We start from the raw sequence: 144,179 nt of genomic DNA, 5'->3' as shown, positions 1-144,179 counted from the left end.
GTCTACGTCACACTGCTGTGACTTGAGAATTCTCCGAAGAGCTCCCTGAGAGGTGGTTGGTCTTTGCATCATCCTCCATCTTCTTTTAGGCTATTGGTAAGGTCTCCAACCTGACTCTCTTCATGTACCAGCTGCCAAGAAGGCAACTGGACCAACACAAGGCCGCTCAAATGGCTCCGGTGCAATGTTAAGTTACGATATGTTAGGTAACATTTACGGAATACAACAGAACACCCAAATGGTTTCTTGGTGCTAGAAATGTGAAGACTCTAGACACAGTAGGAAGACATACCAAAGCAGAGACCGGTCTTCAGAAGATTATTAAAGGAGAGAATGTTAAAAGTTCTATAGAGTGTGTATTCCAGAAGGTGAGGCAAGTGCAGAAAAGACACTGGCGCCCCCTCTGATTTTCCTAAACCGAAAGAATTCCAGCAGAAGCAGTTGGACAAATGTAGGTTGTTCGAGGTAAGCAGCATCTAAGGTGCTTCCGAAAACACTAGAAAACTTCCCGAAAATAAATCTAACAACGAAGAGAAGTATCTTGAATAGTCCAGCAGCGTTTTTTGGCCTACTAAAGTACACAACTGAAAAAGCGAGAATGTAGAGCACTGCAGTAGTCTAACTTTGTGCTTAAAAGATCTGCCACAAAAGCTCAGCTTCCTTCAAGGGTACGATATGGCCTAGCCTTCCTCAGTTTCTTGAAGTAGAATGTATTGGAACTATTTTCAGAAGAAAAGAGATTATTTACATGTAAATCTACGTTTTTAACACATTAGAAAAATGAGACAAGGCCCATGTTGGTTGGCCAAAAAGCTGGGCTCCAGATAAGGGTACGTTGCAAACCACCAGGACGTCCCTCTTCTCAGACCCATGTTGCCCATGCAGAGATCTGCGGTCCACCATAGATCATGTGTGGCCTGTTCTCTCGAATCGATTGTGGGTAACAAGGACCCCCTGATGAGGATAAATATCCTGGGACAGGGTAAACAATATGTGAGAAATAACAATCCCAGGCATACAATGAGGAAATACACAATAGATACAACAAACGAACTAGTTCAGTAAGAAAAATTATTATTTTTAATTTGATAAAAAGGGATAAAAAGTAAGTGCATTAATCACAATTGATAAAAAAATACAGATGTATTCACAAAACAGATTAAAAAGAGGTTAGATGGCATCCGGTCGACGCGTCTCGACATATACAATATGTCTTCATCAGGACTTTAACCATCAAAAAATTCTGTAAAACATAATCATAACATAGTATTACTATTATTGGATTCCTATCGTGACATATTCACAACTGAACTAGTTAACAATTTGTTGCCACATTCTATTGGTAAATGTATAATCTTCAATCCCAATTCCTGATGTACCGCTATAATTGAACAACTAAACAACTAAACAACCTATGCATGGACGTTGGTCTCAGAAACAACACAAAACTACATTCGTTTATATGGTGTAGATATTTAGAAACAAAACATGATATAAGTTGTGTTTTCAATAACAGCAGAATACATAATAACAGAGCAGCAAATATTAGTTCCACTCAGGCCGAGTGACCAAGATGGTATGGATATAAGATGTCCCTATTTTTTGGTTCGTATTCATATCGGGGATAAACAATTAATTTCTGCTGATAGTCGTTGATACATACTTATCACCATATTTGTATAAGTGTTGTTACAGATGAAACAATGCCTCTTTGAGTTAACAGAATACAATTCACAAAAAACATTCACAATAATATTGGCATATATCTATTCCTAGATTGTGGGAAGGACTCAATAAGTCGTATTTTTTAGAAAAAAGTGAAGGTAAAGGAAAGAATGAAAAGGAAAACAGGAAATCGGGTAATGCTACGTATTGTGGGTAGTTGAGTGGTGGCTTATTCATTTACTAAATGTAATTAGATGATTAAACCTAAAATAAAAGAAAGGAAAGGGGTTTATCCTATTTATAGTAAGGCTCTTACCTAATACTCGTATAATTAGGCTGTATACGTGGGCGGTACTATTATTCACTTCCATAAAGGCTATGAAAAAACCAGGATCATAGAACCTACGAGTAAATGGAGTAATTACATTAGTACACATATAGTTGCTATAGTTGGTTTGATATGCACGGAGCCTATTACTATAACGTTCTTACCATGAAAGTGGGCTTTGGATATTCAAAGTGTGGGTTCCGGACAGATGGTTGAACAGCACCATAAGACTTTAGAAATGTAATAAAAAATCCTATCAAAGAAAGAAGAGGTGCACATTGTAGAGTAGATTCGAGTAATTTGTAGTTTATATTGAAGTGCACGTGTAGTCTGCTTACCTAAAAGGTTAAATAGGCGCTGATTGTTGATAGGACCTTCCTTTCTTGTGACGAGAAAAATGGAAGTCCGAGGGCGTTAGTATTGGGCCGTTGGAAGCGTGATGGCTCCTAATAAAGAAAATATATATCCCTATTAATGTTTGTGTCCTATTGACAAGATGCTAAAAGAAACACGAATAAGGGGTATGGCTGAACCCTAATTAGGAGTGGAGGCCAACAAGGCAAAAATATATACCTTTATAGGGGTGAATAGTGCGCGGTGCCAGCGTGCAAGGCCTCGTTCAACAGGAGCTTCGTATTAAAAGCATGATGATTTACAGCCCACTTGGTATGGCCTCGTTCGTCTAACGTTAAGAAAAAGTCGATGAATTAGAGCCGACTTGCCGTCGAGTCCGGCTTAGATTCAGGCGCGTGAAATATTTTCTATGCGCTTGCAACTCCTGTTGAATATAAGGGGAACAGTTTTAGCATAAGGGACCGTGGAAATTGAGATACTCAGGCTAGTCTAACTGAATGCCGCGTACTCTTACCGTGAGCGCTGAAGTGGAACAGCTGCATCCGGGTGTCTGCCAACGGGTCAGGTTGCGAAAAAGAACGACTCCGTTTGGAGGATTGGAGCGTTCTTATATACGGACAATTCTTAGTGGATAAAGTGACCCCATGTGTGTTTCTTAAAGGGCAATACTTATTTTCGGCAAGTTAGATGTTTATACGTAACTAAACCTAGTGACGTTGATAAATGTGTTCTAGTGTGAAATGGAAGGCGGGGAGCCGCATTATAAATTGGGAAAACCGAAAAATAGGCACACCTGGTATTGTGTATTATATATAATATTTATATAGACCACATTTTATGAAATTGTGTAGCAGGAACTACGTTGTAATTATGAGTGGCAAAAAATTACAACATGGGGTCTCGTTTGTCTTGTTAGAGGGGGGATAATACGTGATATGTTTACAGGCAACTGCTAAAAGGAAACGGAGGAAACAGAGGACCGAATCTCATAACTAGGGTCTTATTGGCCAAACGGAGTATAGGACTTATATGATTGCATTCTCCCAGGGCAAATCATTATTCAGGCCCTGGGTGAAAGTCCTAAGGGAAAAGATCCAAAAAACTTCATGTGTCTTTCTTATCTTGTCTCCTCCCTTACTGTTAGGGATACTTATCTTCTCCAAAATGCGCCATCGCAAATCTGATGGAGCATGTTGGAAATCCATGAAATGTGCAACTAAGGGCGCAGATAATTTTTTGGTCTTAATTGCTGACCTATGTTCTGTCAGCCGGATTTTTATGGGTCTCGAAGTTTCGCCCACATATCCCAAATTGCAAGGGCATAGGAGCAGATAGATGGCATTGCTGGTGTTGCATGTCCATAAGTCGGTGGCTTTGATGTTGTAACCATTTAACTGGAATGTTTCTCCTGCTATAATGTCATTACAGGATTGACAGGAGCCACATCTTGAAGTGCCTTTCACAGGATTCGCACCTTGTATAGATTTTTGTATGAAGGGGGGCTTTTCAGAAGTACCTGTGTGTCTAGATCTTACTATAAAATCCCTAAGGTTCTTATTTCTACGATGGGCAAACATCGGTTTCTTCAACTTCGGTTTAGAGGGCTCTATATTCAGTAAATGCCAATTCGCATTTACTATCTGTCTGATTGTAGCATTCATGAATGAATGTCGTGTGACACACACCAATTTGGGTTCCTGGGGCTCATTCTTGGGTCTCAAGAGTGCGTCCCGATCGTAATATCGGGCTCTCTTATAAGCTTGTCGGACTAGTCGATGGGGGTATCCTCTGTCGAGGAATTTTTTCTTCATTTTTTCAGATTGGATATCGTAGTCCTTGATATTTGTGCAGTTTCGTCTTACTCTGAGAAACTGTGAGAAGGGTATTCCATCCTTTTGGCTCCTGGGGTGGTAGCTCGAAAAATGGAGCAGGGTATTTCTTGAGGTGGGTTTAGTATACAGGTCCACTTCTAATTTACTGTTTTCGTTCCTGATGTATACATCCAGGAATTCCACTTGGGCGGCGTTGAACTTGGCAGTGAAGTGGAGATTTTCGTCTGCAAGATTTATCCACTCTAAAAATTCTTTGAGAGTCTGTTCCCCACTGGTCCAGATGAAGAAAATATCATCAATATACCTGTGCCAGTGGGAAACAGACTCGTAGAATGGGGCCATCTCATTATAGATATTGTGGGCTTCGAAGAGGGCCATATATATATTAGCTATGGACGGAGCCATGGCTGCCCCCATGCTCACGCCGTTGATCTGCTGATACATGCGGTTTCCAAATTGGAAAACATTCTCCTGTAATGCTATAGACAAGCATTCGTGGATAAATTGCTTGTCGCAGGGTATTTGATGCAGATTTATGAACCACATGGTGGCATCGAGAGCTACTTTCTGTGGGATATTACTGTATAACGCTTCAACATCAAGCGTTACAAGAAGATCTGTATTCTCATCGAAAGCTAGGTTTTCCACCTTTGCTATTATTTCTCCAGTGTCTTTGATGTAGGATGGAGATAGTGAAATATAAGGTCTTAAGATATTGTCTACATATTTGGAGATCGCTTCTGTGGGGGTACCAATTGTGGAAACTATTGGTCGATAAGGTGGGTCCTGTTGGTTCTTATGCATTTTGGGCAAACCATAAATGCATGCTAATTTCCCTTGGGAGGTGTTTAGGAATTCATATTCTTTTTTGGTTATTATTTTTCTATCTAGTGCTCTTTTTGTTGTTTCGCGAATTTTTCTTACTACCCTATCGGTCGGGTTGTTCATAACTTCCTTATAGAATAGGTGATCATTAAGCATGTTAAGCATATTCATTTCGTATGTGTTACAATCAATGAGGACGATGCCACCTCCCTTGTCACTACTTTTTATTATTAACGATTTGTCATTTTTAAGATTAATCAATGAGTCATGTTCTTCTTTTGAAATGTTGTATTTTGATTTCGGGACAAATCTAAGGGCGTGATCTAATTTTGCCAGGACAACTTTCTCAAACATGGCCATTTCAGGACCTAATTGGTCCAACGTTGGTGTGAATGTTGAGGGTAAGGCTACAATATTATTTGCAATATCTTCCTGTTCAATTTCTACTCTATCCAGGAAAAATTTTTGAAGTCTAATTTTCCTAAAGAATGCATGCACATCTTGATACATTTCAAATATATTGACATTAGCATGTGGGACAAAAGTCAAACCTTTTGAGAGTAAGGATATGTCTGATGTTTTAAGGTTATGTTTAGAAAGGTTGAAAATAGGTATCACATCCATTGTCTCTGGTACTGCCTGCTGCGAGTTTCCAGATAGTGTTGGGGCTGAGGTTCCATTGGATGTTGATAAGGCTGGTGTTGACCCAGAGTCGATGGTTGGAAACGCACTCTCTGCCGTCCACGTTTCCCTCCTCGGTAGCCTAAAAAAGGCTGGCGCATATTTCTACGGCCATTTTGGGGGTTGTAATGACCATCATCTTGGTAATTTTGCTCATTATCGGATTCAGGATCCGATGAGTCAGAGAAGTTGTTTATTCTTTGATGGTTATAATTTCCTTCACCCTGTTGGTTATCGGGTTTGTAGAAACCCTCACCTAGATATGGATATGCTCGTTCTAAGGTGTAAAACCTTTTGTCCTTGGCGAATTTTTCTTGCTTTCTCTTAGTTAGATATTCAGCAAAGGATAAAATGTCATTATTCAGGGATTCAAGTTGTTTTTCTGCGTCTGTTAGTACTGTGGACGTTTTAATTTTGTTTTCTAGTTCTTCTATTTCTTTTTTGATCTCTGAAGCTAACTCCTTGGAGGTAGATATAATAAGGATCATAAGATCCCTCGAGCACCTACTAGCTATCATACTCCATTTATGTATGAATGTCTTTATATCTACAAACAACCCAGGGATATTTCTGACACGTAAACCTAAAGGGATGATGGCGGATTTCAGGTAATTTAACATAAACTAGCCATGAGCCTCTATCCTTATTAATTTCTTTTTCAGGTTTGACAGCTTAACTAGATCACTATTGCTCTGTGGTTTTGACATGAAGTTAGCCCCTGATGGTACACTGGTGCCAACCAGGGTAGCGAATTCATCATCGGAGAAGCCAAATGTTTCCATATGGGCCATGATATAATCTACCAATCAAGGGTAAAGAGTAAAGGAAAAAAGATTAGTGAGTAAATAGAGGTAAGAAAAAACAGGGATAATGATAATAGTAGGGACCACTAAAGCATAGGTATGACAAGCGGTAAATTAATAGACAAAGGAACAAGCTGGTCCCACACGGAAACCTGTGGGTAATAGATTGTGGGTAACAAGGACCCCCTGATGAGGATAAATATCCTGGGACAGGGTAAACAATATGTGAGAAATAACAATCCCAGGCATACAATGAGGAAATACACAATAGATACAACAAACAAACTAGTTCAGTAAGAAAAATTATTATTTTTAATTTGATAAAAAGGGATAAAAAGTAAGTGCATTAATCACAATTGATAAAAAAATACAGATGTATTCACAAAACAGATTAAAAAGAGGTTAGATGGCATCCGGTCGACGCGTTTCGACATATACAATATGTCTTCATCAGGACTTTAACCATCAAAAAATTCTGTAAAACATAATCATAACATAGTATTACTATTATTGGATTCCTATCGTGACATATTCACAACTGAACTAGTTAACAATTTGTTGCCACATTCTATTGGTAAATGTATAATCTTCAATCCCAATTCCTGATGTACCGCTATAATTGAACAACTAAACAACTAAACAACCTATGCATGGACGTTGGTCTCAGAAACAACACAAAACTACATTCGTTTATATGGTGTAGATATTTAGAAACAAAACATGATATAAGTTGTGTTTTCAATAACAGCAGAATACATAATAACAGAGCAGCAAATATTAGTTCCACTCAGGCCGAGTGACCAAGATGGTATGGATATAAGATGTCCCTATTTTTTGGTTCGTATTCATATCGGGGATAAACAATTAATTTCTGCTGATAGTCGTTGATACATACTTATCACCATATTTGTATAAGTGTTGTTACAGATGAAACAATGCCTCTTTGAGTTAACAGAATACAATTCACAAAAAACATTCACAATAATATTGGCATATATCTATTCCTAGATTGTGGGAAGGACTCAATAAGTCGTATTTTTTAGAAAAAAGTGAAGGTAAAGGAAAGAATGAAAAGGAAAACAGGAAATCGGGTAATGCTACGTATTGTGGGTAGTTGAGTGGTGGCTTATTCATTTACTAAATGTAATTAGATGATTAAACCTAAAATAAAAGAAAGGAAAGGGGTTTATCCTATTTATAGTAAGGCTCTTACCTAATACTCGTATAATTAGGCTGTATACGTGGGCGGTACTATTATTCACTTCCATAAAGGCTATGAAAAAACCAGGATCATAGAACCTACGAGTAAATGGAGTAATTACATTAGTACACATATAGTTGCTATAGTTGGTTTGATATGCACGGAGCCTATTACTATAACGTTCTTACCATGAAAGTGGACTTTGGATATTCAAAGTGTGGGTTCCGGACAGATGGTTGAACAGCACCATAAGACTTTAGAAATGTAATAAAAAATCCTATCAAAGAAAGAAGAGGTGCACATTGTAGAGTAGATTCGAGTAATTTGTAGTTTATATTGAAGTGCACGTGTAGTCTGCTTACCTAAAAGGTTAAATAGGCGCTGATTGTTGATAGGACCTTCCTTTCTTGTGACGAGAAAAATGGAAGTCCGAGGGCGTTAGTATTGGGCCGTTGGAAGCGTGATGGCTCCTAATAAAGAAAATATATATCCCTATTAATGTTTGTGTCCTATTGACAAGATGCTAAAAGAAACACGAATAAGGGGTATGGCTGAACCCTAATTAGGAGTGGAGGCCAACAAGGCAAAAATATATACCTTTATAGGGGTGAATAGTGCGCGGTGCCAGCGTGCAAGGCCTCGTTCAACAGGAGCTTCGTATTAAAAGCATGATGATTTACAGCCCACTTGGTATGGCCTCGTTCGTCTAACGTTAAGAAAAAGTCGATGAATTAGAGCTGACTTGCCGTCGAGTCCGGCTTAGATTCAGGCGCGTGAAATATTTTCTATGCGCTTGCAACTCCTGTTGAATATAAGGGGAACAGTTTTAGCATAAGGGACCGTGGAAATTGAGATACTCAGGCTAGTCTAACTGAATGCCGCGTACTCTTACCGTGAGCGCTGAAGTGGAACAGCTGCATCCGGGTGTCTGCCAACGGGTCAGGTTGCGAAAAAGAACGACTCCGTTTGGAGGATTGGAGCGTTCTTATATACGGACAATTCTTAGTGGATAAAGTGACCCCATGTGTGTTTCTTAAAGGGCAATACTTATTTTCGGCAAGTTAGATGTTTATACGTAACTAAACCTAGTGACGTTGATAAATGTGTTCTAGTGTGAAATGGAAGGCGGGGAGCCGCATTATAAATTGGGAAAACCGAAAAATAGGCACACCTGGTATTGTGTATTATATATAATACTTATATAGACCACATTTTATGAAATTGTGTAGCAGGAACTACGTTGTAATTATGAGTGGCAAAAAATTACAACATGGGGTCTCGTTTGTCTTGTTAGAGGGGGGATAATACGTGATATGTTTACAGGCAACTGCTAAAAGGAAACGGAGGAAACAGAGGACCGAATCTCATAACTAGGGTCTTATTGGCCAAACGGAGTATAGGACTTATATGATTGCATTCTCCCAGGGCAAATCATTATTCAGGCCCTGGGTGAAAGTCCTAAGGGAAAAGATCCAAAAAACTTCATGTGTCTTTCTTATCTTGTCTCCTCCCTTACTGTTAGGGATACTTATCTTCTCCAAAATGCGCCATCGCAAATCTGATGGAGCATGTTGGAAATCCATGAAATGTGCAACTAAGGGCGCAGATAATTTTTTGGTCTTAATTGCTGACCTATGTTCTGTCAGCCGGATTTTTATGGGTCTCGAAGTTTCGCCCACATATCCCAAATTGCAAGGGCATAGGAGCAGATAGATGACATTGCTGGTGTTGCATGTCCATAAGTCGGTGGCTTTGATGTTGTAACCATTTAACTGGAATGTTTCTCCTGCTATAATGTCATTACAGGATTGACAGGAGCCACATCTTGAAGTGCCTTTCACAGGATTCGCACCTTGTATAGATTTTTGTATGAAGGGGGGCTTTTCAGAAGTACCTGTGTGTCTAGATCTTACTATAAAATCCCTAAGGTTCTTATTTCTACGATGGGCAAACATCGGTTTCTTCAACTTCGGTTTAGAGGGCTCTATATTCAGTAAATGCCAATTCGCATTTACTATCTGTCTGATTGTAGCATTCATGAATGAATGTCGTGTGACACACACCAATTTGGGTTCCTGGGGCTCATTCTTGGGTCTCAAGAGTGCGTCCCGATCGTAATATCGGGCTCTCTTATAAGCTTGTCGGACTAGTCGATGGGGGTATCCTCTGTCGAGGAATTTTTTCTTCATTTTTTCAGATTGGATATCGTAGTCCTTGATATTTGTGCAGTTTCGTCTTACTCTGAGAAACTGTGAGAAGGGTATTCCATCCTTTTGGCTCCTGGGGTGGTAGCTCGAAAAATGGAGCAGGGTATTTCTTGAGGTGGGTTTAGTATACAGGTCCACTTCTAATTTACTGTTTTCGTTCCTGATGTATACATCCAGGAATTCCACTTGGGCGGCGTTGAACTTGGCAGTGAAGTGGAGATTTTCGTCTGCAAGATTTATCCACTCTAAAAATTCTTTGAGAGTCTGTTCCCCACTGGTCCAGATGAAGAAAATATCATCAATATACCTGTGCCAGTGGGAAACAGACTCGTAGAATGGGGCCATCTCATTATAGATATTGTGGGCTTCGAAGAGGGCCATATATATATTAGCTATGGACGGAGCCATGGCTGCCCCCATGCTCACGCCGTTGATCTGCTGATACATGCGGTTTCCAAATTGGAAAACATTCTCCTGTAATGCTATAGACAAGCATTCGTGGATAAATTGCTTGTCGCAGGGTATTTGATGCAGATTTATGAACCACATGGTGGCATCGAGAGCTACTTTCTGTGGGATATTACTGTATAACGCTTCAACATCAAGCGTTACAAGAAGATCTGTATTCTCATCGAAAGCTAGGTTTTCCACCTTTGCTATTATTTCTCCAGTGTCTTTGATGTAGGATGGAGATAGTGAAATATAAGGTCTTAAGATATTGTCTACATATTTGGAGATCGCTTCTGTGGGGGTACCAATTGTGGAAACTATTGGTCGATAAGGTGGGTCCTGTTGGTTCTTATGCATTTTGGGCAAACCATAAATGCATGCTAATTTCCCTTGGGAGGTGTTTAGGAATTCATATTCTTTTTTGGTTATTATTTTTCTATCTAGTGCTCTTTTTGTTGTTTCGCGAATTTTTCTTACTACCCTATCGGTCGGGTTGTTCATAACTTCCTTATAGAATAGGTGATCATTAAGCATGTTAAGCATATTCATTTCGTATGTGTTACAATCAATGAGGACGATGCCACCTCCCTTGTCACTACTTTTTATTATTAACGATTTGTCATTTTTAAGATTAATCAATGAGTCATGTTCTTCTTTTGAAATGTTGTATTTTGATTTCGGGACAAATCTAAGGGCGTGATCTAATTTTGCCAGGACAACTTTCTCAAACATGGCCATTTCAGGACCTAATTGGTCCAACGTTGGTGTGAATGTTGAGGGTAAGGCTACAATATTATTTGCAATATCTTCCTGTTCAATTTCTACTCTATCCAGGAAAAATTTTTGAAGTCTAATTTTCCTAAAGAATGCATGCACATCTTGATACATTTCAAATATATTGACATTAGCATGTGGGACAAAAGTCAAACCTTTTGAGAGTAAGGATATGTCTGATGTTTTAAGGTTATGTTTAGAAAGGTTGAAAATAGGTATCACATCCATTGTCTCTGGTACTGCCTGCTGCGAGTTTCCAGATAGTGTTGGGGCTGAGGTTCCATTGGATGTTGATAAGGCTGGTGTTGACCCAGAGTCGATGGTTGGAAACGCACTCTCTGCCGTCCACGTTTCCCTCCTCGGTAGCCTAAAAAAGGCTGGCGCATATTTCTACGGCCATTTTGGGGGTTGTAATGACCATCATCTTGGTAATTTTGCTCATTATCGGATTCAGGATCCGATGAGTCAGAGAAGTTGTTTATTCTTTGATGGTTATAATTTCCTTCACCCTGTTGGTTATCGGGTTTGTAGAAACCCTCACCTAGATATGGATATGCTCGTTCTAAGGTGTAAAACCTTTTGTCCTTGGCGAATTTTTCTTGCTTTCTCTTAGTTAGATATTCAGCAAAGGATAAAATGTCATTATTCAGGGATTCAAGTTGTTTTTCTGCGTCTGTTAGTACTGTGGACGTTTTAATTTTGTTTTCTAGTTCTTCTATTTCTTTTTTGATCTCTGAAGCTAACTCCTTGGAGGTAGATATAATAAGGATCATAAGATCCCTCGAGCACCTACTAGCTATCATACTCCATTTATGTATGAATGTCTTTATATCTACAAACAACCCAGGGATATTTCTGACACGTAAACCTAAAGGGATGATGGCGGATTTCAGGTAATTTAACATAAACTAGCCATGAGCCTCTATCCTTATTAATTTCTTTTTCAGGTTTGACAGCTTAACTAGATCACTATTGCTCTGTGGTTTTGACATGAAGTTAGCCCCTGATGGTACACTGGTGCCAACCAGGGTAGCGAATTCATCATCGGAGAAGCCAAATGTTTCCATATGGGCCATGATATAATCTACCAATCAAGGGTAAAGAGTAAAGGAAAAAAGATTAGTGAGTAAATAGAGGTAAGAAAAAACAGGGATAATGATAATAGTAGGGACCACTAAAGCATAGGTATGACAAGCGGTAAATTAATAGACAAAGGAACAAGCTGGTCCCACACGGAAACCTGTGGGTAATAGATTGTGGGTAACAAGGACCCCCTGATGAGGATAAATATCCTGGGACAGGGTAAACAATATGTGAGAAATAACAATCCCAGGCATACAATGAGGAAATACACAATAGATACAACAAACAAACTAGTTCAGTAAGAAAAATTATTATTTTTAATTTGATAAAAAGGGATAAAAAGTAAGTGCATTAATCACAATTGATAAAAAAATACAGATGTATTCACAAAACAGATTAAAAAGAGGTTAGATGGCATCCGGTCGACGCGTTTCGACATATACAATATGTCTTCATCAGGACTTTAACCATCAAAAAATTCTGTAAAACATAATCATAACATAGTATTACTATTATTGGATTCCTATCGTGACATATTCACAACTGAACTAGTTAACAATTTGTTGCCACATTCTATTGGTAAATGTATAATCTTCAATCCCAATTCCTGATGTACCGCTATAATTGAACAACTAAACAACTAAACAACCTATGCATGGACGTTGGTCTCAGAAACAACACAAAACTACATTCGTTTATATGGTGTAGATATTTAGAAACAAAACATGATATAAGTTGTGTTTTCAATAACAGCAGAATACATAATAACAGAGCAGCAAATATTAGTTCCACTCAGGCCGAGTGACCAAGATGGTATGGATATAAGATGTCCCTATTTTTTGGTTCGTATTCATATCGGGGATAAACAATTAATTTCTGCTGATAGTCGTTGATACATACTTATCACCATATTTGTATAAGTGTTGTTACAGATGAAACAATGCCTCTTTGAGTTAACAGAATACAATTCACAAAAAACATATTCACAATAATATTGGCATATATCTATTCCTAGATTGTGGGAAGGACTCAATAAGTCGTATTTTTTAGAAAAAAGTGAAGGTAAAGGAAAGAATGAAAAGGAAAACAGGAAATCGGGTAATGCTACGTATTGTGGGTAGTTGAGCGGTGGCTTATTCATTTACTAAATGTAATTAGATGATTAAACCTAAAATAAAAGAAAGGAAAGGGGTTTATCCTATTTATAGTAAGGCTCTTACCTAATACTCGTATAATTAGGCTGTATACGTGGTATTCGAATCTTCACTGCCTTCTTGCGAAGATCTTGTTGAGTTCAAGGACCAATCCAATTCTCGCAGGTGGATTTATTGGATCGGCCCACTTAAGTGACTAGTGGCTTTGTTCACTGGGTTCTTCAGTCCACTGCGCTCAAGAATTAACCTATCATTCGTACTTTAAAAAGGTCCACAGAATTCCAACAGGTTCCATGGCCTTTGCAGTCTATACCACTAAACTTTGGAAGAGGCTTCCTGCAAATGTATCCTAGATTGAGAATCTTCTCAGCTTTGAAACAACAGAAGATACATCTGTTCCTTCTGAACTAGCCTCTTAATCTTCTGGTGGCAATTTTTCTTACAGTGCCAATAAGCCACTTGTGGTTAAGCTGTGCTTTTAATACAAATTAACATTCAGAGTTCTGAGTACTTCATGCTTGCAAGAAATTCCACAGCAATGCTGACAGAGTAGAGTTTGCTATGATTTCGGGACATGATTGTACTGAGACAGAAAATAGACCCAGCCACTAAAATAAAAGTGGCCCAAGTTAGCAAAGCAGTTACCTAGAAACGTGGCCCACGTTTGCAAATTGGTGCCAGGAGGACCTGGCCGGGCAGTTCGGGTTGGACTGTTCCCATTGGGCACAGGTTCAAGACTGATTTGCATATGGCTAGGTCCAAACTAGAATGGCATGGTGAGCAAAAACACTATGGATTTAGGCTCAGATCTCTGTACTGGGGTAAATGTATGACATCGTTCTGCATTCTGTCCATCAATTGTTCTTTTTGCATTTGTCACCCCGAGTGGAACGGGTATGCCCAGACACCGGTCCTAGGATGCTTGTTTCCAGTCCAGGGAGGACCTGGCTTGGCAGTTCGGGCTGGACTGTTCCCATCGGGCGCAGGGTCAAGACTGATTTGCATATGGCTGGGTCCAAACTGGAATAGCATGGTGAGCAAAAAAAAAGATGGATTTAGGCCCAGATCTCTGTACTGGGGTGAATGTATGACATTGTTCGTCCATCAATTGTTCTTTTTGCATTTTAGCCTTGTAAGCACACACTAAAAAAGGTATTTTGCAAGGAAGACTGAATGCATTTCGGCCCAACAGACTATAAAAGAGGCCTACAACCAGCCCACACACTGACATGATAGAGCAGGCCTTATATCACTGCAAGATTTGCTTGTAGGCCACCTTCGGTACAGCCGGATTTCTCAGCAATTGAAGGGGTGGGATTGGGGGCTGCTAGGTCAGATGTGTTGGCAACTGACTGGAACAAAGAGGGACTGTTTTCTTCTTTAGCCGCAAAAAATCCTCGGATGCCTTTTACAGTTGGGGCAGAATCTGTTTTAGGATTGCCCTATTTTGTGATTGTTAACATGTTCAATTTGGAACATTAATTTGTTCTTTCATTACACTAGGGAGCCAACCTGTCCGCCTAATCCCTGAAAAAAAATGTGGTTGTGTGTAATGCCCCCTTCGCCCTCACAAGGGAAGCCGGTTTAATGCACTGTGAAATAAACCCACATTACCTAAAACCCTTTTTTTAGATGTAACTTTTAAATCCCTTTGTTTCCCAAGTCTCTATATTTAATAGATTGAGAGATTAGTTTCCGCTTCCTGATTTTTTTGTAATTTGTTCTGCCAGATGACATTTTTAACAGTCCTTGAGATACTGGGCTGCTCCTCCACCTGCTAGCCCAACACCCCCAGTAAGCCCTTACCTAGCTCTTTCCCGCCAACAGATATCCCCTCCAATCAGAAGCGGCGTCTGCCCCGATCTTGACACCTGGGCCGAAGACCTCTCCAAAGAGGACACTGATTGGGAAATTCAATTGAAGTGAATACGTTGCAGCGGTTTCTCCGGGCCGAGGTTGATTGCACGCGGGCCGGGTCTGCGCGTGCAGCGGCTGTAATCAAGGACGTCAGGAACCCTCTCTAATCCCCCTCCCAGCATCCCCCGTGAGCCGATTTACTGACAGGCGGTAGTAAATGGAAGCATAAAATTGGATAAAATATCAGGTATTCTGCCTGTACCCACGCGTACCTAGCAGAGGCGCGCTTAAAAAGCACCTGTCGTTTATTTATTACAGAGTTCTGTTTAGAAAATCATGAGGGAAAAAAAATCTCAAAAAAGGTAAGATTCTCACCATAAAAACCGTAAAGTTCTCCAAACGACGTCTCTCACTATCCTCCTCTGAAGCTGGATCTATAATTTTGGAACAGTACTTAAAGCCACTTGAATTATGCGGCTTGGGGGACTAAATTATGAGGCAGGGTTCACTAAATGATGCGCCAAATTATGCGACGTAATGCAGCAAATTTTGTGATATTCATAATTTTCTCATGTTTCCATGTTAATGGTGTCTAGCCAAATGATTCACCTCAGTAATAGTTAAAATCCCAAATACAGCAATACGCAAGGTGACCAGGCGGCCTTTGCGAAGAGCTGTCCACTGTGAAGCAACCTGAATCACCACGTTTTTCGCAACCTTTGATCAGTTTTAGCTAAAAACTATTTTTAAAAAAGTTAAATCACCAGATTTTATGCTGCAGGCGATGGATTGTGTGGCAAATTCATAATTATGCGGAAAACGCTGAAGCAGCAAAATCTCAATTTCAGGTGCCCTAACAATAACCCCCCATATCAATGGATGTCCACATCTTATTCCGTCACAGTAATAATTCTTTCTAAAGAGCCTTTTTTTCCCCCAATATATAAAGAGTGCATTCAAAGTATTAATGCCACTAAAACATTTTCATGATACATTCATTTGCACATCTCCAGCTCCCATTTGGACTCCTGGAACACCTTGACATGTGACTGGCAGCACAATATACACACAACCTGTAATTACTATTACAACAATGGAATGTTGGCAGCACTGACGACGATGGAGCGGCAGAGGGCCAATAATGGCCTATATAGTCCAACTCCAATGTTTGTCAGTTTCTCCCCGTTCAACTTAAAGATCCTTCTGTTGGTTGTCCTATTTGTAAGATTTCAATTAATCATGCAATAAACATATTTACTACTACAACCCTCAGTGGTGAACATGTCTTTTACCCGGGGCTATATAGTGGTGTGGCCAAACACTTTGCCGCTCATGGCGATCCTTGCCTTTGCCGCCCCACGTAGGTCGCATGAAAGAGCGCATGCAGGTAATTCCTGCGTTTGCCGCCCTGCGGGAAAAGCATGTAAGAGCGAGGGGGAGCCCGCCGCCCCCAAAACTCTTGCGGCCTGGGGCAGACCTCCCCCCTTGCTAGGTCATAGGGGCTATACCAGTTGTTAAAGGCCCTCTCCCTTGTTAGCAGGCCCAGCTGTCCCAGAGGTGCTGGTGCACTTTCAAGACAGGCATTTGCTGGAGGCAATGTGGCATAGGGGCTACAGCTGCCATCCACGCATAGGGAACTGGGTTCGAATACGAACAAATCTCCATGTGCCTCTTGCAAAGCGCTCTTACTTTCTTGGGCACGGTCCATACTATGTAAAACCGCCAAAAATAAAATGTGGGTTCTGGGTTACTAATGCTCAAATTTCATCCTTCAAAAATTAAGGACAGAGCAATAACTTTTGATGTCAGAAAGAGATACCCATCTAGTCACTGAATTGCTCGGTGTGAAACTCAAAAAAAAATTGGGATCAATCCCAGCTTGAGCTTCCCTGTCAAACTAAATTGAATGATGCTAGGCAAATCATTTAGTTCAAAGAACCCATTTTTGTTCATGATCAAATAGGAGAGCAACTTTAAATAGGAGTTCAGAAACTGTGCTGTACAAAACCTTCCTTTATTTTATTACCTTTAATGACTTGCCTCTTCGTTTACTAAGAACTGGGGGTTAGGAATGTTTCTCAGCTCATGTTTAAAAACGTTTAGTTTTAATAAATACTTCTCAATGCAGAGTTATAGTGTACTAGAGTGTATTGTATCTGCCTTTTAACTAAATCCACTTTTTATGGTCAGGCTCAGCAGTGCAGCTTTAGTCAGAAAATTACGTGAGTATTATTAGAGGTGCTTTTGGCTCTGCCCACATAGTGGGAGTCAGGAGAACGTTTTGATTGGGCAGAGTTGTCTTTAGGGACAAAAAAGGGCTTGCCTCCACACATCTGTGATCATTGTCTTTATTAATCCACCTGCCCAAGTTTGAACATTCAGGGACACACACATGACATTGTAAAGCTATTAAATTGTCTACTAGACAATTTATGTTGTATTTCTCTGGCAGCAGCACAGATGGGAGGCGGGTCTTAATTAACCACCACGGATGTTTCGGCCTGGCTTGACCGTGCAACTGACCTTTTAACCTACACCAATATTAGTCTAATCTAATCTAGTCGATTTGTATAGCACAAGGCTACCCAGAGGCTTCCCAGCACTGATTCAATGCAGCTTGTCAAGAGGTCAGCCCAGCTAGGAGCTGAGCAGGGAAGATTAGAAAAAAGCCATCTCAAGAGATTTCCTGAAGACAAGTTCAGAATCCAATTGACACCGTTTGAGTGGCAGAGAGTTCCAGGTGCCAAACATTCTTGGTCCCACACCTGGAAGGTTCTGCCTTTGAGGAAGAACTTGATCCCTTTCGGCACACATTCACCTATCCCTACCTCTCCTTTAGACAAGTGTTGTGTGGTCCATTGCGTCTAAGGCTGCGCTGAGGTCCGGGAGAATAATGGCCGCTGAGCCAGCCCGAACAAGAAGTTGTACGAGGTCTTCAGTTACGGCTAGAAGTGCAGTCTCAGGGCCATATGTATGAAGCTCAAATGGGTTCGCGTTTGAGAACTCATTTTCGCTAAATGGTATGTATGTAGCAAATTTGAGTGCAAAATAAGGAATCGCAAATTTGCAATTCCTTATTTTGCGATTGCATTTAAGGAATCGCAAATTTTGCAATTCCTTAAATGCAATGTATGAAGCATCCAAGTTGTGCGATTTCCCATTAAGAAATCGCAAGTTACCACCAACTTGAATTTGGTGGTAATTTGCGATTTCTTTCACAAAAGCACTTTTTTGCATTTGTGAAGGTGCCATGTGGCGCACATACATGCCCTTAGGGCATGTATATGCGCACACATGTGAATTTCAGGGGTGCAGCAGGGTGTCTTTATGACACCCTTGCACCCTTGAAATTATTCTCAATTTGCGATTCTCAAATCACGAATTGCAAATTGAGAATAATTTCACGTTCATTCCTATGGGCCTCCTGGCCCATAGAAATGAATGGGAAATTATTCCTTAATTGCGATTCGCAATTTGCTAATCGCAATTAAGGAATTTTAAGAAATTGGGAATTTCTACATACATACCAATTTGCAAATCCCAAATAGCGATTTCTAAAAAATCGCTATTTGAGATTTGCAAATCTGGATGTTGATACATCTGCCCCTATGTACTGTGTTGTGGTCTAAATCCTGTTTGGGTATAGTGGAGAGGATTGTTTGAGTCTAAAATCATAGAGAGGTGATGACCGACATTTTTCAGTCGTCTGGAAATATCTGGCAACAGGGAGATGAGCCTGTAGTTTCCCCAGACAGGAAGAGTCAAGATTGGTGAGTTTCCATTGTTGGGGGTAAGGGGAGGAGGGATTATGCCAGAGGAAAAGGACAGGCTCAATAGTTCTAATAGGACTTGAAAAATAGTCTCTGGGCCTTGTACTAAAATACGGAGAGGGTCGGGTCAAGTGGAGATCCCGACTTCATTTGGCTAAGTAATGCCAAAATTAAATTTAAAGTTAATTGTGAGAGATCGGTGGAAAGGCCACGAGATAGGAGTTTTGAAAGATTAGTGGGGAGGAATCTTCTGGGGGCACACATTCCTTTACGTTGTCTGGAAATGACTAATACAGGTCTAATAAAGAACAAGGCAAATGCATTGCAGCAGGTAAGTGACGGTTCTAGGGGCGAACGATCAGATGTCACCTCCACTAAGAACTTAAGAATTACGAAGGTTTTCCCAGGTGAGTTTGATGCATTCTCAATTTTAGTGGAATAGTAGGTTGCTTGGGCAGTTATAATATTGGGGTGGTAGAACCAGACTAGCAAGTATGGCCTTGGAGGAGATGCCTGTGCTATCCTCGGCATTAATGTTGAAACCTCCTAGCAGAGCGGAGTTTGTTTTGTTTACGGCCAAGTCGGCAACTGCCTCTGAAAATGTGTTGGCAAAGTGAGGAGTAGGACCAGGAGGCCAAATGAGTAGAATTCCAGAGAAGGTAAAAGTAGGGTTGGGGGGGATGGAAAAAGAGACTTTCACAGGCTAGGCGGGTGGAGCGGGTGAACAACCAAATCCAAATGGTTCTTGAGATTGATGGCGATACCTCTGCCTCCTTGGTTTACTCGATCTAGCAGGATAATGTGCTATCCTGAAGATCAGGCCTGGACTACATCTCGTTCAGAGCCCTCTTAAAGCCAGGTTGTCAGGGGTATGGTCCTGTATTAGGGGTAAAATGTCTATTTTGTGACATGTCAGTGACCTTCAGTTTATAAGAAAGATGTGCAACCCTTTTCCCTCTTTATTTCTTTTAAAATTGAGGGGAGGTGGGGGGGGTGGAGACAGAAGGTTTTACAATAAAAGCTGGGGATTGTGGGGTCAAGAGCAAGAGTGCAACTGTGGTCCACACTAACCTGCAGATTCTGCAACAGTTCGGCTGAAGTGATATCATGTGTTGTGGAGCAGGGGTCCTAGCTCCTGGTCCGTCCATCTGCAGATGGGCTTGTTTTTGGCACGCGAGCATCATGGTCGTGATTTTATGGGCAAAGAAAAAATAAGCTTGAGCGCCCACCTCAATGGCATCTCTAGCGAAGCCCAAAATGTGAGAGTGCTTCCCCTCGGTTTCCCCGGGGCCCGACGATAACATACAGAATGTAAACACTTCACCACACAGATATAATTCACAATAGTATCCGTATAATTGCTGAAAACTAGATGAAACTTTATCAATTTGAGCAGTGTGACGAGCACTCTGAGCCAGAGGACCGATTCTACAGTTCTTTGCTTCCAAATAAATACATATCCATTCCCAGGCCACTTACTTGTAATGGTTCACATTACCATACAACATTCTTTTAAAGCCAGACCTATTGGCATTGTCAATGCTTGTTTGAATTTGAAGGCACCTTCTATTCAAACAAGATGTTTGTTCGATGATTTTGATACTGAATTATTTCACGGCTCTGGCACGGGTCTTAGAGCCGGCTCTGGATAGGCTATGAATGTGTTGGCTCGTCCACCCCTTCCCTTCCCTCACCTGCTGCTTGGGCCTGTAACTCGGGGTCAGGGCCTTTTTATTACCTTCAGAGCCCACCTGTGGCACCAAAAGCAGACAAAAGTGATCAAACCAGCCCCGCACCCTTCGATTCCTCGCTCTAGCTCTCTTATTCCATCCATCCATTTATTCTCTTTCCTTTCTCTATACTCCTTCTCTGAACTCTCGCTCTCTCTATCTTTCTCTCTCTTAAAGACAACTATTCCCAATGCAATTACCCTTGTGGAGCTGGGGAAAGTGAAAGAGGCGCCGGCAGCGGCCCTGGTATTCACAACCGGCCGCAATGACTCCGGCCCACTGGGGAAATGCCCGGTGGAACAAAAGGACAATCCGGCCCTGTCCAATTGGTGCAGCCCTCCGCCCCGCGGCCTTCCGTGGTCGATAAAGCAAGCACGGTTAAAGTGAGACGTTTTTAACACGTCCTGCAGTGTTCGAAATGAAAAAGAATGTAAATCGCTGTATTCTAACAGATTAGTAGGCATAGAACCTATGACGCCAATATGCCGTTTCAAAGCGCTAAGAGCTCCTCTCAAGCTAAAGATAGACCTGGGAGGTTTCCCCACTCTAGAATCGGATGCGTTTGTACGCCATTTCTAACGCTACCAGTATTTCAGTGGTCTGTGACAATGTCAGCCCCAGGCCTCCGGGTCACCATCCTTTTGACACAGCGCCCTCCTTCCTTCCAGAGCAGCGCATCTCCATGTGACAGATGCAAGTAACTTCCCTCAAATGCGTGTCCTTACTGGAAGTCGCAGCAGAGAGGCCGAGGATCGAATGGGAATGGAACGTGCCCATTCGATCTCTCTGTGGCAAGAGTTAAGCCTTTGCGTCACGAGTCCCAGGCTCGTGGACCGCTGAGGAGCATTTGGGAGCTACAGGGGCTGCTCCCGCCTCTGACGCTGAAGCAGCCCTGGGGATTACCCGAGGCTGGAAGTTGATTAAATCATGTGCAGCGGAAGGATTAAAAGACAATGTAAATAGTAGATTGCCAATCACATCACCCTTCGCTTGGTAGGTCAACAGAGGATGGCTCGCCAACGCCCACCCCGCTGCCCATCATTCACACATTGTAAAGCAATTTTAATAACACCAACGCTACTTTCGAACAATACTGGTTTTGCAATTTAATATCATTTATACCTAAACGTTCGTGTGTTCACTCAAGACCCGACGATGCATTTATAGACCGCTCCGCCTCCTGCCATGTTCACGGCCTTGTGATCGGTGACGCTGCAACCCCGTGCCGCCGGTAACCGAATCCGGCCAGCAGAGGGCGCTGCCGGTCTGGGATGAGGGGCTAAGGTCGAGCTGGGAAGGGGTCTCAGAGCGGAAACAGCAGAGGGCGCTGCAGGCCAGGCCAGAGGGGCATGGGCCGAGGGATGCATGGACCTCGGAAAATTCGCCTTTCGACGTGTAAAGAACCAGACACGGCGTGCATTTTTACTTTGCCTGTTCCGTGCAATGAAAGGCTAGCATTCCAGTAGCCAGGCCTTGGGTGACTTTCATGTTTGGTATTAGGAGCAATAACAGTTCTCTACAGCACTGCTGAGCTGCATAAAGACACCGACTGTGTCACTGTCAAGTGCCTTGAATCCAACCTTCAGGGACCTATAGTGTTAAATAATAAAATAAAACCACGTCCACGCCCGTCCTCTGGACCCAGACATGCACCTTAGGTGGAGAGGAGCATCACATCTTGCTCCTCTCTGGTTGCCATGGCTACAGCCTCATCACCACTCTCATCCCAAGTGCCAACAGTCGCGAAGGAGGAGCAGGTGTCTAAGCGCAGGTTGCGCAGTCACGGGGAATCCACGATTTTTCCATGAGCCAAAAATAAAAACCCCTTGGCTGGTCGCCTCCGAGAGGCCAGGAAGCAGCAGCGGAGAGGCCACATTCTCTAGAGGAACGGATGGAAGTCTGGGCAGGTTCACAAGAAAAGAATGGAGGGTGTATTTTCCAAGAAGACAGGAGAAACGTACACTTCAGCAGGTTACTGTGTTGGCTGCAATGTGCCCTGGAGGACACAGGCGTGAAATCCTTGCATAGCAGACGCGGGCTTTTATCCTTGCACCGTCGATAAGTAAGAGCCACCGAATAGGGACCAAAACGTATAACATCTGAGCCGCACACGATACAAATGCATATTTTGTTTATTTTGTTTCACATAAGTGACACCTAGGCCTTGTATGATGGTTGTGGTATTTGGGGAACGCTCTGTTTTCAGGGGAATGAATCTAACACCTAGCCCCTTGACAGGTGGTATGGTTTAGCGAGATGTTGCTGGCGGGGATTGGAAAAGAGTAGTTCGCGGGTACCCAATATAGGTCCAAAAGGGCAGAGTCGGTGCCACCCTATCAGGACAGCCTCGGACAAGTCCCATGATTTAGAATCACGTTGCCTTCCTGAAAATGTGGCACCGAAGCGGCCCTCCTGGACCAACACAGTCATCTTCACAGAGGTGCGCGTGTTTGAGCTGTATGGCAAATATTTCCTAGAGTGTGTTATACGTGGTTTACCACAGATGTGGGAATGCACACTTACCAGTTAAATAAAATACAGGATCATTTAATACATGTAAAAAAATAAGGGAACAAATAAATGTAGCTCAATACAGACCAGTTTAAAAGAAATAACTACAATAAAACTCTGAGTCCACAACGAAAATGCAAAGCACCGGGTGCCACAAGAAAGATGCAGCGGCCATACTAAGCAATTAGCTTGAATTCCTGATACAGAATTCAGATATTCACTGTCACGACTCAGCAGTGAACATATTTTCACTGCTGAGACATCAGTCGGGTGTGAAGTTACTTCCCGCTGTTTCCCCGCCTCCCTCCGTCTCCAGAGACTGAACGAAGCTTTTAAAAGGCAGCTTGCCGCCTCCCCTACCCCTCTCGGATCCCAGTAGGACAGAAGCAGGTGGGGAAGACAGGCGCGCTCTTGCACCGCCAACCAGTGCCCCCGCCCCCACCTTAGAGGGAACCCCTCTCCACGATCACATCCAGAGAAGCTTCTGGAATGCCGCTGTCTCTCTGCTCCCTCTTAGCTGCTAAGGTTCCAGGCCCATGCGTGATGAGCTGCTCCAGTCCAAGGAATCACCAAGACTACAAAGTCTCAGAACTCGAAGAAAAATCCTGGCCTGGAGCAGCTGGTCACGCATGGACCTGGGAAGCTTGACAGGGCTGCAGAGCACAACTCGGAGGTCAACATGTGAGTGGAAGGCATGTTTTTAGAGCACTTATGAGATCCATGGAGGATGAGGGGTGTCAGCAAAGCTATTGGGAAAACGCAACAGAGGCTTCCAAAACAGGAATCCGAATTGTGCAGGTGAGGTTGAACAAAAACAATGATGCTTCATTTAATTATTCATCAAATAGTGGCTTTATTACCCTGCACACCAGGACAGCATGACACACTGCCATTGCACCTGATGTACCACATCAGTTAGAGGTTAAAATATTGACCGCAAATACTATTAATGTATTTTTTAAAGCGCATAGCTACCACATGTGAGGTGTGTAGGAAGCTGGGCTTTTATATAGTGGACCAAAAAGAGGTGCACTCAGTGGCGTAGCAATGTCCGCCCCGGGTGACACTAGTTTTGGGGGTGGCGGTCCACCCCCCACCCCTTCTCTCGTACCAGCGGCCGTTGAGGGGCAGGGCAGCCCCAGGAATTGCGCCAGCACCTCAACCCCGGCCGTCGCAGGAATCAGTCAGCATCCCCCACCCCACGCGGTTACACGCTGCCATAGTCAGCCAATAGTCTTGCTACGCCACTAGGAGCGAGTCCAGGCAAACCCCAAAGGAATTACAGAGGCACAAACGATACCCCAAATCCAAATGCTCTCCTTATGGTAGTGTGGGCGAGTAGTTGGGTATCAGTGGGCAGTGCTAAGCATTTATTGCACGCATATAGGCAGAAACACTCAAATAAACCAGACACCAATTTATAAAAATAACACATACTTTTATATGAATTTAGATACCAAGATCTTAATCGTATAAGTACTTTTCGAGTTATGAATTTTTACACTTTTCAAAAGTAGACTATGCAATTTTTGGGTTCGGTAATGTTTTTTGACAGTGGAAAAACATGTACTGCATTCAGGCACTTTACCATGACTTGCACGTCTGTCCCATGGGACTAAGGTGCGTAGGGGGCAGGGTCCAAGGCCACACCAACAGGTCACCTCGGGAGGCTCTGGGGCATCCGGCTGCAGATGTGTTGCGGCATCGGATGTCCCATTCACTCCAATAGGGAGCGGTCCGGTCAGAAAGAGCATGCAAGCGGGTACTGGGGGGCCAGTCCGGTGGAATTCACAAGGGGCTCAACCCTCGAGGTCCTCTGGCATGTAGGGACCCACTAGTCCACTTCTCCTTGGTCTGTGGGGCTCAGGTGCAGTGGTGTCTTATGATATCTGATTCTGTGCTGGAAGGTTGGAGGGGACCTGCAGAAAGAGGCTGCAGGTGGCGACTGCAACTTCAGTCTGGCCAGACCCAAGGATGGGCTCCGCTCTTGTGGGTCTCAGGACACCATGGGCACCATCACCCCCTCATAATCTGACTCTGAAGCACAGGAGTGCTTCAGGGTGTCGGTCGAGGACTTATTCTTTGCCTTGGTTTCTGGGGGAGGGGGAGCAAACAGGACCACTGGGCCACTCACAATGTGGGTCTCACTGTCCCTGAAATCCCTAGAAGAGGTCTGTTATCATCGGCATTGGTGCCCGGACTGGACACAGCTAACCTTGGTTGCTGCAAGCGGTCCAGTACCCAAGGTATTGGTGTTGTGCGGCTCTGGTTGGTCCTGGCGTGCCCACACTTGGATGGAGGATGGATCTGACCTGTAGGTGCACAGCTACCTCTTCCTGGGTGGCTGCTGTTTCTGTAGTCCCCGTAGAAGGCAGGCCTATATTCCAGGTGTTGCTTCTTTGGTGGCAACAGGGGAGTAGCTCCTCTACTCAAAGGGAGTTTCTTTGGCACTTGGTGAAGCACTGGCAGCCCCCCGGGTTTCTTGAAGTCTGCACAGCTGGGTACAGCTATAAGAGTTGGGGCCAAGTCACTCATGCTCCTCGATTCAGGAGTCTTCTTTATCCACTCCTCCTTTTGTGTCTGCCAAAATCTAAAGTTCTGGTATAGGGGGCACCCTAAATACTCCATTTAGGGCGTTAAGTGGAGTGAGGGCTAGTAGCCAATGGCTATTTACCCCTGGGGTCACTACATTGCCTAGATAACCACTTCCTTTGGGGAGTGGGCATCACCCTGTCCCAGATTTCCTAAATACATCACACACAAGATGGTGGAATTTCTAAATTTGTGTTCACTTCAGGCTTGTTTACCCTAAAGGGGTGTCCAGCCAGGCAGTGGAACACACCTCCTGCATAGCTAATTTGCGCGCCTGTCCTGGGTCAAAAGGGACCAGGGCAGGGGGTGGAATCTCCCTGTCTGGGGAAGCCTTAGGTCACATATCAAAGGCAGCAGAGGCCTTTGAATCCTCCTGCCTGGATATGCTGATTTACCTGCCTTCCCGAGGAGGAGGTTATAACACCTCTCTCCAGAGCAGTCATTGTTCCTGACCTCTGAGAAAGCTGCTCTCACCTCCTAGGGGGTCAGAAAATTATCTGTGCTGGCAGGCTGGACTGGACCAGTCAGCCAGCACACTAGAAGGCTAGTAGGGGTCTGGGTGCACACATTAATAAATCCATCACTGTAAGTTTATTAATACAAGGTGTTTGATACCAAACACCGTAGGTTTCAGTGAAGCCATTATGTAGTTGGGAAACTAGTTTTGACCTGTACCCAGGACATACCTTAAGATGGCTTCCCTGTTCACTTGTAATATCAGTAATTGAACTACCCAGTACAAGAGCATTTTTGCTTATGCCGATATTTGCTCAAATGTAATAGAATGCACCCTGCCTTAGGGCTGTAAGGCCTGCTGCAGGGGAGACTTACAATTATTATATGCAGTGTTAGGGGACATAGCCATGCTGTGTTTTCACTTTTTAGGGCACCTTGTCACAGAGCCTGCAGAGGTAGTCGGTATGCGTTTGCTGCTGGGTCCCTTAGATTGGCATATTACATGCTGCATCTCTTAGGGACCCTCTATAGTATCTATGCCCTAGGTACCAGAGGTACTACTTACTAGGGACTTGGAGGTGCCAAAGGACTTGTCACTTGGGGATCAAGTGAGAAGTTGTCTTGTTTTGGGAAAAGAACACTGGCACAGCGGACCTGGTTAGCAGGAACCAAATGCACTTCAGTTAAAGGTGCATCAAATACCAGGCAAAAAGTGTGTGTGTGGGGGGTGGGGGGGGGGGGGGGGGGGTAGAGGGGGGGGGGAATACTGCAACAAAAAATCAGTTTTCCATAAGGTTCCCCAGCGATAGGAATAGGTATGTGCAGGCCTAAATGCAGCTGTTAAACCTCCATAAATCCAGAGTTTAAAAAAAAAGTAGTTTTTTTCTGAAAAGACAGTCCAAATGGGCCTGATGAACTGTCAACGGCATTCCACAATTTCGGTGCTAAATACCTAAAAGAGTTTCCACCTATGCACTTTTTTTTCACATTGGCTTTGGATTTCTTGATGGTACGTATCCTCTGACAAAAGATTGATGGTACTGTGGTTCTTTGTTAGCAAATGCATTGTGACAATAACAAAGATTTGAAATAGCATCTCTGCTTCATCGAAAGCCAATGAAGCTTCTTATGCGTGGTCCAAATCGACTCACACTTTGGCAGGTTTAGGAAGAGCTGTGCAGCACTCTATGGAGTCTCTTAATTCGACCCTGTGCAACTCCGATACAAAACATTGCCATAATGGAGCCCGGACACAATCAAGTCCTGAACAACTGTTTTTTGCCAACTCTGGCAATAATCACAACATTTTCCTCAACAACATCTTCAGCAATCCAAATCTTTTTTCTGCCACTGCAGTTACTGGACTGTCAAAAGACAAGTTTTTCCTCAAACCAATAGCAAGGTTCTTGACCTGGGGATCAGGTAATGGCCCCAGCACCTTAGGCCACAATGCAGTGGACCAGATGTTCGAATGATTGTCCAAGGTCAGAACCTCGGTCTTCCCAGCGTTGAGCTTGAAGCAATTCAAGTCCATCTACCTAGAAACCTCTGCAAGGCATAAAGACGAGGCCAAGTGGGAAGAATACTGTGTCAGCGTGATGAAAAACTAAGTGTCATCCACATATGAAAGGATGGTAAACCCATAGCCTTCGATGACATCCGACGGCGGCCACAAGATACACATTAAACAGGGTTGGATTCGAGCAGCTGCCCTGAGCACCCCTTTCTATGCAAGTCAGGAATTTCACAGGTTTAAGGAGAAGGTGAATTAAAATCACAAACCTGCTCAAATAAAATTTGGAGATCAGAAAACTTTAGTTGTAAGGCCAAGGAGGTTCAGTGCAGGTCCAGAGAGGACAGATCTACACCAGAACTTCAATATATCAAAATGTAAAAATCAGGACGAGATATTTCTAAACTACTAATACGCAATCAGTTCTCCAGTCCAAGATGGAAGCTCATGAGCATATTAGTCAAGTTACAGGACAACATGGAAAGGAAAGATCTAAAGAACACCAGAGTACATATCAAATTATAACAAATCAAAAACATTTGGGGTAAACCTCTTACATTTGATGACAGGTCTGGTCAGCCCAAGTCCCAGATGAAAGGCCTTTGCCACTTTAGAAATGAGTGCTCCAATGGTTGGCAATTTATTGGCAGGGACTAGGTAAGTGCTTGAAATAATTTAATACAACATAGCTGTTTGTAACCTAGAGGTTCAAACAGTCAATTAATACAAATGCCATATCCTCCAGCAGGGGAGTCCGGGCCTCTACAGTCAACATACTTCCAACACTAGATATCTGCACATTCTACATCTATTGGGCGTAACCTGTGACATTCCGGCACCAGGTGAGTTAGTACGTTCAGGTTAACAAATAACATAACTGTGTATTTTTGGGCATTTGAGGTTCTGCATTATAAGCACTATCAACTTTGTCACCTGAAGTAAACTTTAACTAAAGTATTTTGTAGATTTTTTTTTTGTTGTGGTTCCAAATCCTGGTGCAGATTTACTAACACTTTGCCCAGGGTTAGCATCATCGGACAATGTGATGCAAACCAGGTGCTAAGTGTTATTATGGAAGGATTCACTTTCCAAACAAATCAAAGTTGCCTAAAGTAAAACAAGCTAGCAGTATGCACTGATTTGATTCGAAGGTCGTACCATGGGTGGTACATTGGTATTCACTTGCAACCACCCATGGATTTTGATACAAAAATCCCATCTACTTGGAGGTATAACTTTTTGACGCAAATCCCTGCCTAGTAAATAGGCAAAGATTTACACCAAAAAATGACACCTTCTTGAGGTTAGTGTAAACGAAGAGCAACTTCATAAGTCTCCATATTTTTTCAAGCAAGCGTGTGCACTGCGCCGTACAGCATGCATTCAAAGTGAGAAAAGTATTATAGTTTTTGTATAAAGCCTTGGTTGACAGAACACCCACAGACTTCGACTATGGTGCAAGAAAGTGTATTGGTGCATGGCACTGTGAAATGCACCAGAACTATGGGAGAGCAAAGCAGCGCCATATCTTTTGTTTTTCTCGCACTCTTTGGCACCAGACGGTGCAGCAGTGATGGGGAGTTTCCGGTGGAAGGGACAGTGAGCTGCGGAGGGCCGCAACGACCGGGGGCAGGCTTAGACAGACCGGTGGCAAGACTACCGCAACCCTGGGACGTGGCAGCAGGCAGAGGTGGCTAAGGCAAGTGAGTTGCAGGACAGTCAAAAGAGGCTAGTGCCACGACTCCTCCCATCCACGCAGAGGCAGCGGCATTAGGCCGGTGCGGGTTGCGTGAACGGCGAGGGCCGCTCACGTCCCGTGACCCCCCCCTGTGCCCATGCCTCACTTTACATCCTCTTGACTCTTCCTCCTGCCCAGGAGAGCCACCCATTTACCAATTTCACCCACGGCCAGGAAAAAAGAACAAGCATTTGCAATGCAATAGGTCTCGCATTAGGAAAGTTAAAGCTATTGGTCTTATAAATGACAATTTTTTGTATTTATGTGTTGGTTTAGAAAATAGCTAAATTAATAGCTTTGTCATTTACAATGCCAATAGCAATAACTTTCGCAAATGTGACACCAATATCATTTGTAATGCAACATGTTTTGTATTTACGTGACTTAGATGTATTGATATTACACATTACAATGGCTTTTAATTTTTTTAAATAATTAATACTTAAACAAACGTGATTTTAATTTATAATGGCAATAGCTTAAACTTTTGTAATAACTTGTGAAGATTATGTTCAGTGTATTTTATTGTGACGAAAATCCAAGAACAGAAGTGAAATATTAACATCTTTTTGTGACATTTGTAATAAAGCTTGAAACATTGAGAGAACATGTTTGAACCAGTTGTGGTTGAATGGTTGCGCAGATTGATGCTGGGTTGGCGCTGAGTGGTGCTGTGGTGGTGCTGGGGTGGTGCCGAGTGGTGCTGTGGTGGCGCAGAGTGGTGCTGTGGTGGCGCAGAGTGGTGCTGTGGTGGCGCAGAGTGGTGCTGTGGTGGCGCAGAGTGGTGCTGTGGTGGCGCAGAGTGGTGCTGTGGTGGCGCAGAGTGGTGCTGTGGTGGCGCAGAGTGGTGGCGCCGAGTGGTGCTGTGGTGGCGCCGAGTGGTGCTGTGGTGGCGCCGAGTGGTGCTGTGGTGGCGCCGAGTGGTGCTGTGGTGGCGCCGAGTGGTGCTGTGGTGGCGCCGAGTGGTGCTGTGGTGGCGCCGAGTGGTGCTGTGGTGGCGCCGAGTGGTGCTGTGGTGGCGCCGAGTGGTGCTGTGGTGGCGCCGAGTGGTGCTGTGGTGGCGCCGAGTGGTGCTGTGGTGGCGCCGAGTGGTGCTGTGGTGGTGCTGTGGTGGCGCCGAGTGGTGCTGTGGTGGCGCCGAGTGGTGCTGTGGTGGCGCCGAGTGGTGCTGTGGTGGCGCTGAGTGATGCTGTGGTGGCGCTGAGTGATGCTGTGGTGGCGTTGAGTGATGCTGTGGTGGCGCTAAGTCAAGTCAGCGAATTTATATAGCGCGCTACATACCCAGAGGGTCTCAAGGCGCTTGAGGAGGGGTGGGGAATTACTTGTCAAATATCCACGTTTTAAGTTGCTTTCTGAATGCTAGGTGGTTCTGGGTAAGGCGAAGGTAAGTGGGAAGTGAGTTCCAGGTTTTAGCTGCCAGGTAGGAGAAGGATCTGCCTCCCATGGTGGTTTTGTTGATGCGAGGTACAGTGGCAAGGGCTTGGTTGGATGATCGTAGCTGGCAGGAGGGGGTGTAGAAGGACAGTCGTGTGTTGAGGCATTCTGGTCCGATTTCGTAGAGTGCTTTGTGTGCGTGGGTTAGGAGCCGGAAAGTGATCCTCTTATTGACGGGAAGCCAGTGGAGGTTTTTCAGGTGACCAGAGATAGGTTCTTTACGCGGGATGTCTAATATGAGCCTGGCTGAGGCGTTTTGGATTCGTTGGTTTTTTCTGGAGTTTAGCGGTAGTACCGGCGTAGAGGGTGTTTCCATAGTCCAGTCGGCTCGTGACCAGAGCGCGGGTGACCGTTTTCCTAGTTTCGGTGGGGATCCAACGAAATGTTTTTTTGAGCATGCGAAGAATGTTGAAGCAGGATGAAGAGACGGCGTTGACTTGTCTGTTCATCGAAAGTGAGGAATCCAGGATGACGCCCAGGTTCTGTGCGTGGTCTGTCGGGATGGGTGCTTTTCCAAGGGCTTCTGGCCACCAAGAGTCGTCCCATGCAGAGGGGGAGGTACCTAAGATGAGGACTTCTGTTTTATCTGAGTTCAGTTTCAGACGGCTGTGTTTCATCCATTCGGCTACTTCTTTCATTCCTTCGTGTAGGTTAGTTTTGGCGGTGCTAGGGTCATTGGTGAGTGATAGGATCAGTTGAGTGTCATCCGCGTAGGAGATGATGTTGAGGTTGTGGTGGCGGGCGATGGCTGCGAGGGGGCTCATGTATACGTTGAAAAGGGTGGGGCTGAGCGAAGATCCTTGTGGTACGCCGCAGATGACTTCAGTGGCCTCTGACTTGAATGGTGGAAGGCGAACTCTGTGTTCTTCCGGAGAGGAACGAGGTGATCCATTCTAGTGCTTTTCCTTGGATTCCGATGTTTGAGGCGCTGTAGAAGGGTGCTATGGCAGACTGTCGAAGGCTGCGGAGAGGTCGAGGAGGATGAGGGCGACTGTGTCTCCATTGTCCAGTAGAGTTCGAATGTCGTCTGTTGCTGCGATGAGGGCGGTCTCAGTGCTGTGTTTTGCTCTGAAGCCGGACTGTGAGGAGTCGAGGGATTTGTTGACTTCAAGGAAGGCGGCGAGCTGGTTGTTGACAGCTTTCTCGATGACTTTGGCCGGGAATGGAAGGAGCGAGATGGGGCGGTAGTTTTTGAGTTCAGTGGGGTCCGCTGTGGGTTTTTTCAGAAGGGCGCTGAGTTCAGCGTGTTTCCAACTTTCCGGGAAGGTGGCGGAGTTGAAGGAGCAGTTGCTGACGTCTCGGAGGTGCGGTGCTATGATGGAGTCTGCTTTGTTGAAGATGTGGTGAGGGCATGGGTCTGTGGGGGATCCTGAGTGGATGGAGTTCATCAGGCGGATGGTGTCCTCAGTGGAGATTGGGTTCCAGTCATTAAGGATGTTCGAGGGGGGTGAAGGTCCAGCAGATGGTTGGGTGGGTTGGTCTCCGGGTTGGTTGTCAAAGCTGTTGTGGATGTCTGCAATTTTGTTGTGGAAGAATGAGGCTAGGGAGTCGCAAAGGGATTGAGAGGGGGTGATGTCGTTGGAGTTGGCAGAGGGATTGGTAAATTCCTTGACGATGTTGAAAAGTTCCTTGCTGTTGTGGGCGTTATCTAGTCGGTCCTTGAAGGCGGTTTTATTGGCCTTTCGGATCAGTTGGTGGTGTATGCGGGTGGCGTTTTTGAAGGCGTCCTTGGTGCTGGTGGTTGGGTCTTTGTTCCAGGCCTTCTCAAGGGAGCGGCAGAGTTTCTTGGATTTCTTAAGATCATCGTTGAACCAGGAGGCCTTCTTGCTGCCAAGTTTGCTTTGTCGTTTTTTCAGAGGTGCAAGGATGTCGGCGCTGTTGGATAACCATAGGGTGAGGTTGGTGGCGGCTTGGTCAGGGTTTGAGGAGTGGGCTGGGGGGTTTAGAAGAAGCGATGAGGAGATCTGGTCGATGGTGATTTTGTTCCAGTTTCTTTGCAGAGTTGGTTGGGGGTGGTTGTTGGGTTTGGGCTTGTTGTAGGTAAAGTGAACGCAGCTGTGGTCAGAGGAGAGCCGTAGTGTGGCTGAAGGAGACATGATTGCTGGAGGTGAAGATATGGTCGAGTGTGTGACCTGCGATGTGGGTGGGGGAAGTGACCAGTTGTTTAAGTCCGAGGTTGGCGAGGTTGTCCAAAAGGGTGGTGGAGTTGTGGTCGTTGTTCTTTTCAAGGTGAAAATTGAGGTCTCCCAGGAGGATGTAATCTTTGGAGGGGAGCGCGTGTGGAGTGATGAAGTCCGTGATGTCCTCACTAAATTGTGCGCGGGGTCCTGGTGGCCTGTAAAGGAGGGTGCCTCTGAGTGTGGTCTTGGGGTCGATGTGGATCTGGAAGTGAAGGTGTTCAGAGTTGGCGAGATGGACGTCAGAGCTGGTTGAGATGTGGATGGATTTCTTATGGACGATAGCGATTCCTCCTCCTGTGTGGCCGGTGCGGTCCTTGCGTATGATTTTATACTCTTCTGGGATGGCAATGGTGATGTCTGGGGCGGAGGAGGCGTTCATCCATGTTTCTGTTAGGAAGGCGACGTCCGGAGAGATGGTGTCTAGTAGATTCCAGAGGTCGATGGCGTGCCTGTGGACCGATCGGGTGTTGAGCAAGATGCATTGTAGGTGGTTGGGGTCAGGAATCTGTGGTGTGATCGTAGAGGAGATGTTGTCGGTGCCGATGAATTTGCAGGAGTGGCATGAGAAAGGTCCATGGGTGTGTCCAGGAGCGGCTTGGACGCAGTTGGGGAAGCGGCCGGGGTTAAGGGCTAGGAGGGTGGTGGCATCGTAGGTAATGCAGGAGGGCTGGGCAATGCGAGGACCAGGGGGTCTGGCGCTGGGCGCGGTCCAGGCGCAGACGGGCGTAGACGGGCTTACCTTTGGCGCGACTGGGGCGCGGTCGCTGCGCGTGGACGCTGCGCGTTGGGTCGTAGGTCATATATGGATGGTGGGGGGGGCGGAGCGTGGGAGGGGCAGCAGCTGGGAGGCGGTGGTGGGAGGAGGGGCTGACCAGGGGAAAACAACAACACAAAATGGAGGGTCAAAGGCGAGCACAGCCAGGGGCAGAAAATGCAAAGCGTGTAATAATAAAGAGCCTAAAGCGCACAAATCAATATCAGTGTAGCGGCAATCACTGTAACAGACTCGGCGAGGACGCGCTACAAATTAATAAATAATTATTCAACAGTGCAGCGCGAGTAAATCAATGGAGCGGCAGAGCAGCGCTGTAGTTAAATAAATAGATGCGTGCAGCGCTAGGCGTTCAGAGAGCTTCACAGATGCAGGGCAGGAGATCAAAAACGATACCAGCGTGATAGGAGACAGGAGCGTGGAGGAGCAACCGGACTGAAGGAGGGTCCAGGCGGTGAGTGATGCTGTGGTGGTGCTGAGTGATGCTGTGGTGGTGCTGAGTGATGCTGTGGTAGTGCTGAGAGATGCTGTGGTCTGCACCTGCAAAAGTGGCCCTCACTCTATCATAATATTTTGCTAAACACAGTGCCCCGTGAGATCGCAGTGTGCCCTCCACAGGTCAGCGCCCAGTCGCACTGCCCTAATGCTGGCCCTGATGGGGGCTAATATCCTTTATTGCATTAGGGTGAGAGACCTCCGAAGTGATTCAGGTGACATGTCATTGCTTTACAAAGAAGAACGAAGAAGACGGGAGGGAGGAGGAGAAAGAAGCAAGGGAAGGAAAGGACGGGAAAGAACGGAAAGGAAGCAAGGAAAAGAAGAGAAGGGAGGGTAGGGAAGGAAAGGAAGGGAAGGGAGGGAATGAAGGAAAGGGAGAGAGGAAAGGAAAGGGAGAGAGGAAAGGGAAGGAAGGGAATGGAGGAAGGGAAGAAAAGGAAGGAATGGGAAGGGAGGGAAGGGGGAAAGAAGGGATGGGAAGGGAGGGGAGAGAAGGGAAGGTAGGGGTGGGGTGGAGGAGGGAAGGGGAGGAAGGACCCCGTTGTTGTGCGGAGTTGTGGAGAACGGTCATTAAGGGTATGAGGAATGTCCCAGATGGTGTGTGGTGAAGACGCCTGCATCCTCAAAAGCACAAAGTTCTCGGGCGGCTGAATGAAAACAAGACCCTCCCGAAAGCCTAATGGGCTGCGAGTCAGGCTGCAGGTTGCAACGAGCCTCAATTCCGGCAGGCGGTGAGTCGGCTAACGCTGCACTCTCCGCGACGCCGAGGAGCAGAGGCTGTTAAATAACACTTTATTTTACATAAACACGGCTTCTCTGCTCGCAGCTCTGCAGATGATGTGTTGCGAAGTCGGCTTTTTTTCTCATTATTATTGCGCGCATTAGTCATATGCTGGGCTAGGCGCCACCGGCGTAATGACAGCGGCTTTGATAAACGATCGGCACAACAGCAAGTAAATGTGTGTGCCGACAGTGCCGGGGAGGCCCCTGGCGGGCTGCGCCGCGAGGAAGGAAGCCTGTCTGTGGTGCGTTTAACGAGGGGAGGCGGCAGTGGGCATCATTCATCCGCATCCAGTGAAAGGCAGAGCACAGCGAATTCCACATTTGCTCGTGTGAATACCGGTGTTCCCTCATCTCAATGCCGGTTACCTAACATCCCCGCGTTCCCCTTAGATTAGTTGGAGCCACGTCGCTGTTGTGGTGGGTTACAGGCTTTACGTTCTCGCCGAAAACCAGGAAAACAAAACGAGTCATTTTTCACCTCTTGTGAATTACTGTAAAATTACATTCTGTCTGGATTATCAGATTATTTTTTCATGGAATACCCTATGATTTGGAGAGATGGTTCCACGTTGCTTTTTCAACAAGATGGCGGATGCCAAAGATCGAACTGTAAATAAAAAAAAAATATGAAATGTACATGAGTGTGTTTTTTTAAAGGGGTGACCCAGCAGTCAATTGCAGCTGTCAGGCCTTTGATTAAAAATAAGAAAATATAAAACTGATTCTCTGAGAAGGAGAAGGGAACAATGGTGGAGCGAGCAGAGGTTGAAGGGTAAGTAAATGCTGCAGAGCAGTGAAAGAAATGGTGAACAGGATCAGGATGGGGATGTACTGGAAGAGATGGGGGCAAATGGGGAGAGTAAACAAGCGATGCGCGCTCTGTGCTGGGGGAGGGGGAGGGCCATTAGCCTGTAAGAACTCGCGGCAAGATCAAAGGAAGGGTTTGAGGGACATTGGGGGAACAGAAGGCCGTGAAAGTTTATGGCCAAAAAGCGTGTGCCTGTGGCCACGTGAACTCAAAGAAAACCGCACGAAAAAACCAGTGGTTTCACGAGTATTTTGAGCACTTGAATTCTCGCCATTTCCCATTCCTTCGGAATGGAAAAGGCGAGACCTAAAAAAAAAAAAAAAAAAGAGGACTGACAGCATTTTTCAGGCATTACCTTGAGCCTCTCCACGTTATCTGGCAGCTGACCGGCAGAGTGGTACTGGAGAGCAGTGGATCAGCCGGTGGTGTAGCGAGCGCCGGGGTGCAGCCCAGGTGTATAGTGCAGCAAAGACGTGCGTCCTGAGGACTGTCAAAGCCACAAGCCTGAGGCGCACTGCATTCGTGTGCAGGTGATAGCAGGAAGGTGGTAAGGCGGTGGTCTCCCTAGACAGAGGCAGCCGGCACTACACTGGTGTGGCCTGCTTCCAGCTACTAGTGGATATCTCCTTCCGCTGACCTCAGTCCAATTGCTGCCCCCCCCCCCATCCCCTACATAGTTACCAGACCCTGCGCACTGATGCAAACGACAGAGGCAGGAGAGACCTGGAGGGAGAAGAAAGAACACAGAAGTTCCAGGAAGTCACGGGAGTCAAGGAGGTCACTCATGGATTATCAAGAAGATGTAGCGCCCTACCATCACAATCAAACCTATCACAACCATCATAAAATAGACAGGGGGTACTGGTGGCACAGACAGTCGCACATCAGAAGAACAAGGAAGTGTAAAGGTGGGCAGCGTGTTGGCAAATTCCAAGTATGAAAAATACTTAGTTTAGGTGCCAATCAGGTTAACAGAAACCCCCCACTACCCTGGGTGTTGATGGAAGGTTCTCTGGAAAGATTGCTGTGCTAAACTTTAGACAGATGTACCCAGGCACTCAACAATATTACTACAACATTCATTTTTTTAAATTGAAACAGAAGATCTATGTATTCTATAGCTCAAATCACAGGATAGGACAATATTTGGATTTGTACTGGGGTTCTCTCAAATTTAATAATCAGTGTTACATTTACTCAATCCATACTGTACATATATTCATACAAGAAAGTTTTTTTCAAAAACATTTCATGTTTATACAGTTCTTTTTTCTAGGTCCAGTTCTTGTTGCTGGAAGAACAGAATAGCACGGTGAAATAGAGACATGACAGCCAACGCGTGTTTCGTTACATTCGTTACTTCAAGGCTGCAATAACGATATAATGGCCCATCCATTGATATGCACACGTCGCACTAATGCTACAGCTTTTTTGTACTCTTGCATCACTCTGAGATTTTCTTCACTTGGGTCTTCGCCTTTACTTTTTGTATAAAAACAGTACTGGGTGGATTCATGTGTACTTATTAAATGTCCCTTAAATCAATTATTCATGAATGCTATTACAGCAATGGTTTTAAGTAACTGTGCAAAGAAATTAATAAATTTTAAATTTCAGCGCACCAACTTTGGTTGCTGCGCTGTACCAAAACGTAGTAAATCTGCCCACCAATTTTGTGGCAGTGGACAGATTAAAGAAGAAGAATGCCTTAACTCCTTAAATGCAAATTCCAACACGGTGCGGGAGTTCTGAAGAGTGGGCGTGGCTGCATCGGCCAATGTACGTGCACAGCACTAGCCAGGTAGTGCTTGCGACGGCCGTTGGCCGACACGCAGCGAACGGGTTAATGGCATAATCAATGAATAATTGTTAATTAATGGACCTACATATTGATAGGAATGGAGAGGTCGGGTGCACACCATTTTAATCCAATTTATCGAGTTCATTTGCTTTATGCGTGCGTTCTGAGTTCGTGGCTTTCGGCCCTTTGGCCACGTTGATTATTCTAACAGTGTTGATTGGGGAACATACAGGGGAGGAGTTACGGCTGATGAGGTTAAAATGAGAATAGGTGTTTAGAAAGTAGATTGGCAGTTCAATCCAGATCAGGCGAGGCCACAGCACGTGAAACAGGTATGATAGGTGGAATGTAAGGTTGAAAAGAGGAGTATAATGTGTATTACAACAGGGGGTTCCCTCATGAAATAGTACTAGGAAATCAGAATGGTTAGTCATCTCACTAGTCGTATAATGAGTAATTAGAGGGAAAATGCAGAGTGTAGCACGTTTTAAAAAACTTACGAGTAAATGAACATTTCATGAAACTGCACAATTCGCTGTCCGCATATGCATAAGATTCAAACGTTCCTTTTATACTTTCAGTGAAATCCCTGACGAAGGGCCATAAATTTAGGCCTGAAATGCATTGGATATTATTCACTACCGAAGATTAATTATGTATAAATTCCTACTGTAGAAATTGAAAGTCCTGTTGGACACGTCTACTGTATCAGAATCAGACCTACATAAATATGGCTTCTCTTTCGACAGATTAAAATGGAGTAACTTTGGAACTAATTTGATTAAAAAGATAAACAACAGAACTTTATTGTGGTACACTTTTTGCAAAACGCATTTTTAAGCTGTGCTTCTAGTAACGGAACAGGATCTCGTTCCCCAAACCCAACACTGTTCCCACATATTGATAGTCATTAATAGCATCTTGTTTTGATTTTTAATGGAGGGGGACATTTTTAGCCAACCCACACCCTTGTTCAAAGGCACCAAAAAGTTATTTCACAGCTCCCCACCATACCCAAGGATGGAGGAAACTACCGTCCGCCTTAGGTAAGGGTATAGGGGAGACTTATCAGCCTCCGTTATGCCCGAGGACAATTCTTTTTTGCCTGCCCTGCTTTCCCAAGGGCAGGAGTTATTTGATGCTCCCCTGAGCCTTGCTAAAATGAGGTGGAGAATTTAGAGCAGTGGCAGCTCCTCTGCCATGGAAAAGGAGCGTCACAACCCTGCGTTTAAGGACCACGTAGTAGAAACATAAAATTATAATAACTTTGCGTGATCATTTTGTGCTTTGTGATGCTTGGCAGGCAGGCATGCTCAGCACTCTGGGCAGGGGAGGAGTGGTTTGGCCACTCCCAAGTGCACGCACTTTCCCCATTCTCAATGTAGGCTGCATTACAGCCTGCATGGGGAATATGCCAAGGCCCCCATTCCCTGGTTGAGCGTCGACCCAGGACGCTGAAAACCGATTCCAATGTTGCACTGCAGCATTGGGATTGATCAGTGGGGGCTGCTGTGCTTCCCGTTTCCAGAGTTCCACAAGGAGAGCAGGATAGCAGGACTGTCAGCAAGGTATATATATATATTTTTAAATAATCACGCAATGTTGATACCATACCATTGTACTTGAAACGCATAATTTCTTTATTAGGCGACTGTACTAAACATGAATTTTGCAATATCCAAAAGTGGAAACCCAACTAAAAACGTGAACCAAAGTTGAGCAATTTGCTCACTAAGAATGTCGCCATGTTCGAGAATTTCCCACTCGAAAAACACAAATACAGCTATAAACATACACGTAAGGGGCATAAAGATTGTGCTAGGATACATTTTTGCTCTACAAAAACGAGAGACTTGTCTTTCTTCAGTAAGAGTGGAATCATGAAGCAAGTTACTAACCTGCAACACTAATTGTGCAGCTTGACTAATGAGGATTCATATGGCATGCATCTTCCCAACATCTAGTGACTTGACTTCGAATGCCACAGTGGGCAACTTAAATGTCTGTACTGTATACAAAGACATTAAGTTGAGTCGTGAAGGTCACCTTGAAGCCAACGCGCCACACCATCTTGCAGACTATTCTCTGGAATTATTTTATTCCCAGCAAATCAACCCCTTAAGAACGGTCACCAGGGATAGATTTCCAAACTGAAAGTGGTTCAGAATTTAGTTTGATGTTTGCATAAAGTCTGAAAATAATCGAACTTAACTATTACCTTGAACCTTGAAAAGCTCTGTAATGGAAACTACCTTTGAACAGACTCATGACTAGGCCAGGGCAAAATCTAAATTTTGCTGGCATAATCAGGTAATTTTGCGATAGGCTTGTTAAGGTCATTTCAAGAAACTATGGCATTAAACCACTTTATATAGTTGTGTGTCTTTAGCGGTAAAATGTTACCGCAAATCGTGCCATTACTTACCACGAACAATTGAACATGAGCGGCTGCTTGCCGTGCTTTGTTAAATGCTCAATTGTCAAAAAATTAATACAAGGATGCAATTCGAGCTAAAATATAGCACAAAATGATAGATTTGCACTCTGCATACTCCCACATCATTTTGCTAAAAATTCTCATAATTACAAGAAAGTTGATTATGCGAATTTTGCGAATTTTGCACAATCATGACCACAGACACCAGGACTCAACCAAACCCTTAACCTTTAAACTTGGTGTTAGACCTCAACCATTAGGTCGCCAGTGATTATTGATATGATACAATCATAACTATGACACCCAATCCAAAGTACAAGTCACTGAAGTTTTTTATAAAAGACTGTACATTGAATATTCTGTATTTCAGACAATGAAAACTAGTGATAAAGACAAAGATCGGACCAAGAAGAGGCATGCGGGGAGCTGTTTTTCCCCTATGGTGCATGGTATTTTGCAGCAAAAGACTTCTGCCAAAAAAAGTTAGGCTCATCATTTTAAAAAAATGAATTTGGATACACCTTTACAATAAATGAACATCAAAAATTACAAAGTATTGATGGTGTTCAAGTGTGGGTTTACATTTTTTACTTTTGCTAGAGAAGCATGTAAATACTGGTCTTGATAAAATCTGAAGGACTATTTAAACAAATGGTGGGTAAACCATCTTTTCACCGATGGTGAAGTCAGACATTACTCACTAATTAGGTCAACTAACAGCTGTGTAAAGCTGCCTCCTTCCTTCCCAGAAGTTCTATGTATAATTATTTGCTTTTCACTAGGCCTGGGCAAAGCGCTACGCTCGCGTAGTTTGCGCTACTTCGCACTACGCGAACTGCAAGTAGCACAGTGCAAACACTCGTAGCCTAGCTTAGTGCAGCGGTCATTTTTTGCTTGCTCACGGTCCTCAACGTCAAGTTGGCGACCGCGAGCAAGTAACATGAAGTTGCTGATTGAGAGCGTGGAAAATAAACCTCCCGGCAAGATTCACAACGCGGGGTGGTCAGGTTTCTCATTGCAAGTGATCGTGTATGCTCGCGATGAGAAACTACCAGTGCGCGTTGAGAAAGCTTGTGCTACAGCTCGCACTGTGCAAGATGCCGTTTTCAATGATTGCACAGTGCCGGATGCTTGTCCGCACTGTGCAATCATTAAAAATGCATCTTGCACAGTGCGAGCAGGCTACTACGCAGTTCGCATAGTGCTACGCGCCGCTCGCGTAGTGCGAAGTGCACTTCGCGAAGCGCTACTACGCCCAGCCCTACTTTCACATGAGCCTAGTGCTTCCACTGCACTCAGGCTCTATGGGAGAAGAGGACTGTCCAATGTCAAAGGTGACCAACAGGTTCAGTAAAAGGACAACTGGCTTCAGCCCGGAGTCTTTCTGCAATGGAGGTCTCCTAATATCCAGAAGAGACAGCTCTATCCTGTGACACAGACCCTTCCAGGTTACTTTCAACCAGAACAGTAACGTTCTTTATTGCTCTGAGCTGCAGGAACGCAATGGCTTGCATTACTTAGCGCTTTAGGGCAAATCACAAAGACAAATCGGGATCTCTACAGTGAGATAAATAGTCAACGTGAGGTACAGGGGCATCCCTCTGGATATGGAAGTGCAGTCGATGTGGTCAGGATAGCCAAAGATCTTCACAATGCCGAGGTGGGGGCCTGGGTAGAGGAGCACAACAACGCTGCTAGTAGATGGACAACTTGTGCAACGTTAATCCCGATTGCACAAATTATATGGAAAATAATTTTGATTGAAGGAGATGGGTAGGTCCTTCACCAACAATGTAGTCCATGGGATAGAAAAAAAATGCAACACGAAGACTTTGAGCAGCCCAAAGAGAACAGACATGTACATCTGCCTCTTGCATCAAGCTTTAAGTTTTCATAGAAGCAAATGTAATGGCATTTCCCACCCCTCACCCCAAAAATAGAGAAAGCGCCATTTTTATATGGAATGTTTTTATTTTTCAAAGTGACACCAAGCTTAGGCACAAGTGACAGAAGTGAAAAAAGTGTTAGTCAGGCATTACAGCATAAGGGCTTCCAGAAGTCTCCTGGAACAGTATTGGTGAATCAGGAATGCGTGCACTATAGGCGTGTTGCTGGATGCCCAATTCCTATGCAGGGGGTGACACAAAGTAGGGGGGTCTGCAAATGTAGCTGTGAAAGGAACCCACGGTAAGCTCCACCAACTCCTAGGGCACCTTCACCACTTGCATGATGTTGGTGAATCCAGCTCCCGGCCTCCAGCCAGTCAGAATGATAACAATGTCCTCCGTGTGCAGGAATCCTCGCACTTTACCTGTGGAAGAGGAGAGTATTAGCACTGCAAATAAAGGCTGCTTGGTCCTGTTTAACTAATTTGTGGCAGCGCCCATTCGCTGAACAGTCATGAATGGTCACAGGTCGTCATGTCAAGAAATATGTTGCTACGTCCAGTGAAATGACTCTTTAATATCTCCTTTTACAGCAGGAAGCCAACCCACTTCGAGCCCTCCCCCGACCAATTTTAGGGGCCATTACTCACCGATCTCAATACCGAACTGAGTTCTGCGGTCCACGTCATCAGCCCACACCTCCAGCTGGGGCTCTGGGTAGAGGACAGGGAACACCCCCCTGCTCAGGTGAGCAATGCGGGCTACCTGGGCGTTGCGAGTAACAGCAATGATGGGCGCCCGTGGTCGGTAACGGGAAAGCAGCTGCGCTGATCTGTAGGTAGAGCAAATAGGAAATGTGTAGATTCAAGTTTGATTAGTGTAAACAGGGGCACAACATGGTTTCTTTCCTACAGGACCACCCCATCTGCCTAGAGGGGGCAGCTCTCACTCATCCTGTGACCAGTTCCAGAAATGCCCTCCAAAGCATTTGGGAGCCACACATTTTTATTCTAAAGTGGTTTTAGGACACGGTTTCGCCTGAAACACCACTGCTCAATGAAACTACTTCTCATAAGCGTTGCAACGTTAACACCAGTGATAGGACACTATTACCATAAACCAACACGGACCATCATTGACAGGGCCATGCGCTTGGCTGCCAGCACGGACTGAATCTTAGATCCAGATAAAGATTTATGATCAAGAGGTTTGGTGCAGTTTAATGGAAAGCCTGAATAAATTTTGAGATAAGCCAAATATTAAGCAGATACATCTCTTCTTGGAAAAGTCTGACTAGAAAGAACAAAGCAGGGTTTTTTCACTGACCACATAATGAATGTAGTACAAACAAAGGAGTGGTTTGTGGAATGGGTAAGAAAAAAAAAATGAAGATTGAACTTTATTCAATATGGAAACTATGAAGCCATGAGGTTTGAGGACATGCTTTGTCTTCTTTGTGACCCTAATCTCATGCTTCTGGGGGACAGATGACAACAAAAAGGGAGAAACACTGAATCAAGATTTGAGTAGTCTTATCTATTTCTACTTATAGAAGGGCTTACTGTAAAACAGTTATGTAGAGGAGGCAGAAGCAGATTGTATTGGATAAAAGATGAGGTTTGTCATTTGCTACATGCAAAGTATCTAGAACCATGAAAGACAATCAAAATAATGATTCAACCCTTCACTTTGATGGGACTATGTAATCAGCAAATGAATAAAAGAAGTTATGCTCAGGTATGCCCAATACAGACCCTGAAGGGCCAGAACCATTTAAGATTGAGATATTTGCAGATACACACTTAAGCACATGTGATATTATTGGGCGTTCGTTGCACCGTTGGCGGTGAACCCAGGAGCTTGGTGTATATAGACATACGGACCACCGTGGGGCATCCCTGGACTAAAAGATGGTGAAAACACAAGAAGAGATTTTCCCCACTCAGGCAGCTGTTGATGTGGATTTGCAATGACCGGCACACATTCACATTTTTTTCCATTGCACCAAATGGTAGCAATTTTAACAAAACTAGTGAAGACCACTGCTTGAAATAATGTCAAAACAAAAACCACCTCTAACCGTCCGGTAATGTTTTGAGACAGCTTATGGTAAATGGATAGTTCTATGACTAACGGCTTTAAGGCACTAACTTCTTCCTAGAAGAAAAGTCTTGGCATCATCTAATGTGGCCAACAAAAATCTGAAATGTTATGACATTTAAACAACTGGAATTCTTTTTCCGTGGAACTGTATCAATGTCTGGTCATCTATATTTAGTACACAGCGACAGGCAATATACAACCCCGCTGCCACCAAAATGTAAGGTCTTTGTAATCTTTCATCTCATCTTCTATCATATTAACAGATCTGGTTGGACTATGGTGACCATCATGTTATCATCCACATGGTTTCTATTCCTGTGCTTTTCACATATGAATCATTGCTATCAAGTGGGCAAGTCGAATTAACTCCATGGAAGCAACCAAGGCAACACAGCACCCAGAATTCCTTTGGTTGCGAGATGAAAACTCCAAGAAACAGTGTAGGTGATCACGCAGCGGTAAGGTGGTCACTCTAGTTCAGAGAAAGGAATACAAAAGTTGAAACCCCTTTCCAAAATCCTCTGGGGGTCATGGTAGGACTACTATCTACAAAAATAATTATCGGAACTACAGGAGGTGCAGTGTTAACATTCCTAAAATGGAATACGCGTTGTGCCCTATTTTAACTCTGACTTTATAAAGCGATGACATTTAACGTGATGCAAACCTGTTCCTCCATGAGAAAACCTAAGTGATAAATATTACCTTATAAACATGGATTAACCAAAGGTTTAACCAAGACTAATTCAATTTACCCAAAAAAAAGCACTAAAAATTGAAAAGAGCCAGTTGCTCCCCCTAGCTAGTGACCTGCAGTTTACATTCCATAACATGAAAAAGCACAAAACAGTAGGTTATACTGCAATACAGAGTAGGAAACCAAAATTACGAACAACGGACCAGCTAGAGAAGAACCACTCTATCAATCCTATATGTACAGAGTAGGAATTAAAGATTCAAGTTCCCAGGTTTTTGTTGAAAAAAAAGGCGAAGTTGCAGGAGTTTGTTTCACAGTCTAGTTTAAAATAATACTCTGGTGTAAAAGAAACAATTAACAAAAAAAATTCTAATTGGGAAAAAAATCAAATGGGTTTCGCTACTCAAACCGGTTAGTCCATCACTTTCACGCTAGAGCATCTTCGGCTAGACTACATTACAGTTCTCTCAAGGTAGTTGAAAGCACATAGCTGGTAAACTACTGTTTAACAATAATCTATTGCGGACTTTTACACACTTTTAAAGTGTATTTGTAAATCTATTTTTACATGAGCATGGACAATTCAAAGGAACCACATCTCCACAGAGAACAGAGTACCCTTTCTCAATAAGCATACTCACTCCAGCATTATCATGGGTTCCCAGTCTCTTCTGAGAGATTTGAGTAAGCAGACTCGAGACCCAAAACAAAGAACAAGCAACATTGTCAAAGAGAATAGGTCTGGGCAAGCATGCCACCTTTAAAAATATTTTCAGCAAAACATACAGTATGCAAACAAATGACGAGAAAAATAATGGTGTAGCTCAGCCACATTGGCGAGAAGCGGCATCCATTTAGGTGGCTGTGCACATATCTGAAAAATACAGTGTCTCTCAGTGCAGAACAGCAAACTGATGAAGTGGCCTGACCCATTGCCTCAAGCTGTATGTTGCGGAGGATTAAAGCAAAAGGTGGGTGGCAAGCCAACAGACAAATGGATGAAAAGGGCTAAGTGAATGTCCTGTATGTATCTATTTTTATTAGCAATGTTTGCAAAACATGAAGCATAAGATTAGGTATCACTAGGCCAGATCAAAAAAGGTGGATGCCGCAATCTTAATGTCAGGGTCATACGGTCAAAATGCTAAGCTACAAAATGGTGGAGGGCACAGTCTTTTCAGGGAGCAGAGAAGGGACATGCTCCTCAAACATGGTATTTCTAAGCAGGTCATCACGTACTTGACAAAGCATTGAAATACGGTAAACTATTTTTTAAGAGAAAGTTGAATACTCTAGGGAGGAAGGAAATATTTATGGTTAACTTTACGGGGTACATTTATATGGTTTAGTGGTCTCCGAAAAACCAAGGAGGCCATGGACTAGGAAACAAAAGGATGCCTGTGAACCTGGAATACTGCAGGGTCACCAGCCAATGAGACTTCGCTCATCCCAAAGGTCACTTTCAATTGGATACCCCACTGGCACATTCTGTGCAATACAAACCACCCCATTTACCTGCCAGAGGTGGTCAGCACAATGATTGCACCAGCACAACACTTGAAGGAAGCCTCCACGGCGCCAATGGCCGCAACTTCAGTTGGGTCCTGGGTGAGCGGGGTGACGCGTCGTAGCTCCTCAAACAGCTGGTGGTTATAAATGGCCGCCTCTGCCTCTCTGGCGATCTGCGAAAGAGGGAAAGATATGTTGAGGGACTGCAACAGACTACAGTGGCCGTTCCGGGTCATCCCTTGATGCAAGCTGTAATAAGGAAACTGAATTCCATCAACTGGCCTTCCAGTAGGGCTAATTCAAGAGACTGGCTAGTAGGTCCCACCTCTGATTTTTCAGGTTGTAAACATCCATACTGGTCTTTCAGTGGCAATATTCATTATCCCTACTCAACTGACACGCGCCTGCTGCATCACACGCAGGACCTGTTCGCATATATTATTGTTCTATATTTAATGTTGTAAAAGATGCATGTGACAGTGGTGGCAATTGCACAGCACTTGCTGTCACTCTGCTGTAAATAAAACAGGGATTATTCACATCAGAGTGATCCTATACCATCTACCAAGGCACAAAAGCTCAGCCTTCAGAATTGCCTCTTATTGCTGCCAAAACAGCCTGGTGCGAGGTAGAATAAGATGCAACATCTTCCCACTGCTTCCTTTTAATATAAATAAAAAAGTGTAAGTTCCCAAATTATATATCTTACGAGCCAACAGCTGATGAGGTTAAATGCTGCAGTAACCAAATACCAAGCATTCTAGACTTTATTTATTAAGCTTTTCATGAGAAAGATAAGGCTCCCTAGTCATGACTCCACCTCATGCCCCTTTTTTCCACCACCCTGCAATTCCGATGTCATTTTGTTTACCTCCCGCTTTCTTGCAGTCACAATCTACCATTTTTTTTCTTCCTTCTTTTCTCCATTTGTCTCCTCCTCTGGGCCCAAAGTCTGATGATGGAAAATGTGCCCCACGCTTGCAAAATTGCTGCCGCCTCCAAGTCTCTACAAGGACTTCAGAATTCCCTTCAATGTCGGAAGTCCCTCCTCTTCAGCCAAGCAAACCGTGTCAATCCAGTTTAAATCCACTGCCTTTTATTTGCTTGCGCTGCTCCTACAGGGCTCTCAAGAGGTTTGGCTGTGCTACCAGTATTCACATCTAGAATAGTAAGATGGCACATTTGTAGCACGGTTAACCCTCTACCAGATCTAGTTATCCCACTTCCATATGAACCTTCCTTCAGCTTTGCTTACCCCTCTGCTTCATCCTGTTAAACCTGTGGCACATGACAGAATCTCTTTGAAGTAATTGTAGGTAGTACCTACCGCATGTTGCATGCAGACAGCCTCCACTGGATACAATCCCTTGGCGGTCTCTCCGGAGAGCATGATACAGTCGGCACCATCCAGAACTGCATTGGCCACATCGCTGCTCTCAGCACGTGTCGGGCGAGGTTTCTTGATCATACTTTCCAACATCTGAAAGAGAGTTTGAAATGTGTACTAAAGGGGCGATTGCAGATCAACCAACTTCTAGACTACTTCAGCCCAAGCAAGAAACTTTTATGCTTTAATATTCCCCTCTGTATATATGTTTTACTCATCTGCGTTTGTATTTATTTTTTGTTCACTGGTATTTTTCCACATTCATTTTGTTTTCTATGACAATATGAATTTGCAACTTCCACAATTATAGGCTGATCACATGGTTCTGGTAAGGCCATCAATAAGACGTGGAACAATTGTTTGATAGAGTCTTGTATTGTTGGTGTTTGTCTTGAGTTTATAAAATATTAAGAGTCAAAAGGTTTGGCGATGGTATTTTAAAAGTAGAGCGTGCTCAATCTAGGAATATATCTTTGTTGCGTTTTGTGCAGAGTACTTTTTACTTTCACTCTAACTCTATATAGAGGTGTGGGGGAAATCAACAGTCCTTTTCATCAGTCAGAGTATAGTGTATTTTATACAAACATCTCAACCCATATTGCAATGTTGGGAGCATGAGGAGGTATTTTTAATCTAATTTTATCCCTCTGTTTCTATGGTATTTATTTGTAGTGCCTGTGAACGCTGTTTTGGCAGCGCTTTGCCAACTAGATGGTTTGGTGCTAGATTCTGCACTATTAGAGGAATTCTGCTTTGAGTGTGTGTTGTTCAAGTGTGATCGTTTGTGGTTGAAGTTGGTTTGATGGTGTCTGGTGTTACTGTGGATTATAGAAGGTTGCTGTTCAAACAAGGATGAACAAAGATGTACTGGGTGCATGTGGCAAAGGTTGTCTATAATGTACAGAGTGTTTTGGTTTTGACCAGGTTTGAACTGCATAAAGCAGTGTCTGTATACTTCACCCCACCAACTTAAGTCACCGACAGGTAGAAGGGGCTGCCTAAACCTATTAACTTCTTCAGTAAGTTATGGGTGAATGCTGACAGATAATCACAAGCTGTTCCAAATATAGGATACCTGTAGAGTTCATGGAGAACATTATTTTCCATTCTGTGTCTTCCGTGGTAGTCAAGTATGAGAAAATCTGTCACAAAGTTCTCCTGAGATTAGGAGCTATACAAATGACAAGCAACACAGTAAAACCACACTGGAAGGCAAATGTTTGAAATAGCTGGCTTTAGGCATTTTTAACCATCAAGGACCTCGAAGTAAAAGCATCTTAAATTCTATGTCCACAAACATAAGACCAACCAGCATGCCCTACACACAAACCATCTACTTTAAGACATCATCTATATACACAAAAACCTTCAGTCAACTTGCTACAGCAAGCTTCCAGCTTCCAGTTCCTTGCCACAAGTGATTTTAATCTCACGGACCAAAAACGAATTATTTAACCTTGCAGAGCAGATAACACATTCAAAGAAGTGTTTGTTAAGAAAAAGATTTGAAAACAAACATCTACAAGCTGTAAAAATAGCGGAGAATGTTCAAAGACCTCTGCTTTAAAAATACAAGTTCTTGAAAAGTAAGCTTACAGTCTCAGCAGCAGTGGGTGTAAGCCGGATACTGTTCAAATAAAAGTACACTAGCTTCACCAACTTTGCAGGAAGATCCCTATTTACTTAAACTAAAGAGAAGAATAAAACTACCAAGATTAAGGACATTTCTTATCCAAAGACAGAAGCCATGCTAGCTATTTGAGAATTTACAAAAAGTGGGACGAGAGCATTAGTCCACAAATTTCAGTCTGCAACAGTGTAACTACAACAGGCAAGCGTTGCATTCAACATTTCCCTCAAACTTTCATATGTTGGCTGTAATAACCTACATCCAGAACATTCACCCCAATTTCTGTGGGCGAGATTTCCGTTCTAATCTTACATTCTTATGGGTATATTCCTGAATAAACCTAGGATGAGTTGGAGTCCGTAGGCAGGTTCCACATTCTGAACTAGGGCCATTGAAACATGGAGCTAAAGAGAATCTTGCGGCACTAGAAAATAGTATTTGAACTTCCTGCACCAACAAGCCACTGCTGGATGAGTTCGAGACTAAGGGTAATCGGACAACCAATTCAGAAGCAAAACTCTGTGGACTATTACAAGGGACCTGCCAAACTAGACTCCTTGGAACAAACCTGGGTGGCACAGATGACTGGCTTCCCAGCCCGATTGCATCGGCCAATCATCATCTTCTGAGCCAGGAAGACTTTTTCGGCTGGTATTTCAATGCCTAGATCGCCACGGGCCACCATGATACCATCGCTGGCTTCCAGAATCTCATCAAACCTGTGGAGGACAGAAAAGAAAATAAGGTAATTTAAGGCTAGAGGGGTCTAGCAAATTAAATTTACAAGAAAGATGCCTATTGAGAGAGTGTGCATTTAGATCTTTGAAGGAGACACCTATAGCAAAGGTACACCTCCACACAGAGTTCAATAACAACACAAATCAGTGTTGGGGTACCAGTAGAGGGGTATATGGATAAAGATTCAAATAAAGAGGCATCAATGGAAACATTTGACAGGTACACATTTCTCTTTATTAAGATCCAGCACGAGATACTGAGGGGCATGTGGCATGAAGGAGAGCGTGGTCTTTAAAGAAAATGTCATCTACAGAGGCTTTGAAAACTAGGAGTCCATGCAACTCATTAAATAAAATTGACTAATGATATCTATGAAGAGGGATCCATTTACACAAGTGTGAGGAAATGTAACATTTACACTGCTTTATGGAGAAATAAACTTCTGGAGAACTATTAGAAAGTTACATAAATAAAGGTCATGGGGAATTGTTTTTACAAAGAATGGTCTGGAGAGAGAAATAAGTAAATAGGTCCTTTTTATAGATCTGTTCTATGTAGAGTGGAGAAGTCTAAAGCATTCTATGTGGAGACAATTACAGAAATAAGTGAGTGGTTGACTATTGTGTTACATCTGCATCAAGCATTCATGGCACGGACAATGATGTTAGAAAGGAAGAGGAAACACCAGATGGGTAAAAGAACAAACAACTACATTGGGATAGGATTAGACTCCTATACAGTCATTCTAATGTACTTACATCTGCTGCTGACAAATCACAAGAGAACTACTGCGTATTAATATTGTAACAATGATTTCCCTTAACCGGTCAACTGAGCCAGAGCGGACCAATTTGTATACTGTGCGAATGTATACATGGAAACGCTAGAATACTTCCAGGATGTTTGCAGAACTCTACCTCCTCTGTGTAAGATATTGTTTATATAAAAAAAACAAATAGATATCTTTTTTTTTAAAGTAATGTTTGCATGCTGTAAAAGACTGCTGCCAGGCTGGCATGGGAAAGACACCACATTGGGGTCGAGAGAGGAGTGAGGAATTAGGAGAATCAGTCGGGGGGGGGGGGTGCAAAAACAACACGCTGGGAAGACAAGGGCAACGTGCATCAAGCAGGGGTAGAAAAGGAACCATTGTATGGCGGTGGGAAGGACACAGTCTGATGGAGACCCCACAATTGAAGAGAAAGACCTAATGATGCCACATTTTAAAGTAATTGTCATTAGAGCGGTGAGAGAAGAGACCGCACAGGGGAGAGAAAGAATACACCACATTTGGTAAATACATAACACTGGGTGGAGAAGGAGACATTAAACTGGAGATGCAAAGACCAGACCTGTAGTCTTCTTACTTTTTCACTCCCTCGTGGTTCTCAATCTTGCTAATGATCCTGATGTTCTTGCCCTGCTCACCAAGCACTTTCCTGATTGACAAGACATCCTGTGCTTTGCGAATGAAGGATGCAAAGACCATATCCACCCCCTGTTCAAGGCCAAAATGAAGATCTGTGATGTCCCGTTCAGAAAGAGCTGGGAGGTCCACCTCAGCACCAGGCAGGTTCACCCCCTTCCTGCTGCACAGTACCCCGCCATTCTCCACCTCGGTCAAGCAGTAATTGCGACCTAAAAGAATAGGAAAAATGTATGTAGTGTATTGAGGTTCAAGAAAAAAAAAAACTTTAAATAAATACAATCCAAAATGATAGCTTCAGAGAGGGCTTTTCAATGAAACCTTCGAGCATCACACAGTGACAAAAATAGACTGGACATCAATCACTATGCAGAGTAACTGTTGTGCAAAGCAAATACCAAGAAACATGCAAATACTTTGTGGTAAGCTAAAGAGGTCACATAATTGGCTGTTGTATCCTACCTCTATACAAAGAAGTCAATTTAATATTACTAAATATTGTGAAAGACACAGCTATATTGAAATAGTCTGCATGTACCACTAGCCAAAATGACCGCTCATCGAGTTGTAGGCTCATCCTCAAAACAAGCCGTATTCTGCAGGGACAGGTTAAAAATCGTGGCAAGGCTGACTTAGCCTACCATCTTTACTAGGCCAGTAAAAGCAGTACCATAATATAAGACATCAGTTACAATGAAATGGTTACTTACTTGTAGGAGTAGATTTGCAGCTTGAAGAATTTTCTGTATTCAAATGCTGTGCATTATTACGCCACCTAGTGGCTGGGTCTAGAATTCTCAGATTTTATTTGTAGTCCTTTTTCATTAGGTCTCGCCTACGCAGCACGTATGCGCTGCTTAGGAAAAAGACCTTTAGCCATCGCTACACTTTTGCAGGCAAAAACGTGCACTCGCTGCATTGCTTCCAATGGCAACGCGTGCACGTTTGGCAATTCCCTTGCTGGAGCGAGCAGCGGCGCCATAGGTTAGAAATTATCGTTGCTGCTCGCTTCCGCAAGGGAAACTGCTGCAGGCCCCCTCCTCTCCCACCTCCCCCTGCTGCCACATGAGGCGCGCACGCTTGTTTTTCTCATTGTGTGAAAATTAAAAGTTAGCTACCACGTGCTCTCCATGGCTTCATTTTTTTCTGTAATATTGGTAATCACTCCTTGTCCATTTTATATCCCTGAAGGAGGTGATTGTATTGAAAGCATTTAAAGAAGGGGACGGGCACTTCAGACATGGAGGCTCTCGCAGGTGTGGACACCGGCAAAACTCGTCAGTGGGGACCCTGCTATCGCTGCGCCCCACACCACATACCGTAAGGTTTAATAATGTTCTCCATTATATCATTGGTAACACATTAAGACCCAGGCGGTAGACAGGGTCAGCGAGAGGTCCAGCACACGGACACCCTTTAATATGAATCAGAGTAAAAAAGAATTCCTCATCTCCTTTAAGCGGGGGGCTGTGCCAAGCTACCCGGTGCACTCCTGCAAATTACAGCTGGTGAAAAATGACCCATTTCTTGTATGGAGGCATAAGAGCTTACCTTTTTCCTGAAATATAATTAAAGTATGGACAATTAAAAGTCGGTATAAGTCCCCGCTCGCGGAAGGCAGGATTCTGCTCTTACCGTGATTGTTTCTGCCGAGGGGGGCAGATGGGGAAACAGTGGCCTGATCAAGTCAGCAGATGGCTTTCAATCACTGCTCCCTTCCTGAACTCCAGGCTGTTCCTTGGCAAGGAATCCCATTCAAGGAGCGTATTTCTAGTCTTTACGCAGAAAGGCAAATACGCATTAAAGAAATATAAACACATTTCCAGGATTCATGGGCAGCTGGGTTTGAGGGGTACACAGTCGATTCAGGCGGGTAGGTCAGTGACGTGTCTGTTCCTGGTGCAGTGTACCGGGCACAGGAGTGTGAGGGGTTCAATGCACATCACTGTAGGCTGTGTATTGTTAAACAGGGGATGCAGGAATTTTATTGGCTTGCATTAAGTGTCTGTCGCGCCACTGAGTGGAATGTGCACACCACCCATTCCCCATTGATGGAACAAGATTAGTGCTCTGAAAATGTGGAGCCACGTTTTAGCGTCCACAAAAAAGGCACAGGGGCTGTATTGTATTCGAAGTAAAGCATTTCTCCTCCTCCAAGAAAGACACAAACACCTGCCTCCCTCATGAAACAAAATCACAAACTGCGTTTATTAGGTACGTGTAAAAAGACATTTATCTGGTGTTCCGGTAGAAAATATGCAGTTCCATGGAAGGGAATCAGATTAGAAGATATACAGTTTCAAGCGTTGAAAACAAATAATATACTTTAGATTTGATATAACTCAAAACCAGCTCCCTGCATGAGAACAATCTCCACGAGAAAAATAAAAATTATATACATTTTCAATGGAGACACGGAGAACACACACTACCAGATGACCACAATGCTTTGTATTTCTGTAGCTTTTAGATATTGTTGACGGGAAACTGTGCTGGTCAAATCAAATCCACGCAGTGCACGCATAACAGTGCAAACGTTTATCACAAATGTGGAAGGGTGATTCTTAATCAGGCTACAAGCAAAATCTAAGAGTATGCAAACTTTAGTGATGGGTGTTCACTGGTATATTCATTCATTTTAAGCAAACATTCAGATTGACAGTGCCATGACCTAAAGGCCGTGCCACTTTATTTCATTTCACTGTTAATCAAAGAGAATATCCCTCAACGATGTTCAATAAACATGGAGACACCTTTCCGCCTCTGGGACGAACGAATGAAATATTCGATGTTTCATTAAAACAATACCGTGGTAGAAGAAGGACCTGGCCTATAGCAGCAAGATAAGCTTGTGACCTCCCCAGAATTCTTTGCAGACATTTTGAACAATAGTTGTTTTAATATGGTGAAGCACGCATTTTATTTGTTTCAAACGTGTAAATTGTGGCAGTTGTTTCAAGCTCCTGGGGCAGATGTGTTGTATCATTGTGTCGAAGCACCAGGTAAAGAATGGAAGCTAAGCGAAGGGGGAACCCCATTATAGAATTCGAAGGAAAGGACAACATATGCACTTGTGTTGTCCTCTCATTGTTTCAGTAATGAGAACCAATCGCCTGTATTGGGTGCACATGCCCGAGACACAGGGTGCACAATGCTGCCCTGAAAAGGACGAATGTTTCATGAGGGGGGTCTTGTGTGAAGCTCTCTTCTGACGGACTCGAAGCATGAAATGCGAAGGGCTGTACGCAAGTTAAAAACGGCCCACTGGGACGGTTTTTTAGCTGGATGAATGTTTTCTTTTTGTATCTGCTCTCATCTGAATTGCCAGTGGCTTGGTTTCGTGCAGCTCCAACACAGTCAGAGAGGAGCCCAGGAATAAAACATTCAGCAGAAGGAAAGGCTAGCCTGAGAAACATGTTAAAACATCCACCCAGCCTCAGTCTTTCCAGACACTTCGTGATAAAGCGCAAAGTAAACTACTCTGAAATGTGAATGTTTAAGGGCCTTTGCCCAGTCAGTGGCTACAGGGGATTTTCCAATGATAGGGTCTATCCCGAACTCTTTTCCCTTGTCACATAAAAATATTTGTGCGTGGCTTAACAGGCCCGGGCATCGTTGCGTGGGTTAAACACTAGGCACAATGCAATGATACCAATATTTTCTTGTGGCATCCCCCTGAGGGCAGGATGTGACGTCCCGGTCAGAGCTGCCGACTTTGGAACTGGATAACCAGGTACAAGTCCCTGCATCAGCTTAACATCATGTGGTCTGGTCAAATTAATTACTTTCACCTAGCCTAAAAAGTGATCTGACCTGGAGTAATTTAGGTGCTTTATATAAAGCGCTCTAATGCCCCTGGGGCGAGTTCACGCTATATAAAAGTGCATAAAAGACGCAGTTAGTGAAACACGTAGTACCCCTGGTGAGGCCTGTGTAATCAGCCTGTTTGGCTCCAGCTAACTGCTCACAGGAAAAACAGAAAGGAACACCCGATGTGGGACATGCTGATAGAATATGTAATAGTAGCGGCAGCAGTTAATTCAATATTTAGTATCTCATATTATGATTATTTATTGCAGGAGTCTATTAGTAGTAGTAGCAGCGATGGTAGCATCAGTGGTAGCAAGAGCATTATTGTTCGTAGTAACAGCAGTGGCATTATTATGACTTTATAGACGGCCACCGTTGGAAAATACACTAGTAGAACGTTGCACGTTCCCAACGCTCTTGCCTTCCTTGCACTTTTCTACGCATGTGCATACACACTTTGGCTCACGAGCAATCATGTGCTTGCCAGGGCCCCTGTCGCACAAATGAGGGCACTGTACCTCTTATCAGAGCATCGCCCTCACTGCCCTGCCCTTTGACACGTGAGCGCCTCCGCCCCCACCCCTGCAAACACCTCATATGTGCCCTAAAGCGGACCAGATAGCACCCCTTTCAAGTCCTGGGTTATCTGCGCCATGCCCTTTTCTTTCCGGATGAGAACAAGCTGATAGCTTCTAGGAATGCCACGTGGGCTGGACTTGTATGCAGAAGGGCAAAAATAACTGGGCCCCGGAAGTGAAGTGTTATTATACATACAATTTGATATATTCACTCAAAATCAAATAATCGACGTGGTCACCTGCAGGTCACCAATCACCTTCCCTGCCAGTGGATTAAGATGTAGACGCGCTCCTCACTAGCTCTGCTCTCGAAAAAAGATTAACCTTACGTCCCAATCCCAGAACATCCATTTTAATTACGAGCCGCATCCGAGGGAACCCCAAAAGGACTGACCTCTCTCCGAATTATACAGGGAGGGCCGCAGATTAAAGAGTACTTGATGCGTCCTAGCATCAGAGGGAGCATAATTCACAAAATGTATTGCTGCATTTGTGTCCAGAGTGCTGCCGGAAGGTGGAAAAGGCCATGCTTTTAGAGCATAAAAAAAAAAAAAGACAAAAAGCGCAAAATTAAAAATGCATTTTCATGAAGGGTGCTCGGAAAGGGCAAGTAACCAGAACACTCTTAGTGGACTGATATCCAAATATATAGGTGTCGTAGGAGTGACCTTCCTTATTTCCATGTTCTCCACACAACCACACACATCACTAAAATCCGTACAGTTGGACCAAGCGTCAGTGAAGGACACGCGTAGGGCCGATCACCCGGATGCCTTACTCCCTCATTGGGACTGATACAGCTGTCCAAATCAACGAAAAATCTCCATGAAATTAATACTAATTGAACTATTGAAATAGTTTGAAACATATTTGAAATGTACAAATAGCAACCTTAATGTCCTTTAATCATAATGTATAGTTTTAGAAAGAGTCCATCTCACTATTATGCACAGATCATTTTTAAGTCAGGCTTGACAGCGTATTGTCGGCTTACCCAGGGTTACAACTTCTTAAAATATACCGAGTGGTCTTTAGCTTCACCCAGAGCAGTAAACTCCATTAGCTCTTGCTGTTGGGTATTCCATTTCACCTCCTACGGAGTGCTTGCTTTGCAATGCATTAGGGGACTATTTTACATTTTATGAGTACAGTGAATCATTGCACAATCAACTAAACTATTTATCTCATAGTTGCATTATAAACAGAAACCACCACCTTTTTAGGTCTCGTCTGAGCCAGCGTATGCGTTGCTCTGGCGAGACTTTTAGTAAGTGGGCTTCAGAAAATGCTACCATGGCATAGAGCTTGCGGTTACGTGTGCGGACATGCGCTTATGAGTAGAGGCGCCATCTGGCTTCCCCCGCGCTTGACCCGTTTTGCTCGCGCTTCAACTCCCTTCACCTCCCTCGCCACAGAGCAAGTCTTTAAACTTTCAGCCGGGCCGCGCTTGTGAGGCACTTCTTCGAAAGGTAATAAGTTAAAGTTGAGGTGTATTAACAATCCTATTCCAGCAAATTCCTGCTTTACTCTTATGTAGAGATGGCAGTAATGCTGGCAATATGCTTGTACTATCAGATCGTTCTGCTGAATAAACCGATTTGCATTTCACTCTTTATTTTTCTTGAAAAAGCTTTTTCTGCCAACCGTTCAGTGCAGTGGTCTGCAAGAGCCAGCACCACTTCCAAATCCACTCATAAATTGCCAAGCTTTGGTGTTTTTGCGGGATCTGGTCATGTTCACCAGAGGAAAGAATAATCATACAAGATTGAAATGCATATATTTGCACTGGATGGCATCACTGCCAAAGTAGTCAGCAAAAAGTCTGGCGCAGTTTTGGGAGCCTCAGAGCATGGTGGTATTGGGGCTTTGCCACCTAGATGGCGGCTACCTTGAAATAACCATCATCACTACTCAGTATTTTTTTTCTGAGAAAACCAGCATCTCTTGAGCACGTCTTGACTGTGCTACAATCACAGTTTTGATGCTTATTATATCAGTACATGCCGCCCTTGTCTGCGAAATTATAATGGAGAATATGGATCATGCAGGGGAATATTTTACACAATCAAAAAATGTGTTCTAAAGATTTAATTATGGCTCTGGTGTATTTCTATTTTGATGCATATCTTGATCTTACAGAAAAGGTGGCTGGAGGGGGTAAACATGCATTGTCGAATAAAAGTGCTTTTCGTAGAAGAGATTCTGATGCCACTTATACCTGCCTAAACCTTTTAATTGCATGGTTATGGCGAAAACAAAAACAAACTGTTCTGAAGTTTTCGTGTGTACAGTGTGTCTTCTCTTTCTAGAATATTGCCCACATCATTTTCAGATTTAAGTTTAGAATTGTGACCCTACAAGCAAATCTGATCCGAGTGCCCTGACTCACCATCCACTTTACCGGCCGTGTAGACCCGAAGTGAAGCCCCGTCCCTTTTCCAACTCGCTTCTCCTGCTTCCAGATTGCACCTCGACAAAATCAACCGTCTATGAACAGAGCCTGAACTTTTGAACGTATACTGATGCCGTTCATGTAACAGTCTGCATTGTTCACAAGGTCAACCGAAGCCCTTGGGGGTGGGGGAGCTAGGATCGCAGCATAAAAAAAAAACGTTAAAGTCTAAATTGCTGAGTAACAAAACAAGCAGCTATGACTTTCTATGCTGTATTTGCATCGAAAGCAATCCACTCTACTATGGTAGAAGTGAAGGAATTGAGAAGAATCCGTGGACTTATTTCCCATCTTTCATACCTTACTTTCAAAGGGCGGCCTTCCAAAGCGGTGGCTTCATTTACACAATCTGCTCCTCTTAAACACACGTCAGATACTTGGTGTAGAGGGTGCTCAGTCACTTACGTATCCAGTGAACTGTCAAAAAATTAGGACAAACCATAATCTAATGTTTATTCCTCCTACCTGGTCCTGTACTGATGAATACGAAACGTCTCTTGGCCTTTGTGGGGTGCAAAAGCAGAGTACCCGCATCGTGCTGCTGTGCACTGTGTAACTTGTACAATATAACCTGCTGTGAGTTAAGGAAAAATACATAAAGTGGGCCCCGTTTGACTTGTCCGAAGCGTGGACCTACACCCATTATTGAAAAACTACTGCCATAAGTGCATTTAATATGTGCTTGCGAGGGCAAGCACATGTGCTACAGTTATGGTTTTGTTGTATAGCTGTGTGGTCAACAAGAAGTGACTTCCCCTCCTACCAAATCAAAAAAATAAAGCACAGTACACATAGGTACTAAAGGTTTTGCCTTGGTGAAATGTTTTAGACGTGTTTCATTCACTTCGGTGTCATGAGAGGCCATAGCTATCTAAATGACAACACATACTTTGAAAGGGGGTGTTTTCAAAACATGCATTACCGTGCACAAAAGGCACAGTATCTTTCTGCTTGATCATTTCATGACTTTGTAATAACACAGACTGGTGTATCAGAGAATACTTAGCTGTATGTGGAGTTAATGTGGATTTAAATTTTTTAGGTACACGTTCCTGCTATATATTTCGTCGTCTGAGTAAGAGTTTAAACTCAGTGTGAAAGTTGCGCATTAAAACGTGATATCCAAAACGCTTCTGCATACCTCTCAATCAAAAACAAGCATTGGCATAGCCAATCGGCCTCGCCTTTGGGACATTATAAGTGTTTAGCCATGCATCAGTTGGTGTTGTTGCACCAAGGATATTGTGCTGGATAACCAAACACTTATAAGGTCCCAAAGGTGAGACCTATTGGCTATGCCAATGCTTGTTTTTTGTTGGGCATCAATGGATCTCCCACTTGTTCCTCTGACGTATGCCCTCCTCCGGAAGCTCCCACTTTGTCGCCTTCAGATTTTTTTGGGGTTATTTCATCTTCTAGGTGGGTGTATGGCTTTTGAATCCAGAAAAATCTTCAAGCTGCAAAACTATTCCTATAGGTAAGAAACCATTTCGGTTTGCAGTGTGAAACGTTTCTGGATTCACATGCGGTGCACAGATTTTGTAGCAGTTTTGTCAATTTCATAGAGGATGGGTTGAAGATGAGATTTCTTAACAGATGTTTTAACACTTTGTCTGGAGATTCCTTGTTTATTTGGAGGTCTATGCAGTGATTCTGTGTGAACGGGTGTATTGATAACCACGTAGCTCTAATACAGATGTTCTGTAAGGGTAGGTTTGCTAGAAAGGCAATGGTTGCTCCTTTCTTCCTGATGTGTACTTTTGTGGCAGAGTTTAGTTTTATCCTTGCACTTGTGTGACAAAATTGAACGGTTTGCGAGATCTATCTGGCAAGGCCTTTAGCTACTGGTTTTCCCACATTGTTGTCTGTAAAAGAAACAAATAGTTACTTTGTTTTCCAGCTGGTCTTTGTTGCATCACTATAGTACATGATCGCTTGTCTTGCATCCAGCGTATGTAATATTTTCTCCGCTTGATTCTTTGGCTTTTGGAAAAAGCTTGGAACTTGTATTGTTCAATTTATGTGGAAGTGATCAATCACCTTTGGTAAGAAATGTGGATCTGCTTCCAAGACTATTCGGTCATTCCCCAGGGATTGGTGGTGTATCTGTCTGGATGCAAAGTTTTGGCATTTTGTGTTCTTTGGGGTTACGAATGGGTCGACCTCTGGAGTTCCCCAACCCCCAAATATCTGTTTGAGTAAAGTTTGATTGAGTTCCCATTCGTGGAAGCATGAAGCTAGTCTACTCAATCAGCCCGCTTCTACATGGACCTTCTCTGGTAGATGAACTGCTGTTTGATCTGGAAGTGGGCAGTGCGGAGACAGACAGATTTCTTGGGCCAGCCTCCATAGGGCAAAGGATAGAGTCCCTCCCTGCTTGTTGATGTAGTACATTTTAGTGGTATGATCTGGTTGGATTATTATTGTTCTCCCCAACAGTTCTTTCTGAAAGGCGTTTAAAGCTAGGAACACTGTCTTTCGTCCGAGACCTGGAAATGCTGGACTGAATCTGGTCCCTTCCAGACCCCTCTGATGTTTAGCGAGGCCATTTGAGCTCCCCAGCCCATATGAGAGACCTCTGTTGTAATGCTTACTGTTGGAGTGGATTGTGCAAATTTCCTTCCCTCGGTTATATGTGATCGGTTTCACCACACCATGTCCTCCTGTGTCGCTTGTGACCATTGGTTTTGAAACCATTCCTGAATTGGTCTCAGAAGTAATCTCACATATGGAATCAAAGGGGTGCATAAGGCCATCTACCCCAACATTTACCTCCCCAAAGTCCTCACTGTCAGAGGCTGACCCTTTTGGTAAAGGCACCTTTTTTAGTAGTGACACTATTCTCTTTTCGCTGGGATTTACTTTTACTAGTATCAAAATGGTTTTTGCTCCTATGAACAGTTTTTCTTGCTCTGGATTTGGTGAAGATTTGTCTATATTTATAGAGAGTCCCAGTGTGAAGACGCTCCTCATCCCCTCTTGAATAGGTGTCTTATAGTTGGTGCAGCAGTCTGATCTTACTAACCAATTGACCAGATAGGGATAAATATGTATCTATGGCCACTGCTTCTAGACACTTTGTAAAAACTCTTGGAGCGGATTTTATCCCAAAGGCCAGCACTCTGAACTAATAGTGAGTCTTGTTCACCACAAACGGCAAGTATTTCTTGTGTTTTGAATTTATTGGCATTTGCAAGTAAGCATCTTTTAAATCTATAGTTGCGATGTAATCCCCTTTATGCAACTGTGGTATGACCTCTTGTAAGGCTGTCATCTTGAATCTATGTCTCTTTATAAACTGGAGGTCTAGAATCTGGCATAGATAGTCTACTTTTGATATTAGGAAATATGTTGAGTAACTTCCTTTTCCGATCTCTTCTCCAAACTTTTCTATTGGCCTTTTTTCCAGCAATTCCTCTACCTCTTGAGTAGACGTGATGTGGTCTCATCTGAATGGACCTTTTTCTTTAGTCCCTTTGCTTGTGGTCTCCTGGCAAGTTCTATGCAATATACACGTTTTACAATGTTTAATAGTCAGGTGTCTTCCTCCACTCCTAAAGAAAGTACTTTTATGCTGCCTCCCATTGGTGTTGCGCGAGAGGGTGCCCGTATAGACCAAGTCATTTATTTGATGGGGTAGTGCCTACCCCTGTGGCTGTCCCTTAATAATAATAAAGAAGTTTGTAAAGCGCCTGGTTACGCCATCTCGGCGTGTCCTCGCACTGTGGAGAGAGGACTATCAGAAAGGACAGACCACAGCTAAGAAAGAAAGAAACTAAATAGTGAACAAATGGGTTTTAAGTGGTCTCCTAAAGATAGAATCCGATTTTTCTAACCTAAGAAAGACAGGAAGTTTGTTCCAATTTTGTGCTGCTAGAAAGCGAAATGAGCGACCGCCCATTCTCACTTTCTTTATCTTAGGAATTACCAACAGCCCAGAACCACAGGATCTAAGGGACCTTCCTGGTACATACCTGGTGACCAGATTCCCCAGATATAGCGGAGCCTTATTCTGGAGAATACAATGACAAGTGAGCAGGGTCTTAAACATCACTCTTTTTTTGACCGGGAGCCAATGAAGAGCCTCCAGGGCTGGCTTCGAAGCCGCCCTTCTGGGCAGCCTCAGAACCAGTCGTGCTGTCACATTCTGAAGAACCTGTAGCCATCCCGGATTCTTTGCAGAAGCTCCCAGATATAGTAAATTCCAGTAATCAAGACGGGAGGGGACGAGAGCATGTGTCATCATCTGTCTGGCATCCAGAGGCAGCAGGTCTAAAGTTTTATGTAAGTTCTTAAAACGCCAAAACATTTCCCCACTAAACGCCGGATCTGGCCATCATAAGAGAGGGAAGGGTCTACCCATACCCCCAGATTTTTTGCCTCAGTACAAGGTGTGGGGGTAGGACCCAAACTCTGTGGCCACCAGTCTGCGGTCCAGCTAGACCGGTCTCCACCTACCAACAGCACCTCAGTCTTGCTTCCATTCAACTTTAAGCAGTTCTTATTCATCCAGGAGGCCAGCTCCTGCATATATGCTTTAAAGTTGGATGCCTCGGCTGAGGGTGCCTGGGATAGGGAGATCAGCAGCTGGGTGTCGTCCGCATAGGAGACTATCTCCACCCCATACGCCTGTACAATATCTGCCAGAGGAAACATATACAAGTTAAACAGAGTGGGGCTCAGGGCGGAGCCCTGAGGCACCCCCTGTTCAAGTGCAATGTCCTCCGAGTAAAAAGTCCCTCATCTAACTTGGAAACTGCGCCCTATCAAGAAAGATTTCAGCCAACTCAGAGCTGGACCCGACACACCACCTCTGTTCAGACACTGCAGCAAGGTGTAGTGAGCTAAAGTATTGAATGCTGCACTGAGATCCAGCATTATCAGTGCCATGGTGTGTCCCGCATCAGCTCCTTGTCCGACGGTCTCCGTGACCCTTAGTAGGGCAGTTTCTGTGCAATATCCTGCCCGAAAACCTGATTGAGAGCGGTGTAAAAGATTAGCCACCTCTAAATGCGACATCAGTTGTTTATTTACCACTTCCTCTGCTACCTTAGCTAAATAGGGTGCCAATACCGAGTCTGATTTTCAAAAACAACCTAATTATATTCAAAGCTAATAAACAATCAATTATTAGCCAGAAATTGAAATTAATCCATCATTATTTCTTTTTTGCGAGAAGTTTTTTTGAAAAAACAAAACCACAATGAACAATATATATATATATATATGTATAACGAACAATTCAGAGAAGAAAGAGTTTTGTGGGGGTAGGACAGATACTCTATACAATAGACAATTAAGACATATATTCTTTCACCCTCACTCAGACATCATACGTGAACCAAACAGACTTACACTCCTTTCTACTCACAAAATACCAAACATATAGCACATTAGACAACATGAAAAGCAAAATGGTCAATGACTTAATCCATAGACTGTTTGCAAAAAACATAAAAGAAAGACTGTTTTAGAATACTGAATATAAAACAGTTTGAAAATTGCAAATATATACAATTTTTGACAACCCTGGCTTGTTGTCAAAAATTGTTGCAGGTATTCAGTTCAAACCTATACATACATATACATATATATACACACATATATATATATATATACACACACACACATATACATACACACACATACATACATTGTGGTTTTGTTTTTTCAAAAAATTCTCGCAAAAAAGAAATAAATAATGGATTAATTTCAATTTCTGGATAATAATTGATTGTTTATTAGCTTTGAATATAATTAGGTTGTTTTTGAAAATCAGACTCAGTTATTGGCACCCTTTTTGTTAATTTGAATATTAGACTCTGCTTTACTGTTGGTGAGTCAAAGCCCTTGTTCGTTGTTTTTGACCTTAGCTAAATAGGGCAGCAGTGAAATAGGCCACAGGTTTTCTAAAATATCCTGGCTGATAGTGGGTTTCTTCCTAATGGGCAGAACCACAGCTTTCTTCCAATTTTCTGGCAGCATATGTGAAGAAAGACATATCAAGGACAGGCCTGATGTAAGGCTCAAGGATCTCCAAACTCTCCACTAATACCTTAGGAGGAGCAGGGTCTCTAAGTGAGCCAGATTTAACACTGAGACATATGTTTCTTAAAGTCTCAGGAGGGGGGGGAACTGAAAAGTGCTCCAGTCTCCAGCCCGTCTTACTGTCTCCAAACATTTCCTCAAAATCAGCTCTGCTCACTGGGCTGCCAGAAAACGAGGAGTAAATATTACTCACCTTCTGCGAGAAGTATTCTGCCACCCTATTACAGTCTTCCACCGAGTCATTGCTGGATGTATTTAAGCTGGCTAAGGTAGAGATCTCCTTATAAATTCTAAAGCGTTCCTTAGAGGAATTCTCAGCATTCCCAATTCTAACTTTAATTTAAATTAAATTAACTTTATAATGTGCGGCCTTCGCCCTTCTGAGCAGAATGTGATATTTCCTCTGTCCTTCTCCATCTTCTCTCCTGTCGCTTGCATCCTGCCTTAGCCTGCTGCAAGGTGGGGGTAAACCATGGAGCGGTTTTCCGCACTCTATTTTCAGTTTTGTTCAGGAGCAGCGGTGCCACTTTGAGGGCATTTAGAATACGCCTTTCCAGGTTCTCACTCGCTATCTCACTATTGGATCCTCCTGGGGACCCCCCCTTCACTCAGCTCTTTATTAAAATTATCCTGCATGAAGCTTTTCCACTTTCTACAGGGATAGCTACTAGTTACCCCCTTTTGTCTCTCCTCTAAAGTCACATCTACGCTGAAAGGCACCAAAAAGTGGTCAGACCAAGGGATTGGTAGCGGGGGTCCCTATCTCCACACTCTCCCAGCTGGTGAATATTGGATCTAACAAGTGGCCTTGCTGATGCGTGGGGGAGCAGGATTTTACATCCAGTTGCATAGACTGCAAGTCCTGGCGCAGCTCAGCAGCCTCCTTGTGCATAGGGTCCTCAAAATGAGCATTAAGGTCACCCAAAACTAGGAATTTATCCCGCCTAATAGCCAGGTGGGCAATACCCTCTTGCAGACTTACCCTGAAGTTACCAAAAGCACCAGGAGGTCTATATATAAGGATCCCGGTATTTGAAGACTTTGGGCCTAATTTTAATACAAAGCGACCAGCCTCGCTGTCATTCACCAGTAAGGGGTCCAGGGAGCATTCATGGGGAGCCTTTATCACCACTGCAATACCTCCGCCCCTACCCACTGCTCTGTCTATTGTGGTTAACGTATATCCAGGTGGAAGAGCCTCTGTAATGTCCGGATCCTAATTTGCCCCCAGCCAAGTCTCCGTAAGGAACAGCACGTCGAGCTCCTCATCTACGAGAAGCTCAGAGATCTCAACGCTGTGCTTACTGAGGGACCTACAATGTAATGTAAAATCACACTTATATAGCGCTGCTATCGCTCCAAGGAGCATCTTGGCGCTCACATCCAACCCCGCTGGAAAAGGTTGGTGGACAGAAGGCAACTTCAACGTATTACAAGCTCTACACTAATGCCCTACAAGCCGCATCCGGAAGTGAGAAGATCCAGGTCTTCAAAGATTTCCTAAATTCACTCTCCTTGGCTATGCTCCGAAGATGAGCTGGCAATTTATTCCAAGCTCTTGCTCCTAGTACAAAAAGAGATTTCCCCCCTTTGGTGGTCAATCTAAATCTGGGAATTACCAAGAGGTTTTGATTGGCAGACCTCAAACAGCGTGCTGGCAGATAGCGTTTGAAGCCATTAGACAGATATCTTGGTCCTTGGAGCTGGAAGGCTCTAAAGGTGATGACAAGCACCTTAAATAGGACACACTTATGGATGGGTAACCAATGTAGGATCTTAATCCAATTCAGTAATCAACCCAAAAGCAGCCTTCTACACCCCCCTGACTAAAATGCTCCCGACTCCCACTGAATGAGCAGTGTTGGCAGCCTCTAACTTGGGTCACTACCATACTGTGTCGGCAGGCATTCCTCAAGGAGAGGGGGTGGGGGGGGGACATAGCTGCATTAGCTCCTCCCTACCATATTGTACAATACGTCTATTTCGGGCAGGGATTCTGTCCCCGGTCCCCGTACGGCCGTGGACGGGCGCAGACGGGCTTGCCTTAGGCACGCCGGCAGCGCGGCCGCTGTTCTCTCCTCATTAAATAGGTAGCGGGGCGGCAAAACTAGACCGCTACCCTCCTTCCTGTGGACCCGGAAGTGATGGGCTCCACACCCTCCGCAACAAACGCACACAATGGATGCTGCGGAACGGGGCGGGCAACACAGGTAAGTTCCACAGACCAGCAATAGTATTTCAAGCACCCTCTCGGTTCCCCCCAATGGCTGGTAGTGCTACGCATTAAAAACAAATTAAATGTTTTAAAAAGCAATTGCTCGCAAATAACACCAGTGCTCTCACTCAGCACCAGAGAATGCATATCTAAGTTTTTTTAAAAGCAGGTAGCGCCTGTCGCTGCCACCCACAGACCCTCCCATGTGATCGTCCCTGAAAGGACTGGAGTCCTTACTGCTGGTGTTGAGGATGCTGCTGATTGCCTTAAAGTGGTACTTTGGAAGTCCTGATGAGCTGTGCTACTCTGGAAAGTGCCTCTTGCTGTGTAATGATGTAGCACCTCTCTGTAGGCTCCCCTAAATTGCAACGCTCCCATTGATTTGTTTTAGCTGTTGCAGTGTTTCATTCACAATGTCTCTAAAAACCTGTTCCCCACAGAAAGGTGTACTTAGGTTGGTCGCCTTGCGCCTCTGGTTTGAATCCCGAGATTCACAGCCAAGAGTGGTGTCTTAACGATGTTTCTGCCATCAATTAATGCGTTTCTGCGTCTAATGCGTTCGCAATATTTTTACCTTCCTCAGCTAGGCTGGCCTATATTGCTCTGGTAGGTGTCATAAGCTCTGCCATCTCTTCCCAATATTAGTAATCATAGCTATTAAGGAGGGCGTTGGAGTTTGCTATACACATTGAATGGCTGCGCTCCTGTCAAACTTTCTGCCCATCAGATACATCTTTTTACTCTCCTTGTCTGTGGGTAGCCCGACAGTGATGGAATATTGGCCGTCTTCTTCGCTGTGGAAGTGATGATTATCAACCAGCACCATTCCTTTAATGTATGCAGGGGGTTTTAACGCTCTGCTTGCAGCAGGCTCCTTGAATGCCTTCCTTTCCTGATCTAGTAGACTGGGTAGCACTGGGAGAAACTGGTTCCTGGTTTGTGATCGTACTAAAGTCTCTATGAGGAAACATTGCATCTTCTCTTCCAGCTGAACTCCATACTATCTGCAGCCTTTATGATTTGACTGTACATTGCAATGTCATCCAAATGTGAAGGCCTCAACAGTAAACCATCTATTCCTTTATCAGGGGAATCTGTCTTGATGTCATGCCATTGAGCTGTGACATATTCGGAGGCTTCAGACCCCTGAAACACTCCCAAGCCTTCTTGCTCTTCTTTGTAGGATTCCTCCTTCTCTTCCTGAGGCTCAGGTGTCATGGGAGGTTCAAATTCCTCTACCTCCTTCTAACCCGGTTTTTCTGGGCAGTTTGAAATTCCTTAAGAGAAGTGTCAAAATATTTGGTCTGGATTGACGCTGCCATTTCCGCTTCGAGGCGCCACTTTTTCCTCTTCATCTCTGCTGAGAGTTCTTTGGGGTCAAGCTTCAACATAAATTTTCTTTTTGAAGTCGAGGAATCTTTCGATGACGTGTCATCATCGAGCACTTTGACTCTTCCAGAGATCCCTTTTCAACGTCGAAATGTCTCGACTTAACATCCTTTGACAAAGTAGTCTTTTTGGAAGACTTCCCTCCTGCGGTGCCCCTATTGAGGGATCTGAGAGTTTTTCAGTCTCTGGGTTTGCGTTCGCTTACTGATTTTCAACATAGAGGTTGCCCTTTCTGCTTTAGACTCAGGCAATTATTCTTTTTTTCGGAGTTACCAGGGGTCTCTACCAAGGGGAAACCCTCTCATGAACAAAGACCAATGTTTTCGTCATCACCGCTCAACAGATCCAGTGTCACCAGTGGCAATGGGCATTAGTGGCAATGGGCATCATTCAGCGGTGGCAAAGGGCAATCAACTGAGGCATCAATCACCGAGGGCCATGGGCATCAATAACCGGGGGCCATGGGCATCAATAACCGGGGGCCATGGGCATCAATAACCGGGGGCCATGGGCATCAATCACCAGTGGCAATGATTTTTTAAAAAAACTTTATTTATAAAAAGATTTGGATAATCAGCTCAAATTGAACACAGTTAAGAATAACTTGATACAGTGATGTAACATTCACATTCTTATCTGTTTGATCAGCCAATCAAACATTACAGCATATCCGCTCAGCTTGCGACCAACCTCTCGCCCGGCAGTCTCCACTCCTGCGGGGAGGGGAGGGGTTCAGTGGGGCACATTACACCCCTCTATACGTTATGTTATTGGAATTTATAAGAAGCGCACGATTACTTTGGGTGTCCTGGCGCTGAGTTAAGCCTAAACATACGTCGATGCGATCAGAGAGAGAAAAGCCAGGTCTTCAGGTCTTCACACTGGATGTGCAGGTGATGAAGCTCCTCCCTCCCAGCCGGCTTTCTTGAAGGTCGGTGTTTGGACCAATTTAGCACCCAGGGATCGAGGCGCCCAACCAGGGATATACCATTTAAACCTCTGCCTCAAGTGGTCAGGGCCAATACCATTAAGGGCCTTGAAGGCTATACAGAGGGCCTTAAAACGAACCCTCTGTTTCACCGGGAGCCAATGTAGCAGAGTTAGTTCTGTTCGGACTGAGACAAATTTAGGTATACCTGACAGTAGTCTAGCCGCAGCATTTTGAACTATCTGAAGCCTATTAAGCAGTTGTTTCTGGGCGCTCAGATATATGCTATTGCAATAGACAAGTCGTGATAGTACAAGGACTGTGACTACCATCCTAAAATTGTCATCTGAAGGATAGGGTTTTATTTTCCTTAAGACTCACAGAATCAAGAAGCAAGCGGAGACAACTGAACTGATGTGAGCACAAAAGGTCAGTTTATTATCCACTATCACACCCAGGTTTTTCACTTTAGAGCTTGGAGTGGGGTGGTTTCCCATATCTGCTGGCCGCCAACCTGGAGTCAATACATTTGTTCCAGTTGCCCCAAATCTTGGACCACTCTTGCGGGCCTCCCCTCCCTTCATATATTACCCTTTCTATCTGCATGCACCAGTCCATATCGGCCTCCCAATCTCTGGGTTTAGGCACAGTGGCTCCCTTCCAAGTTTTTGTAATATTGCGTTTAACCACCACGTTGCCCAGGGTGACCCAGGTCCTTTGCCGTCAAATCCGTTGCCTCCCAAATATTAAGAAGACATAATCAGGGAGTGACCTACATAGATTTCCCGCAGATTTCCCACATTTTACCTGTCACTTTACCCCAGTATGTTTGTACCATCAGGCAGTCCCACCACTGATGAAAGTATGACCCCTCTTGACCGCAGTCTCTAGGGCATAATGAGGAACGCAAGACACCCATCTTAACCAACAACACTCTAGTATAGTATACTCTATGCAGCTTGAGCTGTATGAGCTTGAATCTGGATCGGATTGCCACCTACCGGAGGAGGGGGGGGGGGGGGGGGGGGGGGAAGAGAACGCGAATGCTTCCCTCCAATCCTCATCCAAATCGCCCACCTCCTCCACCCATTTGGCCCTGGTTTTCTCTGATACGTCAGGTAGGTTATTTAATATCTTTCTACAAGTCAGGGAGATTGCTTTGTCTTGAAGATAGTCATCAAGGAGTTTATCTTCTAATGGCGAGGCAGCCAGCAAATCTGTAACCCTCGGGGATAGCCCCATGCAACGCATTTCTGACTTGTAAGTATCGAAAGGTCTCTCCCACGCTCCACTCATAATCACACTGGAGGTCTGCACAGGGAACCACTTTACCTCTGGCCCAAACATCTCCGACCCTTGAGAGCCCACTTATCAAATCTGCCAAGAGTCCCAACCGTTCGGTCTCCAGAAGGGGGGTGACCTTCGTAATCTTATCTTGGTGGCCATGATTTTTACTCGCAGGTGACAATGGGCATTGATCAATTAGCCAATGATTTTCAATGAACATTTATCATAGGTGGCAATGATTATTAACCCACTTATGAGAAGGAATATTGATCAAGGTTGGCATTGAATATCAGAGGCAGTAATGGAAAAGGATCTATGTGGCAATAGACATCGATTACATGTGACAATCAATGAGATTGAATATCAGTCATGGACGGTAAGTAATATTGATCACTCTACATCACTGTCACATTTGTGTTGGACTGTGGTAATATCCATGTTCCTCACCAGTCATACATCTGTGGCCCAAAAATATTATACTTTGCCCTTCAACCACCAATTACCAATTTCCTTGACGAGCAGTGATATGAGTCCATCATCCACGAAGATCCTGCCACCAACCGTAAGCACCTTACAGATGTTCTTGTAGTCCACCCAGATGACTTTGTCATCACACTTGTCTTTGAAGGCATCATCTGGAGTGACCTTAACACATGAGCCCTTGACCAGTTCCACCTCCGCGTTGTCACCCTGCAAAGTAAAATGACAATTGAGAGAGTGCAGGAGAGAACAAATGAGACATTGGATAGAAGACACGCTTACTCAAGCATCCCCTCATCTGGAAAGAAGAATAGTCTACAGTGAACAGGGAGATCTTGCTTGATGACTGATGCCAATGAAAGGGGACTTGTTGGGCATTAAATTTACTAACAAAGTTTGTGCTCGAATTTAGCATCTGGAGTGTTAGAAAACAAGCTATTGAATGTGGTCCTGCCCAGCTTGGCAGGCTAAAAGGAAAGTGGTTCTCATCTTATCAACCAAGGAAGGAGAGAAAGTCATCCACTGGTCTTCAAGCTCTACTGAAAAGTGGACTGGTAAAAAACGGAATGAGTTACACCTGTTAGATGGAAAAAAAGCAGTAAATAGTCACATTTCAACTGAAACAAGCATTGGCATAGCCAATAGGTCTCACTTTTGGGACCTTTAAAGTAGTTGGCCATGCAGCAATAAAACTCCCACATTGTGGCAAAAAAAATACATGTATGCCTTCCTTATTTATGCACATGAGGGCATTCACTGCCCATGTGCATGCTCATATTATGTGAATCTCGGTTCATTACCCCTAGAGAGGAATAATAGACATGCAATGCCCCTCTCTGTGACATTAGTGCACACTGCCTATGCTAATTTCCAAACCCTGCCCCTTTAAAACCTTTGTTTTGGGCTCGTGTCCCCTGTACTCTGCTATTTAGTACTTGTGGTTTTGCTGTTTTCAGTATGTGTAAGGACAAATATACAAACGCTCTGTAACAAGCCTTAAAATAGCAAACGTGTCACAAATTGTGGCTTAAGTGAGAACGGAGGGGCAAGAGACTGACTAGTGAAGTGGTGAATTAATGCAGCAGCCTTGTTGCACTCACACTTCCTTGAAGGCATGTTCAGGGTCCAGCACAGCCTCTCACACGTTCCATTTCTGAAGGAAACCAACAGTGGCAGTGAACAGAGCGGACTCACAATTTTTTGTGTATTAACAAGTTTATGTGCAGGAGAGTGGTGTAACGAAACTCGAGCCCTGCCTCCCCCTGCAAAAACCATGGATGCCCTCCTTCCCCCAGACTCAGTCAGAACCTCAGGCCATAATAAATTAAATTGAGGGTGTCAAGTATTCATATTATAACATCGAATTACATTTAAATTTGTATTAACGTTTGCCTCGTGAAAAAACTTGCAACGGTCCAACATTATGTTGGTTTTAGTGTTGGGAATTAATTTGTCCGTTTCATTGTTGTTTTTCAGCATGATGAATTAATTTGTGTTTGTGAAGTATGCCAATAGACATACTTTCTTAATTTTAACTAACATTCTGGTATATTAACTTAGATTTTCACCATCACATCATGGCAAAGTGTTATATTCTTTAAAACCTTCTTTGCCTAATCCATATAGCAATGTAACTTGCATTTTATTTGTAGATACTCATTCAATGCTGTGGGTAAACTAAGCTCTGTTCTGCAAATCCTTCCCTAACTTTCCAGAAGCGTCAGACAGGCCAGCTCGCGCAGTCACTCTTGGTTACTCAGCAAGTCTGTTGCATTTTTTAAAATTTTCTTCTGTCAGCCTGTGTATTCTAAAATGCAAGGTGACAATAGGGGCAGATACGATTCTTACTGTTTCCTGCCTAGGCACGAAACATGGGGTCAAATGAAAACCAAAAATAGCTGAAGTTTCGTTTTTTTATCCCTTCTGCTTTACTTCCTTGAGGGCAGACTAAGCATGTAATGCACAAAGATGGTTTCTATTCCGACATCCTGTAATCGCCATTGTTCCATTAACTATAGAGTAACAACTAGTGCTCTGACGAGCCCGACAAGAGTACCAGGATACATTGGTCAAGTTAAATTACAATAAAAGAAAAGCATTCCTTATTCCTTAATGAAAAAAAACCTTAATATCTAGAAAGAACAAACAATGAACAATGAAACTTGAAGAGGGCTCGTGTCGTATAAAGCAGCTGCTCGAAAACACAAAAAATAAGTCTCCTTTAACTGACTGAACAACTTAGGTTTCAGAACTTGTGGTTAAAGTTATGAGCAGATGCTTTGCATGACATCAACACAAATTGTTGAATTAAACCACTTTTTAAGTTCAATTTACTATTAACTTAAATCCTAGTGCTTCTGAAAAATACTAAACCAAACTTAAACAAAAAAGAAAAGAAACTCTAGAATGAAGTGAAGACTATTCAGACCCAAGCTACCAATGCGGAGACCTATCCACAGCAACAACCAAGGCAGATTAGAATGTGTAGAAGGGATAGCTGAATCGCCCTCATTCCGAACAGTATACTAATTGGATATTTTGATGCAGAGGCACACACTACTCAACTTAGATACACAAGCAGCAGGCGGCGCAGAGAAGCACGTATATCTTCGCGCCACTTGATGGATAAAGTTGATCTATTCTCTTGATGAGAGGACTCAACACGTTTTTGCTACCCGAGCACAAAACTAATTAGCTATCAGCGCTACAATCCAGACTTGGTTAATGCTCTTGCTAGTTCAGCGTTTCAATTCGTATAAAGATTCTGACCTACATAACTTTAAATGAAATATAACCCCTCCCGCGCTCTGGCAGTCTGTAGATGTGTTCATCAAAAGAAAAGCGGGCAATTACCTCCAATAGCTACAGTTTCTATACAATAGAGACCATAGCTGGTGAAGAACCTCGAGGCCCCAATGCCGGACACGTCTGCAGGTTGGAGGAAAGTCCTCTTGCATCCTTAAGTCAGGGAGTGTTGCGTGGCTGTCTGGTAGTGAGGGCTTCCTGATTACCCCACGTGCGGCAGAGTCGATCCCTAGGACAGCCCTAATGCGGCGCAGGCTCTCTCTCTATGCCGCACTATCCTGGAGGATGGTCGGGAGGTGTGATACGGATGCCCGGCGGTAGGGTGTGCTGACATTTCCTCCGATACTGTAGTACTAGGACAGGAGTCCAAGCCCTCGCTGGTAGCTGCAGTGCTGCGCTGGCGCACACTCCTTTAGGGAGGAAGCACCTCTCCTAGCGCCGCGCTGAGGTTCGGAGCAGGTCTCAGTAAGGCACCCTCTCCTTGAGGGAATCAAAAATCCGGTGTCCACACGCCTTTGTAAGGAGGAGCAGAGGCACGAGTCAGCTAAGCGCCTGCTCTTGAAGGGGATCAGAAAGCCAGTGTCCACACGCTGTAAAGGAGAGCAGAGGCACCAGTCAGTTGAATGCCTGCTCATCAACGTGCTTTTGCAGAAAATAAATCTGCCGATGTGGGGAGCAGGAGCGCGAGTCAGTCGAGCGCCAGCTCCTTGAGGTGATAAAATGCACACACTGAGGAAGGGATTGACCGAGAGACGAGATATGTGGTGGGGGAGAAGCAGGAGTTGTGTGCACGCGCGGCCACACTGAGAACAGCAAAGCGGGAAAGTGATTGCAATCAAGCGATGAGCATGACGAGGCCTCTGCTCGTAAGCGAGTGCCCACGCACATGCACACAAGCTGTAGGCCGGCCATGGTAGCATTTTTTTTAAGCCCTTACTGAAAGTCTCGCCACACCAGCGCATGAGCTGGGTCAGGCGAGACCTAAAAAGGAGACGGCCAAGAACTGATCACAAATGCTCTAAGAATGTGGACAATGAGGATTCCAAAACAATGGCTGTATCCGCATGCAAGTCATTAATTATTGACCTGGGACTATGCCATTATTTATTACCACCACTCAGTGTTAAAAGGAAACTAGTATTGCAATTATGTAAGAGACAATCATATTCTTAGGGTATTTCCATCACTGAGTCGATAGCACAATACATTGGTTTTTGAGCTAGGCCACATTCCTAAGACACTGCAGTAAGAGGGTAAAATATATAGCAAGTAACATTCCAAAGTCCCAGAATCTTTTGGAACCGGATTACCTAAAAATGCAGGGGCAGATTTACAAGAAAGTGACACATCTGTAGAGATGCGTCACTTTCTCTGCACCACCCTGAGAAACGCTTGCAGCACCATGGATGCGCCATATTTCCAATACAGTATCAGGAGGAGAACCCAAGAAATTGCGAAGGGTTTGAAACACATTGACCCAGCTGATTTGGGGGGGGGGGGGGGGGGGGGGGGGGAGAGAATTTTGGAATAAATTAGCTGAAGTTAGGAATTATCGCAAAATGCCTGTTCCTGCAATATTAAATCCCCCCCCCCAAAAAAGACATGCGATGAATGTTAAAAAAATGTTTCCTAAATACAGAAAAGAGTGAAATAAATCACTACGGTCACCATATTTGTCAATGTGGTTCTTCTAGCAAAACAAAAATTTAATTCCAGCACCTAGACACTTTTACTGTAGATACTATATTTACAATACGACGCAAGGATTGACAGATGCGTCAGAAATTCTGATGCATATGTTGGGGCAAAAGTCCCGCATTGCTGGAGTTGTCGCAAGTACGACGCAACTCCAGCAATGCATTTTGAGGCCTATTCTCACCACACTGCATCACTCCTTACGCCTGCTTCAAGCAGGCGTAAGGGTAAGGTTTTGACGCAGTGGCATCCTAGAAGTGACATAGGGAAATTTTGTAGATTTCATTGCGTGACTTTTACGAGGCTTTTGTGCGCGGGAATACCCACCCTGCATACATTATACCCCACGCATGTTTAATGTGACAAAGTGCTTTACAACATGACGCATCTCCCTAGATGCGTCACGTTGTAAATTGGTCGCATATTTTACGCTGCCTGGTTACGAAAGTGACGCAACAGCAGCAGAAAAGTGTTGCAAGGGGCTTGTAAATCTGCCCGTAGTGTTTCATTTATAAGTTAGCACTGGGTCTCACGATAAGATATATATTGTAATATAGAAACGTAGCGCTAATTTTAAATCTTTAGTAAGCAGTAGAGCTGAAAACTAGATCACCAGATGTGATTAATTTGCTTAACAAACAGAGCAAACATACATCAGTGTTGTCCAAAGTAAGTCCTGATCCTTTATGAATTTTAGTAACAACCGCCGACTATTTAAATGAGTAGCATGTAGGCTACTTAAATGTAAATTTGTCTTAGGTGGGCATTTTGAAAATCTGGAATGAATCCGGCACATCAGGGCCTATGTTAGACACCATTGATACACAGCAACATCTCCCTACATCACTTTCTTATCTATGTCTAGCACACACACAAAGCCTCATTTTCTGCTGAGATTACTCACCCCAACAACCACTCCTGTGCGGATCTCTGGCCCCTTGGTGTCCAACGCAATGGCAATTGGTCTGTAGAACATCGGGTTCGCAGCAAAGCTCTCCGTGGCTGTTCGCACATTCTTTATGGATTCTGCGTGGTACTGAATAGACAAAATAATCTTTGTGAGGGACTGTGTTAAATGGGCAATGCTTCATGTTTAACTTACTCAAAAACTAACACTGACAATGTGTAGATCTTTGTAAACCAGATATAAAGAAATCCGGAGCTGGCAATGTGTCGTACCAGTCAAGACTAGATTGAAACTTTGAATTTAGCACAAGTCTCACTACTTACATCAAACATTATACATGTAACAAACATTCTTGTGATCTATATACCAAATTGGCTTGCTCTCCTGATTTCTACATTTTTAGGTCTCCTACAGTTTTATGTGCGTCAAGGAAATTTTGCAAACGCTAATATGCAGAAAATTTGCATCCGTGGCATAATCTTCAAATTTCAATTTAAATATTCTGTGTGCTCAAACTTAACGAAGTTTTACACGGATGCAAATGCAGCTCCAGACTTAATGTTTATAGTCCTCTTCCACCAGTTAATTGCTGCATCAATGCATTGCGGTGGGTAAAGGTTAAAAGTTTTTTTCAATTTCATAGAACACTTTGGTACATAACAATCAAAAAGAAATAATATGGTTAAAAGTACATCTTCCGAAGATCAGACCGTCCTCCACGTAGATGGTGAAAGTGGTAATGTTGCCATCAAATAAGATACATGTAGAACGAAATGATACACTGCTGTCCTGCGTCATGATGGAGGCAGAGGGTAGCCAGAGGGGCCGCAAGGTGCACTAAGGTCGAGAGGGCTGCCTCGGCAGGCAGCAGTGACTACCACACTCGCACTTTAAGGCAAACCAGAGTTGCAGGAAGGAGACAACAATGACCAGTGGCAGGGGTGTAAAGAGCTTGCAATAAATAAATCAGACAGATATGCCTTACCTAAAGAAACGAATGGGGGAGGGAAAAATGGTGGGGACCTGGGAGCCCACTAGAGGATCCTCCCAAGATGGTGATGAACTCACCCTACACGACATTATGGAGGCGATCCAGGGGGTCCGTGGCTTGTTGGGGGCCAAAACTGAATCTGTCACTATGGAGGTCACAGATCTACACAACTTGGGGGATAGAGCGGCAGGGAATAAGGACTACTGCAGCACTCCACGCGGATATCCAAACCCTAAAGGACCAGGTGACCCGACTCAAAGCTGAGGCGGCGGGGGCTAAGCTGGAAGATAACAAATGCCTTTCCAGGAGAAAGGACATGAGGCTCGTGGGGGTCCTGGAGAGAGCCGAAGGCCCAAGTGTTGACCTCTTCCCGAAGGACTTCATCCTGAACATGTTAAAGCCGAAGGGCCTCTCGAAGGTCTTTGATAGAATGTGCCCAAGGGGCCTCTGCCACTCCGTCACACTTGGGTGCCGCACCACGAACCATCATTGCACTCATTCAACCAGAAGCATAAAGACAGGATACTGAAGGCTGCCAGCTAAAGTCCACCCCTTCGATATGAGAATGCCACCAGCAGCATCTTTCCACACTTTACACTCCGAGCACAGAAACTACAGTGCAGATTTGATGAAGTAAAAGGGGGTTTGCAATAGCGAGACCTCAAAGACTCCATGAAGTTTCCAGTAAAAAGGAAGTCTGCTGCTGAGAGAATGACTTGGCACTTTGGGAAGCAGGTGAGGCGTGGAGGTGGCTTGAGGGGTGCAATGGTGTCACCCTACACCACTAACTTGTGCAACCATAGAAGCAGGGGAACCACAAAGGGAGCATGGGGAGTGCAGGCAACAGACACTGCCATTGGATAACCCACAGGATTTCTAGCCCGAGGGAGCCCCGGGACTGGAAAGGAGCCCCACCCCCATCCCCAATGACGCCCTGGAAAATCAGCTCTCAGACAGGACCGATGCTGAAGACCGGTGACGAGTTGGTGCTGAAAAAGGAGAGCAGCGTTGTAGCCATGAGCTACTGCGACTCACATGGTAAACAGCATACAGCAAGTATGAGGGGACCGGGACACAGGGCTTGAACATGCCAAATGATCCTGTTATACATTAACATTGAAACAACAGGTGCTCTGAAATGTTGAGTGGGGATGGGCAGGTCTAAGCCTACCATGCAGGGAGGGGAGACTTTGTTGGGGAAGTTACTTGCATCATATGGTTCTATCTTGTTCATGTAAAAGAACAGTCGACTTACACTGGGGAGATGTGCCTTCAGATCCCACATGGGCCAGCAGCCCGTTCTTGGACATTTGGTTGTACAGCCGATAAGGCCCTCGGGCCGAAAGAATAATGTTTCACCATGGCTGGCGCGAGATCTTTGAAAATATGGTTGCGGAATGTTAATGGACATGGGGATATGATAGAGAGAAGTGTTCTTTCAGTATTTTAAGCGACATGCCCCAGACATAGTACACAGGAAACGCACATGATAGGCAACACATAGAGCTATGCATAGGTGGAGGTGTAAAAGGATGGCTCACATAGGTTCTACATCGGACTCCAGAGGGGGTGGGAGTGGGGGGGGGGGGGGGGGGGGGGGGGGGGGAGGGAGGGTCGTAATAAAGAGGTTGCTTCCTCAAATAGCCCAAGGGACATGGTCCGAACCACACAGCAAATATGTGGCCCTATCGGAACACTGGGAAGGCCCTACATCAACGGTTTGCTCCGTATACCTGCCACCAAGATTTGAATGCCTCCACGTTGCCAGACCTGGGTTCCTGCCGCTACAAATGCCAGATGGAACTTTAATGTTGGGCAGTTTCTTCAACATGGTAGCCAGCGAGGACTGGGACCTCTCGACACAAAGCTATGGGAAGGGTGCCAAGTCAACTTCTGGACTTACTGACTGCAATGGGAATTGTGGCTCTGTGGAGCGCACACAACCCGCAGAAATGGCAATATACTTACCACTCTGGTGCACATGGAAGCCTCTCCCACACGGTCTACCTCCTCACACAGCACCTGCAGGCACACCAATACTCGGAGGTCTGATACCTGGCCAGAGGGATCTTGGATCACTACCCGGTGTGGAAAGGATTTAACCTGAAACCCACCACACGAGCCACAGTAAGGCGGATAAACCTGTGGTACTTAAAACAGCGCAAAGTGCAAGAGGGCCTCACTGAATGCACAGATCACTACTTTAAAGAAAACTTAAAACACAGTGGACTCTGCCCTCAAATGGGAGGAATACAAATCTGTAGTTAAGGGCCAGGCACTCTCCCTTATATCTGGGATCGAGAGGGATAAGAGGGCCAGGCAGGACGAGTAGGACATTCTGGAAAAAGAGTGACTCCCGCCGACTGGAATGAGACAGGTGTGCTGCATACTTTGGCACTGAAGCAACAAGAATACAAAAACAAACAGCCACCAGGCATCCTGGGCAGTATTTAGAGCGACTGCTCACTGCCTGTACGAAGTTGGGAACAAAGCTGGTAAACTCGTGGCCCGTTTAGACAAGCAGGATCGGACTCTGAAGTGGGTATTAGAGGTCAAATCAGACAGGGGAGCTAGTTAAGGGGGGGGGGGGTGGAAACGGTAGCATAGCTAGACCTTTGGTTGCCCGTGGAGGTTCCTGCATTTTCCGTTCTGCAGCAGCCGCAGGTAAGAGCCCCCCTCTTGCTACGCCACTGGGGAAGGAGTTGAATGACTGAGGACGTGATGGACCGCCTTAAAGATACAATTCCCAAGCCTAGCATAAGAGGATTTGAAGTATCTAGAAAGGGACATAAAGGTGGAGGCGGCAGCGAAAGAGCCCAACGGTCTGCCGGTTGAGATTCACAAAATGCTGGCAACAAAATATGCACCACACCTATTAGCCATGTTCAAGGAAAGCAAAAAGCAAGGCCCTCTACTGCAAGATCAAACGCTCGTCAGCATGGTAGTGATACATAAAAGGACGCCCCCAGCGGTCTGCGCATCATTTAGGCCCATTTCACTGTTGAATGTAGAGGTCAAAATACTGGCCAAAGTGTTGGCAATGCTGCTCAGAAGAGTGATCCACCCTCTGATCCACCCAAATCAGTCAGGCTTTATGCCTAACCCGATCACAAGACTCCATCTCCAATGCTTAGCGATGGGACAGAGGGACACCTTTCGTGAAAATGCTCTGGTAATGTCACTGGATGCCAAAATGGCATTTGATACACTGGAGTGTAACTACCTATCTGCAGTGCTGGACAAACTAGGATTTGGCCCACAATTTACGCAATGGGTCAGCCTGCTTTCCACCGGCCTACTAGCCAAAGTTGAGGTGAGCAAAGTGTACTTTTCAATATTCAAACTCCAATGGGTCACCAAGTAGGGCAGCCTCCTGTCCCCTATGATCTTCGCTCTGGTGTTGGAGCCTCGGGCCGCATGGAAATGTCAAGACCCACTGGCTAGGGACTGCAGGGGGGCGGGGCCTGGGAGGATAAAATAATGCTGTATGCGGACGATGTGCTAGTCTAGGTCACCGACTCAAATGAACAGTGGTCAGACTAATACAGATATGTTATGTTATGTTATGTTAATAACATTTATTAGGCGCAACAGCTGCCCCAGCGAAGGGGCGTCCTGGCGCCTCTAAAACATTTTGGAAAATATTCAGGATACACCATAAATTGGCACACGTCCCAAATTTCCCCACTTTGATGGTGACATTCCGCAACTACCGCCAGGCGACTGTTGCACGGAATGGATTCCACTACCTAGGAATATACATAACACCTGATGCAGAGCTTTTTTATGAGTGGAACCGGACCATGCTGCTCGAAAGATTAAAAGGGGGATGTGGGGCATTGGCGACCACTGCCGCTTTCCCTTTTGGGTAGAGCCTCTCTACTTAAAATGATGTCACTGCTGTGCTTCAAAATGCTCCCTACGAGGTCACCAAGGCATATTTTAAGACAATTGAAGCAGAAGAAGACTATTACTATGGGATGGAAGCCCAGCGCAGAGTATCCTGCCCAAAGTAATGAGAGGCTGGTACGATTGAGGAATTGCCCGCCTGGATATTCAAAAGTATTATTGGGTGGCAGTGGCACAATTAGTTATAGTTAATGAATGGGCCTATCTGCCGCAGACCAAACCAGAACTCCAAATGGATAGACGTACTGGGGTATATGAGATACCAGGAGGCCCGATATGGTGGAAGGAAATTAGCAGACCTACCCAACGCTTCCGGAGCAGTGGTCAAAATCTTGAAAGAGGCGACAACACATCTGGGATGGAAAAACAATTACGCAATCCACCCCAATCTGGGACACAGAGTGATGATGTATTCACCCTGGCATACTTAATGAGAGTGTACCAGCTGGGAGCCTCAGACACCCACCGCCACATTCAACTGCATGCGTTTTGGGCTAAACTACAGAAGGGCGTGGAGTAGCAGAATCATCGCATCTGGAGGAAAGACTATTGTGGGATCCCATAACCAAGAAATCCACATCCCCGACTTCAAAAAAAGATTGTAAACTACACGGAGGGAATGATGGGAGAGGGATGTAGGCTAACTCCAAGATGGCGAGTGAGAGGAGGCCCTTGGTGCCCCTAGACAGGTGGCAATAAAATTGGGCTTCAGACTGGTAAAAGTGCGGATCCACCACTGCTCCAGCTACTCCTGAACAACCATGTTTAAGATGGGCAGGGTTGCCGCAGATCTGTGCCTGTGGGGTCGCAAGCAGACTGGATCCTTCCTACATATCCTTTTGGACTGCCCTGTAGGACAATTTTTCTGGTCCAAAATTGTAGACTGTGGGCGTGTGGGGGGGGGGGGAGAGACGGACTAACGAACTCGGCAAAACTATGTGTCCTTAATATAGGGGGATGGCCGTGAAACCAGGGCTCCGTGAATATGGATGTTGCAGGTCTAATGGTGGTGAAAAGAAATGTTGCACAAGCCTGGAGGGCTGGATTGGCCCTGGATCTTGAGACCTTGAAGCCTGACACAGACTGGTACATGTTAGCCGAAAAAGTGGTCTATGAAGGCAGCAGTTGACCCCAAAAATGTGGGAAATTTTGAAGCAGCTGAAACTTACAGAGGCCTATCCAGATGAACTCTGAAGTTACTTACAGTGGTGCGCCATAACACTAGCAGAGAGAGGAAGTAGGTGGACGAGGGGGATAGTTCGGGGCACAGGATATTCCTGATTAGAACATGATCTATACAACAGTGCAAGTTGTAATGGATGTGGATTTTATTTTGAAAATTCAAATAAACAGATGTGGGAGAAAGTAATTGAGGGAATTGATTTTCCACTAAGGAGGAGATTTTTGGCGTGAGACACCTAAAATAAAGCCATCTTAGGCTTCAAAAATAATGAGTCACCAGTCTGAATCGGGTCTGTTGGCATGTATGCGAGGAGCCCTGCTGCAGGTCAAGGTGCAGACCCAGGTACTCAAGTAAAGGAGCACACTTAGAGTGAACATTGGAGATCGCAGGGCACAGAGAGGGATGGTGCAGGCAGAGTAACCCACCATGCCACATCAGATTAGACCTAGCCATATGCAAGTCAGCCATGACCCTGCCCCAATACAAACAGTTGAGCCCAAACTCCTAGGCTAGGTCCTCCCTGATCCAAAACACAAGCAACCCAAGACAGATTACACTCTGATTGGGGCTCAGTAGACTTGGTTCCAGTGGCATAGTGAGCATGAAACCCACATCTGGGCATAACCCTGGCCACTTGGGCTCAGTCGACTTGGTTCCAGTGGCATAGTGAGTAGAAACCCACATCTGGGCATATCCCTGGCCACTTGGGGCATTGCATAAAAACACATAAAAAGTGATGGAAGGAATGCCTATAATTTGTGTGACCACTGGCAAATCGCTTGGGGTAGCAAAACCAAATTATGGGTTTGAATGCTACCTAGAGCTATTGCCAATAGTTACTCCCATCACTTTGTGTGTTCAGTTTGCCTAAAGCCACATGTTTGAAGCCTGAACTGTTTACTAGAGCATGACTGCTCTTGTCCTCTACGACTTACTGGATTACAAACAAGACGTGGGCAGATCTACCCCACGTGAAGGTTAAAGAACCTATTATTCATTCTGTCACAATTACTTCAATTTTTTTTTTCCTTCTTTGTTCCTTACATAGAGAAAAAAAAGGCGATATTTTTTCCTTGCTCTTCTGCAAATACTTACTGTCCAATCTCTCCTGTACTAATTCCTGTTTTACATCTCTCACTCCGACTCAACTTTAAGCACCCAGGATTTACTGTTTAGGCAACGTTATTTAAGGGTCAGGTGTAAACACAAGGCCCATTTTTTACATATCATTACTACCCCAGAGCTCAAAGGAGGATTTGTTGAATGTGTCAAATTAATCCAGCAAGCACACATACTTCTGTGCCTGTAAAGGGAAGCTTATTGCATTGTCTTACCTCATGGGAACCATGGGAGAAATTGAGGCGTGCAATATTCATTCCGGCCTTTATCATCTCACAGAGCATTTCAACAGATCGTGATGCAGGACCTACGAACAAAGAAAAAGACAAGAGATGAGATTCCCATCACTTTGTACGTTTTTGCTAGGGTCCACATGGCACAGGAGAAGGACTCGGAGAACATAACTTGGCCACAGGATGTTGCAGAGAAGCAGACTGCACTTCAGGTCTCGAAATGCGGTATGAGTTGTAGTAGACCTGACACTGTCTCAGACTGTGTGGCACATGTCTATGTAGGGCACAACATGAAATAAAATGGAAAACAAACCATCACAAATATTACAACAGGCTATACTGCCCCACATAAGAAGCTGAAAGACCACAGGTGGTGCTACAGGACAAAGTCCAAAACTGAACACCCCATTACGGGGCGCTTAAGCTTCCACCCCAATCTCTAAGAACAGAAAGTCACAAATCTTATTTTTTCCTACTGACACTAAACCTTACACCTCTCACTCCCCAGGGAGCAGATGGTCTCATAAAGGGAAGCATTATATTAATACATTGGCGTGATATAGGGCACAATAGCTGGAACTGCCAATGGTGCATAAGAGCAGTAATAAGGAAAGGTGAAGCAAATTAACACAATTTTGACATAAGAGGGCAAGACAATGTGGTTCCAAAACCATTCTCAACTCCGAGGCCATACACTTTATAACGCAACAACTGCATGGGCTTCACCAATATGGTGAATATGGACAGACTGAATACAAATTAGACTGCAGACATAAAAGGAGTCACTATCATTGCATGGATATTACTTTGTGAGACTTCATTCGAAGTAAATACATGGAGGCCTTTGCATTGCCCGTATTTCAGTACTTTATATTGCAGTGTTTTACTTTGTAGAGAAATGTATGGTCTTGCTTGACAGTGCAGCTGTCGCCAGACAATTATGTGAACATTACTAGATAGGGGCTTTGGTACTGCAAACATGTTGGGTGCCAGGGCTACATGTTTTGATAGGGCAGAAGTGTGAGCTTCCACAAAAACAGTGACTGCCCACAACACAGTTGTGATCATTTTATTTATCTAGACCGATGCCTAAGCTTGAACTTTCAGAGGCACACACACGACAATTGAATGTTATTAAAGTGTCTTAAAACAACAAGATAATTTACGCAGCACCAGAGTTCAAAACTTAAAAAAACCTTTTTAAAAAACCCTGTCCTCAGCCTCACTCTTGGTTCTCAAAGGAGTGTCCTAAAGCAAAGGGCTTACTCAAAGCTGTCAAACAGGATGTGTTGCCCGCATAAACTATGACTGGATAACCACCAGTACCAAACAGAGCTGTGTATACTCCATCTGGCTAGCCTTGGCTGAGGCTTTCAACATTAATGACTTAGTTATTTTGACATATTTTTGCATATGGCTGCCCCAAATCTCTCAGCCCTACAGAACTAACAATTCAACCACAGCAGGGGGATGACCATTTGTCTTCAATTCATGCACGACCTAGAGCTGGATGTTCCAGTTGTTGAAAAATGTGTCCCAGAAAAGGTTAATGCAACCATTCCACTCTGCTTTACTCTTCCAGAAACTTAGAGTGATTATGGCCACTGCCCCCGGGAAGGCCTTGGGTCCAGATAGAATCCCCAGCGATCTGTTACGCGCTGAACTCCTTGTCTGGGGACCCTATATTAATGCACTTTCGAATGCGATCCTGGCAGGTGGGCGTGTCCCAGATTCCTGGAAAAATGCAGAGATCTTCTCCACCCATAAAAAGGGTGTTAGAGGAACCTCACATAGCTATCGGCTCATTAGCCTTACAGACCATCTGAAGAAGGTTTTCTGTCACCAGATCTTGGTTAGACTTCAGGATTGGATGGGCAAAGACTATCTTGTAACCGGTATAGGCAGGGTTCCGCTCTAAGATCAGAACAATAGATCAAATTCTCTGTCTTGATCATATTGTGGCAAAATAACTTACATCATATAGGGATCATTTATATACGGCTTTTGTGGACCTCAGGACTGCCTTTGATTTTGTTCAGAGGCAGCACCTCTGGCCACTCTAGGTGCCACAGACAGGGATCAAACCCTATTGGACACACTCCTCAGACTACATAATACCAAGACAGGTGGGGGGGTGGGTGAGGGGGGTGTCAGTAGTAATCTAACCAATCACATTACGGTCCTGCATGGATTACGACAAGGGTATGTACTTGCACCAACACTCTTCTCTTGTACATGATTGCGGTTATATTTCTAGGCGAGTGCTACCATGATTCTCCAAAGCTTGCTAGCTGTCCTACACCTGCACTGCTCTTTGCAGAGGACACCCTCCTCCTTTCCCACACCCCATCAGGGCTCTTAAACCTCCCACAAAAATTCTCAGAGTTTTGCGACACCTGCTGTTTGGAGGTAAATACTATAAAAACTAAAGTTATGACATTCCACCCGTATAAATCCTGTAGAGGCATGTTTCAATGAATGTTGAGCCCTTGAAGATAGAAGGGAACTTTGATTATTTGGAGTCAGAACTGACAAGAATAGAACTTAGAAATCACACAGACAGAAGAGTGAAGTGGTGCAGTTCCATTCGGTCTCAGCAGTCTAAGGGACTCAAAGCAACTCCACACAAATCTGTTTTGTGGAGCGGAACTATGGTGGAGGGATCTCAAATAGAACGGCTTGATTACAAAGGAAATAATTTCTGGAGGTTCCTATTCAGCTCATCACAGAGTACCCCCATATTACCCTAATCTTCGATACAGGCCTCAAAAGGGAGGGAGATTTGGCAATGTTAAAACCCCTCCTGTATTGGGTTAGATTGTGGTCGACCCCAGAGCTCGATCATTATAGGCTGGTTCACGTAGACGTACTAAGCCAGCACAATGCATAATCACTTCTCCCATGCTCAAGTTTCTTAAATTCCATCTTAGCGACCTGGGTGGGTACTGAAACTACCCCTCAACAATTGGGGCGGACGCCAAGAGTATGGTGAAAGATGCATTGTAAAGTCAAATTTGGGGAGGCATTTTTAGCATGCAAAACCGCTCCCACTAGAGAAATGTATCTTGATCAGATTCAACCTCCTTTAGCCTACACACTCTTTATTAAATTCAGGTTGGGACACTACTTGTTGATAAACGTATACATTGTTGGAAATCCCACCAACTCAGTCAAGAAACCAAGGATATTGAGCAGAAGTTATTCTTTTGCCTCAAGCAGGATAGGCCCTGGCGTGGTTAGCTTAAACCCCTATGCACTTTGATGGGGATAGGACACTATTGGGACGCCACCCACATTTTGTGGGCTGACAAGCCAGGCCCAGTTTTTATTTTTTGTTTTTTTCTTCAATCAGTCGATATCTGTATATTATATGGCTACTTTGGAAAAAGGCGGAATTGCCGTTCTAATTCCCAGACCCAATATTGTAGATACCATGCTCAGGTGTAACACCTCACCTTTTTAGTAGGGAATTGAGTGGTGTCATGTTTGGACAATTGTGTTACTGGTGTTATGAAAACTCTCCTGCGGTTATATTGTGGTACTTACTTTCACCCTTTTATCTTTTATCTCAGGAAATCCTGTTGCACTGTGTATTGTTGTTCTGTGGTATTGCTTTTGTTCCATAATGAACAGTGACACGAGAGAAGTCAGGTGTTTTTATGCTTGTAGTTTTATTTTCCTTGACTAGAACAAGTATTAATTCTTTAATCATATTGTGCACCGTATACCTTTCACATGCTAGCCACACCATCAAGTTACCAGGACTATGTAACTAGTTTTGACCTTTCAGATGGCATTGCGGACCTGATTTTAGTCCACATTTAAGTCTATTTTTTTGTATCACAATTTTAAATAAAACTTCCTTTTAATAGTACTGTATTGATTCGGAGGTGCCTTCATGATTTTTAAATATTTATTTTTCGTACTTTGGAGGCTCAAGGACCGAAATGAAGTATGTAGCTGAACAAGATAATGTATGTAGTGATTCTCTAGGAGCAGCACAGATGGGCGGAGATCTGTCGTTAACCTACATGGATTTTTAGGTCTGGCTTGACAGTGTAACTGTCTAGTGACATTTTGACCTACACCAAAAATATTCTATATTTTTTTGCTTCCAGACAAATACATATCTATTCCCATGCCCTTTACTTGTGATGCTTCACATTACCATACACAATTTCTTTCTATCCAGACCTACTGCAATTGTCCACGCTGGTTTCAGTTGATGAAAGTCGTAGGTGTAGACAATTATAATATACATGTTTAAGATTATATATAAATGTGTACATACATATTTTCACATATAGAATGAATGAGGAAAGCAGAGTTTAAAATCATTTTAATATTAATGTTTGTTAATTTTAAAAAACAATTACATCGTTTTTTAATCTAAAATTATATTAAAAACGAATTAAAGTTTAGTAAAGTGTACAGTAAGTTATTAAAATTGTGATTAGTTCATACGTATTAATAATTGTGACATATACACACATATATATATATATACACATATATATATACACACACACACACACACACACAAAGGGTATAGGTTTAAAAAATAAATGTATAATACTTTAAATGTAAGGTTTCGTATTGTGTGTGTGGTAAGGTAATTCAGGGAAGGGTGGTGCATAGATCTAGTATGGAATTTTTGGGTTCAAGGATTTGTAGTGCACAGGGGTGGTAAGATTTTTTGGGGTTCAGGGGTGGGAAGTAAATAGGGTCTTAATGAGTTTTAAGGAGTAGTAGTATATAGGGACAGTAAAGAGTTTTTAGGGTTATGAGATGTGTACTGTAAATGGATATTAAGCTGTCTGGGGGAAAGTAGTGTACAGAGGTAGTATGGTGTTTAGCGTTCATGGCTGGTTAGTGTACAGGAGAAGTCAGGAGATGTGCAGGTTAGGAAATGGCAAACCGACAGGGAAAGTAAGAGGTATTTGGGATTCAGGGATGTGTAGTGTATAAAAGAGTAGTAAGGGCGTTTATGGTTCATGGGTGGGTAGAGTAGCGGATCAATACGATTTTTAGGTTTATGGGGGGTGTATCATACAGGGATAGTTATGGTTTTTAGGAGTTAGTCATAGGATTTTCAATATGTTAAATATACAATTAAATTAACAAAACTGAATTTATGTAAAGGCAATTAATATATTTTACTAATAATTATTAATCGAAAAATAAACGTAAAAATTAAAGTTTCATTATACAATTATATTTAAAATGGTGTAATTCTACACATGTAAAAAAAACTATATATATATATATATATATATATATATAAATATATATATACACATACATACATACATACATACACACACGTAATTATGTAAATTTACCAACCTGCGTTAGAAGTAAAGCCCTGTGATGTAAATGATCAAATGACGTAACAACCCCCTGGGGTAAAATACAGTGAAGTTCGGACTTACTACCGTCCCACCATCAGAAAGCAATTATGTGGAAAAACCGGATTGTACTCAGTGTTAAAAAGAGCGGAGGATATTTTCCCCAACAAGCTTAGGCTACAGTTAGCAAATAATTACCCATAACTACCAAATAATTACTCAAGCTCTGACTCCAGGGATCACCAGGGCAGCAGGCGCGATGCCGGGGGCAAGGCCAATTTTGCAAAATGCGCAAGTGCTTATTTCTCTGTATCAACCTATGGCCTGAAGAGCCCCAAGAAAGATGACAATTTCAAAATAAAGGCACGAATACCTACTGCCCCTACAACTCCAACAGGAACGGGGTCCTTTCTGGCATTTTTCGAGGAGTAGAGTAAAAAACTAAACCATGTTTGTGAATTGTGTGTACTGATGAATATATTTTATGCGGCGCTTTTATTGTTTTGACATGCGTGCCAATTATGAAATGAATAAAATAAAAACATACAAAGTGCTTGTATAAAATACAAAAGTTCTATGTTACAAGGGGATGATGGCTTTATTGGTGGAATAAAGCGAGGGCCCCTTGATACCAGGAACTGAGGATCTTAAAGTAAGTAAAAACTTCTTGCTATTATGCATTTTCTGTCGTATTATACACCTTATTAATGTTTGAAATAGTGATTCTAGTATTACATTTCTGCTTTCTTTGCATTTTTTGTTACTGCATATTTTATTAAAGAACAAAAAGCTTTTCTATTTTTGCACTGTTTTGTGCAAGTTATTCAATGATTATGTACTTTTGGTAATAAAGAAAGAATAGTGATAATAAATAAAAACAAAACATTGCGGCTGTACCAATGGTGCAGATGATGCTGGTGTTGCGGGCCGTGGTGGGCTCCGAGTCGATGTCCAGGAGGCAGAGGTGCTCCAGGAAGGTGTCCGCCATCGACGCACTGAGCTGCTGCTTCTGGAAGAAGGCCGTGCCGAGGTCATGGGTCAGCTGCGCCATGATGTCAGAGTAGCGCCTGTTGACTGATGATGCGAAAGGGGAGAATTAAGAGGAGCTTGAAGGTAACCGGCATAGAAAGTGAGGACAGAAAAAAAAACAGCACCGCCCAGATCCACACACCCCAGGCCCTCCCACGAGACCGGGGTCCCTTGCCCCTTCCACAGGGGAGCAACACCTCGGGAGCTGTTAGACCGCGCAAGCTCCCTTCAGCTGCCGGAAATCACAGCTAACAGTCACCTAGGGCTCCCTAAAACCCCATCTCCAAGAGCCTGCCTCCCATTGGTTATTTCTATATTTCACAGTTCAAATAGTGGGGGGGGGGGGGGTGCGCATTTCTTCCCTGCACTAGAGTACACGACATTGGCTAGCCCACGGCCAGTCTCCACGGCCCCACAGGCACCCTCCAGGTAACCTTAGCTCACACCAGGCAATGAGTCTGACCTTCTACAGACACCATCTGCCCCACCCTTCAAAGCTATTAATTTCCTTAAGGAGGCCATCTCCATTTCTTGAGGTGGTTAGCAATCAACACGAGGTCTCTGTGATAAAATCGTGGACGCCCCAGCCCACGGCGGCGGGGTCTCGCCGTCAGCCCCAGGTGAGACCTGCCCTCCCTGGGTTTACAACTACACAGCAGGCCTCACAGGAAATACGGAAGTGCGTTCACCTGTCCTGCGCAGGTGCACCCTTCCCACTCCGGTACCGAATTACTAAAATAAACCACGTCTCCCAAGTAGGGAAAAAAAGAGGGTGAAGACATTATTGGGCAGTGGAGGGGGCCTCGGAGCCCGGGGACGATCGAATAATTTAGGTTTACTCATAGGAGTAAAAAGACAGCATTCTGGAGGGCGAAAAGTATCTAGCAGCGCCAGGTGTTCCTCCCCGGAATCAGTCAGGACCGAGGGTCCGTCCATTCCCCCCCCTTACCGTCCATGGTGTTCATCGTAAGGGGGCGGGAGCCGACTGAAGCCCTTGCACACCTGCCGCGGCGCTGCCCCGGACTCACGGGCTCTCCTCGCACGCGGCTCACCCACGCGCGCACGGCCTGGCCAGGTTAATGAGTGACCAATCCCCGCCTGACCCCGGCCGGCGCGCGCCGCCGGTCAGTTCCCCCACACAGCTGGTCCACCGCAGGACGGGTCACAGGGCCCACTGCCCGAAGAGTGTTTTTATCACACATTATGCGGAAGGGCGGGATCAACACATGAACGTGCCCAACATACTTAAAAATTTAAAAAAAAGATCCGCGAATTGTTGCACAAAAACACAGGCCTTTTGCCTGAAGATGCATGAAGGCTCCCTGGCCACCCTCCCATTATTTCACATACATACAAGAAAAGTTCGACAAGAGAGAGCATTTCACATTACATGCTTTAATTTCTACATAAACGAAGTTTTAAAGTGCACTTCATCAGTCCTGGATTTATTAGTCCAATGAACACACACACACACATAAACACACCCCAGCACAGGCATGCCCAAGCGTGCACTTGCGCGGCCTGTGTTTGCGTATGCTCCAACATTAAAACCAGGCCCACTGACTCGCTAGGTGGGCAGATGCACCGGGGGTTGGAGCTTTCTCTATCCCAGATGTCCAAGACAGCTAGGTTAGATAAGTTTAATTTGTGCACGTCTGGCTGGCCGTCCTAAGACAGCCGGCCAAAGACACATGCGCATTTTATAGGGTATAGCGCTCTGCTGCTCCCACACGGAAACACTGGCCCCGCCCGGTCTTGACCCTTAGTTCAGGACGGGTAGTTGAAAAATAAAATGGCAATAAATCAACTTTATTACCATATTATTTTCCAGCTCTGGGGCTTGTGAGGCGACCCTCCTCTGTTCAAATGGAGGAGCCGTCCCTGTCATCTGCATACATGTAATGAGGCTGAGAGGGGTCAAAACCTGCACAGCGTTTTATGGATGGACTAGGGGCTGCAAGGCACTTACTAATGCATATCCCATACAATCACAGCCCTTTAATTCTGGAAGCCCATTGCACAAAGAAACATCCACAGTTCTAAATGGAAAGGGTGCAGAAGGCACATTGCGAATCCCAGCATGCATTGTGATTAAGTCAAACATCCGAAGTTGTGTGTTGAAGTCACTATGCAGATGGTGTCGTTGAAGAAAAGGAAACAGACAGTGTTGTTGCGGTTTCGTTATTGCAACATTTTGGAAAAGTCACTGTGCTATCTATGGTCAACCGTTGTCCCCAATATCACCCTGACTGAGGGCAGATCAAGAGAAGATACAGAGAACAGAGCAGCAACAGTGTAGATCACAGGGCCAAAAAAGAAACAGAATTCCAGCTCACACAGTCGGAGTAGTACTACTAAAATACTCCGTAGGAAAACAAACCACCGCTAGGTCACCACGGGGTGACAGAGTAACGGCAACCAAAATACCCATGGGGAAAACCATACACAAATCACAGTAGGGTCCCTAAGAGTAACTAGGGCAGAAAAGAGGGAAAACACATGCTAGGCCACCCACGGAGTATTGCACCTCAAATTTTCAGGGGGGAAACTAGCTAGTTCACAAGAGGGTCACCTGCAAGTTCTGCAAAGGAAATTCTCAAGGGGCAAACTAATGCCCTAATTTTGTTGATTTTTATATAGTGCAGGCTTGATCCTGGGCATTAGAGTTCTTAATGTATGTATTGTTTGGCACAGAAGCACAGCATGTTCAGCGGACACCATGATTCGAACCCTGTTCCTCACTTCCAAGGGTGGCAACTCTGACTGTTAGGCCACATTTCCTCCCATAAGGAAAACATGTCTGGTTCTCCATAGGCTCACTCGCACAGTACTGCAGCATTCACAGAGTGGAAACCATAGCCAACTCACCATAAGGCCAATCAGAGTAGAGCAACCAAAGTAATCTCTGGGAAGACAACGGCTAGTTCACAAAGCAGAGGCAAACGTCACGGAGAACTCCAAAGCCGGGAAGTCACGGCGGACTCATACAGAAGCTCACAAAGTACAGCAACTGAAACACTCTGGGAAAAGCATGACCAGCTTTTACTTCTGGGACCCACGGCTACCGTATGTCCAGGGTCACTTAATGTGTACTGCAACGGAATTACTCCTAACTGTGGCTAACTTACACACATGGCCACTCACAGGATACTGCAACTGAAATATTCAAGGAACCATGGCTAGTTTATACACAGGGTCACTCACCAGATACTGCAACTGAACTACTTAAAGGTAACCATGGCTAGCTTATACAAGGGATACTCACCAGATACTGCAACCAAAATAGTCATGGGTAACTATGGCTAGCTTATACACAGGGTCACTCACATGATACTAAAATACTCTAAGGGGGTCACCAGGTAGGTCACCCCCTCAGCCACCACAAGGTCCTCCTTTGTGACGCTACCCCTGCTGCTGCCACTCGCTGTGCCCCGGTTCATACTGGGTGTCCCCCCGCCTTAATTTAATTTCTGTTCATTTTGTTTTTCATCTTGTTTGACTATGTGCCATTGCTGTTGCCGGTCTTTGTGCCTGCCCGCCGTATTTTGTGCCCTTTTGCCTTCTGTGCCACCCACCCGCTCACCCCCTCGCTCTATCCCGCCGCTGCGTCCCCGCCCCCCTGGTTCCCCATTCACTGCCAGCTCCCGCCTCCCAGTTGTTCCTCCCTCCCTCTTCCCCTCATATGGAGGCAGCGCAACGGCCGAGCGCAGCTGGCGCGCCTATGGCAAGCTCGTCTGCACCCGTCGCACCTGGACCGCGCCCAGCGCCAGGACCCCTGGCCCCCGCCAAAGCCAGGAAACCAGACATACGACACCACCACCCTCCACGCACTCAACACCGGCCGACCATCCGCTTGCTACTGAGCCACCCGAAGCACACCCACGGACCCTCCACCTGCCAAGCCTGCAAATTCACCTGCCTCCAAACATGCACCCCACCCTCCGGACCAAGCAAAGACAACAACCACCTCAAGTGCATCCTACTCAACAACCGCTCCGTCCACAAGCACGCCGTCTAACTCTGGGACCTCCTCAACACAACAGCACCAGAAGTCTCCTTCCTCACGGAAACCTGGATGAACAGCTCCTCAGCCCCGACATCGCCATATCCATCCCAGACGGCTACAAGATCACCCATAAGAACAGTGTCAACCAAACCGGAGGAGGAATCGCCATCATTTACAGGAACACCATCAGTGTCACGACCAACACCGGAGATACCCTCACCGCCGCCTAACACCTACACTTCCAGATCCACACCGACCCCAAGACCACCCTCAGAGGAACCCTCATCTACAGACCCCCGGGCCCACACACACAATTCTGTGAAACCATCGCCGACTTCATCAGCCCGCATGCCCTCGCCTCATCAGACTACATCCTCCTAGGGGACCTGAACTTCCACCTGGAGAACCATAACGACAACACCACCACCACCACCCTGTTCGACAACCTCAGACTCAAGCAACTGGTGAACACTCCCACCCACTACGCCGGATACACGCTCAACCCCATATTCTCCGCCAGCAACCACGTCTCCTTCAGCCCCTCCACCGGACTACACTGGACCAACCACAGCTGCATCCATTTCACCTTCAAGAAGACTACATCCCACGTCCGCCAGCAACAGATCCCCCGCAGAGGCTGGAGTAAAGTCACTACAGACCAGCTAACCATGTCACTGAGCCAGAACCCACCAACCGACACACTGACACCACCGAAGCAGCCTGCAACCTCACACAGTGGATCACCAACTGCGCCGACGCCCTTGCCCCACTGAAGAACCCCCCAGGCAAGAACAACAGGAAAGCCACATGGTTCACTAACGCCCTTGAAGAAATCCTGCCGAACTCTCGAGATAACCTGGCGCCACGAACAGACAACAGAAAACCTGACCGCTCTCAAGATCGCCACTCGCAAACACCACCAGCTGATCCGCACCACCAAAAGGACATCGTTCAAAGAGTGGCTGGACAACAACACACACAACAGCAAGGAACTCTTCAGCAACGTAAAAGAGCTCTCCAACCCCAGCAGCAACGACATCACACCGTCGCAAGACCTCTGCGACTCCCTCGCCATGTTCTTTTCCCGCAAGATCGCAGACATACATGACAGCTTTGGTGCCCAGACTCCGCCTCCAAACACCAAAACGCTGCCCCATACCACCACCCTCAGCGCCTGGACCCCCATCAGCACTGAAGACACCACCCACGTCATTGGCATTCATTCCTATGGGCCTGGAGGCCCATAGGAATGAATGGCAATTACTGAATCGGTAAATACAGATTCGGTAAATACCAAATCTTAACGATTCAGTAATTTTTACCGAATTTTACCTACATAGCATTTACCGATTCGTAAATACCGAATCGGTAAAAATTCGTACTTACGAATCGGTAAATACTATTTATCTACATCTAGCCCTTGGTGTCTAGGCAGTCAACCCCAAAGGCTGCTGACCTCGAGTATTCAGATTCAAGTCCCGTCCCCAGTAGGTGGCACAGAATGGAGAAAAAATAAACACCATCAACATTACAATTCACAGCACTCCACGTTGAAATATCACCTAAAATGCCATTACACTACTGCAAATAAATAAGCACACACTTGGGAGATGCATTTTGTGAAATAGATGGGCCATTACCCAACTGGAACACCAAAAAAAACCCCAAAGCGAGATTCTATTCAGCATTTGAATGGAGTCCTAAAAGCGGAGGAGTTATTTCGAAAGGAATAAAGTGCTAAAACAGCAACGTCTCCAGATAAGACTGATGCAAAGATTCATACATCTGGAGCAGAAAGGTCTCTACAATGTTCAGGTCAAAAGTTCCCATCCAAACCACACAACTCAGAAACGATTCACTACCAAGGCAGGGCTATCCAACGCAGGTCCAGGGGGGCCGGGTATGTGCCACAGTTTCAATACAGTATAATCCTGGCCCACTATGTGACAGATCTTTTTTGATTCACTGTTGTGAAACTTCCATTACACTCATCACTTTTTTGTTTTCTTGAATTGGATGCCAGAAGTACCACGGGTATGCCCAGACGGCGATCTTCTGTTCATTGTGCCACAGTTCTCAAGATATACCTCACTAACAATTTCTATCTGCACAAAAAAACAGTCTGGGGTTGCTTGTGTTCCTGTTCAGAGGGCTCAGCCTGGTGATTTGAACAGACCCAAGGCTTATTTCATATGGCTGGTATATGCCTGAGGTGGCATAGGGGCAAACAAAATGATGTGCTACGATGCAGTCCCAGGTAATTACCAGTGCCTGGGATTAACATAAGAATTCCACATGACGTTTTTGTTTTCCTCATTTTGAAACTTTGGCATGGATTTGGTGGTCCTGCAACAGAGTTGGAGAAATCCGTGCTAAGGAAACTTGAAGAATATCAAGCGCTTGGGGGTCAAAGGTCTGCTGAAATTAATCACATTTTCATCCAACCGAGGTCAATAAAATAAGGATCACAGGGTGATAATTATGTGAGCAACAAGCAGGGGTGCAGCTTCAGGGGGGTGTTTCACTCCCCAAATAAATGCATTATTGGCTTGATAGTTGGGTCAAGAACCTCCACCAACCCCTCCACCCAGAGTCAATTTAGCTAGGTCAGTCGTTTTTTCATTGTGGGCAAAAACTAAAATACAAAATAATGACCTCTGCTGTCTAACAGGGTGAGAGACAGATATACACCTGGTGGCTCAGTTTCAAAACGTGAAACCAGAGAACTTGGAATCAATACTGGTTTCCCTGCTTATCCAAATTGTATTAACCTAGGCAAACATTTTATTTCATACCCTCCTTTTACGTTCTCATTCAAGTACTTCTAAATACTTGTTTTCAGGATGTGCGCTGTACAAGCACCTATTATTGATTAAACAGATTATAATGTTGCTCCATCTACAATAAGAATCTAGGCCATATTTAGAATTTACAGGACTACTTCAGGGCTTACTCAAAGGGCCAGGGAGCTATTCATAAACTGCATTTTGCAGTAAATTTAGTAGTTCTACCAACATACTACAAACTGCTATTCACAAACTGCACTTCTACGGTTTTACTGTTTTTTTGCAGCAGTACTTTAGAAGCACCACAAAATACAGTTTGTGACTAGCCCCCAGACCCTTCAACTTGTGGAGACCTGCAAGTTACACTTTGGGAGTAAATTTACACTCGCATTTTGTGACTAGTCAAAAATGTATTAAATGTACTCAAAATTCTATATATTTCACTGTTGGCTCTCTCCTACTCCACCCCATTGCTTTTTTAGTTGGGAATTTAAGATTCACACTCCCTGAATATCACTCACTCAGCGACGTTCCTAGCAACGAGATATAATTCATTAATTAATTCGTTTTTATAGAATAAAACGATAAAAAGGTAAGTGAACAATAAATATTATAAGAGACAGCAGAGATTTTGTATTTGTCCAGTATTTGTAAAACGCGAACAATTACCCGAAGGGGTCAAGGGGCTGGGGGCCGTCGGGAAGATTAAGCGAGCTATTGCCCGGAGTCACATGGTGCTGGGCTAAAGCCGCCAGGGATCGAACCATGAGCCCCCGTGTTCCGGAGTCAGTCACCCTGGCTGCTGCGCCACACCTCTTCCTCATGTATATAAAATCTATCATAACATGGCCAATTAGGTAGTACTGACAATATCAAAACTCTGCCACGGCCAGTCCCAAGCCCAGCTGCGAAAGGAGGGGGGTTATGGGTGGGGCTAGCTAACCCACCATGTACAAAATCCTAGCTACAGAAATGTCACCCAAAAGACCAAAGGAATCTCCTTCACAGTGAGCTACAACACCTTGTGGTGAAAACCAAAGATCCCTAGAAGCCTCAAAGCCGATCCACCTGCTTTCGACAAAGACCATCGGACATGAAACATGCGGGCCATGTACAAGACAGCCCAAGTGGTAACAGAAAAAAAATACAAAGGGTATGAAGAAGACATGGGCAACCATGGCAACATGAATGAGAATGGTGAAGGCTCACAGATCTCTGTGCCCTGGACAGTCTGGTGATAAGAGAAAAGCGTATTTCTACACAAAATAATACACAAGGCAATGTGAGTGCCACTATTCAACAGAGAATCAGATAGTCTATATCTGCATTGCCAAGAAGTACCTCAAGGCCCCGTAGGACATGCGAGTAGTAGACGTCCTGTCACTCCATCCCCTTGTTGTGGCCAGGCTAAAAGGTGAAGAAACCATGGATGGAAACCGACAACTCCAGGGATCTAAAAGCACCCTCCTCAAAGATGCACAAAAACAGAGTGAATACTCTTGTCACCCTCAGTAACCAGTTTCAAATCCTGCAAGAACTAGAGGATGGGAGAGACCCAGTAGAAAGTCAGTGGGAGAAGATCAAAGAAACATCAACCTGCCAGGAGGTACTGGGTCCAAAGAAACACCAGCTTAAAGAATGGATCTCCAAAGAGACTCTCCACAAAATCAAAGAGAGAAGGAAAGAAAAGCTGCAGTCAACACCTGCCGAACAAGAGCAGAAAAAGTGAAAGCTCAAGGCAAGTACGCCAAATTCAACAAGGAAGCAAAGAGAAGCTTAAGAGCGGAGAAGCGATGATTCATCAATGGTCTTGCCCCAGAAGCAGCAAGGCATGGAATCTCGAAAGAACTCCACAACATAAGGAAAATCTCTGGCAGATACAGCAAACCATGAAGACTGTTAAAGACAAAGCTGGGAAGACAATCACGGGTATCAATGGCTAACAGAGAGGGCTGGAGCACTTTGAAGAACCGTTGAACCGGTTTGTGTCTCAGTCTCCACCAGACATGCAGCCAGCTGTCAAGATCTGCATATCTACTACATCTGACCAACCAAGGAAGAAATAGGGCAAACCATCAAATGTCTGCGAAATGGGAAGGCAGGAGGGCCAGACAATATTCCTGCGTAGGCGCTGAGGGCAGACAATGAAAAATCTGTAGACATGATTTACCTCAAAGTTGGAAGGATTTGGGAAAAGGTGCCATCTACAGGAATGAGGGTTCTCTCTTCAAGATAATCCATAAAGGTGACCTGAGTAACTGTGTAAACTACAGAGAGACACTTCTATCCACCCCGGGCAGCGTGTTCAACAGATTCATCCTGAACATAATTAAGGAACAAGTTGATGCTCAGTTGCAAGACCAGCAAGCTGGTTTAGCAAAGCTAGATCCAGCACAGACCAGATTGCAACACTGTGCATCATCATTAAGCAGTAGATGGAATGGCAGTCCCCCCTCTATGTTAAATTCCTCGCCCTAGAGAAGTCATTTGACACTGTAGACAGAGAGACCCTTTGGAAACTCCTCCGCTACAAGAGTGTGCCAGTTAAACTAGTCATTATCATCAGGAACTCTAAAGAGGGTATGACCTGCATGATAGTATATTGAGGACAACTAATTGAAGCTTTCCGGTTCCCAAGTTGAGCCCGCTAGGGTTGCTTGTTCTCATCTTTTCTCTTCCTGCTGGCCATAGACTGGACTATGAAGCCATCCAAAGCAAAGAGAAGAAATGGGATCCAGGGGACATCTTGGACGCAGCTCAACAACCTGGACTTTGCAGATAGCCTGGCCCTACTCTCACATAGTCATCTGCAGATGCAAGAGAAGGTCGACAATGTGGCAGCCACATCAGCACAACTTGATCACAACATTCACCGGGAAAAAACAAGCTTCTGAAGGCTAACAAGGCCAGCACAACTGCAGTCACTCTAGAAGTCGACGCACTGGAAGAGGTGGAGGCCTTCACCTACCCTTGCAGAATCATACACAAGCAGGGCGGCACAGACGCCAACCTCAAGGCAACAATTAGCAAAGCAAGTGGTGCCTTCATTCAGCTAAAGAAGATCTGGAGCTCCAATGACATAACGCTGCAAAGCAAGATCAGGCTTTTTAACAACAGTGCACAATCGGTCATTCTTTACGGGGCAGAAACTCTGAGAAGTCCAGACCTTCATCAACACCTGTCTGAGGAAAATTCTCCAAGCTTTGATTTATATACACAAGATAAAAACACAAACAGCTTGAAAATGGGTAGACCTCACTTTGCAAGCTGAAAAATAGAGTGCCTGCTCCCCTAGGTCGGTATCGGACTCTGGCTGTAAGATTCAAATAATGTCACACACAAAAATTAACACTGTTGAGAGCTACCGGTCATAATGGACCAAAGTTTTCTGGGATTCACACAATCAAAAGCCAAACTAAGGTCCATAAAGGTCAAATGTATTCAATACCTTTTTAGCTAAGGTGTATGTATGAATAATAAGATGAAGATTCAAAAATTGTTCATTTATGCCCAATCCTAAACCATAATGAAGACCTAAATGATTCGATTTTGGCTGGCCCGATAGAAACCCTACCCAAAATGATACAACCGGGTACCTTTATAAGCAAATTGATTCAAGAGATCATCCTATAACAACGGGGGTTCTTTTGCTGCCCTTTTTAAAGATGGGCACTATAAAGGAGTGTGAACCAGAGGAGGTCTCTTGGTCACAAGAGCTGCGTTTAAGATCGTGATACGAAGATGTGCTGAAAGGGTAAGATCACGGTTATATCAATCTGGGTTGGAGTCTTGCCAGTTTGACTCCAAGTATCACGACAAGCGCTTCCTCATGATTAAAATAGATACTAAAGTCACAATCTGATGCAAGATGGTAATTATTAGGAAGGTCAGCAAAGGTATCACCATCCAAATCATGTACCTAAACATCTGGTTGAATACAAGAGACAAAAGAGGGAAAGTCAGTGGCCTCCCAAAAACGAAGTATTAATTACCCACCAAAATGCCCTACTGTCCTGTAGTTTACAAGCCTGATCTAATCACTCCCATGCCTCGGCCTTAGTAGCTACTTCCCTCTCTTTGATGGCATTCTTATAGCTAGATCAGCAGAGAGCCACTTTTGTGCTCGATTTAGGTGACTTTTTGAGCTACGTTTATCTTGCGGGGAGCGTTGATTGAGTATTGTTTGACTAAACAAGATGTGGTAAAGAGCTTCTCGAATAAAAACAAATTGAGTTGAAAGAGTAAAGTGCCACACAGGGCGAGTACTACAAATCTAGATTACTATGAAATATATATATAACAGAAAGACAACAAAATTAAAACCTTACACGCGTCGTCAAGTTGGCCCAGCAAATTCTACAACCCTAAATAACTTACTACCTCGTATAACAATTAACCTGATTTTCTTCACAAGGGTACAGGTTTTGGGAAACAGATGGCGATTTATGATGCTTAAAAACACTAGTCCTTACTTTAAATTACTCAACAAATGAACAGAAAAAACAAAAAGGAGGACAGAAATACATTGTAATTAGTAATGAATGGGCGACCCCTCCCAATAAAAGGAGAAGCCCAATCACAACATATATCCTCCAACAGTTTAAAGTAAAATATAGATTAAATGTATTTAATAAATCGTACACGAGTGCCACCTTGGAGGTGTTGTTAATAAATGCAGCCTACAATCAATTATAGAATAACGAGGTTTGTCAAAAAGTTAACAATCTTTTTCACACTATTGCAAATTAAAATCGGTCATGAGAATGATGGAAAGGTAAACATTAAAAGCCAGCAGAAAAGATCTCAAAAGGGTCCATAATGCCAGAATTGCGTTTGTTAAATTGATTGTAAAAATTAACAACCAACGCCCTTTAATGATGCTCAAACTGCAGTGGAGTGGTAGAAAAATTTGACGAGCGAGTAGCAACCATTACATCTCTATGCCAATGCCTGTGTGATAGGATGCTACAAGATGTAAGAATACAGCTCCTTAGATAGCTCTGAGGGTTAAGCACCTGCTGCTGCGGCGGCCTGGGCCGTTTCTTTGCCTCGTGCGTATATCCTCTCAGCCTATCACACTTCTCATGCTAGTAAAACCACGCACGGTGATCGTAGTTATTACGACTCGTCTAGACAGAGGAGTTCTGCCAACACGGTGTCTTTGGCTAGCGACATTTTGCGTTCTGCTACTTGTGGTTTTATTGTGGAGTTATTCAAATTGAACTATAAGTACCAAGATGCAACGATCAACCCGAGGCTGTTAGTGGCATGTGACCAGAAGCCAGCTACTCTAATAGCAGGGGTTATCAGTCGGTCAGGTGGTGTAGACAGATTTTAGACAGGGTGGTCATTTATGCACACGTGGTGCAGACACACGCACATTGGTTTAATCTGAAGCAAATGCCTGCAATTACATTCAAAATGATAAAAGCATTCAAGCTGGTGCAAGCAACCAGCACAAGAGGAGGCAAAGATGTTGCAAAAGCCAAAAAAATATTTCACAATGTGGCAAACTCAGAGGAACCGCCATCACCCGTGAAAGTGCCAAAGACTCCTGGTTATAGGGGGGCTGCTGCATGCAAACAAAGAGGTTGTTCTACACCCATATTATCCAAAAGTGACACCCATTTTATCCAAAAGTGACACAGACCCCTACGTTGCATGGATGTACGGCAAATAGCGCCTAAAACAGACACGTGCTTCAAATGTGCTGAATTATAAATTGAAGCTAAGTACCTCCTGGTTACACTTGCTACTTTTTTACCAGTCCTGGATTTTCCTTAAATAGCAAGTTACACTTTGGGAAGAGAGGTTTGACTTTACATTGCGAGTGATGGCTCAAAAGCAGCTGCAAAGCTCTGGCGACTAAAAGAGAACAGAGCTGCCTATGGAAAGGACCATATGGCATCCACGCGCACGTCCGTCTATAAAGCGCAAAGAAGACTCCGCATGCTCATGCAGCGCTAATAAAAGCAAATTCATGTAGTGGCGCCAGGCACGCCGTTACACGAGTAGGCCCAGCCGCCCAGATGCGCATGCATGGCCAGGATGTGGCCCCAGGTCTGAAAGGATTGACACAAAATAAATAAAAAGTTGACGTGCAACTTTTATTTGCAAAAAAGGAAGTCAACGGCGGCCTGAATCGAAAGTTATGAAGTTTATATACAAGAAACAGACTTGCACGCGCATCCTCCCAAAGCTTATTCCCCCTCCCCCTCTTCCTGCCTCATCTGGAGGTGGGCGATGCTCCCCGGGTACCCAAACCTTGCCCTCAGGCCACCCAGCAGCACACCTCCGCGCGCTCACCTCCTCAGGCGATGGTCGGTGAGGAGAGGAGAAGTCAAGCTGCACCCTGCCCAGGAAGTGCAGCTCCTCGGGTCCCGCCCTCTCCGCCGCCTCGCGCTGGGCGTGGCCGCCTTGGGGCGCGCGCCCCGCCCCTCCCGGTGATTCACCGCCCTGGCGCGGCGCGTGCAGCTGAGGGCCAAGAACCGACCAAAGAATGGCAGAAGGTCTAGTGAGGTGATGCGAAAACTCCCCTCGGGAACCACATGGTCAATACGAAGTCTGTGTAAGCAAACTTTTCATGAAAGGCCTGTTTTTCGACCGTTACAGAAGTGCTGCAGTTGTCTGGTATCAATGGGCGGCCCGACCGGATTTTTTTTGGGGAGATTTTCACCGTGGACTTGAATACTTGCAGTCGACTGGGAACGCATGAGAAGGAGGTTTAGAGAAAAAAAAATGTAATTCACAAAAACATACATTGACTCAGAGAAAGCTTTAAGCACGAGGATGTGGCATTCCGGCCAGAGCTGCCGACTTTGCAGCTGGGTAATCAGGTTAGAGTCTCGGCGTCGGCTCAACATCCCGTGATTCTGAGCAAATCACTTAATCTCTCTGAGCCCAAAAAAATAATATATATGAACTGGTGCTCGTTCCCCTCGTGTCGAGTCCACGCTATATAAAACTTGACAAAAGTAAAATGACATAAAAATAAATAGCCTGTGTCCTATCTAAATTGGGATTGTTGGCAAGTATAAGCCTGACATTAAGATACTAGTTAGTTAATTACCTTCTGAATGTTCTAAATAGTAAGGTTTATACCTGTATGAGTTTTGTTCTGTAACATAATTAGGAATTTCGGTTTTATGGTATTTATTTTTTTTGCCATTTCCGTCTGTATTTATCCATATTTATTTTTTGGGCATTTTTTCTGTATTTACCCACATTTACTTTTGCCACAAGCAAAAGACGAGGCTATAGGTAGTATTTTTCCACATTTATTTAAACTGAAAATGCACACATGCGCTCAGTTGTTACGTGAGGGAACTGCCACCGTCAATGTACGAGAGGGGAGACCTCGGAGGGCAATAGCTGCTTGCATGTATGAGGGAATCCATTATGAGAAATTTCAATCAATTGCTTGGCTAGGGCTCTGCTGGAGGAGATTAGTGTTCTATGCAGTCGAACTGTGAGGATGAATGTACAGATCTGTAGGTAGCTGTCTCCCTTGCATTGTTCCACAAACCAGTCAAAACATCCATGCCAAGCACTCACATTGCCCTGACTAGTTTCCAAGTGATCAGACCTCATTAGCATGGATTGTACAGGTTCCCGGGTTGCAAGGTGGGGCCATCTCTCCCACCAGGCACGCAACACCCATTTGGCCCCTCCCTCGTCGTGTGTGTCAGCTCGGGCTGAGACCGGTTCCTTGGCATGCACAGAGCCGCGCTTCACAGGTCTTTAAAAAGACCATTCACTTGCTAACAAGGCTTTGTTTTCACCCCTTCTTAGAGCCCCCCAGCATCTCCACTCTGCCTATTGTTGATAGACACCAGACTGCGGGCAGTGTCTACAGGACCCCCCTGTGCTCAGTGGCTTAAACACCGAATGGTAAAGAGCTGCCTTTTACACAGGACAGCAGAATTGTTTATTTGGAATGTGGGTGACTTGTGTTGCAATAAAGAACATATTCCTCAGGTGAAACATCGGCGGATGTTATTATACACACCTATGATTTCTGCTGAGACACATCGTGTTCTCAAACCACCACGTTGTTTTCCTTAAGGAATGTCGGTAGCAAAATACACGGATATTGGGTGCAGCGGCGGTAATCCAGAGCTGAGCGCATTTCAGCGGTGCTGTAACCTCAGATGCGGTTTCCGTACTGTCTCTTACCTGCCCTGCATCAGGCTAGCGACCATCCCATATATCCTACAGCAAGCACCTCATCCCTGCCCCTTGGACACAGCACGCTCCAGGATGATTCTGTTAAAGACCTGCATCGCAGCATTGCACGCATGCCCTGTGTCTGGCGTCACGCCTGTTGTACATGGCCTTCTGCACTGGAGCGTGGCAAAATTAGTCAGTATTTTGCCATTTGTAAATATAAATACAGACAAACGGAATATAGTTTTCTGTCTGTATTTGTATATAAAAATCCGTAAAAACTTTAAACCGGGAGCCCTAATTATAATAAAGACATAAAAAAAAAACTTCTGAATGCAGGACAAGGAACAGCATATTAAAACAAGCATTGGCACAGCCAATAGGTCTAGCCTTTGGGACCTTATAAGTGTACCACCGTCCTGGAAGAGGGGCTGCCTGCGAGGCGGAAGAATTGTTCTACGAGAAACATTGATACTGGGCGGGGGATGCACAAGCAACGCAGGCAGGATATGAAGCGTCAGTGTATAGCGTCTGTGACTGGTGATCACAACTGCATGGTCAGTCACACACTGACCAGTGCGTTGGTGCAGTGGGCCGAGCACCTGCGGCTGAGATCTGTGCGTAACTTGCAGACTAGTGCTATTGATTTTCACAGTGCCAACTCAGCCTTTCCTCCTCCCAAGGTCGATAAAAATGATTAACCTCTTTTAGCAATAGCTATGACTTAAGAGCTAAGGCATGATAAAAGCGTTCGAGTCTGTACTTTAAGAACGGTAAGCATTGCGGCCACTGGCCAATGGGGTAGGTGTTCCTGCATGATAGATCAATAATGGCTTATGAAAATGTCACCCCCCATCCTTTAGTGAGCTGTGATTACGACAGAAACGCTAGGTACTCAAAAGCATGAGGACGGAAACATCCTGAATAAGCCAAGCGGCCCGGGCTTGGCCAACAGGAAGCGAGGGAATGTCTGGACACTTCCGAGGCGGATGAGAATGTATCGGTCCCGGATGAGTGTTGGAAGGCGCGGAAGGAGGGCTTTCTAGGGACGTCCAGAGCCAGCAATCAAAGGCGGTGTGTCCTGGGAAAATATCTGCCATGGAAAAATGTGTTACTCCATTAAAGCCTCACTTCGAGACCACGTCATGGCAGGAGACCCCCTTACACCCGCCGTGTGACCAATAATGTAGAGAATATGGAAGGAGTCCAAAAGGATAGTATAAAAGCATCCATTAAATATAATTGTAAAAAATCACTGTGCACTGAACTGTAAGTAGGACGAGATGTGGAAAATGAGATGTATTTGTGTAAATGTAAATGTATTTGAGCTTATATAGCGCACAGCTACCCGCAGTGGGTTTCCCGACGCTTACTTAGGGAACCCGTCCTGGTATTCCCCTTTGAGATAACCCCAGCAGGGTATCCACAAGGTGAAAGCCAGGCATCCCGCCGCGAGGGGCCGTTGTGGAGATTAAGCAAGCTATTGCCCAGAGTCGCAGAGTGTGAACCCGTGAGTCGAGAAGGCACCGGAGCGAGAATTATCGAGTCCGTGGAATTTTTAGCCCAAGACCCGCCGAGGCGGGGAATTGAACCCTGGTCCAGGGCCGATCTCAGCTTCCGGGTCTGCCGCCTCTAACCCCTGAGCCACACTTCTCCACAGATGGCGCTTTTTAGTGAAGAGACCATATCCATAGAAGGACACTCATTGTCCCAAGAGGTTAATGTTCTGATGACAAGATGAAAAAAATTTAAGAAAAAAAGGGCGATAAGTGACGGGGAGGAGAGAGGCCGGGAAGGGGGTGGAACAAATGGGCCGGGAGTTTAGCGGGGTGGGAGGGAACGAAGCGCTCAGAAAACAAATAGTGCAACACAAGAATAAAAGTTAAGCAAAGCATGATGAAAGGCACAGCCGCCATAATTACAGACAAGAATAAAAGGTAAGCAAAGCATGATGAAAGGCGCAGCCGCCATAATTACCGATAAAGCGCTACTTGACACAACAAGCCAGGGAGTGGTGCGCGCGCTGTAAGGAATTTAAAGTATGCAGCTGGCACACTGCGGGCTGCTGCTCGCTCCCGAGACCCCTAGGCCATGGGAGTGAAAGTTATGAGGAAAGGCGGGACATGCACCCATCTTTGGCCATTTGCGTCCTTTCATTATTGAAAGCCACACGCAAAGGCCAATGGGATGTGTGGGAGGTGGCAGACCCACACAGAGAAGTCTCTTGGATGTCTGAAGTGATTCCAAAAGGCCCTCTTTTAGACAGCGCATGCGCGCTGCGCTAGGCGAGACCTAAAAACAAAAGAACTCAGGATTGGGTGAGGCAAGCGCTCTTATTGGGCTAGTCTGAGTGTGAGTTAACTGGTTAGATGTGATAATTGTTGGATCTGATAAAAATCCAATACTGAGGTGTTCAGAATTTATCAGTGTGATCATTATCATCTATTACCATTTTTGCCCGTCAAATGGGCTATACCATACAGATTTTGGTGCTTGCGGCACCACACTCCACATGTCCTAGCATTTATAGAGCATTTTCACCTATTAATTTAAGGCTGCAGTTTAACGGGGTGCAGACTTAATGGCACCTGGTAATTACTGATGCAATTATAATTGTGACCCAGGCCTAAAAATGTGTTTGCGGAAACAGGTCTTTTCGAGGGAATCTCCGTTTAACGGGTCACTTGTTATCAGGCCTCAAAAGCTGGAACATCTCTGCTAAGGGAAGTTCTCAACATTAAAAATGGCCTATCTAGGATAAACCTTCACCAAAATGACCTGTGTATGGAAGTGAATGACGAAAAGGTGTAGGCAGGAAAATGTATTCTAAGGGCATGCTGATTTAAATATTTGTAACGAATCTGCAAAACATGGTATGTGGCTTCTTTGTGCTATATAGAAAGCCTGGTGGGGTCGAGACAAGTAGACAGGCTAGTGTGGTATCTCTGCAAAAGGGCACACATGTTAAACTGCTCATTGGAAGGGCCTATACCGTGAAGTGTTCTGTAAAATTGCATATTGATGTATTCATTTTTTTGAAGTTTTGGTTAGCATTGATCAGGTCTTAATTTTCTAAAAGAACGTGACAAAAGTAACCCCACAAACAGCCAATCCGATCAATCGTATAGGGCACACACAGTAGCGGCTGCTACTGTATAGTTATAGTGGGGCGGGTGGGTTAAAGAAAAAGTATTTAAAAAAATGTCAAATTTCATCTTGGCTTCATCTAGTGTTTTGTATACTGTTCGTTACATTCCTAATGATTGCTTTTAAAGATTGCGGCTTTAGTCTTAGATTTGGTTTGTGGGCTGTGTTAAACTATCCATACAAAAATATTGCCCCACAAAATAACATTGTAGGAGGAATATCTTTCATAATACCATCCAGGGAACTGTACATGAAAAAATGGTTGATTTACCAATCGTAACTCTACATCTGTGTACCTTGAAAAGACATATATTTAGACGGTACATGCATGCAGAGTTTAGTATAGTAAATCTATACTTACTTATATTTTTTTAACTTCATGATATTTTGGTAGTGGATACTCTTGTCAAAATATTTGTGCAGGATAATACTTAAAATATGGTTTTCGAGTAGAAGATTACTTTGTGTAGTAGCGGTGTGCACAGGATTGTCAAACCGCTTTGACCACCTTTAACACTGAGTGGTCTGGGACCATAGTATATCTATGTATATAGTATTTGTATAACACAAATCTAGCTGAAAGGCAGCAGAGTTCTGTACATGATCAAAGGTAAGGAACTTGAAGGATTCGAAGGTTTGGACTTCTTTTGTGTTGAACTTCAATTATTGGTAGGATACGAAGATGGAACTAGGGATGGCAAAGTGGTTAATCTAGTCCAGGGGTATGTCTGGTGTGCATTGGATTGTTGGGGATGTTGAGAAGACAACATCGAGGATATGGCAATTGTTATGTGTTGGTTGTGTGACATGCTGTAGCACGTTGAGTGTATCGATGAGGGTGAAGAGGTGTCTCGTGTTTATCTGATCTTGTGTTGTCTGGGAAGTTAAAAGTCACCCAAAAAGGTGGCATGTTGGATCGACAAGGTGGAGAGGAGATCTGAGAATTCATTAATGAATCCTTGTTCTGCCCAGGAGACCTGTAGATGAGATGAAAGGAGGGCCTGCGTTACAGAGAGGGGAAATGGCATGTCAGCAGCTCCACGGATTTGACTGTTACTTCTGAAGTTTGTGTTTAGTCCTCGTATTCAATGGTGGGATGCATATAACTCAGATTATAAATACCATTGACTCTGCTGCTCCAGTTTCTGAGCATATTTCTGTTGAAAGAGGCCAACTCACGAACGAACCATCTTTTGAGATGTAACATCTTGTAAATATAACCAGGTTATACCGAAGACACCATCTTAGTTATTGTGTTATTTGTACTTCGATTTTTCTCAACATATTTGTTATCTTTGATTCTGGATTCTTTGATTGGAGAAGTGTGGCTCACTGGTTAGAGGAGGCAGACCTGGAAGCAGAGGTCAGCCCGGGACCAGGGTTCAATTCCCGGCTCGGCGGGGTCCTGAGTCCTAAACTGTCAATGGACTTGACAATTCTCGCTCCGGTGCCTACTCGATTCACGGGTTCACACTCTGCAACTCTGGGCAATAGCTTGCTTAATCTCCACAACGGCCCCTCGCGGCGGGATGCCTGGCTTTCACCTTGCGGATACCCTGCCGGGGTTATCTCACAGGGGAATACCAGGACGGTTTTCCTAAGCAAGCGCTTAGAAACCGCTTGGTGATTTGCGCTATATAAATTCCTGTACATTTACATATACATTTACATTTACTTAAATTTTGTTGCCTTTAATAAATGTAGACAAAATTAGCATTCATATATTCCTATATATTGTTCCTGATTCGGTCTTAACAAAGTCATCAATTAAAGTCAAAGGAGTATAAAACCTTCACGTTTCTGCTTCACTAAAGCATTTTGTTTTAATTCAGAGTTATGATCCACAGTGTTCAATAACAATTCTCAATTTGCTTGCTGACACCCTGCAGTTGTCCCTGAACTAAGAAAAACGATATCAGACCATCCGAGTGTTGAGTATGTCTACGAGCAGCCACACACAGAATTGAACATGGTTATCTATGTGTGCAATGGCAGAGATGAGCTTGAAAACAAAAATGAAAAGTAGCCTTAGGGCTAGAGCTGTCGACTTCGAAGCTGAGGAGCAGGGTTCGAGTCTTAGCAACCACGCTTAACATCCTGTGATTTTGGGCAAATCACTTAATCTCCCCAAGCATATGAGAAGAACGCAAACCTCATGATCACCAAATTTCGAGAACGGAAATACCCGGACAACATTTTGGAAGAAGCTAAGACAAGAACACAAGCCATCTCCAGGGAAGAGTTGCTAAAAACACGCACAACGGATATGACTCAAAGTAGACCAGTGTTTGTATCGAAATATTCCACCTTGAGCCTCCAAATGAAGAAAATCATCCTAAAGAACTGGGAAATGATTGAGAAAGAACCAGACTTTAAAGGATTGTTCAGTAAACCGTTGTTTGCTTATCAAAGATCCAAAAACCTAAAGGATTTAATTGAAAAAGAGGCACGCAACAAATCGGAAAAATACACAGGAACAATTCCATGTGCAAACTGTGGCCATTGTAACAATATTATACGTGGTACCAGCATTAACCATCCAACGACAGGAAAACTCATTAACCTCTATACTAATGCCACATGTAACACCAAAAATGTGGTATACCTGCTGAAGTGTCCATGCGGACTCCCTTATGTGGGGAAGACAGAGCGAAAAATTAAAACTCGCTTAACAGAGCACAAAAGTACAATCAGAAACAGATCTACCAAAGCTCCGGTAGCTGCCCATTACATTTCCAATGGCCATAACATCAGTCAAATCCGTTTTCTGGTTTTGGAGTGTGTTCCTGTAAGGCAAGGCTGTGACAACAGAAAAAGATTACTCCAAAGAGAAATGTTTTGGATTAAAAAACTAATTTCCTGCAACCCCATGGGGTTAAATGAACGTCTTGAATATAGTAGTTTCTTGTAATGAGCTATTGTCCTAAACTTTTTGCCAAAAGCCAGTCACACAAATGTATTTCCTTTCACCCCTTTTTTAGTGATATGATTTTTTGCAAGTAACAGGATTTAATGCCCAATGGTCTGCATTTTTGTTTGAAAGTAACATTTGCCATTACAAGTGTTTTTCCTACCCAGAATGTATTTGTACGCTTGTATACTGTTTTTTGACCATTTCAAGATGGCCGCGACTTTGACCATCTTTTCCTGTGTACCCTTAGTTCAGGTTAAACACGTACATTTGTAACATTTAGATAGATCGTTTACCCTACCTTTCATGAATATTTACTCTACACACTTATTGCTTATACCCTTTCATTTATTTTCTCTACACTTCGCCTCCTTCCGAGTCACGTGGTTACTTTCACATAACACGCGCGATCCGCATGCGCGAGCTAACACGATTCTGAACGTAGAGCAGAGATGCGCTTTACGCGTCCATCAGACCGGTAAGACTCATCGAGCGCTTGACTCATATTGCATGTAAACAGGCGTTTCTTGAACGCGCACTTTTATCGGATACTCGTGAGCTTTGAGACACACGCCCTGGTGGCGCTTTAACCGCACGCAATTAGTTAAAAGTTCACTGGCTATCCGCACCCGAGCACTTTACAGATAACTTTACGAGCTTTGAGAAATCCGTGTTTGTCACACTTTTAACGTATTGGGTTACGCGACGCCAGTACTTTGACACTGCATTCACATTTGCATGAAATTGGACTTTTCACCAGCCGAGTTTACTATCTTGATGCTCACTTATTTTCTCCTGGAACCTTCACCCCTTTCCACCAACGTTTTTAATGAGAGGGCATGCTTGCAAAGAAATTTCCTGATAATTATTGTTTTTGTTTTTACCGTTCGTATGATTTTTGCAATATGACTGTGGACTGCTTCCCTATCATTGATTACACCTCACCTTTGGTTTTACCCCACAGAAATGTATTTCCCCTGATGAAGTGCTGTTGAGCACGAAATGCATTGGGTCCAAGGTTTATTTTGTGGATGAATAATCGTGTATTGAGAAATATTGAAATGATATATGGCTGTGATGTAACAGCTTCACCTTGAAAGAAGGATAGAGCATCCAAACTACAAGTGAATAAATACGTGCAACTGAAAGTTTACCTTGGCATATGGTCATCATTACCTATTTGAGTTGAACTATGTTGACAAGGGATTGATTTCCCCAAAAGAGTGCGACTGGATAACCTGTCAAACTTGGCAGCATTTACTTGTTATTATTGAGAACTCCCTTAAGGTCAGAGGGAACTAACCGGCCAGCACCTAAGAGACTAGAAGCATTGCCTACCGCAATTTACCCACAGAGTGCCACACCTCCCCCCTTAGATATTCTACACTTCTGACCCAACTAGTGTGAGCACCTACTCATTAATATGGAGTACGAAGATATTTCGAACTTAACAGACAACAGAGCTAACATTTTTGCTTTTTCCACTGAGGAAACCAATAGGATTTACTCTTTGATACAGGAAGCAGATCCCACAACAGCGGGTACCTTTTCATCTCAGAGCTTGTTGAAACAATTATTATACACCTCAAAGCGGATCATTAATCAAAAACTTCATGCAGGAACTCTGATTAGATATCACAAGGACCAAAGAATACCAAGAGGGCTTCGAATTGCCCTTAAGCCGACACTTTGCAGGAATAACCCTAAATTCACAGAACGGTGGTATGAGATACTGAACAAGTGTTCATTAGATCTTATTTTACTTATCGTAGATGAATTATCCAGAGTCATTGAAGATCTTGACAAAGACAATAAAAGAATCAAAACCAACTTGGAAAGCAACCTTTCTAAAGATGATTTGGATCGAGCACTAACAGACATTAATATTCAACTTGACAGATATACAAGAGAAATAAACAATAGGAAAATCCGCAAATACAAGCGCGATACTATCGATTATAAATTAGGGGAGGTGTATAATTGGGCTGAGGTTTATGCCCAACGAAGACAACAGAGACCATTTCAAAATCCATCCTCTGACGAAGGTAGTACATCATCCTTTGACTCCACACAGAAAGATTCCCAAAGGCCTGACAGACGAGGAAGACAAACAGACAACAGGACGGACACCACCAGTACCTCTGGCTCTACTACATCAGAGAGGCCTTTTTTAGGGAGAGGCCAAAACCAGCACGTCGAACCAGGAGGAGCAAGAGCACAAAGAGAGCCAGGCTCGTCAATAGCTCAATCGACACGCAGCAAAACAACTTAGTCATCAATATATCTAAAGAGAATTTATCCAAGAGTCAACTTTCTGTATTACAACGTGGCCTCACATTCGTACTAACTTACAGACCCAAAGAATTGGAAATGGAAGTGAGCTTCTTTAAGTTCATGAGGACTCTTAGATTGAGACATTTTTTTACAAATGTGGTGACTGAACCTTCATCCTCAACACAAACAGAAGACACATTGTTGGGATTAAAGATTAAGAGCACCTTTTTGGCTCCAGTAAGCCACAAAATCTTGGATTCTTACGAAACAATCACATCTAATGAAATAAAGGAACTATTTAAGAAACCAAGCTCTAAGCGCTCTAACCTGTCAGTCCATGAGATCCGTGCGATCAACCAAATTACTGAAAATCACAAAATCAAATGTTGTAAGGCGGACAAAGGAGGCGCTATCGTTATAATGGATATGGAATATTACACTGAGAGTGTGAACAATCATGTGTTCGATGACAAACTATATATGATATTGCCAAATGACCCCACCAATACATTTAAAGGTGTTTTGACAACTATTATCAACCAAGCAGTTGAGATGGGAACCATCTCTGATAAAGACAAACGTTTTCTAATTCAAGACCATCCCAAATGCCCAAGTATTCACATGTTACCTAAGATACACAAGGACTTGATGAAACCACCTTTTAGACCTATAGTGTCCACAAGAGGTTCAATTCACGAACCCATAGGAAAGTATTTGGACCGTCATCTACAACCCCTTGTTCAGAAAATGTCAACTTATCTTCGTGATACCACTGACTTTCTTACCAAACTCAAAGAAATTGAACTAGACAGCACAACGGAAATAACACTATGCACTATTGATGTATGCTCGTTGTACACGTCTATTCCACATAACAGATGCCTTGAAGCTATAGAGGCATTTCTGATTAACCATGACATCAAACAAGAACTTAAGATCTTCCTGTTGGAATTGTTACATTTTACACTGTACCATAGTTATTTCTCTTGGAACGATCAACATTTCCAACAGCTGGCAGGAACATCTATGGGGAATTGTGCAGCCCCCAGCTATGCGAACCTTTTTATGCACAAGTTGGAACTAGAAAACATCCTTGAAAATCCTAGATGGCAACACAAGATCCTTAAATTTTGGCGTTACATTGACGACATCTTTCTTATATGGAAAGACTCATCAACTGAAATCGAGGAATTCATTAAAAACATCAACGACATTGACGACCACATTCAATTCACCCACTCCATTAACACCGGGTCCATCCCTTACCTGGATGTGTTAGTTTCCCTGCAAAATAACCAATTTCAAACAGACGTATACTCCAAAGAGACTGATAGAAACAACATGCTGATCTTTGACAGTTGCCACTCGATGTCTTTAAAGCGTCACTTACCGTACTCACAACTGTTGAGGATGCAAAGAATTTCATCTAGTGATCAAATTTATGAGAAGAACGCAAACCTCATGATCACCAAATTTCGAGAACGGAAATACCCGGACAACATTTTGGAAGAAGCTAAGACAAGAACACAAGCCATCTCCAGGGAAGAGTTGCTAAAAACACGCACAAAGGATATGACTCAAAGTAGACCAGTGTTTGTATCGAAATATTCCACCTTGAGCCTCCAAATGAAGAAAATCATCCTAAAGAACGGGGAAATGATTGAGAAAGAACCAGACTTTAAAGGATTGTTCAGTAAACCGTTGTTTGCTTATCAAAGATCCAAAAACCTAAAGGATTTAATTGAAAAAGAGGCACGCAACAAATCGGAAAAATACACAGGAACAATTCCATGTGCAAACTGTGGCCATTGTAACAATATTATACGTGGTACCAGCATTAACCATCCAACGACAGGAAAACTCATTAACCTCTATACTAATGCCACATGTGACACCAAAAATGTGGTATACCTGCTGAAGTGTCCATGCGGACTCCCTTATGTGGGGAAGACAGAGCGAAAAATTAAAACTCGCTTAACAGAGCACAAAAGTACAATCAGAAACAGATCTACCAAAGCTCCGGTAGCTGCCCATTACATTTCCAATGGCCATAACATCAGTCAAATCCGTTTTCTGGTTTTGGAGTGTGTTCCTGTAAGGCAAGGCTGTGACAACAGAAAAAGATTACTCCAAAGAGAAATGTTTTGGATTAAAAAACTAAATTCCTGCAACCCCATGGGGTTAAATGAACGTCTTGAATATAGTAGTTTCTTGTAATGAGCTATTGTCCTAAACTTTTTGCCAAAAGCCATTCACACAAATGTATTTCCTTTCACCCCTTTTTTAGTGATATGATTTTTTGCAAGTAACAGGATTTAATGCCCAATGGTCTGCATTTTTGTTTGAAAGTAACATTTGCCATTACGAGTGTTTTTCCTACCCAGAATGTATTTGTACGCTTGTATACTGTTTTTTGACCATTTCAAGATGGCCGCGACTTTGACCATCTTTTCCTGTGTACCCTTAGTTCAGGTTAAACACGTACATTTGTAACATTTAGATAGATCGTTTACCCTACCTTTCATGAATATTTACTCTACACACTTATTGCTTATACCCTTTCATTTATTTTCTCTACACTTCGCCTCCTTCCGAGTCACGTGGTTACTTTCACATAACACGCGCGATACGCATGCGCGAGCTAACACGATTCTGAACGTAGAGCAGAGATGCGCTTTACGCGTCCATCAGACCGGTAAGACTCATCGAGCGCTTGACTCATATTGCATGTAAACAGGCGTTTCTTGAACGCGCACTTTTATCGGATACTCGTGAGCTTTGAGACACACGCCCTGGTGGCGCTTTAACCACACGCAATTAGTTAAAAGTTCACTGGCTATCCGCACCCGAGCACTTTACAGATAACTTTACGAGCTTTGAGAAATCCGTGTTTGTCACACTTTTAACGTATTGGGTTACGCGACGCCAGTACTTTGACACTGCATTCACATTTGCATGAAATTGGACTTTTCACCAGCCGAGTTTACTATCTTGATGCTCACTTATTTTCTCCTGGAACCTTCACCCCTTTCCACCAACGTTTTTAATGAGAGGGCATGCTTGCAAAGAAATTTCCTGATAATTATTGTTTTTGTTTTTACCGTTCGTATGATTTTTGCAATATGACTGTGGACTGCTTCCCTATCATTGATTACACCTCACCTTTGGTTTTACCCCACAGAAATGTATTTCCCCTGATGAAGTGCTGTTGAGCACGAAATGCATTGGGTCCAAGGTTTATTTTGTGGATGAATAATCGTGTATTGAGAAATATTGAAATGATATATGGCTGTGATGTAACAGCTTCACCTTGAAAGAAGGATAGAGCATCCAAACTACAAGTGAATAAATACGTGCAACTGAAAGTTTACCTTGGCATATGGTCATCATTACCTATTTGAGTTGAACTATGTTGACAAGGGATTGATTTCCCCAAAAGAGTGCGACTGGATAACCTGTCAAACTTGGCAGCATTTACTTGTTATTGATGTTGAGAAGGCAACATCGCGGATATGGCAATTGTTATGTGTTGGTTGTGTGACATGCTGTAGCACGTTGAGTGTATCGATGAGGGTGAAGAGGTGTCTCGTGTTTATCTGATCTTGTGTTGTCTGGGAAGTTAAAAGTCACCCAAAAAGGTGGCATGTTGGATCGACAAGGTGGAGAGGAGATCTGAGAATTCATTAATGAATCCTTGTTCTGCCCAGGAGACCTGTAGATGAGATGAAAGGAGGGCCTGCGTTACAGAGAGGGGAAATGGCATGTCAGCAGCTCCACGGATTTGACTGTTACTTCTGAAGTTTGTGTTTAGTCCTCGTATTCAATGGTGGGATGCATATAACTCAGATTATAAATACCATTGACTCTGCTGCTCCAGTTTCTGAGCATATTTCTGTTGAAAGAGGCCAACTCACGAACGAACCATCTTTTGAGATGTAACATCTTGTAAATATAACCAGGTTATACCGAAGACACCATCTTAGTTATTTTGTTATTTGTACTTCGATTTTTCTCAACATATTTGTTATCTTTGATTCTAGATTCTTTGATTGGAGAAGTGTGGCTCACTGGTTAGAGGAGGCAGACCTGGAAGCAGAGGTCAGCCCGGGACCAGGGTTCAATTCCCGGCTCGGCGGGGTCCTGAGTCCTAAACTGTCAAACGACTCGACAATTCTCGCTCCGGTGCCTACTCGATTCACGGGTTCACACTCTGCAACTCTGGGCAATAGCTTGCTTAATCTCCACAACGGCCCCTCGCGGCGGGATGCCTGGCTTTCACCTTGCGGATACCCTGCCGGGGTTATCTCACAGGGGAATACCAGGACGGTTTTCCTAAGCAAGCGCTTAGAAACCGCTTGGTGATTTGCGCTATATAAATTCCTGTACATTTACATATACATTTACATTTACTTAAATTTTGTTGTCTTTAATAAATGTAGACAAAATTAGCATTCATATATTCCTATATATTGTTCCTGATTCGGTCTTAACAAAGTCATCAATTAAAGTCAAAGGAGTATAAAACCTTCACGTTTCTGCTTCACTAAAGCATTTTGTTTTAATTCAGAGTTATGATCCGCAGTGTTCAATAACAATTCTCAATTTGCTTGCTGACACCCTGCAGATGTCCCTGAACTAAGAAAAACTATATCAGACCATCCGAGTGTTGAGTATGTCTACGAGCAGCCACACACAGAATTGAACATGGTTATCTATGTGTGCAATGGCAGAGATGAGCTTGAAAACAAAAATGAAAAGTAGCCTTAGGGCTAGAGCTGTCGACTTCGAAGCTGAGGAGCAGGGTTCGAGTCTTAGCAACCACGCTTAACATCCTGTGATTTTGGGCAAATCACTTAATCTCCCCATGCCCAACAAAAATGAATGTGTCCGTCTGTAACGCAACTGGTGCTCATGTAAAGCGCTCTGATACCCGATATCTTGGGGTCTAGTTTGCACTATATAAAACTCTTAAAAAAAATAAATGCCCAGAGTATCACCCGTGACTTGTATTGATTAAAGGATTTTAGTTATTATATTTCCGGCTGACTACCAAAAACCGTCGTAGTATACAATGCAACTCTACTGAAAGTAGCACATTCTTCTTGCCCTTTGTGTTTGTTACACTATGGCATAAACCCTACCTTGACAGCATTTGTCGACCTTGCTGACTTCTGCGTTTTGTTCCTGCCTTTCCTTGTCTTGAGCCACACATGGCAGATGAAATAAACGTTATTTCTCTTTTTAGAGTGATCTATATTATCTATATTACAAATCACATAATTAAAAACGAGCATTTACAATGCAACGGTCTCGCCAGTGGCGGTTTTACCATTTGGGCGGTGGGGCGTTGCCCCACTAATAATTATTGGGCAATTAATTTATTAAAATACAAGTAGTTCTCAGTCTCACCTTCCTGACCTGTATTATTAATTTAAGCTGTGCTCGATCGTGCTGCGGCGCCACGTCATCTCATCACGAGCCTGAGCCTGGCCTGTACACTGACTCACGTACGTTACTATGGGCTGCGGGGCTGGCCTGGCACAGTGAGTGCGCACTGCGCATGTGGGGTTTGACCGGCTGCCTTTTCTGCAGACAGTACCCTGTGGCCTTTCAAAAGCAAGCATGGCTGAGTACGGGGTTTGTCCGCTGCTACAGACCCCAGTAGTTCGAAAATGGGCGGTGTTTTTTTTCTGCTCACTCCAATCCTGACACTGCTCTCTTCAGAGAGCAGCTCTCCTCTAAAGAGAGCAGCGTCAGGATTGGCTGCTGCAGCAGCATGTAGTGGTGTGCGGTTGGCAGTCTAGTCTTGCACCGTGGGGGTGGGAGCGTCCTCGTGGGGGAATGCCCAATCACTGTAATGGCTTAGTGTTAAGCCATTCAGTGATTGGACATTCTGCAGTTGCAGGGCAAATCGGGCCGGCCCACTGCCAGTCACCCTTCCTCTTCCTCTCTGCAGAAGAGCACGTGCAGTGGACTGTCACTCGAGTGAGATCGTTCGAGATCATCGAGACTGTGAGTGACTGTGTGTGACACTGACTGACTACACTACAGTGGCGAGCGACGCAAGGTGTGTGCATATTATATATATATAATAATGTTCAATCAATCCCCCCGTTGACATACGTTCGCTGAGCCTATCAGAACCCCAGCAATAGGTTTAGGCCCACCACTTTTTTTGTTTACAATCTAAGCATTGATTAGTTAAAAAAAAAAGTGTGGGGTAGATGATATGTGCCAGTTGTACAGTGCTGTACAAGGGAAGGAAATTAATTGCGCTGTATCTGCCATTCATTGTTGGGTCAATGCAACACATGGTCTCAGTCCTTTGCTCTTCATAATTTTCAAATGTAAATGAGACTAGTACCGTACTAGTCTCATTTACATTTGCAAATTATGCTAGTAGTACGGGCCATACTGTAGTATCCAAGCAATTACTTTAAACCAGTTCGTATATATCGCACAGTATTCAGACATCTTATTTAACAATAAATTCAGCTGATAGAATACAATGCTTATTTATAGGTCAGGCTTGTTCGTGCCCGCCGTATGATGGAGTGACAATGTTTCTGGAACATTTGATCATTCTCTAGACCAAGCGAGGATTGTTACCGTCACTGCAAAATGCTTAGGTTGAATTTTCCCAGTTGTTGAACATTATACATTTGACTTTGACTCGCAAGGAATTTGTGAAAGCTGCAGCGGTGAGCAAAGTGGCAGCTGTGAGCATCGCCTGTCTTGTGTACTGCTGCCGAGCACTGCTATTCATTAGAATAACCTTCAATGTAAGTGAAGGTTATTCTAATGAATATTACTTTGTAGTAACGCCCGAGCCATAAACAGTCACCTCGCATTCCGGAGAACACGCAGACCCAAAAAGTAAAGAAACGCCTGTTTTTGCAAAGTAATTTGTCGAGCTGCAGTGCAGATTATTATTATTTTTTTCATGGTGACCCTGCCGTGGCTGGCTGAGTGCATATACAGATTAGATGAATGCAGTTATTGCTTTGCGAAGGCCTGCCTCTTCCGGGGCACAGGCTCCCTAATGACATGATTGACAGGCTGTCCCAAAACCGAAGAGGAACTCATTCGATATTAGATGACTAGATGTGCTTGGTTTGATGAACTGTAGTCATTGAGATAGAGGTTTAAGGTGTGGTGTATTCTTCGTGGTGGGCTTTGTTTTCAGTGCAAGCTGTTCTGGGCGGAAGCTAAGTGTGTGAGAGTTACTTTCTGGTCGGGCCGTTGTGTTTTGTGCACTAATTGACGGACGGTGCTTGTGGCAATGGCTGGTTCAAGCTGCAGTGGCCTAGTCTCGAAGTCCTTAGCCTTGTTTCTATAAATCTATACAGATTGACCTATGAAGCGCAAGCGCTAACAACATTCATACATTACACATGCAGCTTTTCCAAGGTTATAATAATTGAGTTGAATAGTGTGCAAGAGGTCAGATAGCATATCCATTTGTAGAACCACCACTGAGTAGCTGCTAATACTTTCTGTGTTTTTGAGCAGTAAGTACATATTGTCTACCACCCCACCGGCTCCTTTCCAACCTTATGCACACTCCACAACCAACTCGCTGCAGTAATGACAAAGCCAGAGTCACTTGTCAACCATAAACAAACCGTGACAAGCAAGCTCCCAGTGGCATCTTTTCATGTCTTGTAGTGTGTTTTTGATTAATAAAGAAATTGTACATATTAATCTGGTTTTAAAATGTTTTGAATATGTTCATGCTCAAAACTCTGCTGACCTTTTATCATCTTTGAAAATAAATGCTACGTGGGGATCCTGTGTTTGTCCAAATAAATAAACTGCTTTCAATTTACCGGCCCATCCCAAGTGTTCCAAGAATCTCACCCCTGCTAAGCACAGATGTAAAGTGAAAGAGGTAAATCAAACTACACGAGTGAAATCATTACTCATGCCCCGTGCAAACGGCCTTACATTGCACCTCGGAGCACCCGTCGAAATTTGGCATCGCCATATTGTTGCGTCGTAATTAGGAGTGTGCTCCATGAATTACCTTACTTATGTCCACACAAATAGTGCACGATCATGTACATTTGCTGCAATTATAAAACATCATCTCAGGGCTTTTGGCCAGCAGTTTGTTGCTTTATAGTGAGGTGTGCTCTCTTCGAGCACCCTTGTAAGTATGCACACACACTCGTTCATGAGCATGCATTTCTTGAAACGGTACCCACACGCATTTCGCTAACATTAATAAATTGCAATTCACGTACTTTGCCTAAAATCCTTGCTGACTCCCTCTTCGCTAACAACCATAAACTGCTTCTCTGGCCACAGGCCCATGGTAAAAACCCCTTTGGTCTCCAGCTAGGTGTGTGCGCTAAAATACCCCTACTAGTATACAATTAATGTTATTTTCTGAGTAGTGCCCGAGTAAAAGGATTTTCTAAAACTGGCACAACCTGCATCTGTAACTGCCTCACGCTACGCAGCATAAGCCTAATGAAAGATTGATTGCATCTGTCAATGGGAAGAATGCAGGAACATATCCAATATTTACATAATGTGTTTTGTCTACACCACTTCCTTCATATTTTACAGCTTTCCTTGTAAGTCTCCCCATTGTCTATGTGAGGGACGTAGAAAATAGCCAATCTTTTGAAACCGATGAGGCACTGAAATCACATAACAAAGATGAACTACCATGTCTTCTGGCAGAAAATTCAACCTTAATTATTTTTTTAACTCAAAATGCTGGTTTTTATTATAGATTCGTATCTGTTTAGAAATGACAAGTGCATATGGGCATCATTTAGGTAGTTGTGTCTGTGATTTGGCTCTGATTGAAATCAGGATTTGTGCAAACTGGGTTACTCGAGTTGATTGAATCGTTATCCAAAGTGAAAGTAAATATATTTTCCGTTTTGAAAATGTGTTGCCAAATTACAAATACATATATTTTTAAGCTGAATTTCATTTTTTTCTGCAAGGGTATGCAATGAATAATTTGTTCTAAGATGCTATTGTAAAATATGTTTTTGAAAAGATGCTATCACATGCTGCACAGGTGGGCATCTCTGACCGCAGCGCTAGGGTGCTCTTGGAGAGGAAGGGAACACGCAGGGACGGGGGCGGAGCACATGTGTGAAGGAGACACTTCACCGCAGGGCTGGGGGTCTGCGGTCTGCTGAGAGCAGGAAGTCATCGTCCGTAAGAGAGAAGTGGAGGCCAGACAGTACGTCTTTAAAGGATGTGTGCCAAGGAGGGTTTGAGTCAGAAACGATACACATAGAATGATTCCAGGGCTCTTTCCATTCTAGTTCCCTCCCACTTTCATGGCACAGGACCCCCTGCATGGAAATCACACCTGGTGCAGTAAGGGCACACATCGCTCACACAGGCCTATCTATAGTTCCAGCACCACCCTGAAGCGGTTCCACCATTGGTATAGCCTCTGGGGAGGGGTGTTGTTGTGTGTTACACTCCCTGGGACATACACCCTACCCGAGGAGGAAGAGGCCTCCATAGCCATCATGAAGGGAGAGGCTGAGGCCAAACAGGGCAGCTGGGAGCTCTCTGACCTGTGCTCTCCCTCCCCGTGTTCTGCACGAGTGAGAGAGCGAGAGAGCGAAACGGAGAGAGAGAAACCGAGAAAAAGCGGGAGAGGGAGAGAGAGGAAGAGAGAGAAAGAGAGAGGGAAAAGGTAGAAAGACAGCAGTTGAAGAGAGAGATAGGAAAGGGAGAGAGATGCAGAGGAAGAAAGAGAGATGCCAGCCGGGCTCCCAGCCTGGAAGGATTTAGAATTCTCTGTTTGAATGCTGCTAGTTTGCATCCTGTTTATTTGTTTGTTATTAAAATACATCTGTGAGGTCCCCGGCAATGCATTGTGTTTTGTGTTTCAAAGTCTATTATGAAGCTTTGTGGTTATGCTGAATAAGCAGCTACCTATGTTATATGACACCTCTTTATTAATGTAATAACTGCACTTTCACAATTGCTTTATTAACCTTCCTGCTTTCTCAAATTTGCTTGAAAATGCACCATTTGTGCACTCTTTTTTCAAACTTTTCTCGGGGGGAATTCCCCCCCGAACCCTCCTTAGGGGGTTCGGGCTCACTCGCTACGCTCACTCACTACCGTGCAGTATGATTAGCATTTTACGCCTCACCACTTTCAAATGTCACCAGCCGCCAATGGGTCTCGCCTTTGTAAAAGTTAGAGCTATTGGCATTGTAAATGACAAAATGGTTATTTATGTTTTGGTTTTTAAAACAGATAAATAAATGGCATTGTCATTTACAATGCCAATAGCTTATTCGCTTGCAAATGCAAGACCTATTGCATTTGCACCCTCACACACACGCAGAGCAACACACACACAGAGCCACACACACACAGAGCCACACACAGAGCCACACACACAGAGCCACACACACAGAGCCACACACACAGAGCCACACACACAGAGCCACACACACAGAGCCACACACACACAGAGCCACAGACACAGAGCCCCACACATTCACAGTGCCACACACACACAGTGCCACACACACACACCCACAGGGCCAAACACACCCACAGGGCCACACACACACACACAGCGACACACACACACAGCGACACACACAAGTTCAAGTTCAAGCATTTGTATAGCGCACTACTCACCCAGAGGGTCTCAAGGCGCTTGGGGAGGAGGTTCATTATTTATCGAATAGCCAGGTTTTAAGTTTTTTTCTGAAGGAGATGTGGTTCTGTGTAAGGCGGAGGTGAGTAGGGAGTGAGTTCCAGGTCTTGGCCGCCAAGTAGGAGAAGGATCTACCTCCCATGGTGGATCTTTGGATACGCGGGACTGCGGCGAGGCCTCGATTGGATGATCTTAGATGGCGGGTGGGTGTGTAGAAGGAAAGTCGAGAGTTGAGGCATTCGGGCCCTAGTGTGAGGGTGAGGGGATGTGAGGATGAGGGTGTGTGAGCGTGAGGGTGGGGGGTGTGAGGGTGGGGGGTGTGAGGGTGAGGGGGTGTGAGGGTGAGGGGTGTGAGGGTGAGGGGGTGTGAGGGTGAGTGAGGGTGTGTGAGGTGAGAGGGTGTGTGAGGGTGAGAGGGTTTGTGAGGGTGTGAGGGGAGTGAGGATGTGTGAGGGTGTGAGGGTGGGTGAGGGGATATGTGAGGGTGAGGGGGTGAGAGGGTTGTCTGGGTGAGGGGTGTGAGTGTGAGGGGGGTGAGGGTGTGTGAGGGTGAGGGTGTGTGAGGGTTAGGTGGTGTGAGAGTGAGTGGGTGTGAGGAGGTGTGTGAGGGTGAGGGGGTGTGAGGGTGAGGGGGTGAGAGTGTGAGGGGGTGTGAGGGAGGGTGAGGGGGTGTGATGGTGAGGGAGGGTGATGGAGGGTGGGGGTGTGTGGGAGGGTGAGGGTGAGTTTGTGTGAGGGGTTGTGAGGGTGAGTGGGTGTGAGGGGGTGTGTGAGGGTGTGTGAGGGTGTGAATGTGCGGGGGTGTGAAGGTGAGGGGGTGTGAGGGTCGGGGTGAGGGTGAGGGGGTGTGAGGGTGAGCGTGTGAGGGTGAGGATGTGTGAAGGTGGGGGTGTGATGGGGTGGGAGGATGAGAGGGTGGGGAGTGGGCCCTTGGAAAATGGGAGGCCTGTTCCCAGGCTTAAAAAGCCTGTGCTTACCTCTTCCATCTAAAGGGAAAGCTGAAAAATAAACGCAAAATATATAAAAATGTTCAAAGCTGAAGCCGACGCAGAAGCAAAGCCCTGTCATAAAAGGGCAACAGAGAGGCCGGCAGACATCCAGTGTGGCGGAAAGGGCGGTCGCCTACCACTGGCGCTATAAAAACAGCTCCGAGACTTGAAGTGGGAAAGCAGCAGCGGGGCTTTGACATTTGAACTTCGGCGTGACATTTAGGCGGATCGTTCATTGTACCCTGTGTAAAGCACCTTCTGGTGCATTTAGCCGGCAGCACCCCAAGAGGGGCCGGGCCAGGGCTGCGTCAGCCACCTTTGAGGGCACTTCCAGCGGGAGGGATTTCCTGCATGGGAGCAGGGCTTCCACACAAGCGCAGCATTCTTGTGCGGTGCCACAATGCCAAGATGTAGAGAGAGGCCCTCTCGGTGAACACAAACTTTTATTCAAGCACACAGTTCGCTAATTAGCAGCAGCTCTTTGAGCGAAAAATCCTCACACCGCAGTGCGCTGCCCTCCCATCTTCTTAGGGAGCAACAGCCTCAAAGACACTGAAAGAGAGCAAGCAGCAAAGGGAAAAAGGCCTCCAATGTCCAACTTTGGCACGTCTCGACGAGTGATGACTTTATTCGCTTCACGGGAGAAGTGTCTCCCCCCTACGGTCGGGAAAGCAGGACTTTGAGAGAGTTCTCATGGTTTGTGATGTTAAGAGAACGATTCAAAAGTGAAGAGAAATGGTATTCCAGTTTAGAAATGTATTAAACAAGCGCTCGCCATTTGTCTTTAAGCCCCGTCCTTTTCAGACTGGGGGGCGTGTTTTTCTTTCTCCCCTCTTCTCCATTGGCTGGAATGTAAACACGCCCCCTAATCCGAAAAAGGACGGGGCTTAGATCGAGAGAATGTCGTCACTGGGACCTCTTCCTGAATGGCTGGCTGTCGTTTAGGAGGCCAGCCAATGGAGAAGAGGGGCGGGGCTTAACCTTGCTACTCAGAGACATTAAATCTCGCCAGCGAGACTGCGCATGTGCACAGCCTACGCTAGCCCAGACCTAAAAACGACCCGACTCCCCACCCAGAGCCCTAAATTCAGCACTAATCCTTTATGGGTTCTGAAGTAGCTTGCTACTCACCGAAAAAGTGCTTCATCGCCTCGTCAGAGGTAGTAAGCACTATATATGCAATTAAAATACAATACAATCACAGAGAAAACAGGACTCTGAGCAGGGCTGGCATTTAGCATGGGCGAGCTGGGCCCAGGGTGCCAATTTTCTGAGGTGCGCTTAGAGCTTGTGCATTAAGGTTATGCCAACAGCAGCACCCTTCTCGTCATGATCCAGCCTTGTCCTTGTCTCTTTCCAGTTTCACTTGGTTTTAGTCCTTCATTATCCTATGGCAGGCAATGTTTTTAAAACCCTTTTATCCCCCTTCTTTCCCTGCCTTCACCCTATGACCCCTACTGGCACACATCAACAAAATCACCATCTGCTGTGAGGCAGCTAAGCTATTGGGGATTTAGGTGGGCTGGGGGAGGTCTGGGGATGTTTGTGCTCAGAGGCCAGTCAGTGCTCACCCAGGTAATGACCAGTGGACACAAAAGGGATCCTTTGATGCCTCATTTAGTTCAGTTCTATCAACACAGGTGCCAAATTTCTGTCCGCCCAGGGTGCTATCCTAGCAAAGGTTAGCTCTGGCTCTGAGAGCCGTCTTTATGTTTGTGCCACCATCTTCATGAACCCTAAAACCTGGGGTACCAAGTGACATGCAGGAGTATAAAAAGATAAGCCCAGGGTAGCAGCTGTAAAACCAGGCTACACCCAACTGGCATCCATACAAGTTCTTCCAGGAAAGATTTTCCGCACCTCACTCTGTACCAGCACATGCTTAGTTGGTTTTATTTGTGATTGCTGGACTCAAGCATGCCTTACTTCAGGTAGACTACACTCCTCAGGCAATGGTCAGGTTTTGGTGGAGGTAGGTGGTTGACGGGGGTGAACCCAGCCTTAGATGAGCTTTGAATCCTGGTTTGACAATCAACAGCAGCCAGTGTAGGCGAGGTAGCATTGGGGAGATACAACTGAATTTCAATGCTCCTGATACTAGCCTTGCAGTGGTACGCAAGACTCGTTTGAATTGTGCCAGGGTGTTTTGGGAAGGCCTGGCAATGCAATCCTGCTAGAAATGAGCCAAACTGCTGAAAGCCTGCCTAGCAGATGGCTGTTTGACTTGCAGTCCTTGTTGTTTTTAGCATGTCTGAGACTTGTATTGTTCTCGACACTGTTCATAAGAGTGGATAGATTTTCTGTTTTTGCCATCGTATTACGTTTCCAGCACATATGGGTCTAGCTTATCCTTGGTGGGATACAAATAGATGTAAATGTGCATCCAACAGAGAGGGGGGGGGGGGGTGTAGCAAAGAATTCGGATTTCAAAACTTCTACCAGGTTAAAAAACAGTAATATTTGGAGATACTCGGGTAAAGATGGAGACAAACTAAAGATTTTTTGCGCTGCAGCATGTGGGGAAACCAGAGAGGGCCCCTAAAGGCCCCAGCATGCACAACTTCAATTTACCACCATATTGTTTTTCAGGGCTCTACTTTACAATCCAGCTGCTGTATACCTAGAAGTTTCGATTGTCTCTAGTCGTATGCGTATTTTGTCTATCTTTATGAAAGAGGGAAATTTGTTCCGGGTGGAAGAAATTGCTTGGCGACCTATTTGGCTGAAAGAATAAACTGTGACACGCCCGTGCACTTTCCAGAATGCAGGCATTTCGATGCAACCTTTTCCCTGCCAGTCTCTCCATATGTCGGCCTAATGAAGCCAGGCCGCTACCGCGGAAATACTAAAGAGCATCACAGACTAAGGGCCAGAGCGAGCCGAACATCACCACTGAGGGCCAGCGCGAGCCGACCAGCACCGACCGAGGGCCAGCGCGAGTCGAGCATCACCACTGAGGGCCAGCACGAGCTGCTAGAAAGCAGCGCTTTGACGATATTTCTCTTGATAAGCACGGAGGGTTTGTGTGTGATGAGCTCCTTCGAGGCAGCACGGAAATGGTCACTTTGCTGACGGAGAAAGCTCTCACTGGCAGAAATCATTCCCAACCTTTAAAGGGCAGAGGGTCACGTGTGGGGCGCAGGTCCATGGGCAGCCGCAACACAAAGACTGCCCGGACCCCTCGCCTCCACAGAAATAGCTTTTAACAACCTCGGGAACGGTGTCATCTTTGTGAGTAAAGGAATATGGTGGAAATGGACCAACTGGTGGAGAATAAATACGCATCTTGTGTGGTCGCAGGCTGCGTGCTCCAAAAAGGCGATGCACATATGAATGTGAAAAATGACCTTATTTATCAGAACGTGCCTAGAAGTGGTGCAGTTAAACACTGGAATGGAAATTAAACAAGGCACACATCCACCTGCCGGACCGCAATCATCCCACCCGCCCCAGCTCCATGAAAAAAAAAATGGCGGCCGCAAACATCCGAAAAAAAAAAAAGTAAACACCCACATGTTCATGATGGCAAAAAAAGGGGCGGAGATTAAAAAAAACAGCGGAACGCCCACAAATCTGCTCCGACAATTATTGACACATCTCTCTTCCAATGGCTAGCCTCCATTTATGCAGCTAGCCCATGGAAGAGAGAGGCGGGTTAAAGCCCCGTACTGAAGATCCAAAAATTTCGCCTGCGCAACACTGCTTGCGCAGTGAACGCCAGGCGAAACCTAACAAGTGCTCCAAAATGCAAGTTACATACATTTCACAAAGTTCCCAAATAAAACAATCAACCCATTGAAATACAACACAAAAATGTGACACAAAGCTCATGAAGGGTTGTAGTAGGATCTATGCAAACGGAAACACAACTAAATTAGGTACAAGTGTCACAAATGGTTAGAAAGAAATTGGAACCTTACAGACAGTCCCTCAGTTTCCCTGATTTGTTAACGCATGGCCATCTTGTGTTATGATCATTAGTGCGTCTGTGGTGCTCACAATCATGAGCATATTTAGAAGCTGGTGGCACCAGCAGCATCCATGTCATGGTCACCGCCGTCTCACAGAGGGTGGAGAGGAGGTCTGTGCTGAGGCAAGATCCTGGTCTTTCTATCAACAGCTTTAGACCCATGCATTGGCATTCCCTTTCCACTGTCATCCGAGCAAGCCTGTCATCATCCCATTAGTTCAAAATAGCCCAAATAATGATTTATTTTGCTGCTTGCAGGCAGAGTCTGTATTTGATCATTAAGTTCCATAAATAGACTAGACGCTGACATGCAGAGTGTAATATACTGTTGATGACCCTGTTGATTGTGGGAAAGGGCCGTGACTCAGGATAGGCGAAGCAATGGTAAAAAAAAAAAAAATGAAAAAAAGCTGATTCTACTCTGCACATCTGTGTATATAGTAGTAGTAGTAGTCGATTTATTGTTCATTTAATAAAAACCTTAACAATTTTGACATAATAAAACCTAATACAACAAATTTCATAATTAATAAGAGCTTGATGGATATATCATAAAAAATAATAATTAATTGCCCTCACAAGAACTGTGCGACTCACTAGCCATCTTCTTCCACCGCAAGATCGCTGACATCCACAACAGCTTCAACACCATGACTGCCCCAACTACGCCAGACTCCACCTCCCCTGTGAACACCACCAGCGCCAACCGCCTGACCTCCTGGTCCAACATCAATGACGACGAGACACGCAAGGTCATGAACTCCATTCACTCAGAATCTCCGTCTGACCCGTGCCCACACCACATATTCAACAAATCAGACGCAGCCATCGCACCCCAACAACGGAAGGTCATCAACATCTCCTTCGAAACAGCGACATTCCCGGAAAGCTGGAAGCACGCCAAAATCACCGCCCTCCTCAAGAAGCCCAAAGCGGACCCCAAGGACCTCAAGAACTTCCGGCCCTGCTCCCGTTCCCGGCAAAGGTCATCGAGAAAATCATCAACATGCAACTGCCCCGCCACCTGGAAGACAACAACATCTTGGACCCGTCCCAGTCCGGATTCAGACGAAACCACAGCACCGAGACAGCCCTCATCGCCGCCACAGACAACATCAGGCGCCAACTAGACCACGGCAAAACATCAGCCCTCATCCTCCTGGACCTGTCAGCCGTCTTTGACACGGTCTGCCATCGCACTCTAAAGACACCCCTCCTAGAAGCTGAAATCTAAGAGAAGGCTCTTGACTGGACCACGTCCTTCCTCTACGGCAGAACCCAGAGCGTCTGCCTCCCACCCTTCCGATCCGAAGCCACCGACATCATCTGCGGCGTCCCCCAGGGCTCAGCCCAACGCTGTTCAATGTCTACATGGCCCCCCTCGCACAAGTGGCCCGCCATCACAACCTCAACATCATCTCCTACGCTGACGACCCCCAGCTCATCCTCTTCCTCACCAAGGACCCACACACCGCCAAAACCAACCTCCACGAGGGAATAAAGGCCATCGCCGACTGGATGAGGAGCACTGAAGCTGAACTCGGACAAGACGTAGGTCCTCATCCTCGGACCCACCCCCTCAGCCTGGGTCGACTCCTGGTGGCTGACCACACTGGGAACAGCACCAACACCCACCGACCATGCACGCAATCTAGGATTCATCCTCGACTCCTCCCTCTCCATGTCTAAGCAGGTCAACGCCGCTTCCTCCTGTTACAACACCCTCCGCAGGATCTACAAGTAGATCCCGACCGAAACAAGAAGAACGTGACACAGGCCCTCGTCAGCAGCAGACTGAACTACGGCAACGCACTCTAGAATCAACTGCTTCAGAAGTACTCGGATACTTAGTCAAGCTTTGCACGAATGTCAGAACGATTTTAGAATTGTTTAATACTGTGATTTAGACTTACGCTGCCTGAATGAATCACGATTCAGAGTAGCATGCTTTTTTTTAAACTGTCACTTGTTCGTTTTTAATTGCGCACAATTACTTATTTGTTGGCAACACTTACTGCATAGGTGCCGCTTCTCTTCCCGGTCCACCACAGCTGGTGCTGTTTGTGTGGAGGGAGACAGATAGCGCGGCACACAGGAAGTGATTGTACTCCCTTCCGGGGGCACATTACGGAGGCCATTTTAGCTGAGGTTGACTGTCTAGTCTTACACTAGGACTGAGCCCAGCCTCCTACTTAGAGGTGCTTTGGCGCCGACGCGAGCAGAATCAACTGCTTCAGAAGTACTCGGATACTTAGCCAAGCTTTGCACGAATGTCAGAACGATTTTAGAATTGTTTAATACTGTGATTTAGACTTACGCTGCCTGAATGAATCACGATTCAGAGTAGCATGCTTTTTTAAAAACTGTCACTTGTTCGTTTTTAATTGCGCACAATTACTTATTTGTTGGCAACACTTATTGCATAGGCGCCGCTTCTCTGCCCGGTCCACCACAGCTGGTGCTGTGTGTGCGGGGGGAGGCAGATAGCGTGGCACACAGGCAGTGATTGTACTCACTTCCGGGGGCACATTACAGGAGGCCATCTTGGCTGAGGTTGACGGTCTAGTCTTTCACTAGGACAGAGCCCAGCCTCCTACTTAAAGCCCTAATGGCGCTGACGCCATTTCCTTTTCCTTTACACAGATACCATCGACCTTAGGCCCCCGTAAAGGGCTGCGTGGGGGGCTCATAAACGCAAGGTCTATGTGCAAACATGCGTTACATATTTTTGATCTAGTAAACGAGAGAGATCTGGATTGCCTCTTTATTACTGAGACCTGGCTGAAAATTGGAATAATCCAGATATCGTTCACGCCCTTCCCCCCGGCTATCTTATTCAAAGGGCAGATAGACTGGAGGAACGGGGTAGGAGCCTCGCAATTATTTATCGAGATGTTCTATAAACGAGCTCCCGGACATCAAAGGAGCAGAATGCGTTGGTTTCTGCATCAAGGTTAATGACTCCTTTACCTTTGCGGGAGCATTCGTTTATCGTCCACCAGGCCAGCATAAGGAGTTCCTGGAAAGCATTGGGGAAGCACTTAGTAATTTGGCCATTAGGTTTTCCAATTTTACACTTCTCGGCGACATTAATCTTCATCTGGACTCCCCTACAGATGCGGCAGCTATCTCTTTTAAAGATACAATGGGTGTACTTGGCCTCCCATTTCTGACTTTGGATACAACACCTAGGGCAGGACATATTTTGGCTTGTATTTGTTCAAATTTAGCTACGCTCAAAGTAAACCCTCATATTGTCCAGACATGGTCGGATAATTCACTGATTCCCTTTAATTTGTCGGTTGACAGGGGGCACATAGGTAAAAACGTAGGGAAAACCTCTTAGTCTGGGAATTCGGGTTGGAAAACGATCATCGGACGCCATGATCTGGTCACGATAGCTAGTGAATGTAGACCTATGATGACAGGAAATTCGCTAACAGACAACAAACGTTTTGGGGAATGGATGTTTACTCTAAAGGAGAAATCTGGTCATGTTAGTGTTCGTAATAGGCAAATTCACAATAGACCATCTGCCCCCTGGTTTACACACCTGCTAAAAGAAAAACAAGTAGAGGTGCGAGCATTAGAACGAAGATGGCGCAAAAACCTACGAAGAAGAGGAACTCAGCAACTATAAATCGGCAAGAAGACGCTATCATGCACTGATTAAGGCGGCCAAAACAAATTTTTATACGGCAGCAATTGAAGCGGCTAATAATAAACAAAAAACGATTTTTAAGATCATGAATGTTTTTAATAATCCAAAAATATTGTCGCATGAAATTTCCCCTTCTCAGGAGTTGTGCAATACCATAGCGGACTTCTTTGAACAAAAAGTGCAGGTACTTACCAAAGACTTTTCCCCGCCTAACGCTCAAATACCGGAAGAAGGGAGCTCGGCAAGTACAGACTTGGTCTGTATGAAGACTTTTTGACCTATTGGTCTGGAGGAAACCCGCCAGGCCATATTGTCGAAGTCGGGATCTCTGTTTGATCCCTGTCCCCCTATTCTTTTACAAGCCCTTGTGGATACAGTCAACCCCATTATTAATAACATTGTAAACGCTTCACTGGGTAGTGCAATGATTCCAACGGAGTGGAAACTCCCTACCACTCTGTTGAATCTCCGGCCCATTTCGCTTCTCCCTGTGCTATGTAAGTTAACGGAAACGTTTGTGAATAGACAACTCACAAATTTCCTGGAGTAAAATAATGCCTGGCACCCGACTCAATCGAGTTTTAGAGCTCCGCACTCCACTGAATCGGCTCTCCTGTTTACCACAGACACCATACACACTGCTATGGATCAGGGAAAGAAGGCTGTTTTGATTTTATTAGACCTGTCTGCAGCCTTCGATACGGTCTCAGATGCCATCCTCATAGACCGTTTAGTAACATCTGGCATAGCAGGAGACGTATTGGAGTGGATCAAAAACTTTCTGCGTGACTGGCGTCAAGTTGTCACCCTTGGAAATTTTTGTTCGGAAGAAAAAGCCCTTACGTCAGGAGTCCCTCAGGGATCTAGCCTGAGCCCGATGCTTTTTATGTTTACACAGCCCCTCTGATCAGGTTGATATTGTCCTTTAAGATTGATGCTATCTCTTATGCGGACGATACGCAGCTTATCCTAGTCCTGGATGAAGACACTAAGGACTCGGAAGAAAATTTTAAGAGCTGCCTATCAGCCACTTTCGAGTGGATGAGTAGGAATCATTTGAAATGCAATGCGGGAAAAACGGAAATCTTGCTGTTGGGTCAACAAAATTACTTTGTTCCCAAACAATGGTGGCCTGAAGATGCGGAGGTGCTCCAAACACGATTAATGCAGCACGAAACATAGGCATTAAGTTTGACGCCTCCCTGTCTTTTAAACAACAGGCTTTGACAGTCGCAGGTACCTGTTTTAATGTTATAAAGGGCTTAAGGAAATTTTTTGATTTGCTCCCACTATCAGCCAGGAAAATGGTAGCGGTCGCCCTCATAACATCGAGACTCGACTACTGTAACAGTCTGTATGCTGGAACAAACAAGGTAGTCATACACAAGATGCAAATGGTACAGCATGCAGCGGCCAGGCTTGTACTGAAGTGGCCTAGGAAATCCTCGGCTTCATCCGCATTGAACACTCTTCACTGGCTACCAATTTACAAACGGGTATTGTTCAAAGTCTTAGTAATCACCTTTAGGGCTTTTCACTCACGAGGACCAAAGTACCTACAAAAAAGGTTCTTGCGTTACCATCCATCATGCAACCTTAGATCCTCTAATGCTAATTTGTTGGCCATCCCGACTTTCAGACTCATCTCGAAGGGAGGGAAATCCCTGGCAGTTCTAGGATCCAAGGCATGGAATAAACTCCCCCCACATCTCCGTGCTATGGTCTTGGAATCTGAGTTCAGGAAATCACTGAAGACGTGGATATTTAGTCTTTCGAACATGTGCTGTAGAGCTTTAATATGAGTACCCTGGCCTTACGACTGAAAGCAGCCCTACCAGACCTTTCATCTTTTCTGGTCTTTCAGCGCCAAGATGCTCCTTGGAGTTATAGCCGCGCTTTATAAAAACTGACTTACATTACATTACATTACGCCGGAATCTCAGCCAAACACCTACGACGACTACAACACATCCAAAACGCCTCCGCCCGACTGATCGTCAACGTCCCCCGCTACAGCCACATCACCCCCCACCTGAGAGACCTACACTGGCTCCCCGTCGACAAGAGGATCACCTTCAAGCTCCTCTCCCACGCACACAAAGCACTCCACTACGCCGGACCAGCCTACCTGCACAGCAGACTCAGCTTCCACACCGCCAGTTCCGCCAGCCTCGCCCTCGCCGCTGTCCCCCGAATCCAACGAACGATCTCCGGCGGCAGATCCTTCTCCTACCTCGCTGCCAAGACCTGGAATACCCTCCCTACCCACATACAGCAGACCCAAGACCTACTCGCCTTCAGAAGACTCCTCAAGACCTGGCTCTTCGAGCAGTAGCAGCACCCCCCTCTCCCCTCAGCGCCTTGGGGCCCTCACAGGGAAGTAGCGCGCTTTACAAGTACTCTTGTTGATTGATTGATTTGATTGATTCACCTGATATCCTGTGCCCCCCTCGTGACTACTGGGCCTGTATTGTGATGCGGTGATTGGACGCAGTCACCATGAACCCCGGGCAACGCTGGACTAGCCGCCTATCGGGTGTACAACCCCATCCTTCAACGAAAGTGGGCCCCACTGCCGCAACACCCCAAGGGTTTTGCTCAGCGACACACAGGGTGTGGGGGTCCTGTTGAGAAGACGCCCTGCGGCGAGGCCTGGAACATTATTCATTATGTAGCGCTGCCTCGGCTTTCGCTCCCACCCTGGATACAGCTGCTACGGCTAAAGCTGGTGCTGAGATCGCGTGGCACGGGAGAGTCTGGCGGGACACAAAGGGGCCCACCACCCTCTACAATAACCACATATAGTGCCCTCGGCTGAGGACGATACAGAAAGAGGCTAGGAGATTGGGAGGGAGTCTACCTGAACCCTAGCTGCCCCTCAGCTGGGAGCTGAACACGGCAGTCACTTGAGAGCCGCCACTCTCTTGAGGTGGCGGCCTTGCCCAGGCTCAGGTTGTTCCTTGCGTAGAACAGTCAGTTGAGGCCCATTAGCTGGCCTCTGGCGAAAGACAACAGAAGGTTCCCAACTCTGCCTCTGGGGAGAACATGAGCCAGACGGAGAAATTCCAATCTAAACTGCACTTTGAGCCTCGCAAGACCCCCAGACAACAGGGCATAGAGAGAAACGCCTCGGAGTTGGGATCGGAGATGGAGGATACTGCAGTGGACTCTGATTAAAAACAGATATTGACATTGATGCAGCTCAGTTTAATGAAAATTGACGGGAAGATTGATGCCCTCTATTTCAGGATGGATAGAATGTCTGAGAGACTAGACAAGCACTCGGAGAGACTGGATACTGTAGAGAAGAGAGTTTCGGACGCCGAGGACACACTAAATCCTACTCTGTGCTCTACCACAAAGCTAGATAAACTTCTGCATTCTGTCCAAGCCAAAGCTGAAGGCATGGAAGCATGTTCAAAGAGAAATAACGTGCGCATTGTGGGCATTGCGGAATCCAAAAATATATAGAACATGGAGCTTTGTTGATTGACTGCTGGTGACACCCTTGGACAAGGAAACTTTTTCCAAAATGTTCATCATCAAACGCGCACATCGCTCCTTTGCTCCCCGAACTGCCCCGGGCGTCCCTCCGCGCCCGATCATTGCGCGTGTACTTAATTATAGAGACAGAGATGCAGCATTGAGAAAAGCCAGGGAATTAGGGGTTCTGAGGTGTGAGGGTTCAGAGATATCTATTTAACCAGATTTCACGCAACAGGTCCAAGAAGCGCAACGCCAGCTTGTTGCTGTACAACGAAAACTGTGTGACCTTCATTTGGAATGTAACATGATTTATCCAGTGAAACTGAGAGTGCTTGTCGATGGGAAACCCGATATCGTTAATGATCTCAAAGAAGCTCTACACTTTTTGAAAAAAAGAGAGCATGAGTAACGAAAAGCTAGATGGCGACTTCCTGGATCCCGAGGAACAATGAACTATATCTCATAACTGCATGGGGTGGGAGCCCTGGGCGGTGGGGCGTCGCTATTGCGGCTGTCGGTATGGATCTTGCGCCATTGCTGCAATAGGGGTCTTGTCTACTGCCGGGTGGGCAGCCCGGAGGGGATGGGGACTATTGGAAAACCTTCAGTAAACATGATGAAAGGGGCAATATGGAGACATGCTCAAGGCACCCAGCTCTAATTGGAACACAGGCAACATCTGCCCCACTGTGTAATCCACTTGTAGCACTTGGGTTTGTGTATGTTATTGTTTGTTGGCATTGTTTTAATGTCGCAATTTAGGGGTAGGGGTTGTGGGAGGCAGTGGGATCGGCTATGCTCTGTTGGGTTAGACATAGCGTGCTTTCTACCTTGGAACAAACTTTCTAAAATCACACGAACGTGTGTGCACAGGACTTGATGATTTGACATTTTGGACCTGTTGGTCCGCATTGGAGGGTTTTAGGGCCCCGCCCCCCCTGTTGCACCGTTTCAATTATATACTATTTGACAAAGAACGAGATACTGCAGGCGCCGCACTTTCCTGTGCTAATCAATACCCCCCTTTTGTTTACAAATTTGAACAGTTGTCCAGGCGTAACATTAATTGGACCAAATCCCTGATTTTCCCGCTCACCTCATCCACTCAGCCACCGAATATGCAATTTCCCCTGAAACGGAGTCGGCCACTACTTATGGATTAAGGTACATACGGACTCAGCAGTCGTTCTTACAGACAACTATGGGAAAATACTTGACAGACTTGAAGATGACGTAGCCAGGTGGATAAGATTGCCACTTTCATTGATGGGGAGAATCTCCCTGATGAAGATGCTCGTTCTTCCTTGACTATTATTCTTGTTCCAAAACATTCCCATGGTTCTCCCAATGCACATATTCACCAAGAAGAGCTCCCCCCTGATTAAATTAGCCTGGGCTGGCAAACCGCTTCATGTGAAATGGGAGACTCTCAACTTACCATACTCAATGGCCGGGTTTAACGCCCCAGACCTAGACCTATATTGCAGAGCAGCACAGTGCACACATGCTCTCGCCTGGTTACACAGTCCTGAGTCTCTTCCACGTATACATATAGAGAAAACAGCAGCCGATACAGAGTCACTTCCGCAGGCACTGTTTAGAATCCCAGCTAGAAGACCTAGTATACTAGGCTCCTTAACTCCACCACACACGCATGATGCAATCTGCTACATAGGCAGGCGGTGCAATTTTGTATTCACCGCTAACTCCCCTGGAATCTTGCACTTGAAGAGCGAGGTACCCAAAGCCTTGCGCAGGGTGAATATCAGCGAAGTTGGGGACCTCTTCAAAGAAGGAGAATTTCACGAATGGGAGCATAAATTAACTGACGGCCACACCCCTACACCCTTGGTGCAATTCCAGCACCCCAGAATACAGCAATATCTAAAGGCAGTATTGGATGATCCCCTCCTGGAACCACCCGAAAGACTGGCTCTCTCCCTCGTTATGAAATCCCCAACCCTGGTGAAATTTGTCTCTAGAATATACAACACTGCACAAGAAAACAGCCAATCGCAGCATTTGAAATCCAGGCAAGATTGGCAAAGAGACCTGGGGCGTGTTATTGAGGACAAAGAATGCCAATACTGCTGCGAAATGACAAAACAAATATCACTGAATGGGAGGCATTACCTTATTCACAGTACATTAACAGAATGTACTACACCCCAGAACGTTTGTTTAGATACGGATTGCAAGAAACCACCTCATGCCACCGGTGCATGGGACCCGCGGCAGACTTCATGCACGTGGCCTGGAGCTGCCCAGGTATACTAGAGTATTGGGGGGAAATAGTTCATGTGATGAACTAAATTACCAGCCTAACACTTGTTTTAGACCCGTTTCTACCTGTCTTCGGGTATAACAAAGCGATTGATAAACATGTTAGGCAATTAGTGGCGATGAGACTGCTGTTGGCTAAGAGGTGGGACAGGGGCCCGATTTCCTACTAAAGAGGAATAGACAAGAGATATATCTTACTGAACTGCATACAGCTAACTCCTTCCACTACAGTCTAGGCCAAGGGCATACTGGAGTGTATTTCAGCAGTACTTGGTGAGTAAGAAAACAGGTGAACCTGAAGGCACTGGTGGCAGCAAAGAACCTATGAATCATAATTGGAGTAGGAATGAGCCGGCAACCCTGGTTTGAGCTCTAGAAGTCCAGTGAATTGCCCTACAATACTAGGTGTAACCCACTGGTGATATGGTATTATGTATGGTTATGTCTCTCTCGAAGTGTTCTCTTTTAAGCTAAAAAGATGCTCCTTGTAAGGATGCCTGTAATGATTTCTTGCATTACCAATGTATCACTGTATCTGTGTTATGTTAATTAAAATCAATAAAAGGAAAAAAAGGAGAGAAAAAACAAATGCATCATCTAAGCATAAGTTCAATGTGCAATGGACAGCAAGGCAAATGTTAACTCTATTCTTGGTTTCAGACGTTTTTAAAATGTGTTCTGTTGCTAGCACATAAATTGCATGGTGCATTGTAAGAGGATGATGAATAGCTTTGTTTTCATGGTTAATAAAAACCATTGCAATGAGATATCAAGGTTTAAGAATGTGTATTTACCTAAAAAGAGAGTGAAAAGAGGGATTGGGTACAGGGAGACATAATTCAGTGGTATAAAAGTCAAAACTAAAGAAAAGAACTAAAGAAGAGAAGGCAGAATTATACATGATTATTCTCTAGACAACAGGACTGGTGTTTTGCTGGCGGCCGTTGTGCTACAGCTTATGGTGCTGGGTCCAGATCGTTGCGATATCCCAAGTGAATGCGTAAAACAGATGCGCGGCTCGATGAGTGGGTTTGAATTGGATGGGTTTTGCCATCTAATTACTTGTTGTTGCCAGAGCAGCAACACTATGGGAATCTTTAGGTTGCAGTAAGGGAAGTTACCCTGGCGAACAGTGGTATCGTTGTCCGCTCTGACCCTGATTGACTGCCTGTAGTTTGCCCTGCTTGCCGCTTTTTACAAATTGCATTGCATTTTAAACGCGCATTTGTGTTTGTGTAAGCATTATTCCGCTTTGACCCTGATTGACTGCCTGCAGTGTGCCCTGCTTGCCGCTTTGTGGAAACGTCATCTTTTAAACGCGCATTTGTATTGATTGAAGCATTTTGTACTGTATCAGCGCATTCCGCCCCAAGCGCTCCGCTCCGCTGACCCCTCCGCTGCCATTTTGGGTGTTGTTGTCCTCCTTCGCGACCCGCCCCGCCTCCCAGCTGAGACGCCCTCGCCCCTCCCCCTTCCCACCATCCATATATGACAGCAGGCCAAACGCGCAGCGTTCACGCGCAGCGACCGCGCCCAATCCGCGCCAAAGGTAAGCCCGTCTACGCCCGTCCGCGCCTGGACCGCGCCCAGCGCCAGACCCCCTGCCCCTCGCGCTGCCCAGCCCCCCGCGTTACCTACGATGCCGCCACCCTCCTAGCCCTTAACCCCGGTCGCGCCCCCAACTGCGTCCAAGCCGCTCCCGGACACACCCATGGACCTTTCTCCTGCTTCTCCTGCAAATTCAGCGCCACCGACATCATCACCGCTTCGACCACACCACTGACCCCCGACCCCAACCACCTACAATGCATCCTTCTCAACACCCGATCGGTCCACAGGCACGCCATTGACCTATGGAATCTACTAGACACCATCTCTCCAGACATCGCCTTCCTAACGGAAACATGGATGAACGCTTCCTCCGCCCCAGACATCACCATTGCCATCCCTGAAGACTATAAGATCACCCGCAAAGACCGCACCAGCCACACAGGAGGAGGAATCGCTATCGTCCATAAGAAATCAATCCGCATCTCAACCAGCTCTGACACCAACCTCGCCAACTCCGAACACCTTCACTTCCAGATCCACATCGACCCCAAAACCACACTAAGAGGCACTCTCCTATACAGACCACCAGGACCCCGCGGAAAATTCAGTGAAGACATCACGGACTTCATCACTCCACACGCGCTCCCCTCCAAAGACTACATCCTTCTGGGAGACCTCAACTTTCACCTTGAAAAGATCAACGACCGCAACACCGCCACTCTCGTGGACAACCTCGCCAACCTCGGACTTAAACAACTAGTCACTTCTCCCACCCACATCGCAGGCCACACACTCGACCCCATCTTCACATCCAGCAATCATGTCTCCTTCAGCCACACCACGGACCTCCTCTGGACTGACCACAGCTGCGTTCACTTCACCTACAACAAACCAAAACCCAACATCCACCTCCAACCTACCCTGCAAAGAAACTGGAACAAAATCACCACGGACCAAATCTCCGCATCGCTCCTCCGAAACTCCCCAGCCCTCTCTTCCAATGCTAACGAAGCCGCCGCCAACCTCACCCTATGGTTATCAAACACCGCCGACACCTTAGCACCACTGAAAAAACGTCAAAACAAACCCGGCAGCAAGAAGGCATCATGGTTCAACGATGATCTCAAGAAGTCCAAGAAACTCTGCCGCTCCCTTGAAAAGGCCTGGAAAAAAGCCCCAACCACTAGCACCAAGGACGCCTTCAAAAACGCCACCCGCATACACCACCAACTGATCCGAAAAGCCAAGAAAACAGCATTCAAGGATCGACTTGACAACAACGCCCACAACAGCAAGGAACTTTTCAACATCGTCAAGGAATTCTCCAATCCCTCAGCCAACTCCAACGACATCACCCCCTCTCAAACCCTCTGCGACTCCCTAGCCTCATTTTTCCACAACAAGATTGCAGACATCCACAACAGCTTCGACAACCAACCCGGAAACCAACCCACCCTACCATTTGCTGATAATCTTCCCCCCGTGAACACCCTTAACGACTGGAACCCAATCTCCACTGAGGACACCATCCGCCTGATGAATTCCATCCACTCAGGATCCCCCACAGACCCATGTCCCCACCACATCTTCAACAAAGCAGACTCCGCCATAGCACCGCACCTCCGAGATGTCATCAACTGCTCCTTCAACTCCGCCACCTTCCCGGAAGACTGGAAACACGCTGAACTCACCGCCCTTCTGAAAAAACCAACAGCGGACCCCACCGAACTCAAAAATTACCGCCCCATCTCGCTTCTTCCATTCCCGGCCAAAGTCATCGAGAAAGCTGTCAACAACCAGCTCGCCGCCTTCCTCGAAGCCAACAAATCCCTCGACCCCTCACAATCTGGCTTCCGAGCAAAACACAGCACGGAGACCGCCCTCATCGCAGCAACAGACGACATTCGAACTCTACTGGACAATGGAGACACAGTCGCACTCATCCTCCTCGACCTCTCTGCAGCCTTCGACACAGTCTGCCACAGCACCCTTTTACAACGCCTCAGAAACATCGGAATTCAAGGAAAAGCACTTGAATGGATCACCTCATTCCTCACCGGAAGAACCCAGAGAGTCCGCCTCCCACCATTCAAGTCCGAGGCCTCTGAAGTCATCTGCGGCGTTCCACAAGGATCCTCACTCAGTCCCACCCTCTTCAACGTATACATGAGCCCCCTTGCGGCCATCGCACGCCAACACAACCTCAACATCATCTCTTACGCGGACGACACTCAACTGATCCTTTCTCTCACCAATGACCCCAGCTCCGCCAAAACTAACCTACACGAAGGAATGAAAGAAGTTGCCGAATGGATGAAACAAAGCCGTCTGAAACTGAACTCAGACAAAACAGAAGTCCTCATCTTAGGTACTTCCCCCTCTGCATGGGACGACTCCTGGTGGCCGGAAGCCCTCGGAAAAGCACCCATCCCGACAGACCACGCACGGAACCTAGGCGTCATCCTGGATTCTTCACTCTCTATGAACAGACAAGTCAGCGCCGTATCCTCTTCCTGCTTCAACATTCTTCGCATGCTCAGAAAAACATTTTGCTGGATCCCCGCCGAAACAAGGAAAACAGTCACCCACGCTCTGGTCACGAGCCGACTGGACTACGGAAACACCCTCTACGCTGGTACTACTGCAAAACTCCAGAAGAAACTCCAACGAATCCAAAACGCCTCAGCCAGGATCATATTAGACATCCCACGCAACGAACACATCTCTGGTCACCTTAAAGACCTCCACTGGCTACCCATCAATAAGAGAATCACTTTCCGACTGCTTACCCACGCACACAAATCACTCTACGACATCGGACCAGATTGCCTCAACTCACGACTATCCTTCTACACCCCCTCCCGCCAACTACGTTCTTCCAGCCAAGCCCTCGCCACTGTACCTCGCATCAACAAGACTACCATGGGAGGCAGATCCCTTTCATACCTGGCTGCTAAAACATGGAACTCACTCCCTGCTTACCTTCGCCTTACCCAGAACCACCTAGCATTCAGAAAACAACTTAAAACGTGGATATTTGACAAGTAATCCTCCTTCCCTTCCTTAGCGCCTTGAAACCCTCTGGGTATGTAGTGCGCTATACAAATTTTATGACTTGACTTGACCAACTGCCTCTTCTTAGAATTTTTTACCCTACCGCCTCCATATATCATACAAAGCGACACAGCAGCTAAACGTCTCCACCTCCAAAGCATGCCTTCACTGATTGCCTACAGGATCTTATCCCCTTGATTTTGAAAATGGGCTTCAGTAGCAATCGGCGTTCAAATTGCAGTTTTCCACAAATGCACAATAGGTGTAAGACATTCGCTTCTGCTTTCCCCCATAGGCGGGAGGTGGTCAGTGTCAATGATCGTTTCCAGGCAGGAAGGTACAGCAAAGTTGGTAGAATGGCCATTCGAAATAGAAGATATTTTTCCTTCGTTCTCCTGGTGAATCCAGCGGCTAAATAAAGTTGTGGGGAGTTTATGCCATGGTAGTTTTTCATGTGCATTTGTTTTAACAAAAGTTATTTAACCAAACTCCGAATAGAAGGGGTTACATTTGTCCAGCGTGGTGAAATCACATTGAAGAGACTTTGTTACTATAAGGAGGGATGTATGTCGTTACAACGCATACTTTTACAACGCATACCTTTACAACGCATTTTTTTACACCGCAACATCCATTACAACGCATTCCATTACAACGCATGCCATTACAAGGAATTCTTTGAAACTATCTTTACAATGCATTCCACTACAACGCATACTACATTTACAACACATACCATTACAACGCATACCATTGCATTGCATGTATGGTAAGTATTGGATAGTGTAGGGGTAAAAATTACTATTCTAACTCCAGGGGGGTGCAACAGTAGGGTATGTGTTGGATAGTGTAGAGGTAAAAATTACAATTTTAACTCCAGGGGGTGCAACGGTAGGGTAAGTATTGGATAGTGTAGGGATAAAAATTACTATTCTAACTCCAAGGGGTGCAACAGTAGGGTAAGTGTTGGATAGTGTAGGTATGCGTTGTAATGGTATGCGTTGTAATGACTGCGGTGTAATGACATGCGTTGTAGTGGTATGCGTTGTAGTGACATGCGTTGTAAGGGTTGCGTTGTAATGGCATGCGTTGTAATGGATGTTGCGTTGTAAAAGTTTCGTTGTAAAGGTAGTGCGTTGTAAAAGTTGCGTTGTAAGTGTTGTTTCCCTATGAGGAGTGTTGATACCAATGTAAATTAATTGTTTAATAGAGGCTA

General features: G+C 44.9%; 1 protein-coding gene across 3 annotated transcripts; it reads right to left on the bottom strand.

Moving 5' to 3' along the window:
* Nucleotides 1-42,188: 42,188 nt before the first annotated feature.
* On the bottom strand, nucleotides 42,189-103,230 carry LOC147661225 (pyruvate kinase PKM-like). 3 transcript variants are annotated; one of them, XM_086951219.1, is made up of 11 exons: nucleotides 103,118-103,230; nucleotides 89,888-90,064; nucleotides 83,625-83,716; nucleotides 76,205-76,336; nucleotides 70,824-71,010; nucleotides 51,555-51,825; nucleotides 50,018-50,168; nucleotides 47,760-47,912; nucleotides 46,439-46,605; nucleotides 42,774-42,955; nucleotides 42,189-42,548 (listed from the first exon to the last, which is right to left on the bottom strand). In XM_086951219.1, the coding sequence occupies exons 2-11, from the start codon at nucleotides 90,039-90,041 to the stop codon at nucleotides 42,442-42,444; spliced, it is 1,596 nt and encodes a 531-aa protein (XP_086807345.1). In that variant the 5' UTR covers nucleotides 90,042-90,064; nucleotides 103,118-103,230; the 3' UTR covers nucleotides 42,189-42,441. The 3 variants fall into 3 exon arrangements, with proteins under 3 accessions (XP_086807345.1, XP_086807346.1, XP_086807344.1); XM_086951220.1 differs by having other exon boundaries at nucleotides 103,104-103,125; XM_086951218.1 differs by lacking the exon at nucleotides 103,118-103,230 and adding an exon at nucleotides 90,969-91,104.
* Nucleotides 103,231-144,179: the final 40,949 nt, after the last annotated feature.

This window comes from Lissotriton vulgaris, unplaced genomic scaffold, assembly GCF_964263255.1.
Source record: "Lissotriton vulgaris unplaced genomic scaffold, aLisVul1.2 SCAFFOLD_791, whole genome shotgun sequence".
In the NCBI taxonomy this organism is placed as follows: Eukaryota; Metazoa; Chordata; class Amphibia; order Caudata; family Salamandridae; genus Lissotriton; species Lissotriton vulgaris.
This window is presented reverse-complemented; position numbering and strand designations above follow the sequence as displayed.

Coding starts and splice junctions, on each gene's coding strand:
- LOC147661225 (XM_086951218.1), bottom strand. Junction 47,913..50,017: donor CAGTCATCTGTGCCACCCAG/GTTTGTTCCAAG, acceptor ACTCTCTTTCAG/ATGTTGGAAAGTATGATCAA. Junction 42,956..46,438: donor GTGCTGACCACCTCTGGCAG/GTAAATGGGGTG, acceptor CTCTACCTACAG/ATCAGCGCAGCTGCTTTCCC.